Here is a 144,179-nt window from a genome sequence, read left to right on the forward strand (position 1 = left end):
TGATTCTTGGGAAAACTCACTCTTGGATGTCCTGAGTTTGCATGTGAAGTGTGACTTTTTGAGAGCTCAACACTAGGCAGGTATTCCCAGTTGAACAGACTCATTCTAAAGCTTTTCCAACCCAGGCACCAGCCTGCTGAGAGAAGACGCCCCCTTGGAAGCAGGTGCTCCAGCTTCAACTGTCAGAGCTCAGCCCTCTTAGCGCCATGCCAGCCAAGGCCCCAGACATTGTGCGGCAAAGAACCTTCCCCACTGTGGCTTTTCTGAATTCCTGAGCAATAGAATCTCTGAGCATAATAAAATGGGTGTGGCTGTATGGTGCTAAGTTTTGACATAGTTTTTCAGCAATAGATTGTTGGGTCAGTGCTGTATGGTGAAAATACCAGTTTTGTGATCAGTTGGAGACATCAACTCCCTGGTGAGCTCTGGGACCTTGGACAGGGTCTGATAAAGCCTCAAAGTGGCGGTAATAGTACTGTCACGTTAGTTGATGTGAGCATTAAATGAGATAGTGCAGGTACAAGGTCTACCAAGTCGTAGGAGTTTGCAGAACACACCCCTTTATTTCCATTTTCCTTTCTTCTTTTCCAACTAAGGGAGAATGGAACAAACACCCAGCTATGCATGTGTTGTAAATGCAAGCATTTCTGATGTGTGTGGTGATCTCAGGGCAGGCCACACCATTTTAGAGTTGTAGGTTCAGCTGGCCTCTGTCCTGCTCACGGTTCCACACCTGTGAGCACTACCCAGCAAGGCCTGCTTAGAGCTCAGTCCAGGCTAGCTCAGAGAAGTTACTTGATAAATGCTGTCAAAGACACAAGTTCAAGAACTGTCTACAAGCAGAAAGCTGGGGCTCCACATAAGACTTCATGGTAGGATAGGGGAATATGAAGGATTTTATCCATAGGAATTAAACCTGGTGTTCTAAAGTCAACTTTTTTTAAAAAAAAATTATTTATTTATTTGAGAGACAGAGTTACAGACAGAGAGGAGAGAAAAGTCTTCCATCTGCTGGCTCACTCCCCAATTGGCCACAACAGCCAGAGCTGAGCCAATCCAAAGCCAGGAGCCAGGAGCTTCTTCTGGGTCTCCCATGTGGGTGCAGGGGCCCAAGGACTTGGACCATCTTGTACTGCTTTCCCAGGGCATAGCAGAAAGCTGGATCAGAAATAGAGCAGCTGGGATTTGAACCGGCACCCATAGGGAATGCCGGCACTGCAGGCAGCGGCCTTACCCACTACACCACAGTGCCAGTCCCTAAAGTCAACTATTAAAGACATGCAGACTCTGGTACCTGAATTCCTGTAGTCAAATCTGGCTCTATTTCTTACCCATAGGCAAATTGCTAACCTCTCTGTGTCTACCTTTCTCTATCCACAAGAGATGAGAGAAGTTAAGGTCCCTACGTAGGTTTGTTGTGATGAGCAATCACTATGCAGTGTAAATGCTGCAGACAGAGTCCTGCTCCTGGTAACACTATGCAACACTGCGTCTCCAAGTATGTATGGTTCATGAGCCAGGAACATCTGTATCATCCAGAAGCAAGCGCAGGTCCTGGCCCACGTGGGCCAACTCAGAATCTGCATTTTAACAAGGTCTCCAGGATATTCAGACACCTATTAAAACTGGAGAAAGATTGCTCTAGAAAGTCTTAGGTGTTATTTTGATGTGGAAGAGAATTGTCATTCACTTTGGCAAAAAAAAAAAAAATATGTGGTGCAGGGTTTCACACAGTGGCTTTGGGTATTATGCCAAATAGAAGACAACGTCAAAGGCTACTGTACAACCAGTCCATGGGGTCCTCTTCTTCCTCCCTTCCTATTGTACGCCATCCATCAGCCTTCCCTGTCTTGGCGCTTACAGGCCAGCATACATCTTCCCAGGGTTATTCCTGGACCTGCACACTCTGCAGGTTCCAGTATTCATTGCCCAGGGCTTATTCCAGATAAAAGAAAATGACATCATCCTGTGTGGTGCCGTGGAAAACAGCTTTGCACTTGTCAGAGTTGTCCCCTTTGTTACACCTGCAAGTGAACTCCTGATTTTATCCCAAACCAGAAACACATTAAGAAAAAAAAAATTCTTTGTGTAAAGTCTCAGACAACTTTGCTACTTCATGCCTCTGCCACTCTTACGCAAAAACAACCATGAGGGTCTAGTTGTGGATTGAGTTTCTTATTAATACCCACAACTACTGCATGCATCACTCTGGTGACTATTACTTGGATGGTTGTGGAATGAAGATAATCATTACTTGTAAAATTACTGCAAGTGGACTTCTCATTTAAATTCCATTAATCCCTTTCCTGAGTGTGTTAAATCTGATACCTTTGCAGCATATCCCTCTTATATTTCCACTAATCTTGTCCACTATTTTAATAGCCTTGGAACGTTGTAACACCTTCGCACCATTATTGCAAGCAAAAGCAATGCAGAACCACTGAACCGGAATAAACATCCTGACACGAGTAGTATTTTGCACATCCTGGTCCCATTCTCACGCATCACTAACTATTGAAATCAGCACTGAAAGCAGGAGAGACTTAGAGAAAAATGTGTGACAGCATCAGTTAGGAAATCAATAGATTCTGCAAAGGACTCTTTGGGTCCCTGTGTTGTCGTGGGACAGGTAAGAACCACTCAGGGCCGGGAGTGCACAGCCTCTCTTTCCCTTCCTGCACTTGCCTTTGGTGGCAGAGAGGTGGTGGGTGGCGGGATCCTCCCCACGTGCAGCAGACAGCCACACAGCCTCGGAACCTTGTGATGGGCTGGGATGCCTGGACAGCACCAGACTTGGGCTGTACAGCATCTATTCTGCCTGGAGACGAGCACACCCCTCCCACCTCGGTGGCCTCCGCCTGCCCTGCTCTGCCTCACACGGCAGCCGGCGATAGCCTCTTAAGACAGTGCAGATGCCAGCTGTGAAATGGTTTGGAACAAAAGGGAAGAAGAAGCGACAGGCTCCCCAAAGCACTGTGCTCCTGCTGCCTCTTCCGCCCGCTGTGGTTTAATGATTCAGTTGTGGGCAAAGAACGTTCCATGTCTTTATGTCCCCAAAGGGAGTCGTTCCAATTTGCAATTTCTCTCCCGGAGCCCACAGGAGTCCAGAGGTTTTCTGGACCAAATGATCTCCCTCCATGCAGATGTTATTGTTTTAATATAATGAAAAATGCAGAGACATCACTGGCTACAATAGCCCTCATCATTCATCTCTGCCAGCCAGGCAAGTCTATTTAGTAAACGAACAGAGTGATCAGGGAGCACAAGGCAGACGGCTCTATTATTCAGCTTATTATGGAATTGGCCATGTTTACTTTCTTATTATAGTTTTCCAATTAGCGGGAGAGCAATGGCAATAGCCCAGCGTGGGGTCCCCAGGGAGATGCCTGAAATTTTACACGCAACTTAAAGAGCTAGAAGGAGTTGTCAGGGCCGCTGCTAATCTTCCCTTTGCACCGAGGGATTAGGTGAGGAGCTGTGGCTTTGCAGTTTTAATCAGAGCTGAGGCTGGAACTTTCATCACAGCCTTTGAAATCCCTCCCTGACTCCTTCCACTCAGTGACGGAGCGGGCCACCGGATCCTTCTTAGAGGATTTGGAATCCCTGTGGCTTTCTGGAATTGGCAAGCCATCTGGTCAGCCACTTAGAGCCCAGTGAGCACTTTGCTTGGTTCCTGTGCCTGTCTGGCCCTCGGCTCCAGCCAGCCTGGCCACCCCTGTCTTCCTGACAAGCTCTCCCCTCCTCCCTCTTGAGCCACAGTACTTGGCCAGCTCTTCCACTTCCAAGGACCTGCACGCATCTCCTTCCACTCAGGGTTAGAGTGCGTGAGTAGTTTGTAAATGGGCCCTTCCCTTGCTTTTTAAAAGGTACCGTATGTTAAATTCTGATCACAGGCATGATTTGTTTTAGAAACTGTTGACTTAACTATTTTGTTTTTTACGTCTTTTATATTTTTTAAATATTTTATTTTATTTATTTGAAAGGCAGAATTACAGAGAGAGAGAAAGGAAAACACAGAGAGACTGAAAGCCTTCCATCCGCTGGTTCACTCCCCAAATGGCTGTGACAGCCAGAGCTGGGCTGATCCGAAACCAAGAGCCAGGAGCTTCTTCCAGGTGTCCATTGTGGGTGCAGGGGCCCAAGTGCTTTGTCCATCTTCTACTGCTTTCCCAGGTGCATTAGCAGGGAGCTGGATTGGAAGTGGAGCAGCCAGGATTCAAATCGGCACCCATATAGGATGCCAGCACTGTGGGCGGTGACTTCACCAGCTACACCACAGTGCCAACCCCAACGGGATGCATATTTTGAAAGGTTTTGATCACGTCTGCCATTTTAACCACCATAAATATTGCTGCAGCTTCCTTTGGCCCAACAAGCAATTGCATTCTCATGATCCAGGCTTGGTTCGCTCAGGCTAAATCTCCAAGTGCCTGAAGGATGAGAACCACACTTCCTCTTTTTGCCCCTGCACTGCACATCAAGGGCCAAGTCTCTTGTCCACTCCTGGTTAATCAAGGGAGTGAGGGACTCTCAGCATTGTGTGACATGCAGATTGGCTTGTCATTTAAATTTCATTTACTTTTTTTTTTTTTAAAGAATATTTACTTATTTATTTATTTTTTTAAATTTTTTTTCCTTTTTTTTTTTTATTTTTGACAGGCAGAGTGGACAGTGAGAGAGAGACAGAGAGAAAGGTCTTCCTTTTTGCCGTTGGTTCACCCTCCAATGGCCGCTGCAGCAGGCGCATCACGCTGATCCGAAGGCAGGAGCCAGGTGCTTCTCCTGGTCTCCCATGCGGGTGCAGGACCCAAGGACTTGGGCCATCCTCCACTGCCTTCCCGAGCCATAGCAGAGAGCTGGCCTGGAAGAGGGGCAACTGGGATAGAATCCGGCGCCCCAACCGGGACTAGAACCCGGTGTGCCGGCGCCGCTAGGTGGAGGATTAGCCTGTTAAGCCATGGCGCCGGCCTAAATTTCATTTATTTTTTTAAATCACAAATTTTGGGGACATTAATTTGAATTGTTAAATTTGGATTGTTTAAACTTGGATTGTTAAAGCTATTGTGTCTTAGTGCATTCAGGCTACTGTAATAAAATAGCTTAGACTGGGAGGTTTATAAACAACAGTAATTTATTTCTCAGAGTTCTGAGGCTGCAACCTCCAAGAACAAAGCACTGTGTGTTTAGGGTCTGGCGAAGTTGCTTCCTCGTGGACTGCCATCTCATCACAGCACCCTCACAGGCAGCAGAGCACAAAGGAGCTCTCTTGGTCTCTTCCATGAGGCCTCTAGTCCCTCCATGAGGGTTCTGCCCTTGGGGTCTAATCACCTCCAAAGGTCTCACCTTCTGATGCCATCACCTGTGGAGGTTAGGGTTTCAGCCTATGAATGTGGAAGAGACAACATGAGTCCATTGCACTTTGCATTAAAGTCTTACTTATCTTGATGACTGAGTTTTTTTGGTTTCCCATTGAATTTTGCACCTGAAGCAAATGTCTCACCCCCCACCCCATGTATTCCCTCCATGTATACCTCCATATATTCCCAGGGTCCATGTTGCAGAGGTCCTTTCTAGTTCGTGGCCAGTGATCCAGGGTCTTGTCTGCATTTTCCTGCACGAGCTGACCACGCACCAAGCAGTCAGTCATGTCTCTTTGGCCCTCTTTCCGCAGCAGGAAGTGCATCCCAATCCCCACAGCTGCACATGTGATGATGACTTGGAAGTCTCAGCTTCTACCCCACACCTTGCTTCCTGTGGGTGTCTGTTGCTTTGGGCAGTGGAGCAACTACTTCAAGGCAAGGGACTGGGGTTGGTGCTTCCTGATCTGGGGTATTGCAGGGGCAGAGGTCACATTCCAGCCAGGAGGTTGAGTCACATCCCAACAATCTTCCCTTCTTCCTGCTGCTTCTTTCTAAATCTCACAGGCATCATCATGCGTCAGTAACTTGAAATTCTCATTTAATGATAGCAATAATAGACACTGTTCCTGAACACTTCCTGTATGCTCAAGAGAACACAGTTAGGAAGTCGTGGGGTTCCTCATTTCAACTCCAGTCTCCTGGCCATGGCAGAGGGGTTACAACCCATAGTCACCGGTGTTGCCTACTGCATTTGAATTCTGATTTGGCATTTTCAAGCCAAATGACTTTGGGAAAAATACTTATGCTGCCTAAGTCTTAGCATCCTTATCTTCAGAGTGGGCATAGGGAGAATGCCCACCTTATGTGCTTTATAAATCCAGTATCAACACAGTGAACAATATCCAATAGATGATATTCAACGGTGTGGCACAGGTGGTAGCTCTCCTCCAACATCTGTTCTCTTCTTATATAGTAATAGAATCTTCCTGTTTTTTTTTTTTTTTTTTTTTTTCTGGGCATGTGGCTGTACCAAATAAAGACTGCCTTGGCCAGCACACCTGAGTCAGTGGGGTCACTCCAGTTCCAATCCTTCAGAGAGTCAAAGATTTGGTTCTAGAGCAGAGTGCCTGCGGCCAAGCAGTGTGGGTATCACCTGGGGGCTGTCAGAAGTGCAGAATCTGAGATGCTAGCCAAACACGGAATCACAACCTTTCTTGTCAGCGGTCCCCAGATAATTGCAGGTGATCTGAGGCTGGAGGAGCACTGATCCGGCCTAATTCTCCCCTCTTCCTCTCCCAAGTTCACTCCCTCCCATCTCTCCCATTGCATCCGATCTCCTTCGAGTGCTACCAGCTGGCATTTCTTCCCCTTTGTTTTTTCTCCCTGGCACCACCATGGGGCAGAAAAATGAGACAAATTTATTCCACAATTTTTGAAAAGTTGCTCAACCTTTAATTAGGATCTCAGGATGTTCCTGGTGTGCCTCACATTCTGGATAACCCCAGCCCATCAGGTTTGGCTCTGATGTGGATGATAGGAATAGTGCAGTTCGTAGGGAACCATACCTGTCGGCTTCTGAGGTGGCTGCAACACTCCCAGGCTGCATGGGTGGAGATGTGTTCCCAGTGAGCTTCAGAGAATGCTGTTATCAACACTAGCTATGGGTGTGGGTTAGGCGTGGAGAGGAGACCTCGTGAACCAAAGAGCTAAGATGGCAGAATGGACCTGGGACCCATGTCATACCAGCCAAACACCACATCTGATGCGGACCCAGTAGAGGTCTTTTCTGATAAAAGATCAAAAAGTGAATCATGTGGAATTATGTTTTCAGAGTTTGCAAAACTCTATTTTCTCTTTGCACTATTTTTTCTGTACTTGACCTTAAAATTCAGCCTTATTAAAGTAGCAAATGTTTATTGGGTTCCTACTATACGCTAGGCTGTGTGTGGAGTTGAAGAAGTGATGGCCCCTGCCTTCCGATACATAAGTGGAGATGGAGACATTTGTAAATCACTAGAACCCAGAAAGACCCAAGATGGAGGTGATGGGAAGAGAGATGGATCCAGCATGGGGGAAAGGTAGTGGACACCCTCGCTGTCAACCCAAAGGCCATTCATCGGGCTTCTTCATCCTAATTCTGCTCCAGCATCAGGTGACCATGGAATTTGGATCTTGTGTCACTCTGGCAATCTGAGCTGATTAATGAGGAAACAGCAGATTTTAACTTTTTCAAAAGCATCATTATTGGAAGGAAGTGTACTCCTTTCTTCATCTGTTTATGTCTTTTTAAAATCTGCCTCCTCCCATTGGATTGTAAAACCATTGACAGCAGGGATGATGTCTGGTGTACCGTAAACTGTCACATGAAAATTTCAGACCAACCAAGTCCGACAACTCATTTCAATTCAGAAAACGGTTATTGTTTTTCTATTTTGTGCCAGAGCCTGTGCCGTACCCCAGGGATACTATGGTGAACAGACACAGACTCAGGAAGGCAAACACAAAGCAATTTGCTATGGAAGCTTCTGGGCAGGTGAACACACTGAGGTTCCGGGAGAGGGGTGTGTCCAGATGGCACTACCATCCCCAAATCTTGCCCCATGCATCTTCAATTCAGCTACTGCTGAGTCCTGTGGAAGAAAACCTCATCACGCATGTTACCTGTATGTTCATTTTAATCAGTTCTACGTAGGTGATTTTTTTTTTTTTTAGCTACTATTTCTTTTCTGGGACTTTATTGTTCCTAAGTAAATGTCTTCATTTATATTTTATTTGAAAAGTTTTAAAGCTATGCATAACCTCAAGAGTACTAAAATGACCTTAAAGGTTGATGGAGACACCAGTAGATATTTAGAGAATTTGCAATGAGACCACTGTATTTTCACTAGCAGAGCAAATGATCTTTCAAAACTAACTTGTAAATATGTTTTAACTGTTGTGGGTTTTTTTGAGGCCCATTTTTATTTGGACAACAATCAATGATGATTTAAATTTTATAGGGGCATTCAGAATTCACTAAAGCAGCAGATTACATAGCAAAAACGCAAACTAGAAGAGGATATACAATTTCTAGCTTTTCTACTGTAAAGAGAATAAAGGAGAATAACTCAAATCGAGTCATACACAAAACTGGATTGAAAGTGAATCATTTACTATCATGTGGTGCGACATTTTTTCAAAAAGATTTATTTATTTATTTGAAAGAGTTACAGAGAAAGAGGAAAAGAGAGAAAGAGAGAGAGAGAGAGAGAGAGAGAGAGAGAGATCGTCCATCTGCTGGTTCACTCCCCAGATGTCCACAATGGCCAGGGCTGGGCCAGGCCAAAGCCAGCAGCCAGGAGTTCCATCTGAGTCTCCCACACAGGTGCAGGGGCCCAAAGACTTGGACCATCTTCTATTGCTTTTCTCAGGCCATTATCAGGGAACTGGGGCATGAGCCAGCACTCATATTGAATGCCAGTGTCACAGACTGTGGCTTTGCCTGCTACACCACAATTCCTGCCCCACCAGGCAACTGTTTTTATAGAATATGGTGTATTTCATTCATAAGGCAAAAACTGCAGGAATTTGCCATCTGCATCTTATGCATCACAATTGTCTTGAGTCATTTTTTGTGTAATAATTGCAGTCAAGTGTCTTAGTCCTTTTTTTTTTTTGTTGTTGCTATAAAAAATACCTGAGGCTGGGTACTTTATCAAGGAAAGAGGTTTATTCCCCTTGTGATTCTGGTGGCTGGAGGGTCTGGCGTCCTGGTGAGAGCCCCTGACTGCATCAAAACATAATTGAGGAATGGAAAAGGAAATGGATGGCATTCAGAAGGGGCCAAGCTCATGGGCTGGACTTGCTTTATCACAACCTTTCTCAGGGGAACTCACTCACTCCGAGAGACCAACATTAATCTCTTCTGTGGGCAGTGCCCTCATGACCTTGCCACCTCCCCTTGGGCCTCACCCCTGAATGCTTCTGCCACCCCAACACTACCACACCGGGGACCAAGTTCCAGATGTGAGGCTTTGGGTGCACACTCAAACCATGTCCAGGTGTGAGCACCAAGTAAATCTCCAGTGAAGTTAGGCCATGTTCAAACAAACCACCAAAAACCCTGCAGGAAAGGAGACAAGCTACCACGTGCTGAGAACCATGTGGTGACGGGATGCTGGGAGCTTCCAGCAGAGGGATTTGACTTCGCCTGAGCTTTAGATTTGGAAGGGTCAGGAAAGGCCTCCCAAGGCAGGAAGAAGGATGGTAGTTATCCATCTGGGTGGGCAGAAGGAACAGCCTTTCAAGTGGAGGAAACAGCATGGAGCCCCTGAAGAGAGGATGCTGGGAAAGTCCCAGGGCCTGGAAGATGATCAGAGTTGCAGGAGGCCAGGGAGTGGGAGGAAGTTGGGGGGAATGAGGATAAAGAGAAAGCAACATCTAAGAGCGCCAGGTGGAGAGAGCCAACAGAGGCAAGAGGAGAAATGGACCGGGAATACACACTTTGAGACCACGTGGAATCAGACCACTGTGGAAGCCCACAGGAGGTTCAAGGGCAGGGATGAGTTCCGGGCACTGCGGATCTCCATGCATCATTACTGGTCAGACCTGCCTGCAGGGAGTGTCTCCCTGACGAGCATCCTGCCCCAAGCCCATCTCTGAGTGAGTGGTGTGAGCTCCACTCTTAGCTGGAAGAACACTTGCAGTAGAATCATTGTGACTCCGATGGTACCACCGCAAGGAGCTTCTAAGATAAAAATGTGGTGGTGGACAGAGGAGGGGAGCTTTGGAGCAGAGTTCTGCAAGTTGAGTTGGCATTTACAGTCCTGTCTTTTTAGAAAGGGATGCATTTATTTCTCATAATTTTATGGATGTGTGCTTTTAATTTCAATTAAAATAACAGCACCGAAATGTCTGAGACATTTCCTGGGGGAGCTCTAAGTCCTGAATTTAGCTCAGCTAATAGGGCAATGGAGACAGCAGCTCTGAGTTCCCTCCCCTCAATCTCACCAACTGATCTTTCTCCAGAAACTATTTTTAAAAGTATTTATTTATTTACTTATTTGAGAAGCAGGGAGACAGGAAGAAAGACAGAAATATCTTATCAGCTGATTCACTTCCCCAGTTCCCACAACAACCCAGGATAGGTCAAGCCCAACACACCAGAAACACAGAACTCAATCCAGGTCTCCCACATGGGTAGCCAGAAACCAACTACTGGGGCTGGCGCCATGGTGCAGTAGGTTAATTCTCCACCTGCTGTGCCAGCATCCCATATGGGCGCCGGTTCTAGTCTCGGCTGCTCCTCTTCCGACCCAGCTCTCTTCTGTGGCCTGGGAAAGCAGTAGAAGATGGCCCAAATGCTTAGGCCCCTGCACCCATGTGGGAGACCAGGAAGAAGCTCCTGGCTCCTGGCTTCAGATTGGTGCAACTCTGGCTGTTGTGGCCATCTGGGGAGTGAACCAATGGAAGGAAGACCTTTCTCTCTGTCTCTCCCTCTCACTGTCTGTAGCTCTACCTCTCAAATAAATAAATAAAATCTTAAAAAAAAAAAAAAGAAACCAACTACTTAAACTATCATTGATGCCTCTGAGTGTCCACAATGGCAAGAAGATGGAATTAGGAAACAGAGCCAGGGATTGAGCCCAGATACTCTTAGGTGGGAGGAATGTATCCTAACAAGTAAGAAATCAGTAGGCAAAAACACCTACTTCTCCAGAATCCCTTTGAGCTCAACTCAACTGGCATTTCTTGAGCATTCAATCATGTTTCAAGGGAAGAGCGGGCCAATAGAGAAAGTATGTGGGCCCCTGCAGGGATAGCAAAGGGAAGTTTATTAAAGTATATTCCAAGGCTGGCCGGCGCCGTGGCTCAACAGGCTAATCCTCCGCCTTGCGGCGCCGGCACACCGGGTTCTAGTCCCGGTCGGGGCACCGATCCTGTCCCGGTTGCCCCTCTTCCAGGCCAGCTCTCTGCTGTGGCCAGGGAGTGCAGTGGAGGATGGCTCAAGTGTTTGGGCTCTGCACCCCATGGGAGACCAGGATAAGCACCTGGCTCCTGCCATCGGAACAGCGCGGTGCGCCGGCCGCAGCGCGCTACCGCGGCGGCCATTAGAGGGTGAACCAACGGCAAAGGAAGACCTTTCTCTCTGTCTCTCTCTCTCTCTCACTGTCCACTCTGCCTGTCAAAAATAAAAAAAAAAAAAAAAAAAAAAAAGTATATTCCAAGGCAGGAACAAATGATTCTATAAAGCATGTGGCCCCTTCAGAACTGGGCCCCTTGTAGGGAGAGGCTCCAAGGGAGGAGTGGGCTAGTTGAGTGAGCACATGGTCACTCTTCCTTCCTGGTTTGGGGTTTTATCCCTAACGTATGAGGGGCATTGACGGGTGATTCAGCTGTAACACTCGTGATTGGCGTTTGTGATTGACATCAGGGAATTGTATACCTTTGAGTTCGCTGCACATGCAGCTACAGACTAGGCCTTCCTAGTTTGTCTAAGCTCCCATTTTATCAGGATACTTTAACTGTAGGTCAAATTGCAGAGGTGGGTGGTCTTGGGTGGGTCCCAGCTGAGAGCAGCCAACCTCAGATTCACCCCTGGAGGAGGTCTTGTGGTCCCTTCCTAGTCATTGATGTTTAATTATCTGCTTGACAACAAGACAGAGGTAAAGGACCTTGAGTCTCAACAGGCAGCAAATTGTGGGAAGGCAATGACTGGCAGATAAAGGCTAGTTAGTCAAGCTGGTTAAGGTGGATTCCTCCCATATCATGCTCAGGTCCCTGAGGCTCCAGAGTTGTCTTCCATGGTTGACCTTTGTTCTTCCTGGTAGAAACGGGTGGGTGGGTAGGAACAATCATTTTTGTCTTTGTAAATCTGTCTGGTGTCAGCCCAACAGAGGGGGTGCAGAGGACCATGCTGAATCCGCTCCTTCTCCATAGTCTTCAGTCTGACAGTCCTCTGTACTTGGGGGTGGCAGATTCTGTTCTCCTGTGGGTATTGGTGCACGCTGGAGAGATGTCCCGTGAGAGTCAGTGGGACCCTTTTGTGATGACTTTGGTGTCACATCTAGAAGTTAGAATTGCCCCATGAGGCAGTGGGGTGCCATTTAAGAGTTTGTAAGAGAGGAGCAATGTGCTCTGTGTTGTATAACAATAATTTTTCTGGCAGTACAGAGGAAAGGTTTGGAGAGCAAGAAATTCAAAATATAGGGATAAGGATGGAGGTGCTGAAGATAGCTCTAGTGCCCTAGCAAGAATTTGGAAAGCAGCAGTGGACTTGGAAAGAAAAAGTAAGCACAAGCTATAAGAGGGAGCAGGTTTTATCAACCCCAGACGAAATGAGCTTTGTAAGGAAGCTAGCCAACCTATTCTTACAACATTAGAAATTACGATGTACTAAGTATGATACAAAGGCGAAAGACATGCATTACAATATGCATTTTAATATGAAGTAGTCAGATATTTTCACCCATACTAAAATCACTGTGGCGGTGACAGTTGTAAATACAACCTGATATCATGTAGGGTATTTTATATAGCAATCCCAAGTCCTTGAGTGATACTGCAATTTGTGATGTGGTTTTTCTGAAAGGGAGGATGTGTTTTGGAGAAGGAGAGCCATAGAGGAAGAACAGAGGGGTGCCAGGTGCCCTGGAGAAACAAGATGAGGAGAAGGGAGGGTTTAGGATGCCCTCGGGGTTTCCAGCCCATCGTTGAGAGTGGAGTGAGCTGAAGGTTGAGTGGGGGAGCTCTGAAGCAGGTGAGAGGATGCAGGTAAGTGTTGATTTGGGGTGTGTTCATTTTGAGAGGTCTCCTGGGTCACTCTGTGGGGTGCTCTGGGATTTCCTGGAAATCCATGACATCAAAGAGATGGGGCAGGGGGTTTAGGTAAAACAAAGGCTGAGTAGAGGCCATTGAATTTAGCAGTAAGGCAACTGTGACTTTGAAAGAGATTTGATAGAGCCCAATTCTATACTGAGATCTCTTTTCTCCTGGAAGCAATGGTTTCAGAGTAAAATCTATTTTTAGCAGTTTAACTGCTGTTGGGTTCTGGTTTTCTTTAACAGTTGTAGGGATGGCGAGTGGAAAATGAGTGTGGATGCAGTGTGTGTGTTTGTGTGTGTGAAGAGGTCAGTTAGGAAATGGGTAGGGTAGCTTAGGATGAACTATGATCCATTTGCCACAAGTTCTATTTACAAAATCTCTTGAATGGAGAAAAAGCACTATCAAGATTTGGTTTTTCTTAACAACTTAAAAGGCACCTAGCCCAGCCTTCCTGAACACATCCTGGGCCCGTCATTACTGCTGATGGAATGAGGTGCTGGTTGTGATGGACCCCAAGTTTGGGAATCCAATGCGCTCAGGTGGTCGCCCAAAGACCCAAACTCCAGACCGGTAGATGCAAAAGTAAGAGGATTTTTATTAGGCGTTTGCGCAAACGGGCTCCCTGTCACCAGAGGTGAAGAGAAGCCCCGAGCAGCAGTTACAAGCATCTTTTAAAGGCAAAAACCACAGGATTAACATATTTCACGGGGTTTGGCTTGATTGGCTAGTTTAAAGGTTACCATGGGTACTCATTGGGTCCTTTTAGATGGGGAGTGGCTGCCCCGGGCGGGGGTAAGGGAGCTATTTTCTTGGAATACCCGAGGAATGTTCTGCCTGTTAATCTCGGTAGAACATCTGGGAAGGGCGTCTGTGAAACCTGCCTGAGATCAGGCCCTGTTTCTTGTTCTCAGGCCTAGTTCCTTGTTTTTAGTTTGGCAACATTTTTACCCCCAAGCATTAGCAAGCAAAGCTGATGTGTACAGAAGCAAGAGATCTGCAATTAGCTCTTAGCCACACTCGCCATAAAGCACACCAAACACCAGAGTAAGGGTCCCTTGGGTTTTTCAGTTGGCCTCCCAGTAAGATGGGCAGTAACTTTGTTGGAGAATGCTGTTTTCCAATGACCAGGCCAGAAGATCACCCATGGTCCTTTGGAGGCTTCTGTTTTGCTGTGATTCCCTGAGATGCAATGGGCAGATCACAAGACATGTCTCCACTGGGTGTGGACAAAGGAAAAGATGGTTTCTGTGAGTCACCTGCTCAGCACCGGGATGGAAACCTATGTAGGTGCAGTGGTGGGGTGAGGATGCTGTACATACAAGGCTTGTCTGCCAAACCCACTCCAAGGCGGCACAGCGCCTGAGCACCTGCTCCTAGCATGCAGTAGACAAATCCACCTGATTCCATCTTACCTCGCTAACCTGTCGCTTATTGCCTTCACTTCCCCCCAATCACGCAATTGTTGGGTACAACCGAATCAAGTGAGGTTCTTGTAACAAACCCCAGAGTTTTCAAATGTGGTGTCTCTCCCTGACGCTGTTTTCGCTGACAAGCAGAGCGGCTGGAACCTTGGGGGCTCTTTCACACCCCCCGCGTGGGCCGGAGACTCAGAGGTGCTTCTGAGCCCGACCTTGTGCAAGAGGGTATCCTATTGCATGTTCTTTCAGGTGCCTCTCCTGTCACAGCTCAGGAAGCTTAAAGGGGGGTGGGGGACAGAGCATGTGTCAAATGGAAACGTTTTGTTGTTTCAAAGCAACCAAACAAAACAGATGTTACAAAAGGGTTTCATTTTCTGTGGCCACGGAATTTTGCTAGCAACATCTCCTCCTCTTCTGTAGCCTTTCACATCACTTTGTCTGTAGCTGAAAATGGGATTTCTCACCTGCAACGGTGAGAAGAGCTAGCCTCGATGTTAGGTAGAAATTACTTGTCAAGTTTGATCAAGTCAGAGAAAACCCAAATCCCATTTGAAAATGCACAGTTGATACTTGGAGATTAGCAGGGATGTCCTCCAGGATCCATTGTTTGGCTAAATTGTCTGCATATGCAGCGCATTTACTAAATGAATGATACATTTGCATCTAAATGGTCCATACATAATTTGATTCTGCTCCAGACAGTGCAATAAACAAGCCTCCTCCTCCTCCTGGTGGACTTGGGAGATGGGTGAGTGTGGACTCCTCTGTTGTTGCTTTGTGCTATTATTTGACAAGGCGCTGGGGAAGGAGTACATGAATCCATTAATGAAGACCAATCTCCATTAGATGCTGAGATTTGAGTGAGCAGGCAGAGAAATCTTTCATAATGTGCAGCCTTCAGCCTGCAGCTCTCTGGGAAAAATGAAAAAACAAAATGAAAGAGACATAAGAAATAAAAGGGAGAAGAGGCGGCAAGATGGCGGAATAGGCAGGAAGCACACTTAGTCCGGGGGGAGAGAAAGTTTAATATAAGTGGAGATACTGCAGTGTCAAGGAAGAGTAGGGGATGAAACAGCAGAGGAAACTCTTCCGGAACTAGTGATTCACAGTGGACCTGCGTGGAGAGCGTGGGAGCCCAAGTTCGGGACACCAGCGGCAGACTCAACGCACCAGCGCTGGAACGCGAGGTGAGCCGAACCTCAATAGCCCGAGATACCAGCAGGCAAGCGGAAAGAGGAGGCTAGAGGGAACGAGGCTTGAAACTCCGTGGGGAAAAGTTCACCAGGCTAACTAGAAGAGAGAGAAAAAAAATTAAAAAAGTGACTGATACGGACACAAGTTTCTCTCTCTCCGCTCACCTCTCAAAGGCGAGCAAGACAGAGCAGGCGCCATTTTGGACATACGTCATAAGCAGGGCGACCTCAGGTCTGCACCAGCCCTGAGCCTAGCAGAAAAACCTGACTCTGTGGGGAGGGGTGAAATAAAAGGAGATTAGCATCTAACTTGGCAACCCAGTGGGGGACTGCAGGAGAATTGGAGCCCACACTGAGGGCAGCAGAGATTCCCTGTGTGGTCCTTGGGAAAGAGCTTCCGATCTCTGGCTCCTGTGGGTATATCATTTGCCTGCTAACTACCTCCAATTACGTTCAGCTGTGCGGAATTACTTCCCTTTTAAATCAAAAAAAGAAAGAGAGATTTACCACACCTAACCTGGGAGTGTCATCCTTGACACACCCTCAACCCTGAGGAACCAAACACAGCTCTCAGTCCACACTCATCTCAAGCCTCTAAGGCTCCACTGAAAGCAGACAGTCCACTTAATATAGAGCCATAGTGTAACAAGAAAAAACACCACAGTGAAGAAACCAAATATCTCCAACATGCCAAACAAACGCAAAAACCAAGCTAACAAGAACAAGGAAGAAACTATGACGCCCCCAAATGAAAAAGACACCCCAATTCAAGATTATGAAGATGATGAGATCGAAGAAATGCAAGAAGCAGATCTCAAAAAATTGATAAGAACATTAAGAAGTTCTCAAAAACAAATTCTTGAACTACAGAAATCCTTCATGGACAAGATAGAAAATCTCTCTCGTGAAAGTGAAATATTAAGGAGGAATCAAAATGAAATGAAACAACTAGTGGAACAAGAAACTCTGATAGTGACTAGAAATCATAATGAAATGAAGAGTTCAATAGATCAAATGACAAACACATTAGAGAGCCTTAAAAACAGAATGGGCGAAGCAGAAGAGAGAATATCGGACTTAGAAGACAGAGAACAGGAAAGGAAACAGGCAAACCAAAGAAAAGAAGAAGAAATCAGAAATCTAAAAAATATTGTCGGGAATCTACAGGATACTATTAAAAAACCCAACATTCGAGTTCTAGGAGTTCCTGAAGGCATGGAGAGGGAGAAAGGATTAGAAGGCATTTTCAGTGAGATACTAGCAGAAAATTTCCCAGGTTTGGAGAAGGACAGAGGCATCTTAGTACAGGAAGCTTATAGAACCCCTAATAAACATGACCAAAAGAGATCCTCACCACGACATGTTGTAATCAAACTCACCACAGTGAAACATAAAGAAAAGATCCTAAAAGGTGCAAGAGAGAAACGTCGGATCACTCTTAGAGGATCTCCAATTAGACTCACAGCAGACTTCTCATCAGAAACCCTACAAGCTAGAAGGGAATGGCGAGACATAGCCCAGGTACTAAGAGAGAAAAACTGCCAGCCCAGAATACTATATCCTGCAAAGCTCTCATTTGTGAATGAAGGTGAAATTAAGACTTTTCATAGCAAACAGAAACTGAAAGAATTTGTTGCCACTCATCCTGCCCTGCAAAAGATGCTTAAAGATGTGTTACACACAGAAACACAGAAACATGGTCACCAATATGAAAGAAGGTAAAGGAAGGAAACCTCACAGCAAAAGATCACAGGAAGCTCAATTTCTCTTTGACATAGAATTAAACTCTGATGCTCTGTTAAAGCAATGTGTTAAAGTAATCTATTATGTTCTCTTGATGTCTGTTAAATTCTAATTGTTCAAAAACAGCTGAATTTTTATTAAGAGCTATGGGTTATTTAAATATGTGCTTTTTTCAAAAATTTGAATATCTGCTGCTCATAAAACTAAAGCGTTGTTGGTTCTGTGTTTAGCTGTCCTCCTATAGGTTCCTATGGACTTTTTCCAGCCACTTTTATTGTATTCAGTACTTTGGGATGGCTCTGTAAACAGATGAAGCCAATAATGTATTAACAGTACCAACTGAGAGAAAGTATGGTTAACTGAGGTTACTAAAAAGAAAAAGCAATTCAAATCAATTGGCAATCTACAAAAAGAGTTAAAGATTTTAAAAGCTATTATTAAAATTGATGTATTGGTCTATTATGCTATATTATATGTGTGTACATATTGTATGTCCACATGGGGAAATTTTATTAAGAGTTTTATTTTAAATGGCTTATAGATAAGATTGTCCATAAATTTAAGCTGCTAAAATCAATCAAAGATACATTTTAATTTGTGGGACCTGAATCTGTGTATCATATGTTTTAGACTTGTTGGTAGAAAGAAACTAAAAACATTTTAGATGGTTGTGCTTAAGTTTACTGGCTAAACAAACTACACCATGTTAGATATTTAAGAGGTGTTTTCAAATACATGATTCTTAAAATTTATAGAAGGCATTGGACCTTCTGGTAAATGTTTTCTTAAGTTGTTATCTAATGGTTGAAACGGTTTGCTAAGTATTCATGTGATATTGCTATTGTCAGCAAGCGATCTAGGACTTGCTCCCTCATTTCTCTATTCTAAGCCCAACTTGTTCTTTCATTTCTCTATTCTCTTCAAGGTAGGAAACTAATTCTATTATGAAGGAATCTGTAGGATGCACAATTTAATCTTTAGACCTTATAAAAGACATGGCTAACATTTTTCTGCAATAGCATAGCCAAAATAAGAACTTAAATAATGCTAGATTCACTTCGCCATCAGCGAAGTATACAGTAAGTAGAAAAAACCTCCCTTTCAGACCAAAGGGAAAGAAAGTTTTAAAGTGAGAATATAATTTTCCTCATGGGCATTGTCTACCTTAGAAAAACTACTACAGAACATGCCTGTGACTATAGACTTGTAGTTCAGGCCACCGAAGATTAGAGATGGGAAACGGGCACTCCCTTGACTTGCATCCTCTGGTCTGCTTTAACACAAACCAGGAGGAAAAGAAAGCTAGGCATCAGAAGCAATGGGTGGCAGGCCTATTAATGGCTGATCTGTACAGTGATCTGCCCTCAAGGAGACCCAACAGGCCAGTCCACTGCAGTGGCTTTCAATGTGGTAAGCCTGGGCTTCAGCAGAAGTCAGCTTGTGAAGAGCCCTGGCAGCTCTGCCAAGAGTTGGATCACTGGAAATGGACCTGCCCTGGAGTCGAAGGATGCCCAGGTCAGAGCCACAGATCTTATTGGCTCTAAGCTGAAAAGCCCTTCACTCAGCCCAACTTCCAAAGTGACCACTGCAGCTGAGGGGATGGTCAAGTAGGGTCAGCAACATTGCAGGCAGAACTGTAAATTTCTTGTTAGAGATGCCACCTGCCTTTACCTGGCCAGCTCTCCTCCCAGGCCAGCCAAGTAATGAAAGTCAACAGAGTGCCTTCCCCTAGGAGGTTCACACCTCCCTTAGGATATACCCCATGTGAAGAGATAGATAGGTCTGGGCCTCTGAATTTACAAGGCCTAAAGCCCACCAGATTATTATCAAGCCCCTTCTATCAGGTTCTATTTGCCTCTCAATCAGAAAAATTACTTGTAGCTTAGACAGCACCCTTCTTAGCTCCTCTAATAATGACTCTGTCCTTTGTTCTAGGCCCTGTCTAGTGCACTTGGGCCTCATTCCTTTGTAATCATAACTTCTACTCTACCACCAATGGCTCTACTCCCAACATGTGTGTACTGATGGTCCTCTTCCCCACTTAATGCTGTATAATTGTTCAAACCTGGTAAATGCCACTCTTAGGATCATTGGTTACTATCCTCACTCTGTCTTTTATGACCTTGTCTAAATATGATCAGAGTCGGTGAACTTGGAAGGCTTCCATAGCCTTGGCAACTCATGACGACAGCCTAGGATGGTTACTGGCGCCATAAACTAGAGTGTCAATTTGTTGGGTCAACAACAGGAGCCACTGTGCACTTGCTCCTCATGTGGGATCTCTGTCCTTAATGTGCTGTACATTGTGATTTAATGCTATAACTAGTACTCAAACAGTATGTTTCACTTTGTGTTTCTATGTGGGTGCAAACTGTTGAAATCTTTATACTAAATTGATCTTCTGTATATAAAGAGAATTAAAAATGAATCTTGATGCAAATGGAAGGGGAGAGGGAGCGGGAGGGGGGAGGGTTGCGGGTGGGAGGGAAGTTATTGGGGGGGGGGGGGAAGCCATTGTAATCCATAAGCTGTACACTGGAAATTTATATTCATTAAATAAAAGTTAAAAAAAAAAAAAAAAAAAAAAAAAAAAAAGAAATAAAAGGGAGAGACTGGATGGGAAGCCCAACCCCTCTCTCCAAGCTGCTGGTGCTTTGCATATTGCATACTGTGGATACCATCTGCGTGTTGCTTTGTATGACAGTATTGATGACCTCTCCCTCCCATCCAGCGCCAGGGCCAGTATTTACAGCACACAGGTGGACTTGAGGAGGGCCTGAGATCCACGGTCAAGTTGATACTCCAAGGGCGTTAGGTACTAAGCAGCATGCCCAGGTCCTAGGAGCCCACAGCTCTCTCCTTCCATGTCCAAACTGATGAATCCCGGCTCTTCACTGGGGAGGCAGGAAGTTGAACAACGGCTCTGACAGCTACCAGTTTCCATTTGCAGTTCTGTTACGCCTGTTATGTCACAGCGGTGACTTTTTCTGGCCTCCGTTTGTGACATTTGTGAAGTTCCGTTCTTTCGAAAGGCTCCAGTGGGGTGATATACCTTGATTTAAGAAAGTTCAATATATTAAATCCAGTTTCACATGAAAGAAATGGAGAGGGATGGTTATTCACTTTGCGAAAGGATTCACACTGGGATTCTTGAGGCGGTAAATATACGCGGCACTTAGCATGTGATTTACTTCATGGTTTCAGGATTGTGTCTACCAGCTAAGTGCTGTCTTCTTAAAGGGCTTTGGTGCCTCTTACCCAGCCTGTGTCCTCCATCCCACACTGGCATTCGAACATTCTAGAAACCTGGGGATTATTCCACTGGCAGTGACTTCTCATCTTCAGTCATGTCCCTGGAACTCCAAGTCTCTCATTCTTCACTAGGGCAGAGAGAGTCAACTGGCTCACTTAATCCAGATGCCAACCCCTTCTTAGTTTACCTGTGAAAGTCTTAACAAAAAGATTTTAACAGGAGTCTCACTCCATGCTTATGGTTGGAAAAAAACTCAGACTGCCTATGGAATTAATAGCTACCCTATCAAACCCCTGGGTACTTCTGGAATTCGAGAGGGCCCTCGTAGTGACCTGATGAAGTATTTTCTCTATTGCTCCCTGTGACAACGCCTGTGAGGCCTGGTTAAGTCTCTACCCCACCCTAACATTGTTTCTTTCTCTTTTTCAAAAAATTATTTATTTATTTGAAAGGCAGAGTGACAGGGAGAAAGGGAGAGACAGAGAGGGAGAATGAGAGAGAGAGAGAGAGTGAGAGAGATCTTCCATCTGCTGGTTTACTTCTCAAATGCCTACAACGTCAGGGGCTGGGCCAGGTTGTTTCAACCTGGAACAAGGAGTCAGAAATTCCATCTGGGTTTCCCACATGTGTGCCAGGAACCCAATTACTTGGGCCATCATCTGCTGCCTTCCTAGGCATGTTTGCAGGAAGCCAACAGGCGGCCTTGTAGTCAGAAGTTCCCCCTGGCTAACCAGCCAGGACCAGCAGGACCAAACATGGCTGCCTGAGTAACTTTCAAAGAACTCAAACTTCAGTACAACCTAATTTCCATGCAACAAAACAAAACAAAACAAAACAAAACAAAACAGAACAAAACTCACTCCCACCAGTGCCAGGACAGTTGACAATTGCCATGGAAGAGACCGTAAAAAGACAAAAAGAAGGTAGATCCTGTCTGAGAATTGCACCACCCCTTTTCCAGAAAAACCATGAATATTCTTCCCACTTATTAGCATACCCCGCCCCCTCATTCCTCTTGCCTCCTGTCTGTGACTCCTCAGTCCCAACAGGTGGAGAAGTTCATTTGCAAGCTGTGCTCATGCTTCTCCGGTCTTTGGCCCCTGAAGAAAACTTGTGCTATTGATGATCAGCTTTGGTTTCATTATTGACTTCATGACACCAAAGGACTCCCTTTCTGGGGCCCCAGAAAGGACAATAACTATTGTTCTCTTCATCATTCAGTGCTTTTCCATGTAACCCTTTTTTCTTTTAAATTCTTTCTGTTGTTTCCAACAATTGATCATCCTATTGGATCTGTTTGGATGTGAATTTTTGTGTGTTCTAAGATGGCAATTGACAAACTATAGCCCATGGGACAAATCCAGTCTACTGCCTATTTTTGTAAATAAAGTTTTATGAGAACCCATTCATTTACATATTGCTTAAGGCTGCTCTCACACTACAGTGGTATAACTGAAGAGTTGTAATACACATAGAGGCTTTGAAGTCTACAAGCCTAAAATATTTATTATCTAGCCCATTATAGGAAAAAATTTGCTGACTCTTGTTCTTGTAAAGAAAGTGGGCTGTTAATCATGGCCATTATTTACAAGTTCTTATAGGAAAAGCTCATGTTCTTCTTTGAGAAAGCATTCTTCAACAATAATTCTACCATCAAGCTCTTCCTCAACCACACTGGTTAAAATCCCAATCACTCCATTAACTTTTTGTTACACAAGGTTGTATATTGCTGTTGGGGGATGGTTGTCCATGAATCTATCATATCTCTACATGTCTTGGCAAGAACACTCCAGAACCATCTTTTCAGGAATGTTTACATAAGTATGGAGATAGCGATTCCCTCTGGAGTAAAGGTATTTGTGTTCCGGTATAGTAAATATACAGAATCCAGAGATTCTCTTATGTACCAGGATAGTAAAAATTTCTCTCTCCGGAAGTGGGGATGGAGGAGGGTGGGAAATGGGCAGGTTTGCTTGCAGCCCTGTGTAAGATCAGAGTTCCTCTGCTAACTTCAGGGCTTTTCTCCTACAATGCATATCCACTGTGCGTACAGGCAATACCTGGCCCTTGTGGTGTCCTGCTGGAACTGGGGTTCAGGAAACCTGCACCAGGGTATCCCCATTACTGCAGATAATAAGCCGTCTAAATACATCTGGGTTCATTATCTTGTTGTTGGCCAGATCCACCCCAACAGCTGCTATTTAGGGATTGCTACTCCATGCACTAGTTCCTTGATGCAGGTGTAAGAGCATTTGTTTTCTGCACTGCAAAGTTCCTTGAGGGCAGAGACTAGATATTCTCTTCCTGTTGGACTCTCCAGCATGCCAAACACACAGTAGTGCTATCTTGAATGGTGCACAAAGACTTGGGTATGTTCTGTTTGCCATGGCTTTGCTTTGCTCAAGTGTGCATGTTTAGTAAGACTCTGGGAACTAAAGCCATCCTGGTCTTGTTAAGATACAGTGACAAGTTCCATCCCACCAGTGTCCATTCAGAAAATAGGCCTATGTCCTCACAGCCTTGTGGCCAAAGGTAACTGGCTACACACTTGGTTCCCCAAATTATGGGCAGAGTTAGCAAGAGGTGGTGGTGGTGGTGGAATTCTCCTTGAATGCTTGCTTTGGACAGCAACCCTCAATGAATTCGTTTTTGTAGACTTTTCCCTCCTAGGTGTGTCGGATTCAACAAATAAAATACAGGACATCGAGTGAAGTTTGAATTTCAGGCAGACATTAATACTTTTTTACTGTAAATGTGTCCCTAATATTGCATGGTATCAGAGCCAGTGCTGTGGTATAGTGAGTTAAAGCCCCAGCCTGCAGTGCCAGCAACCCATATGGACACCAGTTAGAGTCTCGGCTGCACCACTTCATATCCAACTCCCTGCTAGTGCACCTAGGAAAGCAGTGGAGGATGGCCAAATCCTTGGGCTCCTGCACCCACGTGGGAGACCCATAAGAAGCTCCTGGCTCAGTTGCGGCCATTGTGGCCATTTGGGGAGTAAACCAGTGGGTGGAATACCTCTCTCTTTTTCTCTGTACCTCTCTCTCTGTAACTCTTTCTAATAAATAAAATAAGTCTTTTTAAAAAATTGCATGGTCTCTAGGAATAGTTAAACTAAATTTTGTTGTTGCTTATCTAAAATTCAAATTTAATTGGGTGAATTCTATTTTATGAGGTAGGCTTATTCTCTGCCCTCCCCTCTCTATAGCCTATTCAACTGAACCTCATTCTTGGAGTACGGCCACTTCTCTAAGCTACCTTCAGTAGCTTGCTTGCTTTTAAAGTATTCTTTTCTATCGAGCACTCTTCTGGGATTGGGGGAGAGCAGAGGGGTGTTTAGGGAATGCGCACAGCCATTCCCTGGTGGGCCCAGATTGTGTCAATGTTTTCAGGAAACAGAATGATGAGGCGGTTGATGGCCTTGGCTTTGAGTGACCCGGAAGCAGTTAAATGCTTTGGGGCATTTGATTTCTTATTGTGCTTTGTGAATTTTCACTGAAATAATTAGATATTTATTTTTTTGAAAGGCAGTGGAGGTTAGGGGAATCTCCCAGCTGCTTGTTCACTCTCCCAAATGCCTGCAACATCCAGGACTTGGCCAGGCCAAAGCTAGAAGCCAGAAACTCAAACTGGGTCTCCCCTGTGGGTGGCAGGGACCCAAAGACTTGAGCTTGCTGCTTCCCAGGGTGCACATTTGCAGGAAGCTAGAATGCAGAGCAGAGCCAGCATTGGAGCCCAGGCACTCCAACATGCGATGTGGGTATCCCAAGTGGCATCTTAACTGATAGTCCAGCTGCCCACCCGTGTTTTATTTTTTAAATCTATAGCTCCCAGAATTGCCCAGAATGTAAGAAAATGAAGTGGCTAAGGTTTCCTACGATGGAGTTGGAGATTATGAGAATATTGCCCTCACACCTGCTCAAGTTCAAACCACAGAATGTGCAATAGACTTGTCTAAAGAACTGAAGTCAGTAGCGCTGACCTTCATCATCTCTCAGCTGGGAGTATCCTAATTAACCAACCAGTCAGAACAGGTTTGTGATTTAGGATTTCTGCCCAGCCAATGAACTGCCTCTGACAGCAGCTTGTGTAGAAATTTCCTACAAAAAAAAAAAAAATCTCTCTTGTGTTTGCTTTGCACGACACTGTTCAGGGCTGTCCTGATTCCATTCTTTGTTTTCCAAATAAATGCTGCTTCCTTTTACCTCCATGTCAATCTTATTTTAAGTCAACACTGTAAAGTCAGATCTAAAAATCAAGAAATATCCACCTGCTGTGTATTACTGAAAGTTGAATTGGCATCCAGAAGGAGGGTAGAGAGAATGGAAGATGCAATTACCTCTTAGATAGGCGGCTGTCAAAGCCCCTGGTTTTAATCCATAATAGATGCTTTTCCCATTGACCCCTTGTGTGCAGGGACTATCCTGTCTACCTCTGTGCTGAAAAGGAGCTGATACAGGGATTCCTTGACACTCAACCTGGAGGCAAGGCTTACATGAGGCTTAGCTCTGAGCTGCCAGGGAAAGAAGTCTAATTCCCATTCCCCATGGAAGACCAGGAAATGGTGACCTCTGCTCAGGCAGCTGGGTAGCTTTGCAGGATGAATAAACACCTTTCTAGGGATTTTCCAGGTCTGTTCAGGCTGGGGGCAGAGATTTAAATATGAATTCCCCTCCCACTGAGGCAGGGACTTACAGGATGAGCCCCTCCGTAGGTCGCTTCAGGCTGTGGGGTTGACCTGTCCACCCTGGCCTTGTCTGCTGGCTCCAGTTCAACAGGCGCGGCCGACAAGCTCCTTCACCCAGCTCTACCCACACAACTTTCTGTGGTTCCTCTGTCCCTCCACTTTCCACTCTGATCCTCAAATGCCAGGGGATGGGGCTCCTCTCACACTGGGTTTCAGGGAACTCTGGCATCCTTTATGGGCTCCGACGAAACTTCTCTGGCTTTTCCACTGGAAGGTAAGCATGGCCATTTCTGGTCACCCCTTCCCTGCCTTCCTCTTCTTACACACTGCTTCTCCTCTTCAGATGGCTATCGGCTTCCCAGCTTTCTGTAACCCTTTTTCTCACTAGGCTCTTGCCTCTAGTGTTGAGAACCTCGTGCTGAGCCTCATAACTCCAGCAGAATCGTGTTGGAGGGAAGGCTAAATGTTAGAACCCAGGGCTCCATGCTGGATCCCGAGTCACAAGCTCTGGTTCTGGGGCTCAGAAATTAAGGTTTTCAGCTAATTCCTAATCACAGTAAAGTTTGGGAACTAAAACCTAGATTCCAGGATGGAGTTGGAGCTGTGCTTCCCTCCCCTGGCTGGGTTTTAAGAGACACATTTTGTCCCCTCTTTCAGGGAAGTCCCTATCATCTCTCTCTCTCTCTGTCTCTATCTCTATCATCTCCATGTCCATCTCCATGTTTGTCTCTCTCTCTCTCTGTCTCTATGTCCATCTCCATGTCTATCTCTTTCTCTATCTCTATCACCTCTATCTCTATCTCTAATCTTTCTATCTCTATCTCTCTATCTCTATCTCTCTCTATCTCTATCTCTATCTCTCTCTCTCCAATACTGAGCAACCTTAGTGCAAGTCTGAAAGAATATTTTGAGAGAAAAGGTGAATAACTGAGACACTGTAGGGGCAGAATGGTTCCAAGAAAGAAGCTGGCCTGGAAAATCCCCTGACTCATGAATATTCATGCTGGCCACAGTCAGTTTGGATCACTCAGATCAATTCAAGATACTTTCTATATGCCTTTGTGAGAGCAGCAAACAGGTTCTGGGAATAAGGAGGTAGGGAAGAAGATTGAGGTTAAAATGAATTGACAGGCAATAGGATTAGAACTCTTGCTCAATCCTGATCTTGCGCGTAACTAACAGTGGCCTGAAATTAAAGAATTAAACCATGAAGGCTTCCTTGACAACTGATCTGATAGGCCCAGAAGTAAATTTCAGGGACAGTGTTGTCAGGCAGAGGTGGGAGCAGCTCAGATAAGGGACCTGGGGAGGCTGGGGAAGGGCAGGGCAGCTTGGTTCCCTTGCTATTCAGGGAGAGAGGCATTGGACCCTCTTGGCACCAGATGCTAAAATGGTTCTGGGGCAAATTAGTTGTCAGGGTTTCTGTTCACCTCTGGCAGCATTTTCTTCTCAGATCCAATTATGACTTTAATACGGAGGCAAAAATGAACAGGGGAGAAAGATGATGAAACATAAGTCAAACGTGGCAGCTGGCAAATTTCTGATCATTGCCCTTTCCCTTGTAGTATTTCATTTCTATTTCCTCATGTTGCATAGTAGCCTCTGTGTGTGTGTGTGTGTGTGTAGGGGCAGAATTTACCACCAACACCAAGAAACAACTCCAAATGCTTCAAGGAAACAATATCAAATGCAATTTAATGACATTTTCCATGGGAGACAGGGTAGAAGTAAAGGTAAAGTAGCATTCTAAATTGCTTCTTCTTACTGTCTTTGACATCATAAGAAAGCCTAGAAAATTCTATATACATCAATTCAGGCTAAATACAATGTCTCTCAATTTCCTTTCTCTTCCATATCTCCAAACCCTACAAAGAAAAGATTAAAAAAGCATGGGGGCTTAATTATAGTATAGTACTGAAGGTGAAATATTTTCATACAATATAGGAAAAGACAAACCCATGTAGGTAACTCATGTGATGACCTGGTCTAGGGGAAGAATCAATGCTTATTTACAATAGATCTCTTGGATCTCTTTTCAGTAACATTTTTCTCCACCTGAGTTTTCTCCAGGTGAACACCAGATCTTGAAGGAAATTTTCAGAACAACAAAAAAAAAAATCTAAAATTTGAGACTCTGACTAGGAGACTCCTCTCTGGATGCTTTTTGTAGCTAATCTTTAAACAAAGCTTAACTCTTTAAGGTTCAACCTTCCCACCATACGTTGGATCCAAGTAGAAGTTCCCACAAGTCTCAGGGCTGCCATCCTTACGTTGAAACCACCGGGATTAGAGTAACTGCCCTGCTGTTGACCTTGGAGGTTCTGCCTGCTTCGATGGACTTGGCCTGGAATTTCCTGTGACTTTCATCCTGGTGGGAACCACACCCCTGATTCAGGAGGAATGTTGGCATGGGTGGGCCACAGGTTGTGAACAGGGTGCTTGCTGGGTTGCCGTGAGTGAAGTAGGAAGACTGCATGCCTCATGGGATATTCCTCAGCTCATTGCCTTTTCTGCCTTTCAACTTCATGTTCTATGAGGGTTCCACTTTCATGGTAACAATACTACATGAGGTTTGAGTCCACTGCTTACTGTGTGTTTTTCAAATGTTGGATAATTCCAATTTCTAATTTCAAAGTAAAGCATTTCTTTAGATTAGGTTTTGGCCAAAACCTTTAGATTAGGTTTTGGTGAGAAAGGAATAGCAGGGGGGCCGAGTAATGGGAGAGTCCAATTTGTTTTTGTTTTTGGGATTGACAACAGGGTAGGTTGTGTGGAGCCATGATTTTTCCACGAGAACCATCAAATAGAATTTCCTCATACTTACAGCTTGGGTTTTCCCAATAAGTTGTTGTTTGGCCATCCTGGCTGAAATCTGTGCCCCTGCAAGTGTGGCCATCAGGGTCTTGCTTCTCGCAATGCCCCCTGCCTCCTGTTGTGTGCATCGGCAATGGCTAAACAGTGGCACATGAGAAAATGTGTAACAACTGGCTTTCAAGGAAGAAAAGTTCTGGCTTGAGGCATTTTCTAATTTCGGTGGTATAAATACTCCCAGCATCATGGCTAATTTCAAGCTATCACCATGGCATCACTGAATGTGGTATTGGAAGATTATATATTGGCACCTCATTATATAACATGTTTCTCAGGGACATGATAGAAAATAAAAAGAATAGTGAGATCCCCTTTGGAAGGGATGAGTTTTGAGTATTTATTTTTGCTTCAAGTATGATTGGCTTAATTATAAGTTTATATAATGTATTTTAAATAATTATTGTAGTTAATAATCTGTTTGCAAAAACCCTAACAATCAAGCATCCATATTATAAGCCATTTCTGCTACACTACTGGGTTTTGGGCTAAAGAAAGAGGGAGAAAAGGAGGGAAAAAAGGGCAAAGGTAATACTCAAGTACTGGAAAGTCTTGATGCCATTCAGACTTGATGATGGATCCTTCTGAGCTGTGGGTCCACAGTTTCATGGAAATGACATGTTGGTCAGACACCTGGACTTTGGAACCAGACCTGCTGGGTTCCAGGCCCAGCTGTGCCATTTGTTAGCTGTGTGAACTTAAGTTATCTAACCTCTCTAAGCTTAAGGTTCTCATCTATAACATGGGTACAATACATAGTACCTGCTTCCTAAGCTTGTTAGAGGGATTCCATGAGATTATATTCAAATGGCAGCCATGAGCACTACTAGGGTTACCATTCCGATCCGTGTCTAAGAGGGTCATTGTAGCCACAGCAGTGATGGTATCCAGCCCAGGTACAGACTCACGTAGATACTGATTGTTGAACAACATCTTCTCTGTATACAGCTTGCAGCACCAGCCGTTCACGTAGGCACAGACTCAAGTGGTGGAAACTGCCTGTCTCCATACCTCCTAATAATGTCCTTGCTTCTCACAGATGCTGATGTTCAAATACAGGAAACTCATTTCTCACTACTAAGTGCTTCTGTCTCCTTGGACATCCTTTTTATTTTTATTTATTTATTTCCATTTACTTGAAGGCAGAGAGACAGAAAGTGACAGAGACAGAGGGATCTTCCATCTGCTGGATCACTCCCCAAATTCTTACAAGAGCAAGGTCTGGACTAGTCAGAAACCAGGAGCCTGGAACTCAGTCTTGGTCTCTGATGTAGATGGCAGGGACCCAAGTGCTGAACCATCAGGTGCTGCCTGCTAGAGAGCACATTAGCAGAAAATTGGAATCCGAAGTAGAGCTGGGACTAGAACCCAGGCACTTCATATGGAATCCCAAACAAGTAGTAGCTTAGCTTAACTGCTGTGCCTAACACCTGACCCTAGACATCTTTTTAAAATGTAAATACTCCTTAGTATAAAATGTAAATACTCCTTGGAAGGTGAGTTGTTAAATCCACACCTTGATGTGAATGAGGCAGCCAGATCCCAGCCTGTGAGTGGCAAAGGGACCTGCTTCCAGGTTGACCAGATACCTTTAAAAGCAAATCCAGCAAATCCAGAAAGACTCCAGTCTTTCTCTGTTCCTCCAGTGACCCCAGAACCAAGACCCAGCTGAATCTCACATCCAGATTCCACTGAAGAGGTGGCAATACCATTGGGAACTCATACTGGGTTCTTGATGTATGACCTTGAGAATGTCATTTCATGTCTCTGAAAATTTTTTTAGGTCTATTGAAGATACTAATGACGATCACCCTGAGACTCAAGTAGGAGAACCCTTTGGGAACTAATGAGCACCAACACACACTCTGCGATGATCATTTTCTATTCTCCATTGTTGTTGGTTCCTCTTTTTTCTTCAATTCTTCACATGTGGCTATAAAGAGAAAGGCTTTCTTGGGAGCACCATAGGGATAAGAAAATAACACATTTTCCAACCCTTAATCCTAAGAGTTTCTACCAACCAACACATAGGTTCATACTTGGGATCCTTTATTCCTAATACAGTCTTGGGTACACTACTAATAAGTGGAATTTAGTCCCAGTTTGGCTCAGGTCATTTGGCACCACGAAAGGCAAAGGTGATGCCTGCAGGAATGTTAAGGCCCTGTGGATGCTGATTGTGAGGTCTTGTTTGCTTCTCTGGGGGCTCCTGTGATGTCACACAAATGGTTTCAAAACCACAGAGTGTTGGAATCCAGGAGAGGTTGCAGCTTCCAGGAGGATCAGACTCATGGCCAATGAGGGCTTGGGTTTTGGACAAGGCCCAGGGAGAAAGTGGGACGCCATGAGGGCAGGTGTCTCCCAGTGCTGAACAACCAGCCCGAGTATTCCAGAGCATCCACGTGGTTCAAGGGCAGCAGCTGAAGCCCTGGGGCCATGTCTGAGCACTCTCAGAACAAGCAGGCTACAACCGTTCCTTGGACCTACAGAGCTATGCTTTGCTTCAGCCTGTGCCACAATGCCTATTGCCCTCTCTGAACTCTCACAGAATGAAGTCTCAGGGTCCCAACAATCATTTGTGACGCGAGGGTCTGTGTTATTAAATCCTTTATTGCCTGGCACCTTTCTGGTGCTTGGGGGTATCCTTGGCAACAGAAGCGGCTGGAGGATTACTCAGTTATTGGGGGAAGGGGGCCATGTGTCAGGATCTGATATGTCTGGTGGAGAAAAGATGGCTGATGGCCGGCCAGGCCATTTGCCTGAAACTAAGTACTCCCTAGAAGGCCTGCCGGGATCCAGCCGAGGTGACTGGTGAGGCAGGGGCCACAGAGAGTAACGTCTGGTTGGCAGAAGGCCCACTGGATTCCAGTGAGCATGGCATGGCCCTTGGGTGCCACACTTTCATGGTGTCTGAAGAATGACCGGAATGGAGGAACAGACACACCCAAAAGGAGGGAGGCTAGGTCCTCCTGGGGAGGCTTAAAGGCACCCAACTTAGAAAGGAAAAGACACAGTTGACTCAAAGATGCTAATTCTCTTCAAATGCACGAGACATTCCTGTAAGACGCTGATGAATTGTTTGATGAACAAATGAGAGACTACGTGGGCTGGGCGCAATGTAGACTTCCCTGGCCTTGTTGTGCAGCGTGCAAGCAACAGGGTGCTGCTTACACACCCGGACCATTGGGGAAGGGGAGGTGCTGAATGGGGTGCTCCAAGGCTTTTAGAAAGCGGAGACAGCAAAGTGGAGCTCCTGGTGGGTGGAGGTCAGGGCCAGCCCTGCAGGTCTGAGGCCCTGGGGGCAGCCCTCTGTCTTCCTCATGTGGGAGACAGAAAGTGACAAAATCATGGCTCTGATTTAGGAAGTATCTAGAACAAAGTGGGTCTTTGATACATAAGAACTTCCCCTCGTTAGGGGCTTGGGCGATTCTATTAACTGATGGTAAAATTCTCAGCAGGGAATGCCCTCCGGGAGGTGAGAAGATTTTTAGGTGTTCTTTTTTTCTGCCTTCTCGCTTCCCCTGCATGTTCACCATCCTTGTCTACTCCTTGCTTAGCAGAGGGCAAAGGCATTTCCAGGAAAGCACCAAAAACTTGAGGGCTTTGCTTCCAGAAAGGGAAAGATGGCACAGCCTGAGTCCAAGGCCATGGGAGCCCAAGTAAAGAGGTTCACCGTCTGACCAGTTTCTGCACCCCAGGGATCAGCCCGGAGGACTTACTGTGCCTCGCCCCCTACTGTCCGGAGGAGATGGTCTCCTCAAGTCAATGGGGCTGGGCTTTGCCCAGAGATTCCTGGGAAGGTGTCAGAGTTGGATCCTGTAGGTCTGAAGCACGATCTATCTCTGAGCTGGCCAGGTCCCCCTCCCCACCCCACAGCCCTCACCTATTGCAGATGGAGCTCTGTCTGAAACAGAGCAAACCGGGAAGGAAGAAATGGCTCAGACACCAGGTCTCCCTCCAACCCCAGCATTCTGCTCCATGGTCTGGGTAGCTTTTGCTCATTTTGGAAAGGAATTGGGGGTGGCAGGAAATAGCTACTCTGGCTGAGCCTTTCAGACATCCTATAAAATTATAACAACAGAACAGGACAAACGTCACACCAAGATCTTGAATCACACAATGTTTACAGTAAATAATGCCCCATGGCAGACAAATACTAAATACCACAAAGTACCTGAGACAAAAACAGAAAGAAGCAAAGAAGGAAGGAGAAGACTAAAAGGAGTGTGGCATCCTGGCCTCCGGCGGTCCCAGGAGCACAGGCAAAGTTCACCAGGGGCTGGGTACGGGCGTCCCGGGGCTCCAGCCTCACATCTCGGTTTCAGTCGCGTGGACCTCGGTCGCTGTGATAGCAATCCCGATGGCAAGGCTGCCATTGTCAGAGAAGAGCTGGGCCAGCGACGTGTTGAGGACAAGGCAGTCCCCGTCGGTGATCACCGAGTCCACGCACTCAAGGACAGACCGGGGGGTGGCCTCCCACTTGAGACGCCGGTGGTTTCTGTTGAGCTCCAGGCGGTAGGTGAAGCAGTCGGCCTGGGTGGGGGTCCCAATCAGCATCATGGTGGCGAAGAACTGGGGGTGCCCCTCATGCCTCTCCTGTTTCCTTAGCACCAGCAGGAAGTGGTGGCCGAGGCAGGAGTGCAGGATGATCCAGTCGGCCGGCGCCGGCAGGTGCATGTCCGTAGCCAGGAAGACGATCTCCGCTCCCTGCAGGATGTCGACCCTGTGGATCTGCCGCAGGTGTGGCACCACCACCTCCAGGTGGCCTTCCCACTGGCAGGAGAACAAGGGGCACACGCAGGGGGTCACCTGGGCAGTGTGCAGCCCTGCCTCCTGGTGGTGGAGGAGGTGGGGGTGGGCGTGGTGGCGCAGGTGGCGATGGTGGCGGTGATGGCAGTGATGGTGGGTGAGATGGTGAGAGTGGAAGCTGCCTTGCTCTGTGGTGCTCTGAGCCACGGCGCGTCGGCTGGACACATACTAGAAGGAAAGAGAAGCAGGTTAGTGGACTGAGGTTGTCTTCCCCTCCCTGGGACTCCTCTGGTGTTCCAGGTAGTAAAAGCAGGCTCTCCAGGATGGACAGAGAAAGTTCCAGTTCCTTACAACAACCAGAGCCCTGGTGGGTGCTTCGGGGAAGCTGAGATTCAGAAAACTTAGTTCAAGAAAATGCAATATTTATATGCCTATCTGATTCTTTAATAAAATATCCAAGCAAATAGGCAATTTTGCCCTTCAAATAACACATGGTGATGGTCATCAATCATAAAGGACAAGAAAATCCATTCTTTTGTTTCTGCTTTTTTGATACTGTTGTTTTTTTAATGCAGGAATATGGGTCAATTGATTTTTTCCTCCTACTTTGTCATTATTATTATTTTGTGAACAAGATTTCCATACTCTCTGTGTATCCTTCTAGAGCTCCTGGGGTTGTGCTGTCTTGGGCTCTGGGTCCTAAGGCACCTGGTGGGATGCAGAACCCATCAGGTGCAGTTGGAGCTCAGTGGTGGGGAGGAAGCCCCACCCAAGACTCTGCCTCCACCCCCACCCTGTGCCACCCAAGGCCCACTTCCGCTGCTCTGGGCTCATCTTTTCCAGGGGCTCACCATCCGTCCGCCTCCACCTTGTGACTCTCTTAACTTTTTGTTCTTCAAGGCAGCATGATCACAAATGCCCTCAAAAACACCAGGGGCTGTGATGGCACCTTCTGACCAGCCCCCTGTTGAATCTGTTGAACACCTGCCATGGCCAGACCCTGCAGGCGTTAGGGATACAGCCGCAAGCCCGGTAGATACTGAGTCTGTTGGTGTGGGTGGTAATGGATAATTCATTAAGTTTTTGACTGGGGTCCTCCTAAGATATGAGGCTATCATGTTTTTCAGTTGGAAGCGGCTTGGGTAGTAACAAGCCTGAGGTTCCAAAGCTGGTAAGTGAAAGACTGGGATTCGTGTTTGTACCTCCTGACTCTGAACACAGGAGCGCTTACCTCTCTCCTGCCCAGTCGTGTCTGCCTGCGGCTTCCCCTGCCCCCGCCCAGCTCTGCCTTTCTTTAATTAGCCTGCAGGATCCGGGCCATGCAGCGGGACTAGCAGCTCTGCAGTGTGTGGCAGGCACTTGGCCTCCACCTGATCCCCAGGCTGCCCTCAGGTAGGCAGTGTCCCTTCGGCCCTAGTTCTCCAAACCCTCTCCGGACTTCAGCTGCCCCGGGCCCTTGGCTTCTCACTTGGCTTCTCACTTGGCTGCCGTTCATTCTCGAAGTGGAAAGGATGGGAGGGGGCCTTGCGTGTTCCAGGCTCACTGCCACTGCTGTCAGTTTCTGCCTCCCCCGACTCACGGTGGCTAACAGCAAAGGCCTGGCTGCCTTTCTTTTCTTCAGAGCATGAAGGATAGACACACATATATGCACACACAGCCATGCACGCAAAACACATGTGCATGCATGCATGCCCAAACACAGTGCACACTCCCGACATGCAGGATGTCCACACACACACACACACACACGCACATTGCCACACAGCCTCTACGTGGCACATCGAGATGGTCACTCTGGTAGTGGAGAGACCTGGAGGCAGGTGGGTGCCAGGTCAGCTCGGCTCTGGCACTGTTAGCTCCAACAGCCAGGGTCTGCCTCCTGCCCCAGGAATGTGAGCTACAGGGGGTCCCTGCACTGCCCCTCAATGGCAGCAACTGGGCAGCCTGCTGTCACTCATTCTGCACCCTCACCAGGGCCCTGCCTCAAAGGAGACTGTGCATCTTAGTTCTACAGGAACAGGCTGTGTTCCAGCATGCTGCTAGTGAGCCCTCTGACTCTCTTCAGTGTTAAATACGGGGAACGGAACTGACTTCCAGGCAGTCGTACTGAGTGTTAGGCATTGTGGAGGGGAGCTATCGTTTGAATAATCATTTTTTTTTCACATAAAAGATCAATTTCCATATTCTTTAAAAATAAATTCCATTTGGCTTAATCACCATGCACCTACAGTGGGTGCCATTTAAATTTTTATTTATTTATTTTCATTTTATTTGAGACAGATATTTGTGTGTGTGTGTGTATTTTAGAGAAGGGGAGAGGGAGGGAGGGAGATCTCACATCTGCTAGCATATCCCCAATGCCTGCAACAGCCACGGTTGGCCAGACCAAAGACAGGAGCCTGGAACTCCATCCAGGTCTCCTAGGTGGTGGCAGGAACCCAAGCACTTGAGCCACCATCGCTGCCTCCCAGGGTGTCCATTAGCAGGAAGTGAGATGCAGAAGCAGAGGTGAAACTGAAACCCGGGCACCCCAAAATGGGACGCTGGCCCCCCTGGGGCATCTTAACTGCTGTGCTGAAAGCGCAGCCGGAGGGTACCACTTAACCATTGAGTGGGGGTGATTCCTCCCATCCTCTGGGATGGAGCTGTCTAGGGCTCACAACTCCCATGAGTCAGGCTCCAGAGTCTCCCCTTGCCCCGTCCAGTGCCCTGTGGGCCTGGCAGGTGGTCTCCCTTTGCTGCTGTGCTTGGAGGACTTGGTGCTAGGCTGTCACAAAAAACCCCAACCACTATCCATCCCCAGTCTCTGTCATAGTCTTTACAACAGCATGAAAAGAACAGAGAGATGGGGTCACTCTCCCAAGGTCACTCAGCTCATAAGGCTGTGGCTGGGATCAGAGCTCAGATCAGTTAAAGGTGGCAGAGATCGCAGACTTGGAAAACCAGAGGTTGGGTGTAGAAAGATTCTGATCTGTTTCCCTGTTTGCTAGTCCAGCAGCCTTGATTTAGTCAGTGTTCTCCTTGGCAAAACATTTATCTAAAGGGTTGCTAGAGGCTCAGATGTAAAAAGGCATTAAAAACACTATCCAGAGTTCTATCAGGTTGGCGTTGTCACTGTGATGTGGCTTGGGGTGAAGACTTTTGGTGGGCTTTGCTTAATCCGTGGTTGCCTGTCTCCAATTTTCACATGTGAGCAGCAATTTGGGCTGAGCACAGAGCACACCATAAGTGCCTGGAGAACCTGACCTTGCCTTTGGCCTGGGGCTTCTTATGGCAGTGCTGACCCATGATGAGAGAACACCCCCAAATTTTGCCAATTAAAAGAGTGAGTGATTTCCCACCTTGTCCATTCCCAGATCCAATTTCCATCTTTGTCCTGATCTATGCAGCAAATATCAGGGGTGAGAAGTCCCAGTAGGAGGAAGCAGGGAAGAAATACCTTGACCTCCCCTTCCTCTCTCTTTCTCTCCCTCTTCTCACTCTGCCCCTTCCTTCCAATCTCCTGCCAGTGCCTTTTCTTGGCTAAAACCAACCAGAGACCAGGCAGCCCAGGAGATGATGCTCAGGCAGGGTTGGTGTCCTTAGGAAATGGTGCTGGGGGAGGCAGACGGGTGCAGAGGGAAGATCCTCCTGTGTGCTGATGTCCCGGCTGCCTCTTGCTTGAGGCTGCTGATCTGAACAGGTTGGGCCCTCTACACCAAGCTCTGATGGGGCTTAAGGTTGGAGTTGGGGGCAGGGGGACACATGCTCATAACTCATTAAGCCATTCCACAAGACACGTATACACTGTCCAACAGACCAGAGGCTAAAATACAGAGCAGAACAGAATCCTTGTTCTTGCCTCACTGGCTAAGTAGAAAATGCACAAAACAATGCCAAAATGCAGTGTGCACTAGAGACCCTGCAAGTGCAGAGGTAGCTATTCACGCCAGTATGGGTGAAGTGTGGAGGGTGGGTTCTTTAACAAAACAGGCGAAGTTCTTGTTGACTGGGACAGCAGCCGATTTGAAGGAGCTGAGTATGAAGGGACATGGGATGTCTAAGAATGATAAGAGGTTCCAAGGAGCTGGTTGATGGAGAAGGAGGGCAAGTGTTGGACCACGTTGTCAGGGACTCCTAAGGCAAGGCTCTGGGATAGCACCCAGGGCAGACCCAGACTCAGCTGTAGGCACCGTGAGCTGCGCTGGCACACCGGACTGGCTAACCCCAAGTCTCCCCCTTGGTCAACCCCTGCACCCAGGCAATGGTCATTCCACCCGGACTGACTCTCTTTGCTTCCTATGGATTTTATCTTCAGCTAACCTTGTTTTTTTAATGCTACTGCATTATAAAGCTGCCAGGGATGTAATCCAGAGACTGGAGTGAATGACTATGCAAATAAAGTGGGACATTATAAACTCATCGAGACCTGTGCAATTGCTGTGCCCCAGAAGGCGCTAAGAATAAACGCAGCCTTAATTCTTCATTTCTTTCTGCTCTATCTTCGGATGCAAAATACGTTTCATTTAAATGATCCTTGGGTGAGGGAGGTCACGGGGCTGCTGGCAGGGAGAAGGGATTCTTTTAATTGGCAAAATGCTAATCGTTTTGGAAAATGAATTCTAATCATCCCATCTAATACAGTGGATGTGTGAGTAATTACTTTCCTTCACTAAACTGTTAATGCAACATTAGTGATTACACTAATTAAAACTAATGAACTCTTACAGACTGATAAACCCCCCAGTCAGTCAGCGGATGCCTTCCTTCCATTGGCTGTATTTAACTTCCCGTTTGGAAGAGAGATCTTGAATTAACCTTTAGAATAATGTGCAAAATTGGGTTTAGAAATGTTAGACTTTATAGACTGGGTATAATTCTTTCCCCAAGCATTAGTGAGGCCATTTCTACTGCGGGTGTAATTGAATTTAAAAACTCATTCCTTAATTTGATCAGCCACACTCTCATGGTTAGTAATGGCTATCTGAATCCTGACCTCTGAAACCCTACCCCTGGAAACCTCACACGACATTTCACCTGCGCGGGCTCCCCGTGGTCGGCAAACTCACTTAAAGGACTGCTTTTTCCTCCCACCTGCTTCAAGGAGCAGTGCCATGCTGATGCATTTCAGCTGGAAGAAGATTTGTCCCCAAGTTAGAATGACAGGCTCTTGCTTCGAGCTTCCTCGGGTCTCTATTTGGGACCGCTAATTACCTGAGGTTTTTAGTCCTCGGTGAAGGAGAGGAAGGAAACCAAGTTATTAAGGCATTTCACACAGAGGGAGGAAGAGCCGGCTGACAGCAGGAGGTAATTTTTCAGGGCAGTATGGGGATAAAGTCAACGCCTGATCCAAGCAGGGAGTCAGCTGCTATGGAGGGAGAATATGTGGGACTGCTCTGAGTCTCTTATGGATTAAACAGGAATATATCATCCAAAATGGATGAACTCTGAAGTCTTATGTTAATAGATGGTGGAATTGGGGTGGGGTGTTGGAGACTTCATCTAATTATGGCACCTGAGAGGTGGGCCTGGTGGGTGGTCTTTGGGTCAGTATCCTTAAAAGATAGTTCTTGAGAGAGGTTCGGTTATTTAAGACAAGTTGAGCCTAGCTTCTTTCTCTGCTTCCTGGCTTAACACGTGATGGACCTCTGCACCTGCTCCGCCTTTGCCAGCCACCACCAGACTCATGGGGCCACCCAGTCTTGAGCTGTAACTCCAAGCTGGAAGCCAAGGTAAATCTTCCCCTTCCCACCCAGTTCTCCCCAGGTGTGTTAGTTAACGTAATGGAAAGGTGACTACTGCGAGGTCCTGCATTCCCAAAAGCCTCCTGTTTCTGGGAAGGATGGTCCGGGCTGAAGGTTGGCTGTTGCACATCCTTTTTTTCCTGGGATGTCCTGGCTTCCTGTGTTTCCTCCTGGAAACCTAGAGTAATACCAAACCCAGCAGAACTCTGGACCCAACAGTGAAGACATAAGCTCAGCTGGGACAGGAAACAATGATGAGGCTTTTATCACCTGGGAGAGACATCGGAATTAGAAATATACAGCCAGCTCCTTTCTCCACATGAGATTCAGTTCTCAGTTATAACTGGTGCTAGACGGAGGAGTGTTTCATGTAGATAGCACGATCATGTCTGCAATTGTCTCTAAAGTACTTTGGCCTGGAGAGTGGGATATGAATGTCTGTTTTTAAAGCTACACCCTAGGGGGCTGCCAATTCCTGGAGCAGGAACTCTTACTTTTAGGTGATCATCTGCCGTTTTATTGAAAAAGGCCACACCCCGAAGCTAACAGCCACAATTGCCTCAATTAATAGCCATATTTTGATTCACACCTGAGGCTACTAATTAGCACTTCCACCTAGGTTTTCATTGGTGAAATTAGTAGTGTGTTAATCAACATAAGGTGCTAGGAATTAGCTAAGATTGGTTAAACTAGGTCAGAGAGATTCCTTGATTTATGTCCTGAGAGCTTGTTCCCTAACATTCCTGGCTCTGCCACTGGGACCACCCAATCTTGAATTATAATGCCAAACTGTAGGCCATTGGCATCTTACCTCTGGGATAGCACTGCATACACAGTTTCTTAATTGGTGTTCAGAAATTATGTGGATTGTGGAAAAAATGGTTGATGCACACAGGAACCTTAAGTCTTGAGCTATCAGTGCCACTGATTACTTAGAAAACAGGGAAATGACAACTCTGGTGGAAAAAATTGTTTAGTATCAAGACCTGTGGGTGTGGGGCCCACATCATGGTATAGAGGATAGAGCCACCTGGTACAGTGGCACCCGATATGGGCACTGGTTTGTGTCCTGGCCACTCCATTTCTGATCCAGCTCCCTGATCATGGCCTGGGAAAAGCAGCGGACAATGGCCCAAATACTTGGGTCCCTGCTACCCAAGTGGAAGGCTTGGAAGAAGCTCCTGGCTCCTGGATTCAGACCAGCCAAGCTCTGGCCACTGGGGCCATTTGGGAAGTGAACCAGTGGATGGATCTTCTCTCTGTCTCTCCCTCTCTCTCTCTGTAACTCTGACTTTCAAATAAATAAATGTCTTTTTTTTTTTAAGACCTATGGGTGAAGGTTAATGAAAGGGGCCCAATGCAGATGTTCTCACAGACACCAGTGATGATGTCTCAGACACGACCTGAGCCGAGCCTCTTGTAAATGCGGTCCCTGATTGTGGGTAGGGCTGGAACGAATGGATCTTTGAGTCCATGGGTTGGAGATCCACCGCCTTTCTTTCGTTTCTAGATCCTACGCCTTGGCCAAGCAGTATTAGGTAACTTGTACACTGATGTTTTCCTACCTGAGTACCTTCAGGTCAGGGACTCATAACTCATGTGTCCTCACTGCTCGTACAGTACAGATGTGCAGAGACTAGACACATATTTGCAGCATGAACTGGTGTGTCAGCAACAGCTGCCTGTATGACACTGGTTCTCTCCTTGACACAGCTCAGGTATACCAGGCATCGCCCCAGCTGCGCTCAGACCAACAGCTACCGGGAGAGGGGAATGCTGCCTCCCTCTCTGACCCGGGCATCCACCTGCGGCAGTTCAGATCTGCTCAGACAACTCACTACTTATCTCAACTTGTGTTGAAGATCACCAATTAGTGGCCTTCTTTCCTCACTTGTGCTGGAAGTCATTGAGGGAAGGGGTTGTATTTGCCAGGTGTCCAGTCCAGTGGTGGGCAAGCCCAGCAGCTTACATGGAAAGGAACAGAAAGGCTGTTTGTCTGCAGTTGGAGGTGCTGACCTCTTCCTTCTCAGCGGCAGGAGAAATACATGTGGTGGAATTATATAGTGTGTGTGTATGTATACATATACATATACATATACATATACATATACATATACAAAAGCCCCACACCCATCTCCCAATTATATATATTTATACATACATATATATATCTCCATATATATATCATATCCCCACCATTGTGAGCTCATCATGAAGGTGTCCTGCAGAGATAGGACACAGAAGCTGCCTTTGACACTGACCAAGAGGCGGGCACAGACACCCCCCCAGCTGCCAGCGTGGGAAGTAAAATAAAAGCTTTGTAAAAGAAACTTCTCATACCAGAGAGGTACTTTCTTTCCTTTTGTTTTTTTACAGGGTTTACTCGTAGCCCCAGTTATTTCCCTCTTTTGATAACACTGTGCTTCCAAGAATTTGTTTGGGAAGAACAGCCTGCTAGGTGAGGCCAGGAGCTCTCTCTGCCTCCTGGGTTGGTGTTTTTTGTTTTTTGGTTTTTTTTAATGAGACAGAAGAATATCCTCCGTTTAATATATTAAAAGAAAATAAGTCCTTGAGAACAACTTTATCATTAATTAAGGAAGCACCTAAGGAAACAAGCAATGGAGTTGGACATTTAGGCATAACTAAAACTTACGAGATATATCTTCCACTTAATGCACTAAAATGAAATAAACTTTTAAGAACAACTTTTACTGTTGGCTCTCATAATACAACTCTTTGAGGACAGAGGTCCTGCATGGGAAGTTGGTGCACAGTGACTCCTGTCATTAATTTAACAATTAACACTGTTACGTATGACGTCAGTGATCACCAGAGGCTCTTAATGAGAGCTACCTAGGCTATGGAAGCCCTTTGAATCCACAAACTCCATCAGTACTAGTGGCTGCAAATAGTAACGGACAGAATAAAAAAGGGAGAGAACGATCCAACGTGGGAAGCGAGATACACAGCAGACTCATAGAATGGTAGATGTCCTAAACAGCACTCTGGCCTCAGAATCAGCCCTTAAGGCATGCGGATCTGGCTGAAAAGCCCATGAGAGTATTTCAGACACGGAAAGCCAAGACACTCTGGCAAAATAATAATAATAATAATAATAATAATAACCTAAATGAAAGTATTTAGACAGGGCTTTAAGCAAAGTGGAAGTTCTCTCCTCCCTTCAGAGAAAAGTGCATCCTTCTTGGATGGTCCCTTCTTTCCGCTGAGGTCTCACTCACAGAGATCCTTCACTGTGACACTGGTGTTCCCTCCCCTGCAGTTCTGAGTCTGCTTCCTGTAGCCTGTGCTATTTTGGAGATTTCTCTTCCAGAAGGTAGACCATGGGATGCAGAGTGTGGCCAGTGGGTGACTATTTAGGGGTCTGAGCAGAGTTTGCATGTGTGGTCGGGCTGGGGGGCGAGGGTGTCGGCCTTTGTAAGAGACCTGTCATCTGCAGGATGCAGTTGGGTTAGGAAGACTGCCAGACCGGTTGCTGGCTGAGAGCTGTGGCAGCACAGCTCATTCTAATAGTGTAATGATTAAGATAGGAGGATAGAACATATTTTGAGAGTCCAGTACCTTGATTTTTACTTTAAAGTATTTAGAAGCACAGTGTGTGGGCCTCTACATGTACTTTTGCCTTGAGCCCTGCAAATGTTAGGGGGCGGCCTGGCAGTCAAACCACATAGTCAAATGTTCCATTTATTCTTTGGCTCAGCTTTTCATCTGCTAGGTTTTGAGCATGGTAATGAGCCTTGTAGATCAAAGACTTTCTTAAAAGCAACTTTTTATGAGACTTTTCTAATTGCAAATGGCAAGTGAATCCCAGGGCCTGTGTGATTTAAAGGCTAACATTTAATCGCTGGAAGCCCTATTAAGCAGGAGCATCTGTCTCTGTAGGATAACTTTGGGAAGGTGGGGGTTGAGGGGGTGGAGGGAGGCATATGAATTTGCAGGAAGCACAACCTCAGTGGATCCTGACAGCCCCAGGTTGTAGACAACAGTGTTGCTAGAGTCAGCAGCAGATCCCTAGATAGGAAGTGGCTTTCTAGAAACTGTTTGATATACAAAGTGAGCTTCAGAAGCAGATATGTGGGCAGGTTGAGGTGGGCAGAGAGGCGTCCTGGATGGTCTGAGCCAGTCTGATGACCGCACGGTCCCACGGCCACATGCCATTCCTCGTTTCTTTCAGTTCTCCAATGATCTCATGACCAGGAACTGCACAAACTCAGCTTTCTTCCAGAACGCTCCATCCTCCTCACCTGTTACTCCTAGAGTAACGTTGGTGGGGTTCTACCCATCCTCCAGGGGTTCCTTTCTCTGACTGGGCCAGGTCTGTGTGCTTCACATCCCCTTATAACACACAACACACTTGCTGACTGTCCACTCACCCTGCTGGACTGGACATGAGCTCCCGGTGGGTGGACACCTCTTCCAGCCCAGTATGTGGAATATGGAAGGTACCCAATAAATATCTGTGGAGAGGACAAATGAGCCCTTCTTCTCCCAACCCCAGTACAAGGGGTCTTCAAAATGTTTGTGGAAAATACATGGTATGAAAATGATGCGTGGATTTCAAAAATGTTTTGCACCAAAATAAACTTGTCTTTTAATTTCACTTTTTCATGAACTCACACCATCCAAGCACGTTTTACTGCCTGACTGCTTCCTCATTGCCTCTCTGGGCTACTGCAGTAGGCACCTATCTACTTGTACTGGGTTGAGATAGGCCTACCTACTAACCCCTGGGTCATGTGAATGTAATCTTATTTGAAGAAAATGGTCTTTGTAAAAGTAATCCGAGGTGAGATCTTCCTGGATTTACCCAAGGGGACCCTGAATCCAATGACAGGTGTTCTTAGAAGGGACAGAAATAGAGAAGATACAGGCCAAGAAAAGAAGGCCCTAGAAAGACAGTCAGAGACTGGAGTGATGTGGCCACAAGCGAAGGAATGCCTGGAGCCACTGGAACTGGAAGAAGCAAGGAAGCATTGCCCTTAGGGCTTGCAGGGTGGTGTGGCCCTGTGTTTCAGACTTCCAGCCTTCAGAACTGTGAGAACATATCTCTGCTGCTTTAAGCCTCCAAGCTTATGGTAGTTTGACAATCCTAGAAGACTTGAGTCTTCCTGTGTCCATGCTTGCCCTCATTGAGACTGTAGCTTTTCTCACTAACATTCTAATGATTTCCTATCAGAACTGGAAGGAAACCCAAACTCCCCATCACGACCATCAAGAAGCATTATATGTTGCCCCTCACCTAACTTTGTTGCCAGCCCTTCCTTTTTCCCACCCTTGCCTTGCTTGCTGTGCTGTAAAGCACACTGACTGCTTGCTGGTTTTTGAACATACTGACTACTCACCTGCCACAGGGCCTTTGCACTGTATTCTCTCTGCCTGGAACACTAGCAGACACCCACAAGACTCACTTCCTGACTTCATTCTCATCTTTGCTCTATAATTAATTCCACTCTGAGGCTGTTCTTTACTTACCCATTAAAAAAGCTACCTGATCCCCATACCTTACTGTGTTTCATTTCATAGCCATTATCCATATTATATGATTATAATGTTGATTATGGTATATACAGAGAATGTAGGTCATCTATTGAGCTGTATGCTTTCTGTCTTTCCTTCTGCAGTGTAAGTTTCTTAGGACTTTGAATATGGTTGTGTTCACTGCTGTATGTCTAGAACATTATCAGGTATCAAAAATAACTCAAATTTATTTTTTTTTAATTTTTTTAAAATTTTTGACAGGCAGAGTGGACAGTGAGAGAGAGAGAGAGACAGAGAGAAAGGTCTTCCTTTGCCGTTGGTTCACCCTCTAATGGCCGCCGCGGTAGCGTGCTGCGACCGGCGCACTGCGCTGATCTGATGGCAGGAGCCAGGTGCTTATCCTGGTCTCCCATGGGGTGCAGAGCCCAAACACTTGGGCCATCCTCCACTGCACTCCCTGGCCACAGCAGAGAGCTGGCCTGGAAGAGGGGCAACCGGGACAGGATCGGTGCCCCGACCGGGACTAGAACCCGGTGTGCCGGCGCCGCAAGGCTGAGGATTAGCCTGTTGAGCCACGGCGCCGGCCCAAAAATTATTTTTAATGAGTGAATAAACCCCTTTAGATCTTAAACTTCCCCATCCGAGAAGACCCAGCAAAGTACATGTAGCTAGAATGTTGGTGTATCGCCACCCTCCTCCTCCCATTCTCCTCTCCTTCCCCCCTCTCCAGTCTCCCCGTTAGGGACAACAAACCTCAGCTCTGACCTACCTCACCTGGTGGATTTTGCACAGCTGGTGGCTGTGGAGGACATGGACTTCGGGTGTCTCCATGGAACAGGGAAGGCACTGGAAACCAGCATTTATGGCCATGTTTCCATGCTCCCTGGTGTACCTTTGAAATGCTGGTTTGCAGAGTCAGAGTAAGATGAAACTAACGCAATCCTAACTGGCTCTGGCCAGGCTGTAAAACTGGACGAGAGCTTGGGGGAGGTCACATCCCTGGCTGTCATATTAGACTTGTCTTCCAGGATTTTTCAGGGAGGCCCCTTCCTGGCTTCCAATCTGTCCCCAGATCTCCCATCACGGATGAATTCATGCCCACATAGTCATACTCCTCCAAGTCTTCTAGGTCCCAGACAGCAAGGCTGTAGCAGATCTGCTCTCCTGCGTGCCTGGGACCTCTCAGAATCCTCATTTCCCTCCTGAGAACTTGCCTCTTTCCTGGGTGACTGAGACTGGGAGTGGTCTCACTGTTGGGAGATGCTGGGTGCAGCACAGTCATGGGTGGAGCCCTCAGGTCCTTCTCGGGATGGTTGTCAGCTCTACACTCATGTGCACAAATCTAAGCACAACCGACTGTCCTCCAAGGGCAGGCTTAATTCCCAAGTAGTCAGTATTAGCAAGTTAGTTCTTCTTGTAAGTCTGTCATTAAAATAGGATGTGTACTGTTTGCCCAAAGGTAGTTGGAAAAACAGCTGTGGAGTGGAAAGAACAAAGACGTTTGAAGTCAAATCTACTTGGGTATCAATACTAGTTTTGCTACTAAAAGCTATGAGGCCATGGAATCACTAATTATAACCTCTATTCATCAGTTTTTTTTTAATCTAGGAAATAGGAATTATGGCAGTGTTTGAAGTCAGGACTGAATGAGATACAAAGTCCATTGCATGATACTTAGAGGGCAATAAGTGAAAAAATATTATTATCATTACTGCTGCTATTGTTGAACAGCTAGCTGATTGGCATGTAAGCTAAGGAAATTCACCCTACATAATTTCTAGAAGCATATCTCATAAAAACACTAACACCTTTCAAAATCCCCCTTAGAGCTCCCTGATAACTCTCACTTACGATCAGTGTTTTCATTAGCAAAAAGCATTCCATTGAATATTTCCACCTAATCACTGGCCAATGGCTGCTGGCTGTAACATATAAAGGGCTTGGCTTAGCACCAGGAACATAGGTGCTATTACCATTATTGTCATTGTCATTGTCGTCAGCATCATCAGCATCATCAACACCTGCCAGCATTTGGTCAGTGCGGCGTGGCTGGTGAAGTTTGGGCAATCCTAGGAGCAGGTCTGGGCACCAACCTCCCTACTCTCCCCACCAATGACCCCTCCTCTTTCACTGAGTATCTCTTCTTCAAGGCTCTCAAGAGCAGTAACAGGTAATGAATGGCATTGCACTGGAAGCTGCATTCCTTTATGTCCAGCAATCCCTGTTTGGGGCCCACTTCCTGCTTTGTATAAATGTTTTTCTATGTGTCTATAATGTTTATAGATGTTTCCCAGAATCTCATTCATACCTGGCCCACATCTCATTTGATATATGGCTGTTAATATGAGTATACTTCAAAATGTTCATGGAAAAATGGAATGAGACATTTATTTTGGCATAAACATTTTTTAATTCTTTTTGCAAAAATTTTTGAAATCCATGAAATCATGGAAAATGTATATTAGGAAAAAAGTATAAAAGGATTTCTAATTTTTACACCAAAATAAACATCTTTGAATTCTATTTTCCCATGAATTTTTTTAAAGTACCCCCTCATATATAGTTAAAAAATGAAAACTTGGTAATGGCAGTGATACTCATGTTGCTTTGAACCCAAGCTATACATAATATCTAAGCAGCCCTATTATGTGCAAAACTCCTTGGGGTAGTAGAGAGAGAAGATATACCAGAATGGCTAAAACAAAATAGACAGTATAAGTGTTAGCAAGAATGTGGAGCAACTGAAACTTTTTTTTTTTTGACAGACAATGAGAGAGAGAGAGAGAGAAAGGTCTTCCTTCTGTTGGTTCATCCCCCAAATGGCCACTACAGCCGGCGTGCTGCGCCGATCTGAAGCCAGGAGCCAGGTGTTGCTCCTGGTCTCCCATGCGGGTGCAGGAGCCCAAGCACTTGGGCCATTCTCCACTGCCTTCCCGGGCCACAGCAGAGAGCTGGACTGGAAGAGGAGCAACCGGGACTAGAACGTGGCGTCCGCATGGGATGCTGACATCACATGCGGAGGATTAACCAAGTGAGCCACAGTGCCGGCGCCGCAACTGAAACTTTTATACATTGCTAATGCTGGTAAAAATAGATATAATCACTCTGGAAAAGTGTTTGGTCGGATTTACTAAAGACAGACCCTTTGACCCTGCAGCTCCATTCCTGGTGTCCTTCTCCAGCTGTTGGGAGACTTTTCTACAACACCTATTTGCATTTTTATATATCTTTATCCCAAACTATCATTTCAAAGATATTTATATAGTGAGCAACCTTGAACTATGAAGGTAGTGTATCTTTCTGGAACAAAGGGTAGGTTTACTTATGGTCTTGGGCCATAGAGATGGTATCTGTCCTAGGAGGTAAGCATGCTTGTGGGCCGGCGCCGCGGCTCACTTGGCTAATCTTCTGCCTGCGGCTCCGGCACCCTGGGTTCTAGTCCTGGTTGGGGCGCCGGATTCTGTCCTGGTTGCTCCTCTTCCAGTCCATCTCTCTGCTGTGGCCCAGGAGGGCAGTGGAGGATGGCCCAAGTCATTGGGCCCTGCACCTGCACGGGAGACCAGGAGGAAGCACCTGGCTCCTGGCTTCGGATCAGCATAGCTCCAGCCGTAGCAGCCATTTGGGGGGTGAACCAACAGAAAAGGAAGACCTTTCTCTCTGTCTTTCTCTCTCTCACTGTCTAACTCTGCCTGTCAAAAAAAAAAAAAAAAGAAAGAAAGAAAGAAAGAAAAAAGAAAGTATGCTTGCTACACATTATTAAAGGTTTAGGTCTTCTAAACTATTGTAAAACAGCTTACTTTAAGTGTAGCACCATTTGGCTCTATTTGTATTACCTGTGGGAACTGGATCTTGAGATAAATAGTGCAACAATATGAATATACTGGTTACTGCTATTGCTGTAAGTCAAAACCCAACCTCCTTCCCCAGCTCAAGAGTCCCGTATCTTCTACTAGCATCCATGAAACTTGTGAGATTGAAAGTAGGGTTGGAGGGCCCAAGTACTGCTGATTGAGGCCCCCTAAGAGAAAGTAGGGTAAAACCTGAGATCTTTCACAGTTCTAATCAACACCTGGTAAATATGGATGTTACGTGAACAAAAATCATTCACATGAAGGTGTATAGCAGCATTTATTCATAATAGCCAAAATCTGAAAACCACCTAAATGGGCTTCAAAGGGGTAAATTATGATATGTTCACATATTGAAATACTACAACTATAACAAAGAAATGTACTGCTAACACAGAAACATGGATAAATCTCAAAACCACATTGCATTTCAAAAGGTAGATACTGAAGAGAACGTTTTTAAAATTTCTGTTTGTATGAAGTTCAGTAGCGCACAAAACTGATTTACAGTGATAGAGTCTTGAAGAGTGGTTATTTGTGTGTGGGGGGCATCTGAACTATTTTAACTAGATCTGGATGGTGACTCTGTAGAGACATATGTGTAAAACCTATTAGATATACACTTAAGATTTGGGTACTTAATTGCTTGTTATACATCAAACAATGAGAAAGAGAGGAGAGAGGGGATGATGGTGTGTGGCCCTTGTCTCCAGGTCACTGTTGAATGAGCATATTTCATGGGCTTGGGAAAAAACCCTAGGACTTCTTTTCTTTCCTTTTTCTGTTTGTTCATGTGGCCCTTCTGCTGGTCTGGTTGCATCTGATTGCCTGTGATGCTAATAGCTAGGGGCACTGGAAGATAAGGATGATAGTCAGTGCAGGGACAGGCCCAGGAAGAATAATTCTCCCATGGACTTACTTAGCAAGGCAGAGCCATGGCTGATCCTCCCAGGCCAAAAAGCCCTGAAGAGGCTCAAAGCCACACCTGCAGTAGCACAGGCCCTGCCCTTTAGTCCTGGTAGCAAGAAGGGCTATGCTCTGAGCCTCTACTAGGGAGCCGAGGACTGGAACTAGTGCCACAGCATAACTGTAGGGTCACCCTAATTTTGGATGAATGCCTTTGAAACTGAGCCGCTATACCTAATGCTTTTGATGTAGACCTTATCAGACCCCTGTATCTCTCTCTTAGGTTGCAGTTCCCTTGGCTCCAATTTTATGACTGAAAATTAGCCACTTACTAAAGATTCACTCACTTAGATTAAAGGAGTGATGCATGGGTTAGGTTGACCATGATTCAGACCACAGGATTCAGAATTCAATGGTCACCTACAGAGTTGACATACTATTGCTAAGCTGCCTTTTGAGATACTTCACAGGAACCCCAGGCCCTGCTCAAACAAAGTAATAACCATTCACCCTTGGACCACAGACAGACGGGAGTCCACTTCACCATCACAGCATTCTCAAAAGAACATGCCATCCTCCTGTCTGACCGAAGAAAGACCATGAGCAGCTGCAGAATAACCAAAGATCCCCACACGAGCTGCTCATTCACTGCTTGACCCCAACTTTAATATGTCAGGGTCATCCCTTTAATCCCTGGAGGAGTCTGGGAGCTACAGCCACACCTACTCCTCACTCTGCTCTTTGAATAACAAACACCTACTTCCTTCCACCATCCCAAGGGCAGTGAAGGCTTGCTGTGCATCAGGTGAGCAAACTAGGTTTTATTTGGAGTTCCACAGCACACTGGCGACCGCAAAGGGACCCTAGCCCAAAGCAGATGTTTCCTCCATGGCACATTGGCCCCTGGTTGACACCCTCTTAGGAGCTGTCCTGCAGCTACCTGAGCACTTGCTAACCTCAGTGATGCACCCCAGTGGCTGCCTGCTGACCAACCATTGTTGGCTTAAGTGCTCTTCAGGTGAAAGAAACTAGGCTTGACTTGAGGGAGGCATCCCTGGTGAGTAGTGAGCTCACACAGGACGATGCCAAGGTAATCTCTTTGTGCTAATTTGATTCAGTCAATGCTAGACATTAGGTTTAGAAGGACTTTCCTTTCTCAGAGTTGAAAGAAATTCTGCCTTGAGAAGTCACTTTGGAACCTGATAAACCTGTTTTATAACTTGGTTCCTTTCCAGTAGGTCCAGTGGGCTCAGACAAATGGGTAATCAGAGCTCTAGTCCACATTGCAGACTTTTCAGCTGTATTCTACAGAATTGGGAAATGTTTATTTATGAACCTACAAGAAAGACATGGTGCTTTTCTGTAACACAATCTGGCCTGATTATTCTCTGAGATCTGGGGGACAGTGGTCAGTGGCCAGTTAGTGGATCCTCACATTATATTATTACTTTTCAGCTCAAAGTTTTCTATGAGAAAGAGGGAAAATGGGAGGAAATTCCATATTTGTAGGCTTTTCTACTATAGATGAACTGATGCAAAGAAAGTGCAATACACCTGGAATAATGGTAAAGAAATTCCTCCAAAGAAAAAGGAGAAGATATTATCTGATTCTCAGGCACTGGAAGACAAACTTACTGGACAGATAATGCTCCTGCTGCTCCCAACCACCATATGGGGCCAGGGAGAAGAACAGGCTGAGGCACCTGGCCCAGCCAACCCAGAAATTATAGCAGGCCTGCCTCCAGACATCCCAGCAGAAGCAAAGAGCACCCCCAACCCCAGAGAGGGAATGAGGTATTGAAGGGGGAATGGTCCTTCTCCCCACCCTCAGATACCTGGCAGGGCACTCAATTAGGTCAGGGAGCCACTCTGGTCAGATAGGGCAATTTTCATCACACGAGTTTCCAATTAGAGGAAAAAATGACCCAGGTCAGATGATAGGCTTTGTCTGAGTATGTCCTGTTTCCAGCCTCTCATTTGTGCAATTGGGAGAATAACACACTCTCATATCGGAATGACCCAAAATGGATGAAAGGGTTATTCTTCTACATTTTCACCACTCATAATCCTGACAGGGCAGCTGCCCCGAAGCTGTTAATGCCTCTGTGCTCTGCCACGGAGAGGCGGTGCCACTGAAAAGCCTGAGCAGAAGCTGATTGTTGACATGAGCAAAACCCATGCAGGAAAGTTAGGATGGGAGGCACCACTGTGGTGCCTATGACCCAGCCCAACTGCTGTGAGTGGGATACGAATGACCCAACCTGGAAACCCTGCACTCAGAATTATAGAAATTGTATTTTGGTAGACCTGAGAAATGGGGTACTGAAACAGTGAAGTTTTAACCAAGTACAGGAAGTCTAGCAAAAGTCACAAGGGAACCCTTAGTTTCTGGAAAGAATTTACAAAGCATATTGACAATAGGCAGATGTGGATCCAGGTAACCCTGGAGACTTAACCAGACCTTTGTTGCTCAGAGACCTGCTGATACCCAAAGACAGTGACAGAAAACAGAAGGGGTCTTTGACCTCCCCATATCACAGCCGATAGAAATTGCTTTTAAGGTTTTCAGTGCCAGGAAAGACTTTGGAACAAAAGAAGATCTCCAGGTACCACCCTACTGATACTAATCAGACAAACTGGAAGGCAGGTGGTAAGGGCCCAGGGACCCCAGAGAACAAAGGGAAGACTCCCAGAGAGGAACCTTCTCCAAAGGAGAAGCAAAAATAGGCTCCTGGCAATACACCTGTTGCAAGCTGGAGGGCCACTGGACAAGGGAACATCTGTGTTTGAAGTAGAGGCTGGACAAGAAAGTGGTGGAAGGAAAGGTGCTGATCAGGCTAGAAGTGGCTGCAAGTGATGGAGAATGAAGGGGCTGGAGATCCTGTGAGGAGAAAGGGCTCCATCCCTATCTGACTCCAGGAGCCCCAGGAGATCTATCAGCAGGAAACAAGCCCATTGATTTTTCTGACACTGGAACCACTTTCTCAGTTTTGAGTACTACGATGACTAAATTGAACAAAGAAAGCGTGAAAGTCACGAGAGTTCCAGGAGAGTCGTTACAGAAGCCCCCCCCCCCCTTTCCAGCATTGTCTGGATGTCTACTGGGAGCTACCAACTTGAAGCCTAGCTCTCTGCATATGCCAGAATATGCTATCCCCTTGTTGGAGTGTGACGTGTTAGCCAAATTAAATGCCAAGGTCATCTTTGCTCTAGGACAATGGGATTGTGAGGTGTCACACGAGCAAATCTGTGTCCTCCAAGCTGCTCCTTTAAACCAGCACACAGAATAACTCATTGTGGATGGGAGCCTGGGCTGACGGGAGACCAGGAAAAGCAAGGACTGCTGTCCCAGCAAAGGTGAGGCTGATGCATGTGGCCTGAGAATTCCAAGCCTCAAGCAACATCCCTTGAGAGAACAAGTGAGGAAGGGAATACAAGCTCTTATTGTAGTTTTTCTGGAGCACAGGCTCATCTGCCCCTGCAGGTCACCTTACAACACTCCTCTCCTGTCTGTTGAAAAGTTAGGCGCAGTCGAGTAGCATTTTGTTCAAGATCTGAGGGGACCATAAATCAAACAGTCAAGGACATTCGCTCATGCTCGCAAACCCATACACTCTGTTACTGACCTTGTCTGGGGACTTTGGTTGGTTTACTGTGTTTAAAGGACTCATTCTTTTGTGTGCCTCTAAACCAAGAGTCACTAGAGATATTTGTCTTTGAATAGGAGACTAAAAGCAAATAGCAGTATTGTTTGGATGAACTTGACACAGGGATTCAAGAAACCTTGCACCCTATTCAGGCTAAGTACTTGCTAAGGACTTCAGAGAACTCCAGCTCCAGGAGAGGGCATTGTTTCCATATGTTGATGACATCTTGAGGGCTAGCACCCCCAAAGACTCCTGGGACAAAAACATCATGACCGTTTTGAATTTCTTAACAGAATGAAGATATAAAGTGTCTCCCCCCGCCACACACACACACACAAAGCTCAAATTTCCCAGCCCTCAGTAAAGTACTTGAGCTTTGAATTAACCCAAGGGCAGAGAAATCTGCTTCCCGACAGTCAGAACTGTCCCCACCACCAAGAGACAGCCATGGGGTTTCTGGGATGACTGGCTTTTGTCGCATCTGGATATCCAGTTCGGGGTTGATGGCAACACCTGCGTATGAAAGCTTACCAGGGGCTGAGAGTGAACCTGCGGTGTGGGATACGGAATGTCCAGTGGCCTTTCAGAGTAGCAAAGGTTGTCAACAGCACCCACGGCACCCACACTGCGACTTCCAGACCCGGGGCAGCCCTTTGACCTCTTTGTTGTGTGAGAGGCAGGAATTAGGAGGTGGGAGTATTGACTCAAAATTTGGGAAAAACAGAACACCCAGTGGTGGCTCCAGTGAATGATCCCAGGTTTTATTTAGGGTTCTGCAACACCTTGCAGGATGAATGCTCTCTGTCCGCAGCATGCAGTGAGAGCCAGCACAGCCACGAAGAGCCACTGACAGCGCCAAGTAAATCCCCAGAAGCGAGGTGGGGGCAGGTGTTTTATTGACTGTAAATCTTTGCCAGTAGCTGGGTACACACTTAATAAAAATCTTAGGCTTGGGGCATGGAAAGGCAGAAGAGAGAATTGCTGCCCCTTGGGCTTGGGAGGTTAGCAGTTGGGTTGGTCCCTGATAATTCATTCATCCAATATTCATCTCTGAGTTATTACAGTCAGCGTGTGTCTCTAAGGAACATGCTTATTAGTGTTGCTAAGATAATTAACCTAACCTACTTCAAGACAATTCTAACTGTCCCGCTATATGTCTTTCTTTCCAGAATTTACCATGGCTACATTTCAACAATGGGACATTAGTCCTATTTTCTTCACACTTCCCCCGCCCTTGAAGGATGCTCACATTCTACAAGAGTTCTAAACTCTCTAATTGGCCCAAGAGGAAGGAGAGCAAGTCTTTAAAAATCAGTCTTTATCTTGGTTTTCTTCCAGGCTAGGGTTGCTCCAACCTGTACAATGCCTACAGCTTAGGTCACCTTTAGAATCACCCCAAAGGCTTGGCCTGCTTCCTCCCTGCCAGTCCCTGTACCTAGGGAGTGTTATAGAAGGGCAAACACGTACAAAGCTTCAAACGATCCAAAGCACCTGCTTTTATGCCCTGCACTTGTATAAACCTCTAACTTCCCTTGCAGTTTCAAGGCAAAAACTCCTTTCACTGCTCTGCTGAGAGTGGGTTCAACTAAGGATCCTCAAACACATTGCAGGGGCACCCATTTCTCCTGGCATCTCACTAAAATATAGACCTTGAACCAGCAGGTCTGGGCCAGGGTAGGCATCCTGCAATTCTATCTCTTAGGTTTGTGAAGCTGCTGGGTCACAGCCCATGCTCTGCAGAGTGGTGAGGCCCACGCTTCCTTTAGCTCTGACATCATGCCTCACCAACATGCTTACATTCCTTTAGGGATCAAACAGAAGGTGTTTAGTGTCAGACATTCTTCTATGAGTTTTTAACAACCTGCAGGTTCCATTGTTACCTTCATAATGGAGGTAAATAGGCAGCCCTGTTCCAGGAGACAACTACTTGATTTGTGCATCACACAGAGTCCCTAAGCAGAGAGCTTGATCACACAGGATGTCATGGGGGTGGAGAAGCGAGGGATTCTTAAGCTAAGAATGGGAAGGTGGGTTATCATCTTTCTTTTTACAGTATTAAAATCCATTTTTTAGGAGGGAGCTTGGCTTTACTTAATGAATTCTCCATTTGTTACGGCTGCTAGTAATTTCTCAGTATTTAGTTTAATTAGGGTTCCCTGTCCCGGCTTTAAATGCAGCTCCCTCCTCTTGGTTTCAAATAGGCTTTTTGGCAGGGCCTGTTGACATCCATCCATTCCACTCTTAGGTAGTGAATTCATTCACTCACCAAGTACGCATTGAACATCTCCTCTGTGTTGTGGGAGGTGTTGGGTGTGTAACAGTGAGCAAAGCAAATGTGGTCTTTATCCTCAGGGACTTATTTTTCTATTTGGGGGAGCAAATGCTTTTGGGGTTCAAGATGGATTTGTTGGAGAACGGTGAGCGTGCTGTCCTGTCCAGTTTCTTGTAGAAGTGTGTTAAAATACCTCAATGGGAAGCCATTTAGACTGGGGCATTCTGAGGCCCTGGATTCCAACATAAGCAAAATGAAACTTAAGCTCAACCAGTCATAAGCGGCCAACTGGACATTACCTCACCTTGCGGTTTCTACCAAGATAGTCCAAATAAGGCAACTGCTCAAAGCTGAACCAAATAGTGATTCTGCTCTGCTTCCGCATTTACCCTACAAAAGCTTTCCCTTCGCTACATTCTAACAAAGTCCTGAACCACTTCCCATTTGGAGCTGTTCAGTTCATGAATCACTGCTCAAATAGACTTCAAAGTTTTAACATGACAACCTTGATCTGAATGCAAATTGTTCCATCTTTTCTGCTTTCTATGCTCTAAAGATTGAAGCCATTGAGAGGGGAGAAGACGTTAAGAGTGACAAGAAGGTCATCCTGGCTCAATTCTATTGAGTGTCAGGAGAAGAAGGAAACAGAATTCACTAGAAGTAGTTTTAAAAGCAACTGATCAATGCATAAATCACTTGTAAAGGAATGGGAGTTTGGGAAGACTTTATCCTCCTCCTGTCCCACCATTGCAAAAAAATCCTTCCATGATTCTAACATTGGCGAATATTTCAGTTGGAGGACAAGTTGATAATGGCACTAAAGCCATCCTCCACGAGACACAGAAATGATGACAAGTCTTCCATCCCAGCTCTGCTGTCGAACCAGCCTCATGACAAGGAGTCTGTGTTTCCGCAGCACTTGATCTTGATCAAGCCCTTAACAGTAATTCCTTGGCTGAGCATCACGGGTTTATGGGTAGATCTCATGATGCAACATAATGAAATCTGTTGACTCAGAAAAGCAACTGAGGCACAGAGCAGAACTCTGTGATGGGGTGGGGAGTAGGGGTCCTGTGGAGAAGGTGTGGGCTCCTTACATGACCAAGGGCAGCTTCTTTCATGAATTCTTTCTTCTTTTCATGACTATAAAATGAGAATTATTATACCCACTTCTTCCTGGATAGTATGAAGAATGTGCTAAAATGTGTTGTAAATGGAGAAGCCCATTTGGAGAAAAGTATTATAAGGCCTGAAACACACCATTGTCCTGACTGGCACCTGCTGAGTGTCTAGTCTGAGCCCATCACATCATCATCTCACTGAGTCCTCATGTCACCCGTTGGAGGTGGGAACCGTTATATACAATGGGCACACACAGGTATGAAGCCCAGAACGGAGCAGGGTCCTTCCCAAGGCCTGGGGTTGGTAGGCATGTCTGGCTGCAGAGCCCCAGGACTTTCTGCCCGCTCTGTGCAACAGCCAACTCTCAGGTGTCCCCATATGCATTCTCTGCAGCTCGTATTTCATTTCCTTCCAGACTGGCTTCTCCCTGTCATCCAGCTTAGCTCATTAGTTGGCAGGGAGCTCAGGGACTTAGAACTAATCCTAATAGTAAGTAAAGAGCAAAGCATAATTAGGAAGATAAATCTTCTGGGGGAAAAATGTGCGTAACATATTCCAAAGTCAAGCACGGGCGATTTCCCCCATCTTCTGGATGATCTATATCCGTGTTCTCTTTTTCTAGCACAGGTAACCGAGGGCTGATCGTGCATTGCTTTGAAACTTAAGTTTTGTTCTGATTAGGAGATGATTATTCTTGTCACAAGAATTTTAGAAATTTCTGCATAGTATCGAAAAGAGAATAGAAAACTTGCAGAATGCCATCATCCTGACAGTACCTCCATTAACATTTTGGCGTGTGCTTTTCTTTCAGTGTAAGTGCTTAGCTCTTACAGGTGTAACCTGGTAAGCTGTTTCTTCCCTGCTTGATGGCTGGTGGAACAACGTATATCAGGAAATGTAGATGAGTACTATCCTTTGAATGGCCCTTGCGGCTTCAGAGAACTTATGGAGAACTCATTCAGATGTGACATAATTGGTTTTACTCAGATGGCTAAGAGAGACACAATTGCTATGTGCATCCAATCCTGTAGTGGTTCATTCATTCCCCCAGACCTGCCACATGTCAGGGATAAGAAGGAAGAGCAAGCTTTAGTGTAGATGGCCAAAGAAGCCACTTTCCAGCCTCGGAGGCTCTGTGTCGAATTCTTTTCAGCCCAATATGCCTGACCTCTGTGCCTTCATATCCCTTGTCCACACGGCCCACGGCGTAGCTGGTGGCTTTGCTGCTGGAAGGAGCCAGTGACCCTCCCCCACTTCCAATCCCTTCCGTTTTTTGCCTCTGGGTTTAACAGTGGCATAAAACTAATTTATAGCTCTTGCCAGGAAGAGGACAAATTTTCATCTGAGCCCGTCATGCGAGAAGCACTAGTACAAATGAGTAATTGTTGACCCATGCTACCTATTAGAGATTGTGCTGGGGTCATCTCGTTTGTTGTTTTAACACAAGAAATTAAGGGCCTTGGCAAGGGCTTCCATGGGAACTGAATTGGTAATGAGATAGAAATCGTCTTTGTGGGTGACCTCTCCTGGTGCTACGTCCGTGGGAGAGGAAGATAGGCCTTGCTTCCGTAACTCTCTCATGAGAAGGGTAGACTCGGCCTGCGCCAATTTTTGGTTTTGGGCTTAGAACTAGTTTTCCCCAGGGTCCTTACCAATCAGCATATGTCTGTGGAGTAATTATAGTATGCTATGTAAAGTGTTGGGGTGGGGGGACGTGGAGGCGTTGCTGTTTTAGCCGCCAGGAGCTCAGGAGCACCTGACATATGTGACGTCATATGATTCTGCAAGGCCAGAGGGCGACACAGACTGCACTCCCTTCAGTATCAGATGGTTTGACTTAGAGCAGAAAGCTTGTGTTGAGGGTAACCCTTGACTCGGATCAGAAGCAGCGCAAGAGAAGTGGGGGTGAGAACAGAGCTCTGCTGAGGAATGGGAGCACCTTCGCACAGACAGGACTGGTCCATTCAAGGCTGGGGGGGTGCTCAGCAGAATAAGAAGTCAGGCAGACACAGGTGCTCTCTGACTTATGATGTGGTAGCTTATTATAAATTGAAACTATCACAAGTGGAAAAGGCATTTAATACACCAAACCTACCGAACATCGTAGCTTAGCAACACAGGATATAGTAAATTATCCGTTATTGCTCTCATGACATCTTGACTGGCTGGAAGTTGTGGTGGCTGCTGTCCAGGTCATGAGAGAGGCCACACTGCATGTCACTAGCCCAGGAAAAGACCCAATTCCAAAGTCAAAGTACAACTTCTACTGAATATGCTTTTGCACCATTATGTAGTTGGAAAGATATTGCAAGTTGAGATAATTTACACAGAGAGCTTTGAAAGCAAGACGAGGGTGGAAAGGTAGAAGTGGGCTCTACAACGCTTTTGATTGGCCCCATATCCTTGATATATGATCATGACATAAGGCTGTAGTGAATATAATATGCCTCATAATATTAGTGGTTAAAGCATACACTGGGAATGTGTGTGCCTAGAGCCTTTCACATTTATTTAACAACCTCAGCATTTATTTAACAACCTTATTGGGCTCAGCATTTATTTAACAACCTTATTCATTTTTATGCCATCTCTGAATTCAAGAAGTCTTTCGGGACATTGTAGCATAGTGGGTTTAGCCACCCTCTGTAGTGCTGGCATCTCATATGGGTACCGATTCAAGTCCCAGCTGCTCCACTTCTGATCCAGCTTCCTGCTAATGTGCTTGGGAAAGCAGTAGAAGATAGCCTAAATAATTGGGCCCTTGCTCCCATGTGAGAGACCTGGAAGAAACTCCTGTCTCCTTGTTTGGATCAGTCCAGCTCTGGCCATTGTGGCCATTTAGAGAGTGAACCAGCAGATGGAAGACACTCTCTCTCTCTCTCTCTCTCTCTCTCTCTCTCTCTCTCTATTTCTGTAACTCTGCATTCCAAATAAATAAATAAACCTAAAAAGAAAAACCTCTTTCCTTGAGCCACCATCTTAGCCATGTTAAAAGTGTTTTCATCTCCAGTGTCTTATGTAATCTTGGGTATGGGCAAGGTCAAGTGCATTGGTTACCCAAGTAAGAATCTGCTACCACCTGATATTCCTTGTGTTCTAGGCACTGGTGTAGGCCAGCGGATGAAGACCCTAAGGGGTAGCAAGGTGGATGGAGATTCTGCTCGTCCCTGCTGACTCACTGGAAGAGGCAGCTAACAGGAGGAGAAAATGCCCTTCACAGGACCCTCACAAGAAAATCAACCAGAAAATCATAGGAGAGGAAGAAATTCCAACAAAGTGGCAGGGTGGCATGAGTTCAGTTTGCTCCAACAATGAGCCCTAACCTAATGATGCAGGTGGTGAGTTATAGGGCCAGGTGGAATATGGCACAGAATGAACTGTTGAGTTTGTTCTTCTTTTGGATTTGAGGGTGTGGTCCCTGGACAGAAAGGAGAGTGATTAGCAGTAGTGTTCATCCACTAAACTGGGGAGCTACATTTGCTGTCTGTAGTAGTCAGGTGTTTTAAATCCTAAATACCCTGGACTGGGCAACTTTCAAAGAAAAGAGTTTTTGACTTAGCTGGCAGTTTTGGAGACTGAAAGTCCAGAGATAACAATGCCAGGTCTGGCAAGGGACCCTTGGCTTACCTCTTCTTCATGGGGGCTGGCATGTTTTTATTTTAGAAAAAGATTTATTTATTTGAAAGGCAGAGTGATGGGGGTGGGTGGTGGGGAGAGAGAGAGATCTTCCATCCTCTGGTTCACTCCTCAAATGCTTGCAACATCCAGGTCCAGGCCAGGTGGAAGCCAGGAGCCAGGAACCCCATATGGGTCTCCCATGTGGGTGGCAGGGACCCAAATACTTGAGTCATCATCTTCTGCCTACCAGGTGCATTAGCAGGGAGCTGGATCAGAAGCATGGAATAGCCTGGACTCAACCCAGGCACTCCAATATGTGCTCTAGGCATTGCAAGCATAGGCTTAACCCATTGTACCACAAGACCCACCCCAGGGGATGGCATCTTAATGGCAGGAGGATCCATAAGAGGGAGAGACTACCTAGGGAGACAGGAAGCTATAAGGAGAGGCGGTGCCAAGAATGAGCTCCCATTCAGCTCCACCTCCCAAAGGCCCCACCACCTCTTAACCTCACCACACTGGGGAGCGTATTTCCAACACATGAATACTTGAGGGTCACACTGAAACCACATCCAAACCATAGCATCATCACTAAGAGCCATAGCTCGTGTCTTGAGATAGGCAGAGTGGCTATGCTGGCATGATGCAATTTTCTAAAGTAGGGATCAGAGTCCTTGGTGAGACTTCTGCAAGGCAGATCACTCAGCATGTTGCCATGCCAAATTAATATGCATTAGGCAAGCTAAAGAAGGCAGAACAAGAAGTCTGAACTGAAGCAGACATGGACCATAAAGCCTGCTTGGTAGGGAATGTGCAGAAGTGGCTTAATCTTCTAAGTAATTTGAAAATGAAGGCTGCATTTTGTATAACTTTTTCTTGTTCAGACCACTAGTGGGTACCCAGCAAGTGATCAGGTAATATCTCTTGATGTGCCTAAAGGGTTTAGCGTTACTTATTTGTTCATTTATACAGCATTACCAATACGACCCAATGCCTATCCCCAAAGAATGTATTGTCTACTGGGGGCATAGACTAACAAGTAAACAAATATAAGACATGTGTGTGCGTGATCAGTGCTATGATGGAAATAAGCCCAGAGTGCTGTAGGGGCGCAGAGGAGAGACCACGAGAGAAATCAGGCCAGGGAAAGTCTTACAGAGGAGGTAACGGCTTAGCTGGGCCTTGGGGGATGAGTGGGGATTATCGTGATAAAGGGCAGGTTAAAGGGAGAAAGAATACATTCAAGTAGACAAAAAGCAAGGACTTGTGCAATTCCCCAGTGATGAAAGCTACAAAAATGAGTAGTGCAGCAGTCCTGGGAGGCCAGTGTGGTCAAGGTCAAAGTGAGTGGGAATGTTTGAGAAGAGGTCATGCAGCCATGTGTACTCTGTAAAGAGTTTGGGTTTTGTCTCCAAGGCTCTGATGGGCCACTCAAGGATTTTTAACAAGGGTGGGAAGGAGATTGACAAAACACATTTCTTATACAAAACTGCCAGGACAAAAAGGGGTATATTAGATTAGCAGCAGCTACAAGATGCTTAATTGTTAGTCTAATTATCAACAGCTCCTTTGTATGTAGTTTGCATGTAGTTTTATACTACACTGAAAAGAGACTGATTCCTTAAAAGAATGGTTGGAACTTCTACAAATAGAATGATTTTACATATTACATCTTAAAAACAGAATCATTTTATATTTTGTATAGGTAAGTTTATTATTAATACTATTCATATGTTATTATTACAGGCTCCAGCATGAGCAAGCCATGCTAAGGGAAGGAAGCCGGTCCCAAAGAGTACATGGTGTATGGTTCCTTTTCCATGAAATGTCCAGAATAGGTAAATCCACACAGACAGAAGGTAGATTGGGTGCCAGGGACCAGGGGGAGAGGTAACGGAGTGAAACGTTCTAAAATTAGATAATGGTGCTGGCTGTGCAACTTTGAGAAAATGCTGCAACCAGCTGAATTATATGTTTTAAGAGGTGTGTGAATTACAGCTCAGTAAAACTTTTGAAAAATAGGACTAAAGGGCTGGTGTTGCGGTGTAGTGGATTAAGCTTTTGCTTATTATGCCAGCATCCCGTATCAGAATTCTTGTTTGAGTCCCATCTGCTCCACTTCTGATCCTGTTTCAAGCTAATGCACCTGGGAAAGCAGCAGAAGATGGCCTAAGTAAGTGGGTCCCTACATCCATGTGGGTGACCAGGATGGAGTTCTTGGCTTCTGGCTTTGGCCTGGCACAGACCTGGCTACTGTAGCCATCTGGGGCATGAACTGGTGGGCAGAAGATCTCTTTCACTCTGTGTGGCCCCCTGTTGTTCTGCCTTTCAAATCAATCAACCAATCTATCAATCAATCATTAAAAAAATAAGAGTAGACAGAAATTTTCTTATCAAAACTACACTGGCATTATTTTTAATGGGCAAACTCTGGAAGCATTACTAAAATCTTACACAAAATCAAGAATGTTTTCTAAACTACTACTGTTGAGCAGTCCACAGAGAGTAGACAATGCAGTTTGATAGGAAAAAGAAAAAATTATTATCAACATTTAGAAAGGAATCAGTTGGAAAGATTATAATAAAAGTTGAAGAATTCAGTAAAGAACACACAATAAATATGTCAATAACTTTCATGTACTCAAATAAGACCTTGCGGCATCAAGAAAAACAATATGTAGGAAATATTCACAAGCTATAAGAAAAAAACTATATGAGAAATGAAAAACTTAAATAAAAGTACAAACTTATTCAGAAGGGTGGCCCTCTATTATAAATGTGTTGACATGTTCTAGATTTAGCAAGATCATAAAAAATAAGCTATATTCTAAAACACAGTTGAAACAGTTGATTTTAAAAGCTTATGGGAAAAAATATAAGTACAGTCCAGATATTATTGAAAAATAAATAATGATAGTAGTAAAGAAGACCAGCCAATCAAAATGGAAAGTGTGTAATCAAGCTACAGAATCTAAAATAGTTTGAGTCTGGAGCCTGAAAAAACAGGCAATCAGTGGGCCAGCACAGAGAGTACAAAAATAGATCCAAATTCACATGAATCTGTTTAATAGACTTAGTAGAACAGAAAGTAGAGCACTACAAATTATTAGAAAAAGAATCTCCCAGACCTCCTGCTAATTTCAGATCTGCATCCCCATTCATGAGAGGGGCAGAGAAGGGAGTGAGCCAGAACGTAAGGACCTAGAGAGGACTCCCTGTGCCTAAAGAAGGCAGGACAGGGCAGCCACCTGTAGGGACTACAGACCAGAGCCCGGTCAGCGGCCAGGACTCTCAGTGGGTGTCAGTATGGCTTCCTGGCAAGAGCTAGAAAGGATGCCCGGCAGCTCCAACTACTGGCAATACCTCTGCCCAGGAGGGTACCAGCTCACAAGAGCGAATTGTTCTAGTTTCAGGAGCTGATTGTTATGAGTGGACTGTTACACACAAGCATCATTAAAATGAAATGATATACATTCACAAGTAAATCATTCCAAAAACACTGATAATAAAGCCTCAACACTTGTCTGCTTAGAATTATTTTACATTTTGGTATTAGATACGCTTTGAAGTTATTTAGATACCTATACATTTATGTATAAAAATCTATGGTGGAAATACGAAATAATATTAAACAACTCTTTAACTTTATCTACAATGATGTCACATTGATAGCTTGAAATTAGCCCTGGGGGAGTATTTACAAAATGGAAACTGGCAAGTGCTACAAATCAGGACTTGCTTTCCTATTTATTATCTAAAGTAGACTGAAGAAAGCGATGAGAAAATGTTAATAAGGCAAATTGGACTTAAAAGTGTGCTGGGATATAGCTATTACTTTGTGTTAAATAACACACAAAAAATTGAAGACACATTACTTCATTATCCTGTCATTAAGCTATCCTGTTAAACTGTCATCCAATTTGGCAAAGTTGTTCAAGTCATTGGGTGAGTGATAATCTGACATTTGTCTTTGTTGTTTCATTTTGTCTAGTTAACATAAAAAAATCAACCAATATTCATATTGGAATCATTGATGATGTGGTTAATTTTGCTGACTGGGATAGTTATCAATCTGATTTTGGCAAAGAATGATTGAATTGCAAATGTAGGTTGGCTCCAGCTATAAGAGTTCGGCAAAACCAGTGAAGATATTCTGGGTGGCTGTACAGAATTAAAAATAAAGAACATTGTAAATTGTGCTTATATTGTGCTTATAATCCTTATATCAATAAAATTTATCATAAACTCACGTGTACATACACATGCATTCTTTTCTGTAATAGTTAAACATCTAGGAGGCCATTCAAAACTGAAACTCAATTCTGGGGATCTCCAACTTGGCTAAGATTGATCTTCTACCCTGGATGGTATGGGAGCTCAAAAATGTATATTCAATTCAGCTGGTGAGAAAATAAGGTCGCATTTATCACACGTCTCAAAGTGTGACTCTGTTTAGGATTTGTACCCATTCTGCACTTGAAAGTGCTGAGAGGCAGGTGGCCGTGAGTCCTCTGGTTTGTGCCTTCACAGGATGTCTCACATGGGGAATGGACGGGCTTCCAACCCTGTTGTGACAATATTGATGGTCCCTGCCTGGTTCTGACTCATAAAAGAAATGCACATGGGTCAATGACTCCTGAAACAGACATAAATCCTGAGGCTGCCCTGGGTCACCTCTGACCTCTCAGCAGCTCCTGCCTTAAGGTAATTGGTCGGGCTGCTGGGTGTTAGGGTGGGGGAAGTGGGGGTATTGGGGGCTCCATAGAGTGGAGACCTTTAAATGGACACCATAATTTTTCTTCCACGCTTAAGGCTACATTGGAAATTTATAGACTATGTTGGAAATCATTCCGAATATGAGACATGTTTTCTGTATCCACAGATCCGTAGAATCAAAATCTCTGGCTATTGGAACAGATGCCCAGATAAATCATATGGTATCATACCTGCCCACTAGAGATGGAGCGGCTCTGCCTCATGGAGAGGTGCCCAGGCGTGGCCCTTGACGATGGGCAGAATCACCTGCTCCACTACAAGGAGGAAAAGTTCAGTTGAGAGGCCATCGTGCTCCAGCCTGGGCAAGTCAGAGGATGCTGAGGTTGAGGGCCCCTCAAGCTGCTTACACAGAAGACCCTGCCTTCACGCTGAAGCTGGGAGATGCTCACAATAAATACTGCTTTTAAAAGAGCTCAAGGTATAACTGCATGTGCAGAATGCATTTAATAATTTTATAAAAATATAACTACATCATAGTTACCAAAGGCATAAGCACTACACAAAGGTGGATATCTTTGTGATAATTATAGGTATGATTTTAAAAATGTTTGTATTAATATAAAGAATATAGGGTTTTTTTTAAAAAACCTTAGTGGTTTTCTATATTTTACAAATGTCTGTTCAGAGTGTAAAATACTCTTGATATTATTTTACAAGTCATGTAGGCGAGGGGAGGACATAAAGAAAAAAGCAAAAACTTAATCAAACCAAGCCAATCTACTTCTACTAGAACTTCTTTTTTTTTATTTGACAGATAGAGTTAGACAGTGAGAGAGAGAGAGAGAGGCAGAGAGAAAGGTCTTCCTTACGTTGGTTCACTCCCCAAATGGCCGCTACGGCCGGCGCTGCGCCAATCCAAAGCCAGGAGCCAGGTGCTTCCTCCTGGTCTCCTACATGGGTGCAGGGGCCCAAGCACTTGGGCCATCCTCCACTGCCCTCCTGGGCCATAGCAGAGAACTGGACTGGAAGAGGAGCAACGAGGACTAGAACCCGGTGCCTATATGGGATGCTGGTGCAGCAGGTGGAGGATTAACCAAGTGAGCCACGGTGCCAGCCCATACTTCTACTACAACTTCTATCAGCAGCCCAGGCTGAGGACTGTTGCTTTGTTACAGGCTCCTGGTTTGAGCCAATCCTGATTTTCAGGTCCCTGAATTCCTAAGCCAGCCCAAAGTCCTGGGACAGCAAACTCAAGGTGCAGCTCAGCCGGGGTAGTCAAGCTTAGACAATAGCCCACAGCTAACATTGTGGACCATGAACTCTCCATCCTCACCCAAGAAACAGGTAGATCCTCAGAATGTCCAGCCCTACTTGATCTGCCAAAGAAGGGGTGAGACAAGTACCCTAGCCCCATCCCTCACGTACTGGAAGTGTTCCATAATAGCCATGCAGTTGAACGGATGGATGAACTTCTGTTGAGCCCTGGTGCCTGGGTGAGGGATGGTTAGCACCAGGAGCCCACATCCATCTTGCCTCTTGCGTGCGTTGTCGGGCTGATATAGTGCTGCTGCAAACCACTCTGGATACTTAAAATCCAGGAGGCATTTTTCAAACTCTGCCACTGGCAGCTGCTGTTTGCTGGCTCAGATACGCAGGTATTGATGTGTCCTGGAAATGGAGCAAATCACCCTCTGGAAATAGAAAAATGCTATGACAGGGACTAAAGTTGTGACTGGAGTTTTGACCCAGTGCACTTGCCTGGGACTGGTTGGTTTCTCCACTCCTAGGCTGGGAGTCAGGGACAAAGTGAAGTAACACCTTGACAGTAGAGACTCCATTTCGGAGTACCTGAGACTCCATTCTGGGAAGGCATCCCACCCACCATGAGACTCTGGTCTGAAACTATGATCTAAAACAGTCGGACAATAGCAGTCCACTACATCACACTTGGCAGAGCATAGAAACCCCCTGGCATGATTGCTCAAGCTTGGAAGTGGATAGGCTGTACCTGGGTTAATGATAAAAATGTAACTTGTCTATGTCCTACATATGATTTAAGCCAATATCTGGATTAATGTCAAGATTATACTTGAAATTGTTAAGATTGTAACTAGCATTGTCAAAAATATAATTGATATTAGTTTTGCATAGATTTTAGATTAGCTTGACCCCGATAACCATGTATTCCCCTCCCAATTTTGTGATTTTTGCCTTTACAAACCCTGTAGCTTTGGACTTCGGGATGGAGAGTTCTTTAGGGCAGGAGCCCACTCTCCACCACCGGCAATAAAGGATCGTCAAATTTTATCCGTGTGTGGTGCTCCTCTGTTTGCACTTGCTCAGGTACAACAAAAGTCTCAAAGGATTTTGACTGATGGGAATCTAGAATTGATTTCTATAAGAACGATTCACTTGAATAGATTCTGCTGACATCTGGTCTGCAATGTCACTGCTGATCATCGGTTACAGACAGCTCTGGAGATAGGAAGAGGTGGACTTCCCCTGGCCCCCTGGGTCATTATCTACACGGCCCTTTCAGTTAGAGTAAGGCTCTGCACACACAGTGCCAGAAGAGCCTGGGTGGACTTTCTGGAAATCAGGCTCAGGATGAGAAAGAAAGAAAAGATACAGTGTGGGGGCTGGTGCTGTGGCATAGCAGGTAAAGCCACTGCCTGCAGTGCCAGCATCCCATATAGGCACTGGTTCGAGTCCCAGCTGCTCTACTTCCAATCCAGCTCTCTGCTGTGGCCTGGGAAAGCAGAAGAAGATGGCCCAAGTCCTTGGGCCCCTGCACCCACGTGGGAGACCCGGAAGAAGCTTCTGGCTCCTGGCTTCAGATCGGCACAGCTCCGGCCATTGTGTCCAACTGGGGAGTGAACCAGTGGATGGAAGACCTCTCTCTCTCTCTCTCTCTCTCTCTCTCTCTCTCTCTGCCTCTCCTTCTCTCTTTGTTAAACTCTGTCTTTCAAATAAAATTACATATTTTTTCTTTTAAAGAAAAGATACAGTGTGGATATCCATGTCTTTTGGTTGGCTTCCGTGGAAATATCTCGAAAGTACCGTCCTGGTACACCTGAGAGAGGCAAAATTTGGACGAAGTTAAGAACCTAAACTCTGGAAGCCTGAATTTGAGTCCTGGTTCAGCCTCTCATTTGCTATGCAATCCAGAGGAAGTTATTTAACCTCTGTGAGCTTCATTTGTAAAATCAGAATAACAGTAGAACTTCCATTATAGAGAGTTAAAGCATTACAAGCTGCCTCCCAAACCTTAGCTCACTGCTTGAGTCAGAGCAGTTGGTAAACCTTGGGGGGAGGGGTGCTGGTGACAGAGAGGCTTCGGCTCTGAACTGGGTGAGGCAGGATGAGGCGAAGGACACAAAGAGTGGGAGGAGCTGGTGCTCTGGCCAGAGTGGGGGCAATGAGCATTTCCCAAGAAAAATGAACGTTTTCAGCCAATCTAAACTTTGAAAACGTTGCTTTGGGCTTTGTTGCTAGGCCATAGAATATTCTGGAAAAGTACCTTCAATGACTACAATAGAAACTCCTGGGGTGACATTTTCTTGGCATCTTGGGAAACCATTTCAGGATTCTAAAGCCATTGCTCAGGACGAGAGACACCGGCTTTCACCGTCATGCCCTCCAGGGCTTCTTGCCAAGGGGTCCCCAGCCAGTCTTCTAGAGTTTATTGTCCTTAGGTGTTACTTCTGCTCCTCAGGTGCATCCCCTTCTTTATTTTTGGTTTTTGATAATGTTTTTATTTTCAATTTAAAAACAGAAACGACTGCTTGTGAATTATACCTCTCGTGAATTCAAGTGTATGATTTCCTCATTTCTCTCTTCCAACCCTACCCCTGATTGCCTGTGAAAATACCATGTGCTATTTGTCAGGCCCAAGTCATACTCTAAGAGGTCATCTTCAACCTTTTCAAATGGCTTTCATTTCTCATGTCTCGGTTCCCTAAAGCCTTTCTTACTTCGAGTAGCATTTATGCGTATTCATGCGCATTCCCCTATACTGATAGCAGGGTGGGAGGCCACTTTGGAGAAAGGGTCTTCCAAGGGCAGGCAATTCTGGATTCTGAGAAGCCAGAGAACCTTGAGCCTGGCCCAGTAACAAGGAGGATTCAGGCCCATGCGTGGCTCTGCGCTGGAATCCTGGGCTGCATCTGGACTTTGGAGATCCCAGCTACTCTCCCCAGCGTGCTCATTCAGTCCGACACCATCCATTGAAAGGGCCTCCCCCTGCACTGGTGAAGGTGCAGAAGAAACAAGCAAGCCCTGTTTGCAGTGGAGTTCTGAGAGCTTCCAGCGGGTCTCCGAGCTGTTTGATGCCAAAACTTGGCCCAAGGGTTGACAAGGCGAGACCACGCTTGGTAACAGATTCCAAGCTTTCTGGTTTTCCAGATGTTCACATAGACTATCTGACTTTGTCCTTACCCAGACCTCAGGAGAGGGGACAAACATGAGCCCATCTTATAGTTGAGGAAAAAGGAGGGCACGTGACTGGCCCAAGGTCCTAGGGGTAAGGTAGGACTTGGAAGGCAGTGGCCAGATGTGGTCTGAATCCTAGTAAATTGCTTTGTTTCCCACCTGAAAGAGGTTAAAAATAGTGTCTGCTGAAGAGCTTTCTCCCAAGGACTCAAGGCATTTTATTAACAATGTCCCATTAAGCCTCATGGTCACGCAGAAGCAGCAGGTGGCTAACATTATAATGATTACAAAGATCATTATTATGACAGAGAATCTCTAAGGGCCTGGGGTACAGATTCCCCCTAATGCCATGCTTTCCTGCAACACATATGGGTTTATACACACACACACACACACACCAACTAGCAACCAAGCGAGGGAGCTTTTTCTGAGTGTTGAGATCTAGCAGTGGCACACAAAAACCTTTGCAGATGGCACATGGGGTAGCGGGAGGGGGAGTTAACACATTTTGAGAAACTCTGAGTGTTCTTATCAGGTTCAAGTGTTGGCAGGTGCAGAACCCTTCCTTGGGTGGCAACGTGACACTATGTCTCTTCCCGGGACTGGGAAGGAAGCCAGCACATTAAAGCCCACCCAGGCCTTCCAGGCTCTCCTTGGATGGCAGGGAAATGGGGGTGGGGGGCTGTACTCTCCACACCTGGTGCCCGCCTCCGGACTGGTCCCGCCATCCACCTGCACTCAGCTTTATTATCTGTAATGATCCCCCACACCTGAGAGGGGGAGCTGGCGGGTGTGGGAAAGAGGCAGGTCACTGCCTCAGCTTGAAGAGGACTTGCTGTCCGGTGCCTTCTTGCTGCATCCTCACATGGTGGAAAGCAAGGCAGCGTCTTGCAAGCCCTCCTGGAAGGGCGCGGCTCCCATCCATGAGGACTCCCGGCACTCAACCCGAGCTCGCAACGCTAGGACGCTGGTGGCTGACTTTCAGGACAGGAATATGGAGGGCACCGATGTTCAGATCCTGCTCCCTCTGTGTGTGAGGGCTGCACGTAAGGATGTATGCATGTGTGCATACAGTTGGCTCTTGACAGCTACAAGTTCTGCCTCTGCAGGTTCAACTAACCACAGGCTGAAAATGTCCTTGGGCTTCCAATGCTGTGTCTATGCTGAACACCTCAGGCTTTTCCCTTCACTATTCCCTAAACAACCTCGGACGATCGCACCTAGCGTTTACCTGGTGTGAGGGATGAGGAGTCCTCTAGAGCTGATGTAAAGTCTCCCGGAGGATGCGCACAGGTTCCACACACATATGACACCATTTTATATAAGGGGCTTGAGCATCCATGGATCTGGGCATCTGAGGGGGTCCAGGAACCAATGCCCCGGGTACTAAGGGACGATTGCCCATGAGCTGTTCTCCGGAGAACCCTCAGCAATCACAGCAAATCCAGGCACTTCCGGGTGCCAACTCCCCTCAGAAAGTCACGCCTAATCCAGTAGGAAAGCCCACACTACCTGGCTTTTCCTGGCGATTCTAGGTCTCCCAGCCAGGAACTGAGAGGCATAGCAGGAAAAGCAATCAAACAAATAGACCCTAATTCCATTCTTTTTTTTGCATTTTTTTTGACAGGCAGAGTGGACAGTGAGAGCGAGAGAGACAGAGAGAAAGGTCTTCCTTTTCCATTGGTTCACCCTCCAATGGCTGCTGCGGCCGGCTCACTGCGCTGATCCGAAGCCAGGAGCCAGGTGTTGCTCCTGGTCTCCCATGCGGGTGCAGGGCCCAAGCACTTGGGCCATCCTCCACTGCACTCCCGGGCCATAGCAGAGAGCTGGCCTGGAAGAGGAGCAAACGGGACAGAATCCGGCGCCCCGACCGGGACTAGAACTTGGTGTGCGGCGCCCCAGGCGGAGAATTAGCCTATTGAGCTGCGGCAACGGCCCCTAATTCCATTCTTGCCCCAGCTTGCAATGTGACTCCAGCGTCTAGATGAGGTGCAGAACTTCTGGGCACCTGGCTTCTTCACCTGGCGCACAGCTGATGGGGAGCCGTATCATCAATAATGACGATAGCTACTACTTGTGCCGTGTTTTCCAGATACCAAATCCTCATTAAGCACACCGTACGCACCATCTCATTTCATTCTCACCACAAAGCCGAAAGCTAGGGACCACCATCAGCGCTGCCCTAGACGCGAGAAAACAGAGGCCCAGAGAAACTTAGCGACCTTGCCCAGGTTTGCACAAGGTCGTTGGAGGCAGCATGGAAGGCCGGGAAGCTGGCCTGCGCCCTTTGGTTTCCCTGCTTTGCTAGGCCTTGATTGACACAAGAAGGAGCTAAACTCAAGTATGGTTCAGCTGCTGTTTCTATTCGGGGCAAGGCCCTGCACAAGGGCCCCAGCCTCCACTCACAGACCACAGGCAGGCGAGCTGGTGTCCCTGGCCTAGCCTTCCCCCTTAGGATCCTCAGGGCTGGGCTGCCATCAAAACCAGGCAGTGAGATGCCACCCAGCGAAACACGGCCACCTCCCAGCCAGAAACACAGGGTACTGACAGCCATGTCCTTCCACTAGCGCGTGGACTAGAAAATAGCATGCACCTAGTTTTAAAATTCTTGTTATAAATGTGAACAGCTGAGTTCTAAAATGCTTGAGGTAGGGCATTCATCCAGATACAAACGTCAACAGAACCCACGCAAGAGCAGCCCTTCAGACCTCACCCTGTCATTATGCTTCCTCGGGGTATGAGTGCTTGCAGTGCTGGGCCCACCTCGCCTATGTCACCTTTGCAAGCAGGAGGACGCTCCCTGGGGTGGTGGGCAAGGCCTCTTTTGGCTGTGGGCAGTGTCTCACTTGCTTCTCCCCTGTTCTGGAATGGCCAGCTCCACGCGATGGTTCAGAGGACCTGCTCCGTGGGGAGGGAAACTACACGTGCCCGCAGGTAGCAATGCTGAACAGCAATGACACCAGTACCAACCAGGCATTGGAAGCTTATTACCAACCAGGTAATTCTCTCAGTGAATCGGGTAATAATGCGCCACTGAAGAGAGCAGTACTGCTTAATGGTTAGGAATTTCCATTAAGCAACCAAATCTCATTTCTGCTACCCATCAGCCATTGCCTTATTTTCCTCCTGGGTGAAATAGGAACAATACTTCCACCAGCCTTTTAGTATTATTCTGAGGATTAAATGAATTAATGTATTAAACTCACTTAGCGTGTGGGTCATTTTGAGCACGTGTGCACACATACAGATATAGGGGTACCTCCAAAAGTTTGTAGCAAATGGAATGGAAATATAAGATTTTTTTTAAGACTTATTTATTTGAAAGGCAGGGTGAGATGGTGAGAGAGAGAGAGAGAGAGAGAATCTTCCATCCACTTGCTCACTCCCCAAATGGCTACAGTGGCTCAGCCTTGGCCACGATGGATCCAGGAACCAAGAACTCCATCTGGGTCTCCCATGCGGGTGGCACAGACCCAAGTATTTGGGTCATCTTCTGTGCCACTTTCCCAGGCACATCAAGTAGGGAGCTGGATCATTAGTGCAGCAGCGGGGACTTGAACCAGTGCTCCAACACGGGATACTGGCATTGCATACAGCAGCTTAACTCCCTGAGCCACAACACCAGGCCTAATAAGTTTATTTTGCTGCAGAAAAAATTTGAAATCCAGGCATAAGCTTAGTGACATAAAATGACAGCAATCTGTACTCTCTCAGCTGTGGCGCTCCGGAGTCTGAAATAATTATCACTGGGCCAAAATCAAGGGGACAGCAGAACTCAGTGCCCTCTGCAGGTTCCAGCGAAGAATCTGTTCCCTGTCTCTCATCTTCTGGTGGCTGCCCACATTCCTTGGCCTGTGGCTGCATCACTCTGATCTTGAAGGCCAGTATCTTCAAATCTCTCTCTGCTCTGTCCTCACATTGCTTTCTCTCCTGTGTGTTTGTGTCAACTATTCCTCACTCCCCTCTTACAAGGACATCTGTGATGGCATCTAGTGTCTCTGTCCCCTCCTCCATAGAACCTGAGATGCTGTCCCCATCTCAAGATCCTTAACTTAATCACATAGGCAACGACATTGCCATGCAAGGCAGCACTCACCAGATCCAGGGATTGGAACACAGACAGTTTGTTGTTATCAACCCACCACGATGCGATGGCAACTCGTGCAAAACATTTTTACCTTTAAACCCTGTCATGTGACAAGGCATTAGGGATACAGAGAGGCATAAAGCACAGTCCTTGTTCCCCAGCTGCATCTATTCTACTGGAGAAATGGATAAGCAAACATAGCTTTACCAGGTGCTGGCTAAATGTGGAATAACAGCCATGACAGGTTCCTGAGAATAGATCATGTCACCGCTGTGCACCCTCTTAAGCCAAGAGGTAGTCGGGCAGCTGTGTTGCATGGTGATGGACGCTGCTTCTGTGTGTAGGTTGGGGTGCCTGCACCCGTGCAGATATGGGGTGGAGTTGGGAGCAGGATAAGGAGAGGCTGGGTGGGCTGTGGGTCAGGGCTGGTTCTCCCCACACAGCTGAGGAGCCCCCTTGGGAACCTAAGAAGTAGGATTCGCCATTGGAACTCCAGGCTATTATGAGGCTGTGTTTGCAAAGGTGGGAGGAGAGAACATATTTTGTTGAAGAGTGTGTTAGCTTGATTGATAACTTGGAAGCATGAAGACATCTGGTGTGGGCTGGGTGGTGGTGCCAGAAATTCCAGTGTACAACAGAGCAGCGGCATCCTCTCCCCTCCCCCCTTCTCCACCAGCATCCTAAATGCCCTCCTGGAGCAAACAGACTCTGGGCTACCTCTGCAGGAACCCATGGGTTACCCGCACCTTCTCTTGCCCTTCCTCCCTCTGTTGTGGGGCCCTCTGAGCTCATCAGCCTTACCAGGGAACTCAGCCTTTTCAGGCTCTCTGGTCTGAATGCAGCATGTTCGCTCCAAAAATTTAATTCCCATCATGAGATATGAAGATATGGGATCAGATGGTATCACATTAAAATGTGATTAGAGCTCTGCCCTAGTGAATGGATTAATCCACTCATGCAATGAATGAATTGATGGGTTAACAGGTTATCTCAAGAGCAGGTCTACTGGAAAAGCCAGTTTGGCTACGTCTCTGCCCTCCCTGTCTCTTGGCACGTGACACCCTGCCCTGCTTCAGGTTTCTACCAATAAGAAAGCCATCAGCAGATGTGGCCTCATGACTCTTGATGCTTTGTATATATGTGTTGGCCCTTTATGAGTTGAGTTGTGCATTCCCAAAAGACGTTGAAGTCTTCAACTTCTGTAGACATGAATGTGACTTTATTTGGAAATAAGGTCCTCACTGATGATCGAGTTAAGACGTCATTAGCCTGGTCCCTGGTCCAATATGACCACTGTCCTTCTACAAAGGGGAGATCTGAACTCAGAGAGAGACACAGAGAGGAGGTGACGTGAGGACACAGGGAGAGTACACCATCCACAAGCCCAGGAAGCCCTGCTGCTGGCAGAAGCTGGTGGAGAAGCATGGAGCGGATTTTCCCTCCTGGCCCTTTGAAGGAGCCAAGTCTGCTAATAGCTCCATACTGCCAGCCTCCAGAACCGGGAGACAATACATCTCTTTTGTTTAAGAGAACTGGTTTGTGGCAGCTGGAGAGGGCAGCCGTAGGTGTATTAGCATAGGGACAGTCATGCTCATCCTAATGGCATTTTGGTCAACAACTGACTGTGTATACAATGGTTCCCAGATATTTCCTGGTACCTAGCGAGGTGGCAGCTACTGCAATGTCACAGCACAATACACTCCTCAAGTGTCCTCCTACTTATATAAAAAACAGTTTACTGTAGAATGGTGTGCTGAGGTACACCGGCAGCAGAATTGTACATCCAGTGTTTACCATGTCTTTCGATTGCATTGTTGAAAGGCTGGCCTACACCATCACCCTCTGTGATGTTTGCCTATTAAGATAGCCTAAAGAATCCCTTAGACTGTATCTTCATTCTTGACTACACATGTCTATATTAACAGCCCAACTTGAGTGTGTTATATTGATTTGACTTCTCATCTCTTTAACTGAACCATCAGCTTTGAAGGTCTGTGCCATTTTGCCTGAGAGCCTAGGACAGTGCCTGACACCCAGTAGACGGCCAAGAAATGTTGGTACTTTAAGAAAACCAGACTTAAGGTGGAAAATCCCTGTAGAAAAAGATTCTAACCACCGTCCTAATTAACTATCACAAAGATGCTAATTCCGGGCAAGTGTTATGCAAATGGACCCCTCAATTATATTATCACCTAGACAGGACCCTCCAGGCGGTTGCTGTTCTGTTACTGGGTTGGTGGTCAGGAGGGTGGGGCAGAAAGACAGTCAAGAGAGGGTTGGTTGCACAGCAGGTTGGGGAGAGAGAGAGAGAACAAGAACAAACTGTTCCCTGTGGAATAGCTGGAGGTTCTTTTGCACGTGCCAAATTGATGTCTGGTTCTTATCTTTCAGCACCATCCTCCACAGAGTAGGGATGAGGCCCTGGGCACTGGCCAGGAGTGATTTATGAAGGCCATTGGCAGCTGGTCCAGGAAATGCTTCCCACCTGCAAGCTCCCAGCTGGGAGAACACACCATTGCTCTTGTGCCACATATCCCCTGCTGCAAGTGGCACACAGACCCTGGGGGGCTCCTGGAGCTACTGATCCCAGCTCCCCGACGCCAGCCCTGACACCTGCTTAGCTGCTGTGACATGACATATTTCTCAAAACATTGGGGTCTGGATTCAGACCTATATAATTTCCTGCTGTCATAAATCAGAAACAATGAGCAGAAAAATTGCTTTCTTTCTGGGATGTAATTTGGGGACTTGTTCTTCAACTCTGATATAATTTTCTTAGAGGTGAACATATTTTCCCAGTAGTCATTTATTTTTTCCAATTGTAGCAGGCAGCATATTGGACCATTTGAAAACAGACTGAAGTAAGAGGGCTTATTTTTGTAGCTGAACAGACTGCATTTGAATTTGAGTCTTTTCCGAACTAAGCTTCAGCTATGAATTATTACTTGAAGGGACTAATGCTGTGAAAAAGTAAAGAAAGTTTTCATTATTAAATACACACATATCAAAATATATGAGGGTGGTTCAAAAAGTCCGTGGAAAACGCATGCTATGAAAAAACGGATGCAGATATTTTTAAAATGTTGTTGTGTGGAGCTAGGGGTTCAACCAACTGGGGAGACACAAACTCATCCAAATCCCAGAACGGGAGTTGGTTGTTTTTTTTGTTTTTTTGTTTTGTTTTGTTTTTTTTTGACAGGCAGAGTGGACAGTGAGAGAGAGAGACAGAGAGAAAGGTCTTCCTTTTTGCCTTTGGTTCACCCTCCAATGGCCGCCAAGGTAGGCGCGCTGCGGCTGGCGCACCACGCTGTTCCGATGGCAGGAGCCAGGTGCTTATCCTGGTCTCCCATGGGGTGCAGGGCCCAAGCACTTGGGCCATCCTCCACTGCACTCCCTGGCCACAGCAGAGAGCTGGCCTGGAAGAGGGGCAACCGGGATAGGATCGGTGCCCCGACTGGGACTAGAACCCGGTGTGCCGGCGCCGCAAGGCAGAGGATTAGCCTATTGAGTGCGGCGCCAGCTGGGAGTTGGTTTTGAAGCTGCTACCCAGCAGCCTCTCCTGCCTCCTGCCCCCTGCTCTCTATAGCCTCAACCGTAAGCCCGACCTCCATGAGATTCTACTTAATTTCCTTGATTAAAGAGCAAATGAAGACGGGAAGCCACGGAGTTGGGTCGCCCTAGAGAGAAGCAAACATTCCAGAACTCTTTCTAATCCCAGACAGAAAGCGCCTCCTTTGATTTATCCCATCCCTTCTGGGATCAAAGCTGTTAACTCTCACTAGAGCCTTAGCTGAGGAGGGCAGGTGCCCTGTTCCACAGTAGTCAGCATGAACTACTTGAATAATAAAATGATTACAACTTGAGGTGGGCATTTAGTCTAGTGTTTAACACCCTGGTTAGGATGCCCATGTCCCACATAGGAATAACTGGGTTCTAGTCTCAGCTCTGGCTTTAGAGATTAATTCTGAATTAATTCTGAATCCCTGGGAGGCTGTAGTGATGGCTCAAGTGACTGGGTTCCTACCACCCACGTGGGAGACCTGGATTGAGTTCCTGGATCCTGGCTGCAGCCTTGGCCCAGCTCCAGCTGCTGTGGGCATGTAGGGAGTAAACCAAGAGATGAGAGCTCTCGGGGCCAGCACTGTGGCATAGCACGTAAAGCCGCCGGTTCGAGTCCCGGCTGCTCCATTTCTGATCCAGCCCTCTGCTATGGCCTGGGGAAGCAGTAGAAGATGGCCCAACTCCTTGGGCCCCTGTACCCGCATGGGAATCCCGGGAGAAACTCCTGGCTCCTGGCTTCGGGTGAGCTCAGCTCTGGCCGTTGTGGCCATCTGGGGACTGAACCAACGGATGGAAGACCTCTCTCTCTCTCTCTTTCTGTCTTTCCTTCTCTCTCTCTGTAATTTTCAAATAAATAAATTAATCTCTAAAAAACAAAAAACAGATGAGAGTTCTCTATCTGTCTCTGCCACTGAAATACATTTTTTAAAAATTACAAGGAAGTAATTACAACTCAGGTTTGCGTGATGTTTGAGAGTCGTGGTCTCTCAGCTCTACCCACGGCATCCAGCTGACTGGGGAGCTCTGAGCTAAGATGGCAGCCCACCTCCACCTCCACCCCTGGTGCTGACTCAGTCTGTCGGGCTTCGGCCCCTGCAGCTGAATTCTGCAAATCTCCCAGGCGATTCACGCAGCTCAGCCCATGCTGAGAACTGCCGCTTCTTGAGTTTTTAGAGCACTTGTCCACTCTTTCAGCTGAGTCCTCAGAACAGCTCCAGGCAAGGTGCGTCTGCCCTATTTTCCCAGGCAGGTCTTTTTATAGCTACTACTTTAGAAACCTTAAGTCTCTTTCTACTCTTGGAGTTTTTCCAATTTTATTTTCTTACGTGAAATGTGCAATTGATATGCCTTCCAGCTCTAAAATCTCCCAGTTATCTGAATGGAAACTCTTGGCTCTAGAGAGCTTAGTCTGTGCTGATTCCCTAAGTACCTGAGACATTTTAGTCTCCAAACTTTTGCTATCCAGACACACCTGGAAGCCCCTCCTGTATCTCCCCCATCCAGCATCATCCTGCCTACTCTTAGAGGCTAGAACAAAAGCCATGACTGCTTCTAGGGCCAGGCAGGCACTGGGGAAGCACAACATGGTGCTTACATCCTATAGGTCCTACAGTACCGGGCGTGGTGTTGATGGGGTCTGTCCAAAGCCGGGTTTGTTCTTTACCAGCTCTGAGCCTCAGCTCCCTGTCCTGCCGTTATCAGTGGGACCATGCAACACAGCAGGCCCTAAAAGACCAACTATGCATTGTCTTCTGCTGCAGTCTTCAGAACACTATAACTTAGGGGCAATTTGTGCAAAGCATTTTATGCACTGGGCAAATCTGACTTTAAGAGGTTTCAATGAATGTAAGTACAAAAGTCACACAAATAGATACTGGCTGAACTTAAAGTCATTTCCTTTTAGTTCCCAACTCAGTGTGTGTTCCATTGTGCCGCACCCTGTCCTCTGTGTGTATCAAGGGTGCTCCTTGCCTTGCGGGGTTATTAGCAGGACTGAATGAGATGAGGTCCTGCCCATTGCTGCTGTCAATAAAACGTTGCTACTGATAAAACCAGGAGGGAAGAAGAACTGGAGTTGTGGGGGAGAGCCTGCATGCTGTCACTTGTCATTTACCCCAGTCTTCACTCTCCCCTACTCCCTAAGCTCAGAGTCTGAGCCTGGCTTCATCCAACTCAGGTGGGATCTCAGGGGGTGGGGCCCGGTTCCAGCCAGGTGTCCCCGTTTAGAAGTTTCTTTGGTGATGTGACACACAGGGCCTCGGGTTGGTGCACTAACAAAACTCTAGATCAGAATGGGAACACCCAGGTTAAAATCCGGCTCTGCCACTTCTGAGAGAAAGGGAATTTTTCTCTCTGACCCTTCGATTCCTCATTTCTCCCCAAACAAGCCAATCAAAACACAGTCCATGCCCTCCTGTCACCAGGCTTGTGCTCACTGCTGAGCACCGCGCGAAGGGAAGGAGGCATGACCGTGTTATAGGTGCTTAATAAATATCTATTGATCTTCCCGCGGTCTTCCCCACCCATCTTTTCTGCACCCTTAAGTATGAAGCCAGGAGAAATAAATACAAAATGTAATTGCGCCTCACACTTCAGAACTCTCCAGGCGTCTCGCATTAATAGGTCTCTTCAGCTTTCCTCTAAGTGCTAATAATTCCTGGGCGTTTTGATGGTAGCGCTTTCTCCCAAAGATGAATTGACCCCAGCTAAGAGCCAGGCTCCTTCCCAAATCTCATTACGATCAGCCTTGCTGGCAGCCAGGCTCCAGAATGTAACAAAATTAGAGCTTTCAAATCATTATCTCCACTCCGGGAGCATCACGTTAATAAATGGAAATGTAGATGACAGAGACAAGGCAGGGAAGGGCTTGCGGGGGATACCAGAGCTCTGCAAAACACAGGAAGGGAATTGATTTCGCCCCCAGCTCCCAGCCCTTCCTGAACTGACCTTTTCACACCTTTGTTGAGTGGTCCTCCAAGAGGACCCGTGTCTCCCAGCTCACCTTCCTGCTACAGGTCAAGGTGCCAGAAATAAAGCCAGCGTCCTCTAGGAAACATCGTGCTGAGCAAGAAGTGACTTAAGAGGTGGCGCCCCGTGTGGCTGCCACTCTTTCCCCCTCTCGCTGTTTCCTGAGCTGCTGGCAGGTGCCTCATCTGTTCACTCCACAGCAGCAGCGCACCTGTAACAGAGAAGGCACCAGGATGCCTGGCAGAGCGCCAGCGAGCAAAGTCCCGCAGCTTCTACCTCCTGCTATCTCTATGATCAGCTCAGCCACCTTCATGGGTGTGGGTGTGGGTGCGGGTCCTTGTCATTTCATTCCTGGATGGTGGGAGGGCCTCTAACAGGTCTCTGGCCGCCTCTTGCCTTCCTGTTCTGACTGCTGACACACTGATGGCCCCTCGGCCTGCTCACTCTCCTGCTAGGAGCTCCCAGGGATCTAGGGCAGGTTCTCTTCTCACAGATCCTTGCCCCTCCCCAACCCCACACCTGCCCTGTCCACCTGTTCCTGACTTCCCCCTGCTCCCTGGCTCAAAGTTTTCTTCCTCACTGATGGACACCAACACCCAGGTCCTGCAGCATCCAGAGGGCTCTGCCTTAGCCACCGTGGCCCCCAGGGCCCCAGGCTGCACCTTCATGTGTCGCGGGAAGCTGTTTCCCCCAAACCTTATGTGGCTGGTTCTGGGATGTTCTTTTCATTCGGCTTTGTGCTCACATGGCACTTTAGAAAAGCCTTTCCTAGATGACCTAATTCACAGTCACTTGTTATGTTGTTTTATTTTATTTGCATTGCAGAGAGAGCTCCCATATGCTGGTGCACTCCTCCAAATCCTGGCAACAGCCAGGACTGGGCCTGGGCCAAAGCTGAGGGCCAGGAACACAATCCAGGTCTCCTGTGTGGGGTCAGGAACCCAATCACTTGAGCCCTCACCAGAGCCTCCCAGGGTCTGGAGCCAGCAGCTGGAGCTGGGGCTCAAACTCCACACTCAGATGCAGGAAGTAGGTATCTTAACCACCAAGCCAATGGCCTCTTCCTTATGATTGCTTCTTTTAATCTCTGTGAAGCATTTAACATTGCCTGATATACTCTTTACTTATCAGAAGCTTTTTCTTCCTCGCTGGGTTAGATGACAAGGGACCCGCTCTCAGCCACTACCACAGCCCCGAAGCCTAGGATGGCTCAGGGCACACGGTAGGTGTGGATGCACACTCGTGGTCTGGTGGGCCAGGGAGCAGCCTCCTCTGCAAGGCCTCCTTGACTCCCCAAGCCATGTTCCTGTGCACGTGTCGCTCGCCTCATCCCCTGTAACGGGCTGTAGCACAACCCCAGCACCTAGCATGGGGTGGGGGGCGTCGTTAAACAAATTTCTTCAAATTAAACACGGATTTGCCCTCTAGGAGTTCATAGCCCTGCAGGAAAGGTGGGGCACTTTTAGGAAGACCCAAGTGCTCTGTGTGGGTGGCAGAGGGAAGAGAAGTGACAGGGGCCAGCAGGCAGAGGGCTGCAGAGGCTGCAGTGCGCCGCCCCCTCCGCCCCGCCCCCACCCAGGCCACCAGACCCCTCGAGATTGATGCTCACACCAACTTCAACCTCAGGACCCTCCAAGACTGTCCCTGGGAGATGGACACGTGGACTGGGCTGAACGCAGGGGACTAGATTCCTCCCTCTCTTCTCTTGACTGTCCTTGACTGCCTTCCACTCTGCTTGGGTTGGGCGCACATCTACCTCCCTGGCTAAAGTTCCAGTCTTGGGGCTGGCATTGTGGCACAACAGGTAAAGCCACCATTTGTGATGCCAGCATCCCATATGGGTGCAGGTTCATGTCCTGGCTGCTCCACTTCTGATCCAGCTCCCTGGGAAAAGCAACGGGGGATAGCCCAAGTGCTGGGGCTCCTGTCACCGTGTGGGAGACTCTAGTGAAGCTCCTGGCTCCTGGCTTTGGCCTGGCCCAGGGCTGGCTCTTGCAACCATCCAGGGAGTGAACCAGTAGATGGAAGATCTCTCTCTCTCTCTCCCCCCACCATCCCTCACTCTCTCTGCCTCTCTCTCTCTCTCTCTCCCTCTTTGAGGATCTGGCTTTCAAGTAAATAAATAAATCTTAAAAATAAATAAATAAATACAGGGCCCAGAGCTGTGGCATGGCAGATAAAACCACTGCCTGCAGTGCCAGCATCCCATATGGGCACCGGTTCGAGCCCCGGTTGCTCCACTTCCTGTCCAGCTCTCTGCTATGCCCTGGGAAAGCAGTAGAAGATGGCCAAGTCCGTGGGCCCCTGCACCCCAGGTGGGAGACCTGGAAGAAGCTCCTGGCTCCTGGTTTCGGATCGGCACATCCCTGGCCATTGTGACCATTTGGGGAGTGAACCAGCAGATGGAAGATCTCTTCTCTCTCTCTCTCTCTCTCTCTCTCTCTCTGCCTCTCCTCTCTCTGTGTAACTCTGACTTTCAAATAAATAAATAAATCTTTAAAATTTCAACTGTTTTATAAAATAAATGTAATAAATACAGTTCCCAGTCCCCACGTCTCATCTAGTGGAGAGTCATTCAAGGTCTTTATTTCCTCCCACATGCCTGGGATGGTCCCTTGTCCTTAGCAGACACCAGGTAAGGGCTTGATGAAAGAATGGATGCTGCTCTGAAAGCTTCTTGGAGTCTATGCTGAAGCCCACTTCTCCCTTTGAAATTGATGGTGGAAACAACATAATTTAACAGCGCTGTAATATGAAAGGCATATTTGATATTTTCTGGGACTTAAAACTGCTCTCCCAGCTGTTGTGGTTTGGATACCAATTTGGATATCCCCAAAGGGCCTGTATGTTGGTGGCTTGGTCCCCAAAGTATTGCATTGACAGAATTGAATAAGGATGGGGATTTGATCCAGTTAGAGTTTAGGAGCTGGGCCAAGTGGGAAGTCCTTAGGTCTCTGGGAGTTTGACCTGAAGAAAGTAGTTCTGTGAGAGGGGTGGTTTATCTGCTCAGTTAGACTAACTTTTCCCTGTGATCCCTGGCCCGCCACGTGATCCTGCCTGAGCCTGTGTCCTGCCATTAACCACATGCAGCAGACACTATACTAACAGGGCCATTGGATCTTGGACTGTGAACCTCCAAAAGCAAACCTGAACAAACTAAGGGCAACCTTCTTCCTTCCTCAGTAGCTCCCTTCCGATATTTCTGACATTGATGAAAAGCTGGCTAACACCCAGCTAACCTAACAGAACAGTCAAAATCTCCCTGAATCCAGGCTGAGCTTCCACGTGGAGTATTTTTATAGCCAGTGTATTACCATAAAGAATCAAATGCAGCCGGGACCAAGCCTCTTTCAGGGGCCCAAGGTAGAGCCCACGACAAGAGCACTAAAGGTCATTTCAATGAACCATTTCCAACAACATGCTCTAGTTTCCTTTAGGATTAAATTCAGCCACAGAATGTCTGATGGTGAAGGGGAAACCTGCTTACCATGCAGAAAAGCCAGCATCTAGACTCAAGTGCAGTTTAAACAGAACGAGTCAGTGAAAATCAGTGATATTGACAGCATAGTTAGAAGGGAGGAGAGTTTTGGCTAGAATGAACTCATTTTGTGTGTGTGTGTGTGCATTTAAAATAAACCCTCACATCTCCAAGTTTCAAGGCATTTAAATGTGATATTTAAATAGATATTACATGCTTAATAGTCCTAAATGTAGAACTACTACCGATTGAGCGCTAACTTCTTTCACTGCTTCCCCAGTGCTGGGAGGTGCACGTGCTGATCTCACCCACATTGCAATGGGGTAAAGTGAGGCTTCTGAGCGAGGCCTGGCAGCTTGCTCCAGGGCAGACGGCTGGCAGGCCCGAGAGCACTGGCTCCAACAACCGCCTGTGCGTAAAGTACATGGGTCTCAAGTGTGCAGCCTGCTGGATTTGAACATGCACACAACCCAGTAAGCTGCTCTCAGATCACAATGTAGAGCACTTGCTGTGTCCTAGGTGGTCCTCCCAGCTGCTGCCCACTCCAAGTCAGACCCACTCCAAGAGCTAACCCTTCTTCTGACATCTCTCCCATCAACTAGTTTGGGGTGAAACAGTCTTGCTTGTTTCTCTTTCTGCACTCTTTCCCCTTAGAGAAAAACCAAGGGGTGCTTTTCTCTCAGGCCTGTTGAAAAATTCCATTACATCACACACACACACACATACACACACATACATATGGAGGATCTTCAAAATGCTCATGGAGAATGTACATTATAAAAAAAAAACTATACATGAGTTTCAACATTCTTTGCACCAAAATAATCTTGTTTTAATTCCATTTTCTACAAATTTTTGAAGTGCTTTTGTACAGTCTATGTAGTGTGTGTGTGTGTGTGTGTATGTGTAATCTCTACTTAGTGTAGCAGTATCTTGTAGTATGAGAAGCTTTGGGGTTCAAGGACATGAACTCTATAAGGCTTCTGTCCCAGGACACAACTTTGCTGTGTAGCTGAAGTGTAGGCCAGCCCCTAACACTTGCAAGACCCAGGGCAAGGCCCACAGCATGCTCCACAGGCCATTTGTCTGAATGGTTCAGAGTCTCAAACTAGGCCACAGACTGTGAGAACATCTTTATACTATGCTGGAAGGCTAAGTGTGAGAGACTCCACCACACACCTGATGTACGTGGCCTGTACGTCTCTACCTCTGAGCTCTGCCCACAGCCGTAGCACAAACAAACACTTGCTCACCTGTCATTTCTGCTGGTGGCATGATGCAGCCCTAGGGAGACAGACCTGCAGAATACAAGCTCCAAGTACCCAGAAGTAGCTCTCTAGAAAGGGGGAGTGAGAGCTCCACAAAGGAGCACTTGCTTGGGGTTGCAGATTCCCCAAGGGTGAGGCACAGCCCAAGGTGGATCAGGCAGGACCGTGGAGCTCTGGGCTTATAGTGACTTCTTGTGTGGTCCACGGGTGCTTCTACAGTGTGGGGAACATCATTTATGTCGATCAAGAGACAATTCTCTTTATTCCCAAATTTACTCTGCAGAGTTTGGCTTGGTTAAACCCCTCTTCACTGAACATTTGCTCTGTGCTAGGCGATGCACCATTAACATAAGACCTTAGGGGTACCAGGACCCTAACACAGGGGCCTATGCAGGACACCCAAACTGACATCTAAACCCTAGCAACAGGTTTGTACCATGGGAACAATGGGCTATTCCATATGGCATAGAGGTGTAGTAGATCATACCATGAAGCCTTCTGTAAGTACACACCATGATGTTCACACAATGACAAAACAGCCGAGGGATGCACTTCTCACAACACATCCCCATCATTAAGCAACACACGACGGCATCCCACCACTAACATGCGTTCTTTGAGAAAAGGAGTGACTGTCTTCGAGAGCAGGTGGCCAAGGAGGCTGATCTGGACTGTCCTCAATGGGGCCACTTCGGGAGCATGGAAGAGCCATCCAAGCCCAGTGGTGGGGGGGTGGGGGAAGACAGGGGGAACAAGAGGACTAACCAGCCCCAAGCAGCTCAGAGAGAGGGGAAAGAAGCATGGATGAAAGTGCCCAGCAAGCAAGGGCCCTACCATGCCCAGCTTTGTTTGGGGACTTGGTCTTATTGTTGTTGCTGCTTTGAGCGCAATCTATATTATTTATTGTGGTAAAATAGATCAAAGATAAAGTTCACTATTTCAACTATTTTTAAGTGTACAATTCAGTAGCATTAATTACAATCACGATTTTATACAATCATCACTACTCTCTACTTCCCCAAACTTTTGCACTGCTGCAAGGAGAAATTATGACTGTTAAGACAGAACTCCACATTTTTTTCCCTTCCTTTATGGGTGGCGACATCTAATCTATGTTCTGCCTCTGTGGATTTGCTATTTGAGATAGTTCATATAAACGGAACTATATGATGTTTGTCCTTTTGTGTCTAGCTTATTCCAATTAGCATAATATTTTCAAGGTTTATTCAGGATATAGAATGCTGCAGAATTTCATTTCTTTTTATGGCTTAATAATATTCCATTAGATGTTTATATCATATTTTGTTTAGAGATTCATTTGTTGAAGGAAATTTGGGTTGTTTCTCCCTGTGGGCTGTTATGAATAATGCTACAATGGCCATGAGTATGTAAATATCTGCTTGAGTCTGTTTTTAGTATTTTGGGTATATACCCACAAGTGTAATTTAAGTCATAAGGTAATTCTATGTTACTCTTAAAAAGATTTATTTTAGTTATTTGAAAGGCAGAGTTATGGAGAGAGAGAAGGAGAGATATCTTCCATCTGCTGGCTCACTCCCCAAATGGCCTCAATGGCTGGTGCTGGACCAGGCTGCTGCCAGCAGCGAGCCTGGAACTCCATCTGGGTCTCCCATGTGGTGACAAGGGCCTGAGAACTTTGGTCATCCTCCTCTGCTTTCCCAGGGGCTTTAGCAGGGAACTAGATTGGAAGTGGAGCAGCAGGGACTCGAACCAGTGCACTGGTATTGGATGCCAGTGTCACAGCAGCAGCTTAATCTGCTGTGCCACAACTCGAGTCCCTATTTTAATTTTTTCAAGCAACTCCATACCATTTTTTTTTATCAGATGCACTATATTATATTCCTACCAGCAATGCACAAGGGTTCTAAGTTCTGCACATTCTTGGCAATGCCTGTTATTTTTCATTGACTTTGCCTTTGTCCTCGGAGCATCAGGTCTAAATCCTCTGAGCACCTACTCTGAACATGCAAGCACAACTGAGGAGCCCTTACTTCTCGGTGGGACTCGGATGAGTCTGCTTGCCAGTTAGTTGAGACAGACCAGGGGGGTTCTGGTCGGCATCCACTGTACCAACGACAGCTCAGAAAGCAGAGGAGGTGGGAGGAAACTGGAAATGAATTGGGAAACCGGTAAAGGATCTGGGACTTCTCCCATGAGGGGCCCACTAAGCAGGCATTTTCTGAGCACCCTGTCTATCTCTCCATTCTGGCACCACTGCCCTTAGCAGGTGCCCAGCAAATAAACACTTGAACAAAGGAATCACTTCTTCATCTCTTGCTCATCTTTCCTCCATCATTTAGCTCTCTGAAGACCTGGCAAGGGCAGAGATCAAGGTCATTCCTCCCAAGGACCCTTAGAGTGGCTCAGCTCCCTCCTGGGGCCCTCAGGCCACTGTCCAGCTGGACTCAACAAACCATCTTGGGTCTTTTCCGGTACTGCACCTGCTCTTGCCCTGACAGTTTTTCCACATGGCGCTCACAGCTTTGCAAGAACTTACAGAAAATAAGCAGGTTGCTTGAGTTCTTTTTAGGACAAAGTAGGCTTACAAAAGCCAATAAAAGGACCAGGAAGGGGGTAATTTCTCCAAATAATCCTTTCCACCCACCTGGCGATTCAACGGTTGTTGAGTATTTGGCCTGATATTTTCTCATTTGCTCTTTGCTATAGGCCCTTGAGGTTGGCAGAATCAGTGCCGTTATCCATCCTGGTTTAGTGAGACAGGGACAGACTCAGACAGGGAAGGTGACCTGCTCAAGGTCAGAGCTGGTAAGTGGCAGGGCCGCTCTGATTCCACGCCTGGAGCCGGCTCCCTCTCCCCAGCATGCAGGTGACTCACCCTGGCCTAGCTGTCCCCCAACCTGCCCAGGACCTCCGGGAAGAGCTCAGCCAAGGCTTTTAACAATCAATCAAGAGTTTTTCCCCGAGGCGTCTTGCACAGACTTTTGGCTAGCTTCTTAGAAGCCGTTCTTGCAAAATGCTTTCTTATTTTTCACCCAACCAAAGCTTGCGTTTAAAAAAAAAAAAAAAAAAAAGGCAAGTCTGTCCATTCTATACCAGTCAGCCTATTTCCTTCCTGAAATTCAAATTGGAAACTGCCGTCTGCTCTCATTAGTTTGGGTCACGGCAGTCATTACATTCTAAACAATTAATCCCCAATTGCCCATTTCTCTCTAGAATTATCCTGGCCTCCACAACTGGTTTTCTTAGCAGCCAGGCTGAAGCAATTATTCCTAGCTTTTGTAACTAAACATGCTGTGCTTGACACTTTACAATGTTTTCATCATCATTGAGTTATCAACATTTATCTCTATCAGGGGACAGAAAAGGCTGTCCAATTGTGAAGGCCCCGCCATCCCACAGACCTGTTCCCTGACTTTCCTGGGTTCCCTGGGGCTGCTTCTGCTTACTTGGAGAAGAGGCAGAGAATCTGCTGGGCCTCCAACCCCATGGAGAATGAGAAGTTAGGGGCCGGCGCTGTGGAGCAGCGGGTGAAGCTGCCGCCTGCAACACTAGCATGCCATATTGGAGTCCTGGCTGCTCCACTTCCCAGCTAGCTCCTTGTGAATGGGCCTGGAGAAGCAATGGAAGATAGTCCAGGTACCTCCCACCCATGTGGGAGGCCTACACTGTGTTCCAGGCTCCTGGCTCCTGACCTGGCCCAGCCCTGGCTGTTGTGGCCATTTGGGGTTCTCAAAAATTGAACTGAAAGCATTTCTCAACAGCAGGTAGAGAACTAGATGAGCAGCTTGTGACCAAGTAGAGCAGCTGCAGTCCAGTAGATGGAAGCCAGCAGATTCTTCTCACCCCTTTCACTGCCACTGCTATCAGGACCTCTGGACAGGTCACCCTCCTCACCTCTGGTAATGATGAATCCCATGACAGCTACTGTAATAGCTAACACTGGTATAGCACTGACTTCCTATCTTAACTCATTTAGTCCCCAGAGCAACCCCAGGAGATAGGGGCTATTATTATTCCCATGTCACAGATGGGAAAAGCAAGGCACCAAAAAAGCTAAATTGCCAAGTCCAATGTCACAGGGCTAAATCCAAGTGGTATGGCTCCAGCGTTCAGCACTTGGCATCACATCACGTTCTCTTGTGTCATTTGCCCTACCCGTGAGCCAGACGCAGCCTAGGTTCAGAAAAGCCCAGTATTCTCCTCGCATAGGGGGCACCTGGGGAGGGGGGTGGGGCCAAGTGTCACTGACCGGCTGCCCCCAGTGCCACGTGTCCATGCTAGAGTGCGTTTTGGGAAGTACGCGCCTGCGTCCTGTGTTCTGGAGCGTCTGGCTTGATAACCTACTTAGTTCCCCGACTCTCCTGCCGGGTCCTTGCAGTCCTGAGCCTTCAGTTTATGAATTACACTGACGCTTACCAAGCACTGAGGGTGTGCTGGTCCTGTATGCTATGCCCGGAGATACAGAGCCGGGGAGACTCACCCGCTGAGAAGGCTGCAGACCCAGGAGAGAACGTGGGGGGAGGGGGCCAGTCTGAGCCCTGGGCTTCACATGGATCCAGGGTCACTGCAATGGTGGGGGGCGGGGTTTGATACTCCCTGGAGACAGGGCCTGGCAGGAAATGGTCCACAATCATGTGGCTGTGGTCCTGCTTCCCACTGCTGGATATTCTGGGCTGCCCCCAGTTGCCCGGACAGCTTGGTGGCTGCCACATTACGGCCACCCTACCCTGCCTGCTTGGACATAGCCACACCCCCCCAGGGAGTAAAGGAGACCTGCAGCTGTCTGTGACTTACTTTTGTACCTGGCTGGCGGTACTGTAGCTGCCGTCCCAGTACCTGGCCCCGTGTTCCCTTTTCTGTTCCCAGCTCTCCCAAAGAGGAGAACCAGGCTTATTAATTCCATGTCTAGATAACAGACGAGACTCAGCATCATCTGGTGCCTTTGGAGTAGTTAATTGAGTCGTTCCCCCTCTTGAGCGTTTGTCGCTTCCCCGTGCGACAAGGCTCCGTTCCTTTCATAATTTCAAATGCTTTCTCGTTCCCAGGGATCTTCTCCAAGCCACTCATCAAATAATGTGAGAATTTCCTGGAGATTCCCTTAATGATGAAAAGAAGAAAGTCAGGGAGGAAAGGAGGGAGGGTGGGAAGGAGGGAGAGAGGGAGGAAGAGAGAGAGAGAGAGACAAGAAGAAAGGAAGAAAGGAAGGAGGGAGGGAGGGAGGGAAGATGAGAGGGAGGTGGGGAGGGAGGGAAGGAGGGAAGAAGACAAAAAGAAGCCAGTGTTTACGAAGGCACGAAGGCACGAGGGTGCTGCTCTGCATAGGCCTCTCACATTAATCCTTGATTAACTTCACACCACACGTCTTATTCCAGTCCAGGCAAATGGAGCCTGGGGCAGTTAAGTCACCTGCCAAGGGCCACACAGCTGTGAATATCGCAACTAAATTTGAATCCACCTCTGAGGCTGAAGTCCTTGATGGAGAGTTACTGAAAATATATCTGGAACTTTCACTTTTCTACTAAATTTCTGTTTTCTCCCCCAACCTCCCCGCAAATGAGTTAAGCTGGGAAATTAGCCCACTGAATTCCCCAGTTTACTTCCATTTTATTCACCGTTTGCTCCACCACTTGGTGAAAATGGCTTCAAACCCATTTGAGCCCAAGATAGCGTGTCAATAAGTTCAACTGTGAAGACCCATTCCTGTCCATCAAAGGTGACCTGGGAGGAAGGCCAAGGGCAAGGTCACCCTGGCCTTGAACACACGGGGAAGCCAAGGTTGAATGACATGCTCATGGCCCCACAGGGAAGAAGCCAGAATGGCCAGTGCCAGCTCTGCCCCGGGTTCTGCTCAGACTTCATTGGCCAAGTATTTTCCAGGAGAGGGTGGCGAGTGCCTGGGAGCTTGCCTTCCTGCTTCTAATTCCTCTCTGATTCTTGGAGGGTGTTGTGTTTCTGCCACTTGCTTCCATCAGCACGCTGAGAAGAGTCCAGCTGACATTTATTTAATTACCGCAAACAGATGCATCACTTTGGCTTCAAGGCAGCGACTTCTTGATGTGCTCATCTACCCTCCTGCTCGCGAGGCGGCCTGGGCAGGGCTCAGCGTGGCACAGGCTGGTCTGGATCCTCTGGTCCCCATGCCACCACGCTGAGCCATGCTGGGGGCGAGCAGACCCCATGGGCAGACTCCCCTGCAGTCTCTCCTGCGAGCAGTCGCAGCCCTTGGGGACCTGTCCCAGGTGTTGGTCAGGGCGAGCTGATGAGAGGGCTTGGGCTTGCTGTGGTGGTGTTCTGTCCTCTCTCCCATGCTGCCTCTCAGCCCTCCCTCCCCCCCCCCCCCCCAGCTCCCAGCCACCTGCCACTCGGCTCTGAGCCTGCGTATCTCACCTGCGTGCCTCCTTTCCCTGGTGTGGAAGAAAATGCTTGGAGGGGGTGAAGGAAAGGGATTTCCAGAAACCGAGGTAGACGCTGAGTTAAATTGGGTAGAAAATGGTCATTAAAATTTCATTCCTGTTTGATTTTAGAAAAAAAAAATCAGCAAGAGAGCATAGTTGCTAACGAGAAGGCAGATATCAAAGCCTCTGGATCTCAGAGAACAGGTGGTGCAGGACAAGCGCCGCCTCCTCTTAAAGCACCCTTTTCCTTCTGCAGGAAGAGATTTTTCGTCTTCTGGTCAGGGGGAGAGCTGCCTGCTGAACGCTCCTTGGGTGCCTGAGAGCACGTGCGTTTCCAGTGTTGGCAGCGCCCGGGGGCATTGGAGAGAGAGGCAGAGACGGACAAGACCAGCTCACTTCCCAGGCCTGGCGGCCAGTGCGAGTTGTCAACTTCCCATCCACCTGTCAAACCAGGTGACCCATTTAAAAAAATGACTCTGGTCAACTAACTTCCTTTTTCTGTTTTTAGTTTTTTTGTTTGTTTGTTTGTTTTTTTAATTTAACAGGTAGAGTTATAGAAGTGAAAGAGAGAGACAGAGAGAAAGGTCTTCCTTCCGTTGGTTCACCCCCCCCCCCCCCAATGGCCTCCATGACCGGCGCTGCGCCGATCTGAAGCCAGGAGCCAGGTGCCTCCTCCTGGTTTTCCATGTGGGTGCAGGGGCCTAAGCACTTGGGCCATCCTCCACTGCCCTCCCGGGCCACAGCAGAGAGCTGGACTGGAAGAGGAGCAACCAGGACTAGAACCCAGCACCCATATGGGATGCTGGCACCACAAGGCAGAGGATTAACCAAGTGAGCCATGGAGCCAGTCCACAAACTTCCTTTTTTCTATAGGACACCTTTAAGTTGGGGGCATTTAGGTAAAGTCACGGCAGAGTTCCCTGAAGTATTTTATGAGGCTGCACTGGGGTGTAGTGGGTAAAGCTGCCACCTGTGGTGCCACCATTTCTCATGGGCAGCAGTTCAAGTCCTGGCTGCTCCACTTCTGATCCAGCTCCCTGCTTATGCACCTGGGAAGGCAGAGGAAGATGGCCCAAGTGCTTGGGCCCCTGCACCCATGAGGAGACCTGGAAGAAACTCCTGGCTCCTGGCTTTGGATCAGCCCAGCTCTGGCTGTTGCGGCCATTTGGGGAGTGAAGACCTCCCTCTGTCTCTCCCTCTCTCTGTCTGTAACTCTGCCTTTCAAATAAGTAAGTAAATCTTGAAAGAAAGAAAGAAAAAGGAGGCAGGTGGTGAGACTTGCTGGTCATTCCCTTGTGAAACCTGCATTCTTGATCTGGCTTTGTTTCCATCTTGGTGGGGCTTTTGTAGTGCTGAGCTAACCTAACCAAGTCATCTTCCCGCTTCAAAGACAACAGCCTTCCCTTCCACTTTATCCTGGGTTGGGGGGCAGGCCCAGCCCCTCCCTGCCTCAAGCTACTCTCTCCTTGCTGGGGTTTTGATGCCATGGTTTGGAGATAGCCCTGTAGACCGTGGCTCCCTCATCATGGATTTGTGATTAAAAATACATTAAAGGATCAAGAAATTATTAAGAGATACAGCATCTTGCGAGTACAGCCGACATTTCTAGTTAGACCCCAATTGTGAATTACCCGCCCTGTTCTGCTACAGATCGTGGGCTGGCATCTGAAGGCATTTTATCCTGGTCCCATGGTCAAGATACAAATGGAACCTCAGGTGGCAGAACTTGATCCAGCCTGCTATTTGAAGGCCTGGGTTCTGGCTGTGTGGCCTTGGTGACTTCTTGTGGCTGCTCACCCCTGTCCCTCACTATACATTTGTGCTAGCACTCGAGACACTAGAGAGACATTTGCCTTAATGCTCACTGTTGCCCAACTGGTGAGGCCCAGAGGACACAGGCCCCTGAGAAGCTGTCCAACACTGCTGTGGGGACATATTGGAGAGGCAGTGTCCTCCATGGCTCTGCCCATCTCCCAGCAGTGTGGTGGCACAGACAGGGAGCGGTCTGAACGCAGAATGTTAGGGTTAGACCCAACCTCGATCTCATCAGCTATAACCTGGCACAACTCCCTTCATCTCTTTGAGGCGCCTTGGCTACACAGAACCTTGAACTAGAACATCGTCTGTCTCTCTTTGCTTGAACATGCTTTGCTTCAATCTTGATCGCTCAACAGACATGTTTTTTCACTCTCCCTTCCTACTCGCCTCCAACATCCAATATGAATAGAAATTCGGTCACTCTCCCAAGAGCCTGGGTCACATCTGAGCTGTGTATGTTGTCACATTATTTAATCTTCACAACGACCACAAGGAAATGCAGGGTTGCTGAAGTCAAAGATATTACTCATGGATAGGGAGGCAGTTAGCCCAGCAGTAGAGACACTGGTTAAGAATTCCGTGTCCCATATTGGAGTACTATGGTTCAATATCTGATTCTGTCTCCTGACTCCAGCTTCCTGCTAATGCAAACCCGAGGAGGCAGCGGTGATGACAAGCAGTTGGGCCCTTACCACCCACATAAAATACCTAGATTTGGTTTCTGACTCCCAGCTTTGGCCCCAGCTGTTGTAGGCATTTGAGGAATGATCCAGTGAATGGGAACTCTGTGTGTATGTGTGTGTGTGTGTGTGAGAGAGAGAGAGAGAGAGGAAGGGAAGGAGGGAGACTCTCAAAAAGAGATATATTGCTTAAGGAAGGCAACACTGAATTCAAAACTAGATCTGACTCCAAAACCCACAGACTCTGCTCGGATTTCCCCACTTGTGTTCTCACCTTACCTCTTCCCTGAGAACGGAATGGTCAGTCACAGGCAGGTGCACAGGAAGAATCTTGTTCATCTCCACTTTTTCTTGCACTGTGCTAGGACCAGGTTTCCCTGGCCACTGGGCTTGGCAACCTGTGATCTCATACTGCTATTCAGGGCCCACCCGGATGGGCATCTCAAAACCACCATCGCATGTGTGCATGTGTGTGTGTGTGTGTGTGTAGGTAGGTAGGTAGGTAGGTAGGTAGAAACTCAGGTTGCAGTGTAGAGAACCAAGGCCCAAAGCCAAGGTTGATGATTTTTAATTCTCTGATGTCAGTGGGACCCAGGAATCGTTTCTAGCCTGGGAAGAGCCAGAACCTCTCTCTCTTTCACTCTCTCTCACTCTCTTTCTCTCTCTTCTTCCCACGGCTGTGGCCTCAAATCCCTGTCCTCATCCCTGCAGCCCTCAGAGAGAAGCTCTGCCTGACGCACAGGACTGAGGGGCAGAGAGAAAATGCACGCATGTGCAGGGAGCATGCTGCTTTCGCCGCCGGATCTCTGCCCACCCTCCCGGATCTCTGAGTGGCATCAGTGAGCACGCAGACGGAGACCCTCCAAGTCGCAGAGCCACCTACCCATGTGCAGACTCGAGCTGCTGCTAATGACATCATGCATAAGTCATGAGGGGCAGGTTTTCAGGATGGCTGGAGCAGGTGATTTGTCTGCATGGCTCCTGGCTCTGTGATTGACAGCGCCCCTCACTGTGTCAGAAGCTGTCCCACTGTGGGCATGCGTGTCCTCCTTAGACCCAGCCCCTCTCCCATTGGACTTGGGGGCTCAGCAGCCAACAGGGTGCAGGACTTTCTCAGAAGCCAAACATTAAGGAGGTATCTGACTTTTATGTAAGGCAAGGCATTGTGCTATTCAAAATTCCCTTCAAGGAGAAATGAGTTCGCAAATACAGACAACCAGTGAGTGCGGAGGCTAGCAGCAAGGGCGGGAGGGCTGGGGCCGATGGCTGGTAGGGAGTGTGGGTGGAAGCCAGCTGCAAAGAGCCGCCTCTGTCACAGTGACCATTGCTGTTCACCCCGCTCTCCATGGCAAACATCTCCTTAGTTCCAGGGGTAGAGAACCTTTTTCTCTGCCAAAAGCCATTTATTTGGGCATCTTTAACATCATTCTTAGGCCATACAAAATCATTCACTTGAAAATTAGCCTGCTATGGATATATTGAAATTTTTTTTAAAGATTTATTTATTTGGCTGGTGCCGTGGCTCACTAGGCTAATCCACCTGCGGCACCGGCACTCTGGGTTCTAGTCCCAGTCAGGGCGCCAGATTCTGTCCCGGTTGCTCCTCTTCCAGTCCAGCTCTCTGCTGTGGCCCGGAAAGGCAGTGGAGGATGGCCCAAGTGCTTGGGCCCTGCACCCGCATGGGAGACCAGGAGGAAGCACCTGGCTCCTGGCTTCGGATTGGCACAGTGCCAGCCGCAGCGTGCCTGCCGTAGAGGCCATTTGAAGGGTGAACCAACGGGAAAAAAAAGGAAGACCTTTCTCTCTGTCTCTCTCTCACTGTCTAACTCTGCCTGTCAAAAAAAAATTTTTATTTATTTATTTGAAAGTCAGAGTTACACAGAAAGAGGAGAGGCAGAGAGAAAGAGGTCTTCCATCTACTGGTTCACTCCCCAAATGGCTACATCAGCTGGAGCTGTGCTGATTCAAAGCCAGGAGCCAGGAGCTTCTTCCAGGTCTCCCACTTGGGTGCAGGGGCCCAAGGACTTGAGCCTTCTTCTACTGCTTTTCCAGGTCATAGCAGAGAGCTGGATGGGAAGTGGAGCAGCTGGGTCTTGAACCGGCACCCACATGGGATGGCGGCACTGCAGGCAGTGGCTTTTATCTGCTACACCACAGCGTCATGCCCATGGATGTATTGAATTTTGAGTCTCACCTGCAGTTGGCTTGACAGGGCCAGACCAAATGATTTTGGGGGCCCGCGGGCCAGATGTTTCCCACCCCTTAAACTCACAGCCACCAAAGAAGGGGGCGCTGCTTTCTGCTTTGTATAAAGGAGGGTATAAAAGAAGGAACCCCTAAGAGCGTGAGTCATTTGTCCAAAGCTGTACATCAGCTAGTGGTGTAGGCAGGATTTGAACTCAGTCCTGTGTCCCACATGCTGGACGATTGTCCCCAACACCCACTGCTCCTCTCCACCTTGATGTCTTGCACTTATAAAGTATGCACCCCAGGCAAACTATAAAGCTCTAGCTTTTGGACTGTGTTCCTCATCACCATTTAGTCTTTAAGATGCAACATGCACACATCTGTGATCCCTATATTATTTGCAAAAGGAAAGAAGCCTATGGAGGGTGTGGGAGAACAAGGCAGGAGGAGGAGGAGGAGGAGGAGGATGTAGAGGCTCTGATTTGCTGAGAAACTGTGTGTCCGGTGACGAGGCGGCTCAGCCCTGGGGTCACACTGATGGCCCAGGGTAGGATGCTGGGGTAGCCTAGGCTCGTGCAGGGTTGTGGGTCTGGCATCAGGAAACCTAACTTTCAGTCCCAGTTCTGTCATTATAAACAGGTAGATTTTGCAAAGTCATAGAATGAGTTGAATGATGACAACTCCCCCCTCCACACACAGAGAAATGTTCGCTCCCAATGCCCGGCACTATAGCATATTACCTTACATGGCCAAACAGTGACTATTCCACGACCAAGGATGTGATAAAATGAAGGTCTTCGACAGGGTCAGCTTATCCTGGGTATCCAGGTAGGCCCCCGACTCAAAGGTGTATGGCCAAGACAGACAGCGAAGAGGAGACACACGGGGAAGTGGAGCAGGCGTCATGGCCAAGGCAGCAGAAACTGGATGGACACGGCCACAAGCCAAGGGACACACGGAACTGTCAGAAGTTGGGAGAGGTGAGATTCTTTCCTGGAGCCTTTGGATGGGGTGTGGCCAGGCTGAGACCTTGATTTTGAACCTCTGCTTCCCAGAACTGGGCAAGCACACGTTTCTGTGGTCTGATGCCTCGTAGTTGGTGGTGATTCATCACATCAGCCACTGGAAGCTAATGCACAAGGTAGTTCCCCTCTTGGCCTTAGAGTAAGGAGGGTTAGTCTCGTGGCTTTGACATTCTCCCGTCATTCCCTGAGCTGCAGACCCCGTGGGAGTGCAGCCCTGCATCGTCCAGGTCGACCCCTTCCATGGGACACCTGTGTCTCAACAGATCACCGTCCCTTCAATATGGGGCACAGAACGGATTGGGCCAAGAGGACTTCTCAGGGCACAATAACTTCACAGACAGTAGCTTTTTACCCTTATTGCTAATTGCCAAGAAAAAAAAATGCTGTCTTACCTCCAGGGCAGCCATCCACATAACTCTGACCTCTCTGTGGATTTCAGAGAAAGCGTTCAGGATGGGTTTTCTAATTTCCCCCAAAACGGTCCCTGCAGGCTGGGGGATCATGGTGAAGGGAACTCCACAGGGTTGGCTTTGGCGCTGCTGGATTAATGCGGTAAGGAGGTAATCAGCTCACCTCCTCCCCGCCGCCGGCTTCAGCCTGCTCTGCAGCTCCACCACCCGCACACAGCTAACCAAATCACTGCTCGGGGCTCTGGGGCTCTCTGTTATGTGACTCGGGAGCCTCATTTACAATCACCATTAACCAGAGAAGCCGCGCGACCGCTCGGTGCCCGTACGGTGGAGTGTCATAGAATATTCACAGAAACCCAAGGGCGAGAGGGGGCTGCGGAGCTTTTTTAGAATAAAGCTGGCAGAATGAAAGCCCCAGCTGCAGGTCTCCCCCTCACCCTCTCCCCAGCCCTTCCGAGCCAGCGGCTATGAGCCAGGAAGTGGCTCCAGACGGGGCAGAGAAAGGGAATGGACCCTCGGAGGGGGCAGAGTGGAGAAGAACTGAGTCACCCACGTCCTGGCTATTAAGAAACCTTCAACTACTTTAAAGTAGGTATTCATGCTGAGCACTCCGAAGGCCACCGGCTGAATCTCTGGAAACAATGGTCAGGTCTTTAGCTCTCATTCAGCCACCTGCTGTGCTGTGTCAAGCAGGGTTAGCAAGCCCCGCCCCCCTCCCCCGGGGTGGGGGTGGGGATTTCCAAAGATGAGCCCCAGGAACCAGGAACCACAGAGGCTTACAGCTCTCTCCCTGTTTCTCCTCTATCTCCTCCTCCCCAAGGCTCCCCACCCCACATAACATCTGCAACTCAGCACACATTCATTGAAACTGGTCCGAGGAGGACCGGGGCAGGATGCTTCCAGGACTAGCCCAGAAATGCCCCAGTTTTCGATCTGTATCTAGCAGCCACTTGAGTTAAAGCCATCATTGCCCCATCTGCCCCTCCCATCCAGTGTGTCCACACACGTGTGTGCATGCATGTGCGTGTGTGTGTGTGCGCGTGCGGGCATGCTCCTGTCTGCAAACCCAAGGTTAATGGCTCACAACACGGAGGAGCTGCAGGGACCAGCTGAGTGGAGGCAGGAGCAGCCTCCCTTCCCTGGAGAGGTAAGGACACTTCAGTTCCTAGGCCCAGGAGGGTGTGGGGGTCTCAGCGCTGGCACAGGGTAGAAGGATCAAGGAGGGCCTGTGGGAAGTTTGCCAGAGAATCTTTTGCTAGTCTCCCAGAAACGTGTTTAGCAAAGGCTGTGGTTAACAGGAGGAAGTCACTCAGCCAGCCTCCGTTCAGCTGCTTGGGGAAACTGAGGCCCAACCCCAGAGGGGCCCCGGCCTGCACTGCCGGAGCAGCTTTGGTGCAGGGCCTGGCCGTCCCACCCTTCAGTAGCAGGGCATTGCAGAAGCAATGAGTGCGGATGGGACAGGAGCCAGGAGACAAAGGCTTTCTTGGTTTGGAACCAAGCAAAGGGCGATGGGGAGACAGGGATGCTGAATCAGGACCAGGAGCAGGAGCCCTCACCAGCGCCCCCTGCAGCCTGTGGGCCATGCTGCCACCACCTCTGGGAATGAAGGGGTGCCAGCCGCTGCCAAGCAAATGGGTTCCTTGCTGGTCACTTGTCATGGGGTAAGGAGAGCTCGGGGTATGTGTGTGTGTGTGTGTGTGTGTGTTCCTTTTGAGCCCTAAACTGGGCAAGGAGCCATCCCCACAGACAAGACACACACATACCGGGAGTCTTGTCTTCATCCCACAGCTTGGCACTCGCTTGATGCTGGTCTTGTGTTCAAGGCCAGTTATTCCGAATGCCCCTTCTAATTAGAAAGCGCTTTAAGGGGCGTGCTGGCCTTAAGCAGATTATCTGCAGTCCCTGGGAAGTTTCTGCTGTCCATTTAGAAGGAAAGGCAGCAGCTTGCTTGAAGGGATCCCAGGTTACTGAGTAATCACCGTAATAAGATTGAGATTGAAGGTGACCTACAGAAGCGCGGTAAACACACACGAGTTTGTCTGCTTGGTTATAACTCAGCCCTTGCCTCAGCCCCTGAGGTGCTGGCGGAATTCCTGGGACAAGCCTGGGGAGGATAACATGCAAAACAGGAGCACACAGACCCTCCCGGGCCTCTGGGACCTGGAAGATGGAAAGCCAGGTTGGAGTCTCTCTAGCCTCAGTCCTTTCTCAGTGTGCTCAGCTGTCACACAGTGTGGGGGAGTAGCACAGATCAATAGCTATTCTGGGTGGACATTGCCACAGGTTTTTTTTTTTTTTTTTAAGAATATTTTTCTCCCTAGATAAATCAGATGCTTATTATATCCAAGGCATATTTTTGGTCTATTTATGGAAATGAATGTTTAGAAAGACAACTTGCTTTTGAACTTTGATGCTCTTCTTCATATAAGCTTGCTCAATGGGCCACCTGGACCTGGGCCCTTATGAAGACCCCTACAGAGGCACCCTGGGGCCCAGGGGGTCTCTTCTTGGTTGGAGCAGTCCTCTGAATAGCGTGCCTAGTTCCATGCCCTAGCTGCCCTTCCCTTGCTGTGTTTACCTGTAATGAGCAAAGCCTCCAAGTGGTTATGTTACTTATTTATTTTTTGGTACCGGGAAATGAAAAACCGAGTGAGATGGTATGTGAAAGGGTGAGCCACAGAAAATAGCCTCTCAAAGCACATGCCACCAAGTTTGATGTTACTGCCTATATTATTTTGAAGTTGCCTGCAGGCTTGCAGTGACAACTTTTGAAGTTGGAACCCCATAAATCATCTGGAAAAGCACACATTATTTTTAGAGGAGAGTAAGCTACAGCACACCCACTTCTAGTATCCCTTGTCAGCCTCACAAAGTATGGAGGAGACGGGACCCGCCTTTTTAAGTCCACGGTGCAGGTGGAGAAGAGAGGGGGAGACTCGGCGACAGTATGTCGCTAGATAGAGGTCACACAGCCAGCCGGAGCTGATCTGGGGCCTCCACCAGTGCCTCCCAGCATCAGGACCACTTGTCTGTATCCAGGCAGACAACACAGATGGCTCTCTCCACCGCACACAAGACCGCAGCATCTCTTCCCACCATCAGCCGCGGTCAATGAACCAGAGAAATCCAAACTTTGGAGAGGCTAAAGTCTCATGAACAATCTTCGAAGGTATTAAAATGCAAAACAGGAGTAAACAAAAATTTCTTGCCGCAGGGAACTTACTAATGTAAAGTGACAAAATAATGGGAGTTTGAATGCAGTCCCAAAAGTGGCTCCAAAATGGAATTCAGAATTCTATTTTAATATGCATACTATGCACTTGCTGTGCCAAGAATGGCTGAGAGTGAATTATCATTTATAAAACTAAGCCACGAAGGGAAAAAAAAAAAAGAAAGAAATAGTGGAACAAGAGGGGAGAGTGAGCAAGCCAGGGCAAGCACAAATGCATGTGTTAGATGGTATTGACCCCAGCCTGGGAGCCACAGTTCCTAGGTCAGGTGCACCAGAGCTGCCCCCAGAACAGTCCACCGGCGGCTCCACTCAGGACTCGCCCTGATTTATGGCTCCCAGGGCTGCAGGTGGCTGTAGTTCCAGGGGGATTTCCAGGAATGGCCAGGGGGCACCAGTCTGACCGCTGAGAGTTTATAAAGTGATGAGCAACAAGCCCCACTTTTCCTACACAACGGCAATTCTCCGAATAACAGATCTGACCTCTCAAGAAACTCCCAAGTCCACCTTTGATCCCAGGACCCAGCAAGATTTCACCGCTGGGGAGTTCAGCTGCTGCGCCCCACCTCCCACCACCCCTCCCCCAGTGACTTTTCATTCATTTCCCCACAGTCTTGGCTGCTATAGGAGGAGGAGCGATCCTTCGAACACCTCCTTTTTGGGCTGCCCTCCTAAAGGGCAGTGCACAAATGCACAAACGCAGAGGCGACGACTCCAGCGGGGCAGCCAGGCAGCCGCACGGGCAGCTCAGCACCCAGCTGCTCGCAGGGTTCCTGGGAGCCGCTTCTCCTTAGTCTACGACAGAAGCCGAGCCTTCCTCCCGCAGGCGTCCTCAGTGCAAGGCGCACAGCTAGCTAGCAGGAAGGAAGCCAGCCAAGCTCCTCCCGACAACACACACAGCCAGGCTGGGGACAAGGACACACACACTTTGCAGAAGGCGCCAGCCCCCAGATCCCTATCTCCGTGTGTAACCCTGCAGATGCCTCCAGGGGTAGCCAGAAGGGGCTTGCAAAATCCTTCTGCTTCCCTGCCTTTCCCGTTACACGGGACGGGCACCAATGTGGGTTAACTTTTAAAATCCCGTCTCCCGAGCGCTTGCACACAAATACTTGGGCGAGACATAGGGACACCTCCCCCACATACCACCACCACCCTCGCTTCTGCCTCCCCACCCTACTCAGGCTGATCAGCGTGGAGGAAGAAACATGAACCACGACTCCAGTTTCGCTTGCCAGTCAGGACAACACCACGCTGTCGCTACCAGCACAGAGCCACCTAGGGAGCGAGAACCAGCAGAGGCAAACCGGGTCCTAGCACCAGGAAAGAGGGGGCTTTTTTTTTTTTGCAAAGAGCTCCCGGCACGTGCTGGAGGGAGGGACACGGACACCCCCCACCTCCGCGCCCACCCACAAGAAAGGACGCGACCCTGAGCCGAGCTGGGGGGCGACGTGCACCGGCAGAGAGCGCGCGACTCACCTTTAGGTTGTGCGTGGGGTTGACAACGCAGACAAGTTGCCCGGCGGCGGAGAAAACCCGCTTAGCCTTATAGTGCTGAAACCGGAGGTGAATGAGATCTAACACAGCCCCAAAACACTGGGTGAAGAAAAGCATCACAACTTTTGGAGGGGGGTTGTTGGCCCGGGAGAGCAGAGCAGGCAGGTGCAAGTCCTCGGGCTGTGGAAAGAGCGCAGCCTCTCAGACACTCCGCTCCAGCCCGGCTAAGCGTGCCTTCATATTCATCATCAAAATAAGACGGTTGGAATCTTGCAGCAGTGAGGCAGCCAATCAAAAGGACAGGAATGTTATCCTTGAGGTGCAGAGACAGCCAATAACGAATGCCTCTCCTACCGAAACTCCCTGATGAATTGAGCCTGGCGGAGAATGTATTATTGAACATTACCATAGATCAGCACATTGCATTTATCTTGTGATTACAGCCAACCATACATAATGCCGGGGAGATAGGCTGACAAAATTGATTGCTTAATGTGTCTCCATTTATTAATTGACTTAATTTAACATGAGAGCTTTCCTTAATACCTTGGCCAAAAAAAAAAAAAAAGTAAAGCCAAATAGTAAAACACTCTGCTCCAAAGTAGGCAGATGGATAACACAGACAGTGGCTCGAGTCACCAGAGCTGCTTGGGAGAAAATCAAATATTACAAGACTCCGATTCCAGATAAGGGTTTGGCAGCAGCAGAAATGTGTATCTTTCAATCTTGCGCTGACTCTCTGCAGTTTGGATTACAGCCCTTTGATAAATCTTACTCCCCGCTCTTTTAGCAAAGAAAAGAACCCCAGACAAATGCATCTGGAGCTGAGGGGAAAATGCATATCTATGTATATAGATATAATTTTCAAAATACTGTAATTACTGAAGTCTGGAAGTATTAGAGCATAAAGATGCAGCGTATGCGTCTAAAAATAATGCAATCCCTGATGCATGAATGCACACACAGAGAAAAACCTACACACAGAAGACAGTGGCTTGTAAATCAGCAAAATAATTACCGATGCGGAGAACCTGTGCTTGTCATTTGTTTGCATATTGGTGAGCAGCAAATTGCTAATTAACCACGAGATTGTTGGAGACATTAAAATAGAGATTAAAAACACACAGAGCACATCATCTCCTTGTTTCTCCAAGTTCTGGGAGCACATTTCTGCGCTGGAGCAGGCAGAGGGCATTTCAGTGCTCCCAGAAGCCCCATCCCAGAACTGGGCTGTGGGGACACGAAGGCCACCCACTGATCTTGAAGACTCTTAAGCAGGAGGTGGCAGGCTGTGGGGGTTCAGAGGGTGAGCTCACCCGGGTTGAAGCTGGAGTCTTCAGGGCATTGATTTTTCTCTTGGTCAATACCACCTGGGGCAGAATCTGCCTTCCGAGAGCAAGGCGCTCACTGAGCCCATCACTCCTTCCTAAATGGCTCTCGCGCTGCTCCGGCTGCCCTGTGTGGGTTGTGACAGAGGCACAGTACACACACACCTGTGTCTGTGACCCGGTCAGGCATGAAACTAACAACACATTAAAATACGGGAGGAAAAGAACCCACAGGTTTACTGAAACCGGGACATAGTCTGGAGTGTTCACGTTAACGAATTAGAAGCGAACCCCGTGTTTTAGGTGAACACCGATTAACATGGAAAATTTGCACTTTCCGGGACAATTGCATTGGCACCAAACTAGATGACACTGTTGGAACTGATTAAAGTCCCACCAGTGTGCTATTTTTATAGAAATTACCTGATTCGTAAGTAAGGGTGGCTACATCACAATGCTAGAATCCACTTTGCAAAGCTTGCATTGTCTGGAGTAAACTTTCAGCAGTTTAGCAGAGAAACATTTGGTGCCTTTTTATTGTTTTAGTTGTTATACATAGAAAATTGAACATATACTTACATGGATTCCTTAAAAACACACTTCACAATTCAGAGAAGTCCAGACTTCCACCTGTACATCTTTGGTCGGAAGGGAACAATTGTGTTGAATTTCTATTTCGTTACTTTTTTTCTTCATCTGTTTTTCTCACTCTAGGGGAAGTCTTACAAGGATAAGGAGTTTTGCTATTGTGTTTTATTTATTTTTTTTAACTATTTATGTATTTGTATTTGAAAGGCAGAGTTACAGAGAGGCAGAGAGAGGGGGGGGGGGGGTCCTTCCATCTGCTAGTCGACTCCCCAAATGCCAACAACAGCAGAGCTGCACTGATCTGAAGCCAGCAGCCAGGAGCTTCTTCTGGGTCTCCCACGTGGGTGCAAGGGCCCAAGGACTTGGGCCGTCTTCTACTGCTTCCCCAGGCCACAGCAGAGAACTAGGTCAGAAGTGGAACAGCTGGGATTCGAGCCGTTGCCCATATGGGATGCCAGCACTGCAGGCAGCTGCTTTACCCGCTACACCACAGCACCAGCCCCCACAAAGTGAGGATGCCATCATCTAGGACCAAGGTCTATGCCTCTGTCTTGGTAATCTCAGAGAGATCAGTACTCCTTTATTTTTACGTTTTATTGAAGACTGTTTCTTAGAGTGTTTCAGCTTTGTAACAAATTTGAGAAGATACAGGAAGTTCTCCTGTACTCCCTGCCCCCACACGCACACAGCCTCCCTGTTGTCCACATCTCCCTCTCTGTCCAGAGTAGCACATTTGTTGAAAGTGATGAGCCTGAGTGGAGGATGGCCCAAGTGCCTAGGCTCCTGCACCTGCATGGGAGACCAGATGGAAGTACCTGGCTCCTGGCTTTGGATCGGCGGCAAGCCAGCCGTAGCGGCCATTTGGGGAGTGAACCAACGGAAGGAAGATCTTTCTGTCTCTCGCTCTCTCACTGTCAAACTCTATCTGTCAAATAAAAATAAATAAATTAAAAAAAGAAAGTGATAAGCCTGTATTGACACATCATTATAATCAGAGTCCATAGTTGTATTTGGGTTCACTTTTTATTTTTTTTAATTTATTACTTATTAGAGAGAGAGGAGAGGAGAGCCCTTTCATCCACTGGTTGACTTCTCAAATACCAACAGCAGATGAGGCTGGACCAGGTTGAAGGCAGAAGCCCAGAACTCAATCTGGGTCTCTCACATGAGCGGCAGGGGCCCACGAATGGGAGCCATCCTCTGCTCCGCAGGGTGTGCCTTAGCAGGGGACTGAATTCAGAAGCAGAGCTGAGACTTGAACCCAGGCACTCCAGTGTGGAAGATGGGCGTTCCAAGCAGCATCTTAGAAACGACAAAAGCCCGCCCCGGTTTCACTCTTGCTATTGTGCATTCCTATGGATTTGGACAATCGTAAAGTAACGTGTAGAATCTTACAGAAGAGTTTCACGACCCTAAAAATTCTCTGCACTCAGATTATTCATCACTTGCTCCCCACCAACCTTTGGCAAACCCTGACCTTGTTTCTGTATCCATGATTTTGCCTCTTCCAGAATGTCCTCTAATTGGAACTATATAGCATGTAGCCTTTTTAGCGTGGCTTTTTTTTTTTCACTTAGTAATATGCATTAAGCTTCCCCCATATCTTTTCACGGCTTGATACCGTGTGTGTGTGTGTGTATGTGTGGTGTGTGTGTGTGTGGTGTGTGTGTGTGTGTGAGAGAGAGAGAGACAGAGAAAGAGATAGAGAGAGACTGTATGTCTCTCTGTGTGCTGAACAATAATCCATTGTCTGGCTATAGCACAATTAGCCACTCACCAACTGAAGGATGTCTTGATTGTCTTCAAGGTTTGACAGTTATGAATAAAGCTGCTGTGAGTGTCTGTGTGCAGACTTTTGTGTGGGCATGTTTTCATGCCAAGGAGTGGATGGTCAAGGTAGGCTCAGTTTTGTAAAACATGGCCCATCGTCTTCCGAAGTGGCTGTGCCATTCTGCGTGTGAATGACGATCCCTGTTGCTCCACACACTTGCCAGCCTTTCATGTCTTCGTGACTCTCAGTTTGGGCAGAGCAGTCTGCAGTGGTGTCTCCTTGCAGCCTTCCTTTGCATTTCTCTGATGATAGATGTTGTGGGACATCTTTTTATATCCTTTATTGCCAGCTGTGTACTTCTTTGATGAGGTATCTGTTCAGGTCTTTAGCCCTTTTTAAAATCTTTTCTTGTTGTTGAGTTTAAGAGTTCTTTGTATGTTTTGGCTAACAGTGCTATATCAAATGTGTCTTTTGAAAACATTTTCTCCTATAGTTTGGCTTCTCATTCTCTTGACATTTTGTTAAATGTTTTTTCTGTACCTATTGATAGGATCATATGATTTTCCTTCCTTAGTTTGTTTCTGGGATAGGTTACATTAATTGATTTTCAAATTTTGCGTTCCTACCATAAACACCACTGTGGTTTTTACTTTTCTCCTCTTGTGTAACCTCAACCAGGTTTCTTAACCTTGCTGGGAGAGAAAAGAGGTGTATGTTCTCTCTCAAGTCACTGTGGTGACCAACATGCCATACCAGGAAGTCCCCAGCACAGCGGTTAAGTAAAGCAGCCCCTCAACACTTGGTTCTACTGAGTAGAGGGTTGTCATTTGGCGGCGTGTTTGTCCTTCCTACCCCACGGAGTATTTTCCTCATTAATGACCACTCTACCAGCCAAGACCATGCAAACAGGGGCCATGATAAGAGTGGACTTGATTCTCAGGTATGCTCTTAGGTAGGCAGCTCTGGTATGACCTAGAGAGCAGGTCCGGGGGACGTGAGGGCAGAAGAGCCACAAGTGCAGATCCAGCAACTGGGAGAACGAGAGCACGGACTGCAACGGTGGCTGCTCCAGACCTGACCCCTTGCTCCAACGCTCTCCCCCCAATCTGGCTTATGGCATTCCATTTTAGAATGTGAAGCATATCCACCTGTTCTCAGAGTCAGCCCTCAACTTAATTATTCATTGACTAATGTTTGGAGCTGACCAGAAAAAAACGTGGTCATGTTTAATGTCCTAAAAAGAGTGGTACAAAGTAGCGTTAAGTCAGAGATGTAGACCTGTCCCTGCCTCTGACCCCTACCTGAGCCCCTTTGCAGTAGTCACACCAACCCCCTCACACTACACCTGATGCCCAAGGTACTCCCCATCTCCTCCATTGCAGCTAGGTCTACATTTGCTGTACTGAAAGAGTCAGGCCTAGCAATCAGAAAAATAAAAATTCAAATTCTACCAAGTTCCTATTACTTAGGCTAATTACTAAATCTTCCTGATAGTTTTGTTTTCTGTGACATGCAGCCTATAATGTTATTAAAACAGTTTAAAGATTAAACAAATAATAGTGGTACAATGACAAGATCAATGCTTGGATTTTATGCTACCATCATCTCATCAAAACTGTGTTTGTATAAGTAAACACAAGGGAGCACTGGGGACACAAAACACCCCAAACTCTTATACACTGCTGAAAGTCACTTTGCGAAATTGTTTGCTATCACTTACTAAAGCCAACCAAATTGTACTCCATATACCTAAGAGTCCTGTGAGTCTGAGCCCACCCAAAGACGTGTACAGGATTTTCAGAGCAATGCATTTATAATAGCAAAAAAACTAGAAATAATGTAAGAAGCCATCAACAATAAACAGGATAGTTACGTCATTCTTCCTGCCTTGCTAAATGCTATTTACAAATGAAAACGAATGAATTAAGTCTTCATTAAACAATGCAATAGCACAGAAGGATCTCATAGTTTTGAGGTAGAAAAGTCAAACACAAAAGAATACATAGTGTTACAATTCCATCTATATGAAGTTCAAGAACATAGAAAAGGTAATTTATGAAGTGAGAAATCAGAAGAGTGGCATTCTGGCTAAGGGTTATGACTGAAAGGGGTGCGAGATGCTTCTAGCTGTCTGGTAATACGCTGTTTCTTGATCTGTGTTCTAGATGCAGGAATGTTACAAGTAGAATTGTTTTCCCTTCCAAAATAGGAGGCCTCAGCAATTCCATGAAAAAATGGAGTTAAACATGGGCCTAAGCGTGGGTATTGTTGCGGAGGGGTTAAGCCATTGTCTGCATTCCAGTATCAGTGCCTGATTTGAGTCCTGGCCACTCTGCACTTCCATCCTGCTTCCTGCTAATGCATCTGGGAGACAGCACATGATGGCTCAAGCACTCAGATTCCAGCCACCCATGTGGCATACCTGGATGGAATTGCTGGCTCCTGGTTTTGGCCTGAGCTAACCCTGGCTATAGCAGGCATTTAGGGGGTGAGCCAGCAGGTGGAAGATTGATCTCTCTCCCCCTCCCACTCTCTGTCATTCTGCTTATCAAATAAATAAACATACCTTTTTAAAAAGATGAGTTTCTTTGTGTGCAAAAAGTTTGAAATTCGTAATACTCATTTTCTGACCTGTTTGAAGATCGTTCATTTACGCTAAGCTCTAACTCTCAGTACCTAGACTGTGTTCTTCTTCGGAGATAGGGTCTTTACAGAGACAATCAAGTGAAAATGAGGTGATTAAGGTGGAACCTAATCCAATGTGATGGATGTCCATAGAAAAAGGGTACATTTGGGGATGACCTGCACACAATGGGAGAATTCCACATGCCCCAAAAGGCACAGTTTGGGGCGCTATGCTGCCAAGCCAAGGGATGCCAGAGATGAGCAGTACAGCACCAGCAGCTAGGAGAACAGCTCGGAGCAGATCCTCCCTCACAGCCCTAGCAGGAACAAGTCCTGCAACACCTTGATCTTGGACTTGCAGCCTCCAGAGCCGTGACAGCAAATTTCTGTTGTCTAAGTTGTCCAGGCCGTGGGATTGCGTGACAGCAGCTCTAGCAAACTGATATAGTCAGTGTGCCCGTTTCACGGGGATTCATTAGGCTATGAACTTACAGCCAATGCACTTTTCTCCACGTGAAACATATTCCCCCAATCATCCTAAAATAACAGGAATGGACACATAATTGAGTTCTGAAGTAGTGAAGCGCTGCATAAAGATTTAAAAAAAAAAATCTATTGAGGTAATCACAAAGGAAAATGCTTGATTACATAAAATATTAATCTTTGTATGCCAAAATAATCTCTAATAAATGAAATGGAAAAGAAAATGAAATATTGAGGATATATTTGCATCAATGGTGACCAAAGACTTACATTTCTAATAAAGACCCCTTCTATGTACATTTTAAAGAACTACAGTTATACAGAAAAAAAAGACTGTACATAGAATATACAAAAAAGAAATGAGAAGATGAATAAGTAGAGAGTGATGTCGGCAAGACAGCAGAATCGGAGGCTCCAGTCACTCCCTGCCCCCCCCCCCAAAAACATCAATTTAAAAAGCATCCACACATGAAAATGCCATCGCGAGGCCAGGCCCTGGAATCCAGTTAACATGTTAAATATGTACAGCTTTTTGTATCTCCGCCACACCTCAATAAAGTGGTTTTAAAATAAAGATTAATAAATAAATGAAACTGTTCTGTAGAACTAGAAACCAAAGAAACGTTATCTTTATCTGCTAAACTGGCAGTTTATTTTTAAGCAATCTACAACATGGAATAAATTATAGCTGTAAAAATACGTTTTTGGAAAAGTGTAGAAAGACATTGCAATGGTTTAAACAAGCTTTTAAGCCCAAGGGGTTGGTAGTGCCAGGAGGGTGGAGACTTGATCCAGTGAAACAGGAGTAGGGAATCTGTTTTCTGCCAAGGAACCTTTCGTTACTTATAATGCCATTCGCAGGAGATGCAAAATTATCAATTTAAAAATTAGTCTGCTATAGATTTATTGAATTTTGAGTCCCACCTGTGGTTACACTTGCAGGGCCAGACCTAATGATTTTGCAGCCCTTATACAGCCTGCAGGCCAGATGATCTGGCCTCTGTAGGAGGTGGGCTTAGAGCTGGACCCTGTTACCCTCTGCTTCCTGTGCCACCGCCACCCTCAAGCTGCACCCTACGGCCATATCAGTGAGGTCTGCCTGACCTTGGACTGGGAACCCACAAAACCGTGAGGCAAAAGAAATCTTTTTCCTCCATAAGCAGTTTCTCTAGGGTTTTTGTCACACTGATGAAGAACTGACTGATATAGACATGCATGATACTGTTCATTGCATCACAGTTTGTAATAGTAAAAGACTTTAAATAAATACATAGTATAACATAAATAAAAGACTACAAAGTTGCAGGTCACCCCTACATAAGGGACTGGTTGAATAAACTATATCCACTACACAATGATGACTATTCACAATAGAACTGACAATTAGCTTCATATGCTGCCACAGAACGAGTTCAGGTTATACTGGTAGATGAAGAAAGAAGTGTGAAGAATCGTGTGCATCACTCGCACATTGTACCATACATGTGTTTGTCTAAGAAGTTATTTATGATTTAAGAAGGGGGAATAAATACAGAGCTAAAATGAAGTTAATACAGAGGAGAGAGTCAAAGCAGGTAGAGGGTTCAGAAACAAAGCTAGACATCTCTGACTATAACACTTGTTCTGTATTTGACTTCAAAATCTTGAAATTATTTTATAAAGTGATAAGAAAAGAGAACAGAGAAGAAAGCTCCAAAATTCAAAGGCAAACTAAAACAAACCAACTGTATTTTACGTTGCATTTGCACACAGAGAGAACAATTTAAGTGAATTTGGAATACAGTAATTTAACTATAAATCCTTAGTAAGATATCCTTAAAAGACAAAAAAAATTAGCCACTTTCAGTAATTACATTGTTGGTGGTAGTCTTTCTGGGGGTCTTAAAATGTATCTACTGTTAAACATAGAGCTAATTCCCCTCAACGTGAGCCAGACTCCATGTCTTACTTCTAACAGTGTAGAACTTAGGATGTGCAACTTCTGAGTTTAGATCATCCAAGGGATGCAGTTTCCCTGTTGTCCTCTGGAAGGCTTGCTCTGAGACCAGCTTTCACACCAGAGAGGCCTCCATAGGAAAGCACCAGGGTCTCCCTGCCAACAGCTGGCATCAACTCGCCCCGCCCCCCATATCATTGAGCTACCCTGGAAGCAGACCCCTCAGTCTTGGTCATGCTGTGGTCAGGCCTTCAGCTAATAGCAGCACTGGCCAAATTCTGCAGGGCCACTTCAAGACACACTCCCCCCACCCCCCGGAACTGCCTTCCGATTTCCAGCCTATGGAAACAATCACAGAATAATGCTTAGTGTTGCTTTAAGCCACTAAGCTTCTGGGTAATTTAAGACACAGCAACAGATAAAACGAGAGTTAGAAGTATCTTTGGAATTAGGCGATACATAGAAAGTATGAATGAAATCCTAAAGGGCCATGGGAAAACTGTGAGTAGAGAGGTTTGTGGGTGTGTTTTTTTCTGAATGGGCTAGAATAAGAATCATAGGAGATCCATAAAGATTTTTTTTTTAAGATTTATTTATTTATTTGAATGAGTTACAGAGCGGGGCGGGGGGAGAGAGCTTCCATTTGCTGGTTCACTTCCAAATGGCCACAGATCCGAAGCCAGGAGCTTCTTCTGGGTCTCCCACGTAGGTGCAGGGGCCCCAGGACTTGGGCCATCTTCTACTGCTTTCCCAGGCCATAGCAAGGAGCTGGATGGGAAGTGGAGCAGCCAGGACAGGAACCAGCCCCATATGGGATGCCAGCAGCGGTTTTACCAGCTACGCCACATCGCCAGCCCAGATCTATGAAGTTTTTAGGAGAGTAGATGGGCAGAAATATCACAGGCTTGGACTGAAAAGGGACAGAGCCCACAGTAAATGAAGAGATCTTTGGACCCTCAGGCATCTACAAACAAGAAAGCTAGAAAACTATTCCGGAGGAAACAAGGCTAACCTCGAGGGGACCGACAAGCCCAGGTACTAGAGCTGGGGCAGTGGAGACTCATTCTAAAGTCTTGAATCCTGAAGAGATTCAACATTCGCCCTGATGGATTTCAGATGGGTCAGAGACTCCTGTGCGTTTCCCGTTTTCCATGTTTTGAATGGCGGCGGTGGGGTCTGTATTGATCAGCTCCTGCTTGTCCCACCATCAGATGTTAAGTCTGTGGGGAGAACGGTGGGAAACCACGTCTCCCTTTAGATCACTGATGTTCAGATTGTGAGGCACTGTACTCCATGAACCACACCTGCAGCGTCTTCTACCTCCGGGCCTGAGTGAGGTAACAGGATCCTGGGCTTTGAGCTCCCCTCTAAGGGAGTGAGATTCTGGGGAGTCTTTGGAAGAGGAGAATGTAATTCACGTGTAGGAACGTAAGCTGCATCTAGAGGGTAAAAAGAGATACATCAACAAATCCTTTGGCTCTGTCTTTCTTTCCTTTTCTTTTTTATACAAGTAGTACTGTATTTCTACATGCTAGCAATGGATCCAAAAATGAAATTAAGAAGAACAATCTCATTTACTGTAGCATCAAAGGTAAATATTTAGGTATAAGTTTAACAAAAGAATATAAGATCTATACATCAAAAAGTATAAATCTTCATGAAGAGAAAATTTAAAAGATTTAAATAAATGTAAAGGACCTGTTGTTCATGGATTGGAATAGTCGATGTTGTTATGATATTGATACTCTCCAAATTGATCTACAGATTCAAGGCATTTTTTTTTCCTTAAAACATTAGATTTTTGGCTTTCTTTGTTCAACAGGTAGAAACTAATTTTCCTCCCTTTGAATGCGAACCAGACATAGTGACTCACTTACAACAACAGACTTTGCTAGACACAAAAATGTGGGGTTTCTGAGCTGGATCGTAAAAGCCATTGCTGCTTATCCCTGGCTTTCTGGAATCGTTCCGTTTGGGGAAGGCAGAAACCATGCCTAAGTTCCTTCCAGCCCATGTGAAGAGCAGCCAGGGGCTTCCAACAAGAGGCAGCATCAGCTGGTCAGCCACGGCAATAGGATCTCCCAGTCCCAGCCAAGCCTTCAGACGGCTGGAACACCAGCTGACACTTTCTCGGCAATCTCATGTGATACCCTGGTCTGGAGCCTTAAGCTAAGCTGGTTATGCTGTGCCGACTATAGAAACCGTGCTGTAGGGAGTGTTTATTCTTGCTTGGGAAGCACTAAGTTTGGGGGTAACTTAACATGGGTAACTTATTGTGGATGAAGCAAGTGAGTCATTACACTGGTGTCATTGGCGTGAGCCAGGGGAGCTACAGGCATAAGAAGGACAATCCCGTAGCTTTGATTTGACTTGTAGTGACTGCAGTGGCGTATTTCCTGTGACGGAGGCAGAGTGAAGCAGGTGGCAGAGAAGGAGAAAGCAGAGGGGAAGGATAAGGGGCAATGGGAAGAGTAGGGGAAGAGGCCAAGTGATGGTGCTTAGTTCTGGCCACTGGACAGACTTTTAAAAATGAGTACTTTTTTTGGATGCTCCAGTCCTACAGCAGAAAATGTTTAAGATGAGCTGGGGCCGGCGCCGTGGCTTAACAGGCTAATCCTCCGCCTTGCGGCACCGGCACACCGGGTTCTAGTCCCGGTTGGGGTGCCGGATTCTATCCCAGTTGCCCCTCGTCCAGGCCAGCTCTCTGCTATGGCCTAGGAAAGCAGTGGAGGATGGCCCAAGTGCTTGGGCCCTGCATCCGATGGGAGACCAGGAGAAGCACCTGGCTCCTGGCTTCGGATCAGCACGATGCGCCGGCCGCAGCGGCCATTGGAGGGTGAACCAACGGCAAAAAGGAAGACCTTTCTCTCTGTGTCTCTCTCTCACTATCCACTCTGCCTGTCAAAAAATTAAAAAAAAAAAAAAAAAAAAAAAAGATGAGCTGGAACATCTCCTCATAGCCCAAAGTAAAAAGGTCATTAAAAAAAAAAAAAAAAAAAGAGGTCCTGTTAAAGATTCAAAAGCTAGTACCAACAGGCTCTCCCCCGCTGAAGATGGACGCGTCGAATACGTTTAAATCCATGCATTCACAATGACACTAAAAGCCAGTTAGTTGCCCTTGAATCATGTTTGGCACTTACTTCATTATTTTGATAACTGGCGAGTTATAAGAAATAAATTAGGCATTTATCCTGCCTTTCTTGTATGTGCTGTACTCACTATCATCACATAGTGAAAGAGAAGAGGCTTCTCTTTGGAGAAGTATTGCAGTTAATGAATGGAGACGTGATTGCAAGATCAGGATAAGACATTCTGAAATTCTTGATGAAATAATGGATCTGCAATGAGCGTCAGTGCTGCTGACCTCACAGAATGAGAGACAAGGAGATGTTGTGCAGCTCCTGGAAAGCAGACAACAACACTGCCAACTATTCCCGCCAAAGGAACACACGGGACCCTGTTCCCACCTCTAGATTTGGTTATCAGTCTGTAGGAAGTATCGGGGACAGAAGAACATGGTCAATGACAACATGGGAATCCAACCATCAAAATTCAGATGGTCGAAAACCCTAGAGGAAAAGTGTTCTGCTTCTTTAACACAGAACAAATACATCATAAAGAGAATGAGTGGGAGAGGGGAGAAAGAGAGAGAAAAAACCATGTTTCAAATAATGCTTCTAACTGGCAAGAAGGGCCAACAGGGGAGGGTGTTTGTGGTCCAGCAGGTTAAGCGGCGGCTCAGGATGCCCACATCCCCCCACATTGGAGTGCCTAAGATCAAGTCCCAACTCTGCCTCCAGTTTATGTTCCTGCTAATGTCCACCCTGGGAGGCAACAGGTGAACACTCAAGGGCTTGAGTCCCTGCCACCCATATAGGAGAACCAGATAAGTTCTTGGATTCTGGATTTGTTTTGGCCCATCCCTGGTTGTTGTGGGCATTTAGGAAGTGAACCAGAAAATTGAAGATTTCTCTTTCTCTCTCTCTCTTTCTCTCTCTCTCTCTCTCTCTCTCTCTCTCTCTCTCTCTCTTTCCCCCTTCCTTCCTTTCAAATAAATAAATAAATAAGCTAAAAAAAAATCTAGCCCTGGGGCAGGCATTGTAGTACAACGAGTTATGGGTTAAGCCACTCTGAGATGCCTGCATCCCATGTCTGAGTGCCAGGGCTGTAATCCCTGCTACTCTGCTTCTGACCCAGCTTCCTGTTAATGTACCTGGAAGGCAGTGAATGATGGTCCAAGTGCTTTGGTTCCTGTCACAATGGGTGAGACTCCACTGGAGTTCTGAGCTCCGGGCTTTGGCCTGGCCCAGCACCAGCTATGCTGTTGTGGGCACTTAGGAAATGAATAAACAGATAGATATATCCCTCTCTCTTTGTCATTCTGCCTTTGAAATATGTAAAAAAAAATCTCTTTTTTTCAAAAACTCCACCTATATTACATTAGGAAAGCTAGATATAAAGTTATGCTTATAGGGGCCGGCTCCGTTGCTCACTTGGTTAATCCTCTGCCTGCGGTGCCAGCATCCCTTTGGGCGCCGGGTTCTAGTCCCAGCTGCTTCTCTTCCAGTCCAGCTCTCTGCTGAGGCCTGGGAAGGCAGTGGAGGATGGCCCAAGTGCTTGGGCGCCTGCACCCGCATGGGACACCAGGAGGAGGCACCTGGCTCCTGGCTTCGGATTGGCATAGTTCTGGCCGTGGCGGCCATTTGGGGAGTGAACCAACAGAAAAGGAAGACCTTTCTCTCTGTCTCTCTCTCTCTCTCTCACTGTCTGTAACTCTACCTGTCAAATAAATAAATCTTTAAAAAAAAGTTATGCTTATAAAACATCCATATTATTTTAAAAAGGAATAGACAATACAAAAATAATAACTAACAAAACAGGGTAATAGCAATTGTCTATGCAGCAGAATTGTGAATAATTCTTAAAAACCTTTTTGTGTTTTCCAAATCTGTTTTAAGAGGCAAATACAGTGCTATTTTTATAATCACTGAATTGTATCCCTTTTGGGATAAAGAGAAATAACTCAGCTTGAAAAAAATCAGTAAAAATCCTACAATTTTCTAACACAGCTGTCTTTTCATTCATGTGACGGCCCTGTGATTCTGTCCATTGAGATTCTGTTTTCTGCAAGAAAAACGGGATTATCATGTGCTGTTGGGTCCTGTCTCCCCAGCAACAGACGCGCGTTTCGCCAGGGGTCTTACGGGAAAGACTTGAATCCAAATGAATGAGTCACAGCTCACTCCGGGCTTTGAGAGACAGGAATGGGCTCTGTCAGCCCTCGTAGACCCGCTCCGTAAGGTCAAAAGCTGAACCACAACGCTGACTTCCGCAGACCGCACACAGGAAAAGGAGGCAAACAGCCTCCACATAGCCCAGGTTGGGTGCAGATGGTGCAAGAGCAACAAGTGGATGCTGTCGCGTTGCCAAGGCAACAGCAGCTGCTTCTGGCATCGCAGAGGATGGGGGGAGGGGACACGGTGGAAATAAAGAGGCCGGATGATTCTGTAAATCTTTTCCCAGGAAATCGGCACGCGAATTATGAAATGGTGACGTTTTCTTGGGCAGCCTGCCTCCACAGCGCGTGAAGTGTCCGCGATGAGCCACGAATGGTGTTTTTTCACATTATTAATCTGCCTGGAACCAAAGGGAGCCCGTGCCTCTTGTCGTGTTGTCATTTTCCCTTGTGTGTCTCCCAACAGCTGAGGGCAGGCTTTCTCATGGCTTCGTCCCCTTGAGTGTTACAACATATTGATGCTTTCCGGTGACAGTTGTGGAAGCATCTATTCACATGGCCAGAGGATGCTTATTATGTGTTTACTCTGCCTGGACTTGAGAAGAAAGAACAGAGGAGAGGAAGCACCTTGGTCCTGCTCCTCTTCTCTTCCCCTTGCCTCTCACTCCCAAATCTTTTTACCTGCAGAGGAAGAAGATGAAAGGAGAAAAGTGTGGCAGAGGGAGGAGAGAACAGCAGGTTGGAGCAGTTTGCTGGAGCCATTTCACCCAAGGGAGTGAGCAGCCGGCAGAGGCAGCCCTGAGAGACTTCTGGAAACCCAGGAAGAACTGAGTGTGGGCTCTCTGAGCAGAGCAGCTCTGTGTGTAACAGGCCTTAGAGAGAGATCGGGAGAAAAGGAGACAGCCCGCGTGGGAAGGTGGAGCCGCTAAGTCGTTCTGGAACGGGAGGACTGAGAGAGTGGATGCTTGGTGCTGTGGTTTGAATGTGTTCAAACCAGAGTTCATGGTTTGGGATCTTAACCCCCAGGGCAAGTGTTGAGAGGTGGCCCCTTTAAGAGGCGATTAGATCACAGGGCTCTGCCTGTGAATGAATGCCATTATCATGGAAGTGGGTTCCTTAAAAAAGGATGAGCACAGAGGGTGCGCTATGGTAGCAGGTAAAGTCACAGCCCGCAGAGCTGGGATCCCATATGCTCCACTTCTGATTCAGCTCTCTGCTAGTATGCCTGGGAAAGCAGTAGAAGATGGATGGTGCCACCCACGTGGGAGACTCGGATGAAGCTCCTGGCTCCTGGCTTTGGATCAGCCCAGCTCTGGCAGTTGGAACTGTATGGGGAATGAACCAGTGGATGGAAGAATGAACTCTCTCTCTCTCTCTCCTTCTCTCTCTCTCCCTCTCTTTCTCTCTCTCTCTCCTCCCACTCAGTCTGATACATGCCCACAAATGCTCTCTCTTGCCTTTCTACCTTTCACCATTGGATGATGTAGCAAGAAGGCCCTCATCAGTTTCAGGTCCCCTGATATTGGACTTCCCAGCTTTTAGCACTGTGAGAAATGGATCTGTATTCCTTATAAACTTGCCCAGTCTCACGTACACTAAGAACACTGGCTCAGGGCAGGCGTTTGGCCTAACAGTTAAGACACCACTTGGAATGCCTGCATCCCGTATCACAGTGTGCATGTTTGAGTCCTGACCTTGCTCTTGACTCCAGCTTCCTGCTAGTGCAGACCTTGGAAGGCAACGGTGATGGCTGAAGTAGTTGGACTCCTGCCATCCCCTGGGAGACTTGGACTGAGTTCCAGGCTCCTAGGTATTTGGGGAGTGAGTCAGTGAATGGAAACTCCGTCCATCTCCGTCTGTGCCGCTCCACATCCCAAAAAAATAAGCAAAACTTTTTAAAATTAAAAAACTAAATTTCATAGTTAGAAAAAATATAGGCTCTTTCTTCCATAGTTAGTATGTTCAGAACCTGAACGATGGCCGGTACCGTGGCTCAATAGGCTAATCCTCCGCCTGCGGCACCGGCACCCCGGTTCTAGTCCCAGTTGGGGCGCCGGATTCTGTCCCGGTTGCCCCTCTTCCAGTCCAGCTCTCTGCTGTGGCCCGGGAGTGCAGTGGAGGATGGCCCAAGTGCTTGGGCCCTGCACCCGCATGGGAGACCAGGAGAAGCACCTGGCTCCTGGCTTCGGATCAGCACGGTGCACCGGCCACAGCGGCCATTGGAGGGTGAACCAACGTTAAAGGAAGTCCTTGGGCCCCTGCACCCGCGTGGGAGACCCAGAAGAAGCTCCTGGCTCCTGGCTTTGGATCAGTGTAGCTCCAGCCATTATGGCTATTTGAGGAGTGAACCAGCAATGGAAGACCTCTCTCTCTCTTCTTCTCTCTCTGTAACTCTGCCTCTCAAATACATAAATAAATCTTAAGAAAAAAGAAATTAGAGCTCTGCTCTTGCCCAATTGTTTTCAAGTGACAACATTTGTACAAGGCAGAGGAACACGGAGGTCAAAAACCTGAAGCTGGGGATCAGGCAAGCTGGCAGGACCTGCATGTGAGCTGTGGGCTTGCTGCTCAGAGCTGCTCATCTTGTTCAGTTGGAGACACACTTATGAGCCCAGACACAGGGAGCCCAGGCTCCTAGCTCGTAGCTTGCTCTCCGGTGGCCAGGGACACTGAGACCAGCCTCCTGGGGTTAGGGCATGAATTCAGCTCACTCTCCCTTGAGCATCATGCCTATGAAAGCCAGGAATGAAGGGAGCTCACATGAACTGGCTCCTTGGAGTTCAAAGTGAGACCAGATAAAGTAGAAGCCCTGTCTACAAAGTGGTGATGAGATTTTCTATTTTATAAAATTTTATTTGAAAATGTTACAGAGAGAGAGAGAGAGAGAGAGGCAAAGACAGAGACACAGAGAGATCTTCCATCTGCTAGTTCACTCTCCAAATGGCCACAACAGCCAGGGCTGGGCCAGACTGAAGCCAGGAGCCAGGTACCTCATCTGGGTGTTCCAAGTGAGTGGCCAGAGGCCAAGCACTTGGACCATCTTCCACTGCTTTCCTAGGCACACTAGCAGGGAGCTAGATTGGAAGCAGAGCTGCTAGGACTCGAACTGGTGCCCACATAGGATGCCAGCATTGCAGGCAGCAGCTTAACCCATTTCATCAATATGCTGGCCCCAGCAATGAGATTTTCTTAGGGTTCTCCAAAGCAAAAAAGCCTGCATGATACATATATATTCAAAGATATATATATTTGCTCTGTGTGTGTATGTGTGTGTGTGTGTTTCAGGCTCTGAACACAATAAATGAGATTAGCAGGGGGGAAGAAAAATCTTTCACTGAGCCCATGTTCTTTTTTTAAGTTATGAAATTTACTTATAAACTTAAAATTTTATTACACACACAAACACACAGGGGTCCTTGAAAAGTTCAAAGAAAATGCACATTATGAAAAAAGTATGTGTGGATTTCAAAAATGTTTGCACTAAAATAAAAGTACTTTTTAATTCAATTTTTCCATAAACATTTTTCAGTCCCCCATGCATGAAAAAATGGGATTAGAAGATAAAAATATAAATATAAATCTTATTTATCAATGTAAGCTTCCTCAGGTTCAAGGCCCTTTTGTGAACAATAATAACAGACATTTCAATAGGAGATGTGGGCATCCCAAGTGTCAAATATCTGCCAACCCCCCTTTTATATTCTTAACAGGAGAAAAATGGGGATCCCTAAAGATTTTTTTAAGATTAGGAAGTCAAGGGGCTGGCATTGTGGCACAGCGGGTAAAGCCGTCACGTACAACACTGGCATCCCAAGTGGGTGCCAGTTTGAGTCCTTCCCATCCAGCTGCCTGCTCATGGCCTGCGGAAAGCAGTCAAAGAGGGCCTAAGAGCTTGGGCTCCTGCCACCCACTTGGGTCACCCAGATGGAGCTCCTGACTCCTGGCCTTGGCTTGGCCCAAGGCAGATGGTTGCAGCCATCTGGGGAGTGAACCAATGGATAGGACAGCTCTCTCTCTCTCTTTTCTCTCTCTCTCTCTCTCTCTCTAACTCTAACTTTCAAAATAAATAAATAAAACTTTTTTAAAAAAAGTTTTGGAAATCAGAATAAGTCAGCAGGAACCCAATCCGCACTGTGCGGTGAATACCAAGTGATCTCCCGAAAGCGTCCTTATAGACGAGAGGGACGAACAGCAGCGCTATTGGGGACTGTCTGGTGGTGCTTGCCTGTTAGGCTTTGGCTCACTCTCTCAAAACACTCTCATAGCAGGCAGATATTATCATCCTTTGGCCCTCCTGAAAGTCAGCAAGAAAAATGCCTTGAGCAACCCCAAAACCTTGCCCTGACCTGTGCTCTTGACTGGCATGCTTTTGCACCACTTCTACCACTTAGTAGCTGTTGCTTTCATTGTGCTTTGTCTTCAGGATTTTACTGGTAAAGCTGTTTCTTCTCCTGTGACAATTATTCAACAATCAAGATCCTGATCCCACTTTAAAAAATTCTCTTTGAAAAGTCTGCTCTCGTCTGCAGCTGATCTGTGCACCACAATTTCAATGCCCATTAAGCAGAAAGTTTGTTCAACTTTCAGTTTTCCATCAGAATTGCATAAGTGGAACCAGTTTAACACTTGTAGCATGATTCATGGGACTCTGACAGGAACTCTTTTCAAATTGATCTTCGCCTTCTTAGTGCCCCAAACTAGATCCTGATCAAACACACTGGAGTGTTGCTGTGGATTCATTCTAAGAGGAGAAGTGTGGTGGGGGCAAGAGGCGTGGAGTCACCACACAGACACCAGGAGTCAGGTGAAAGCAGGCTAGAGGCAAGCACTCGCAGACTCGTTTATTTCAGTTGGTACAGCAGCATATATAGGCAAGGTAGCCAATCTGGTCAAGGGGCAGTTTATGCCCTAACCAATCACTGTCTGTTGCCAGGCAGGCTCCTTTGCCAGGTGGGTTCTGAAGCCATTCCTGAGTAACTGACGCTCACTTGCCAGTGGCCATCTTGGCATGGCCTTCTCATTTCACCACACTAGAGCAAGTTAGTACGAGTTTATTTTGGTGCCCCCAAATTTTTGAGCCCATGCAGTGTTTTCATAAGATGCATTTTCCGTGACTCCTTTGAACACCTCTCTCATGCGTGCATGCGTGTGTGTGTGTGTGTGTGTAAAGGGGGAGAAGAGATTTAAATTAATTGACTCCTGGAAGCTGGAAAGTCCAGGGTGGACTGGCAGGCTGGTGACCTAGGAAAGAATCGATACCACACTTCAAGCTGAATGCTACCTGCAGGCAGAAGTCCCTCTTCTCGGAAGGAGAGCACTCTTTTTCCATCAAGGCCTTCAGCTGATTGGATGGGGCCCAACCACATTATGAACTGTAATCTGCTGTCCTCCATGATTGAGATGCTAATCTCATGGAAAAAGCTTTCATAGAAACATCTAGACCAGTGTTTGACCGAATATCCAGATACTCTGAGTTAACCAAATCGACACATAACATCACAGAGCCCTTAGTGCTCTGTGCAGAATCTGAGGATTCCTATCCTATGAACCTCGTGGCAAGTCTGTAGCCATGACCTCAAAATGTTGCTGGCACAATGAAGAGGGTCCTGCTAACACAGGGCATGGCATGGGTTCTGTAGAGTAGCTGGGGCCAGATCTTAGTTTTCCTTTATTTGTGTCTCTTTAGGAGAAAATAAGGCAAAGGACAACAGAGCGTGACACCAAGAATCACATGAAAAGGCAATTCCACCATAGATTCTGGGTTGATACTTACTCAAATCTTTTACATGTTAAGTGAAAGAGAAGCATATTTTAAGGGAGCACAGGAGTGGGGCCAGGGGCTCAACATTCTACCTTGCCCTACAGGCTGCCACCATGAAACCAATCTTCAAACCCATGCTGACTGTACCGATAGGGAAGGTGTGCTACAATACCCTAGGTCAAAGTGCACCAGGGTCAACTGCACTTGAACCTGGAACAGCACTGAGAAGTGAAATCTTGCTGGGGTCACTTAACTTTCTTGGAAGAGTGGTGCTGTATACATGCAAGGTGTGGCTGCTTTAAGACAGAAAAGGGCTGGCGCCATGGCTTAACAGGCTAATCCTCCTCCTTGCGGCACCGGCACACCGGGTTCTAGTCCCGGTCGGGGTGTCGGATTCTATCCCGGTTGCCCCTCTTCCAGGCCAGCTCTCTGCTATGGCCTGGGAAGGCAGTGGAGGATGGCCCAAGTCCTTGGGCCCTGCACCCGCATGGGAGACCAGGAGAAGCACCTGGCTCCTGGCTTCGGATCTGCACGGTGTGCCGGCCGCAGCAGCCATTGGAGGGTGAACCAACGGCAAAGGAAGACCTTTCTCTCTGTGTCTCTCTCTCACTATCCACTCTGCCTGTCCAAAAAAAAAAAAAAAAAAAAAAAAAAGACAGAAAAGAAGGAGCGAGATCAGAGCCGCACATCTCTGAGGATGACACTTCACTCTTTCTGCTGTTTCTTTCTCTTGAGCAAAATCTCACCAGGTCCTGACAGCATATCTTAGTTATTCCTCTAGTGTGTGGCTGCCTGCCCATCTTCCTTTGTTTGGTGCACAGGAGTGGCGCGGGGCTCTTTCTGTAACTTGCTGTCAGAGAAGGAGGGAGCCCTGGCTAGGAGTTCAAGGGCAGAGATGATAGGTAGCCAGGATTTTAGACGGTGCCCCTCATGGATCCAAGGAAGGAGGAGCTCTTAGATTCTTCTGGTAAAAGTGTAACTCAGTGCAATATTCCTAGAATACAGTTCAGAAATATATAGCAAATGCTTTAAAAATATGCATGGGCCAAGTAATTCCATTTTTAACAACTTAGCCCAAGAAAGTTGCTAATAAGTCTGCAAATGTGTGTATAAGGGTGCTCATTAGGTTATTCTTTTTTTATAATAACTTTCTAAAGATTTATTTATTTTGAAGGCAGATTTACAGAGAAGCAGAGGCAGAGAGAGAGAGAGAGAGAGAGAGAGCTCTTCCATCTGATAGTTCACTCCCCAAATGGCCACAACGGTTGGAGCTGTGCCGATCCAAAGCCAGGAGCCAGGAGCTTCTTCCAGGTCTCCCACATGGGTGCAGGGCTCCAAGTACTTGGGCCATCTTCCACTGCTTTCCCAGGCCATAGAAGAGAGCTGGATCAATAGGTGGAATTATAGTCCATCTGCAGAACAGAGTATTATCTAACTATTAAAAATAATCAGGCCGGCGCCATGGCTCAATAGGCTAATCCTCCGCCTAGCGGCGCCGGCACCCCAGGTTCTAGTCCCAGTCGGGGCGCCGGATTCTGTCCCGGTTGCCCCTTTTCCAGGCCAGCTCTCTGCTGTGGCCCGGGAGTGCAGTGGAGGATAGCCCAAGTGCTTGGGCCCTGCACCCCATGGGAGACCAGGAGAAGCACCTGGCTCCTGCCTTCGGATAAGCACAGCACGCCAGCCGCAGTGCACCGGCCGCGGCGGCCATTGGAGGGTGAACCAATGGCAAAGGAAGACCTTTCTCTCTGTCTCTCTCTCTCACTGTCCACTCTGCCTGTCAAAAAAAAATAATAATCAAAGGATGATGTGCAAATATGTGTGTGTATATAATGAATATATGCATGCATGGATATTCATGATATATTACAGGGGAAATTGGGTCACAAAATACTGTATTGAGGTTTAATTCCATTTAAAAATACACACACGTAAAAAAATACACACACGTGCACAGACACAGTTTTGATGGATGAGTACAGTCATCTTCCTAAGGTAGTAACAGCTTGGTTGGTTGTTTATGTCTTTTTATTCATCTGCTGCATTGAGTATATGATTATTTGCATGTTAAACAAAACAAAGGGGAAGTGCATTTCGTAGACATTAATGATATGCTGCCCTCTGATCTTGAACCCCTGGTTAGAAGCGGATGCTGGGCATGCTAGGGGCCCACGTGGCGTCTGGGGAGAAAAATTGTTCTCAGCCTCATGTCTGCTATTCTTCACCCTCCACTGGCATTTTAACATCGACGTTGATGGTAACCTCTCAGATTGATTTTCTCTTTCTCCTGTAAGCAAAGAAAACAGACCCAACAATAGCTCTTTGTAAAGGCTGAGTGGTGTCTTCTAGTGAGGCAAAGCAGCCAGTTAATTCCTAAGAGGTCCTGCCGCCCATACCACCACGGAGACGATGTCTCTTTGAGGTGTATAACCCAGATTCATCCAGAAGTTTCTGGAGTTCACGGTGAAATGGAAAGTCAGAAATGTAAACACAGGTAGCAGAGAGAAACCTTAGGGGTGTGTGTGTGTGTGTGTGCAGGGTTGATGATTTTCCTCGACAGAAGCTGAGATCTGATATGTTCAGCGTGTGTAATGGCAGGGCAGGCAACGATGCTGTTTCCTGATAATGCTGGGAGAGTTCACCCTGAGTGCTCACGGTGTAGATGACCCTGAAAACAGGCAGCACTTTTTCAGGTGGGGAGTGCGGAATCCTCAACATATAGTCCCCTTCCCTAGTCCTGCTCTTGGGCTGTGGATTTGGAATCAGGGATTCAGCTTCCAGACTGTGCAACTGTTCAGGGTGATGTGGTCTCAGTGTTTAAGATCCTGAAACACAACACAGAAAGCCAAAGGTCACTCTGTTTCTTTCTTTTTTTTTTTTAAGATTTATTTTAGTTATTTGAAAGACATACAGAGAAAGAGGGAGAGATGAAAAAGAGAGAAAGAGAGAGAGAGATATCTTCCATCTACTGGTTCACTCCCACAAATGGCCACAGTGGCCAGGGTTGGACCAGGCTGACATCAGGAGCCTGGGACTCTATCTGGGTCTCCCACATAGGCAGCAGGGGCCCAGGCACTTGGGTTATCCTCTGATGTGTTCCCAGACATGTCAGTAGGGAGCTGGATTGGAAGTGGAACAGACAGGACTCGAATTGGCATCCATATAAGATTCCAGCATTGCATGAGTAGGCTTAACATACTGTGCCACAATGCCAGCCCTCACTCTGTTTCTTAAAGAGTGGGAAGTAAAAAGTCCAGGAGGTGACTGGGGGCGGGAAGGCCCACCCCCTGCCCATGCACCTGCAGTGCGATGGTTTCGAGAGCCAGGAGGTCAACCTTCTCATGGGCTCCTTCCCTTTCCCCATTCTGAAGCAACAATGGAGGCGGCACGTGCTTCTCTGGCAGCATCTCCACCACTTTGCAGCTAGCCTTTGTGGGCGTTCTTTTGGGGTGTTTATCGTACCCCACCATGTGTTGTAGTAATAGGTGAGTGTGTATCAGACTTACTAGATTGCCAGCTCCCTGGAGCACTGGAACTTTGCGTATTGGCTTGGCATAGACCAGACACAGTACCTAGCAGAAGTTCAGTTAAAGAAAATCTTTGGATAAATGAACGGATGGTAGGGACCTAGAGTTTGTTCACTCCCACGGACAGAGAGAACAAGAAGCTGGAGCTCTTGAAGAAAAAACCAGGGTTAATTTTTCAAGTTCCTAGCGGTCCAGTGGCTGTGTATGATTCCCCCTATTCAAGAAAGGCGTTGCTGCAACATCACAGCTTCGATGCTTTCTTACTGTTCCCATCCCAGCAGAAAAGGTGGCCTTAGCGATGAAATCGAAAAGGTTCATTATTCAAGCACCTGTTCTTCCCTCTGCGACTCTGCCTAATCCATTTCTCTTTACACGCTACTGCGAACAAGCTGTCTCGTGGTGGAACACACTTAGTCTTTCCACTTCCAATCTATTAAATGGACTCATAAAGTCAGTCAATAGGTATTTATTACCCAACTCTTACATGCTCAACACTGAGAGAGAAAACGCTCATCTTTATGGAATTTTTGGACAGAATGGGAAAATAAAGTAGTTGTTCATAGATTAGAAGGAATAGTATAGATCATTTAATCCATCTTTTTCTTCAGAAAAGATTGTGCTAAATTATTCCAGGACGTCACCATCATTAGCACCTCTTTCTCTTCCTCCTCTTCGTTGTCTCCCCTCTCCCCTTCTCAGATATCAGCCACAACCTTTATCAACAGCCCTGTGTATCGGGTTCTATACTAAGTGTATAAAATGAATACAGAGAAGTTAGATTAATTTGTGTGTGGCCTTAGCACTGTTTGACACTTGAGGACTGAAATAGAGACGGTATCTGTCATTTCTAAATGACACCCGGTTCGTTGCTGCTACTCTGCATTAATAGGATGCACCACGATTTACTGGTGCCACTCCCCCTTCCCTCCCTCAGGGCCCCAAGGAGCATGGCCAGAGGCAAGCTCTGGGTGTTTCTGTTAATGGTGGCCCTGGCGTTCCAGACAGAAGCTCTTGGGAGGGAGAGGCCGCCCTTCTAATTAGGTAGTACCCCTCCTTAAGCGCTCCAAGAAGGCTGAGCTATGTATTCACAAAATTTATTTCTTTGAGAGGCTGAAGAAAGAGAGCGAGCCAGAGCTCATATATACTGGTTCACTTCCCAAATACCACGATGGCCAGGGCTGAGCTGATGCCAGAGCCAGGAGCTGAGAACAGGAGTGGCAGGGACCTGAGTGCTGCAGCCGTGGTCACTGCCTCCCAGGGTCCGCATTAGTAGGAAGCTGGAGCCCGGAGGTGGCGGTGAGCCTGAGAGGTTAAGCGCTCCGGCCTGGGCTGCACGATCTTAACCAGGGTCTTAACTGCGAGGCCAAACACCCACCCTGAGCTGTGGATTTTAACACAGACAGCAGCAGTCCCTTCCTGCCTCACAGCTGCCCATGGTCCTTTCTTTTGTGAATGGGCTCCACCGTCTCCCACGCCAGGCTTGGATGGAGCCTCACGCATTGTCCACATCACTGGGCCCAACCGGCTGGGAACCGTTAAAGACATAGAAAAAGCTTCGCAGGGTGAGTTATACAGGGCACTGAATTTATATGCTCTTGGAGCTCCTAAATCCCTTCCATGATGTTAATTTTCCAAGTCAGGAACCTCATTGCCCTTCCCCCACCACACACAGTTTTCCCTTTGCTGGTGAAGAACCTGATTGATGCTGAAGTCAGAATCCATCCAATTTCGTGATGGTCTAAGTACTCAAGGCAGTTGGCCTGTAGCTGCCGGTGGCTGTCTGAGCCCACGCTGAGACAACCCCACCTTTTCATTTCAGGCTGCTGGTGGTGTGTGTGAGGTGTGCATCCTGGAGTTTGTTCGCTTGTGGCCGTGTCTCCTGGACAAAAGCCAAGGTTAGGAAATCCATGGGGCTTTATCCTTGTATTTCCTCTTTGATCTGCCTCCACCTGGGGAGGGGCTGGCCCAGCCTGTTGGCATCACTCTCTCACACAGTCTCTCCTGACATGATGCTTATTTATTATTCAATTATGAGAGTTATTGGATGTGCTCATGTCTTATTACCCTCTGGGTGCATTTACAAGTAGGACAGGAAAAAAAGCCAGGCAGCTTAATTTCCATTTTTACCAAGAAGTGGGCACCTCCTGTGAAGCGTTGTCTTTGTTTAATAAAGCTTTTCTGGTGGACTTATCAAACCCCGATCTTCCTCGGAGGGGCTCCCTCAAATGTACTTCCACCCTTATAAAGGGTGGAAGCTGGCCTTTCTGATCAAGAGACTCAACTAATACACAGCTGAGTTCTGGGGGGGGAAGAGGACCCTGTGCGATGAACACCCAGTCTGATGGCGCCAGTATTTGTCTCACAGACTACGTCTCCTTTCCAGTCTGATCTTTTTGTCTGGGGCTTGCTCCTGCTGTCAGTTTATGTATGAACACACATGGAGGCACGCAACACACACAGCTGTAAAACTGCAGGCTCCTATCCACGGCCTGTTTTGGTGGGGTGGGCAAAGGGAATGCATTTTGTTTCCTTCCGGCATTGTACCTCCTGTATTGTCACTTTTAGGGGACAAAAGCCCCTGATCTTCTGCACGGTGAAACCCTGAGTGCACAGGGCCCAGATGCACAGGGCGACAGCTTTCCCTCCCACACATGAGGCAACAGAGGATTTGTGAAGCCCCAGTGATGGAGCAGCACATTTCTCCTCCCTGCTCAGGGAGAGGAAGGCTGCAAAGAAAGGAATGTGCGAAACTTTTAGTTTTGCAGCTAGAAATTCTCAGTGATTGTGCAGAACCCAGGGGGGATGTGAGAGCTCTGCCGCTGCTTTTCCCCCATCCTGCTGCAGCCCACCCCATGACCGGGCTGGACTCCGGCAGCCTTGCCATCACTCAGAGCCCCCGGAGAGCCCAGACTGTGTCTTTGCTCCCTGGCAGCTCCTGCCAGAGGCTCTGGTTCTATCTCCCCACCAGGTATTTATCAGAGCAATGCTTGTGTTCCACCTGCAAGAACTGGGCAGCAGTTAAGTTTGGCCCCAGCCACAGGGTAACACCTGGCTGTACCATGCAGAATAGAGTTTTTCCCAAAGAACATAGGAACAACCAGAGCCTGCCTTCCTCACGTCTTCTCCCTGGGGAAGGGTCTGAGGCCAGCCCAGGGCAGAATCATCTCCAATGACCCACTGGGGTTTTGCTGGATGGCTCTGGGGCCCTGGAAGTATCCCCCCCATCTCCCATTCTGACCCACCTGGGTTCTGGAGCCTGTGTGGGACCCAGCTTTTCTGGGCTTGGGAGTCTGCGGGAAAGGCAGAGGTCCTGAAAGGCATGGGTCCATCCAAGCAGGTGCATGGTGTCCTTTGTGCAAAGCGTGATGGCTTTGAGCCATGGGAGTGGCTTGTTCTGCCCAGGGTCTCACTCCACCTTAAAAGCAATGCTAACATGGAGGCACCGGCGAGGACTGTTCTGAGTAATTTAGCACTAACAGAGTGTCCAGAGGTTTATCTATTGATCATTTCTGCTGCTGCTCTGGCTGGTGAGGAGCTCTCTCATCCATAAGCTTCTCCCTTCACAGGTTGTGCCAACCACAACAGGGCAGCCCTGCTCGAAGCGCCCTTCCGTGGGATGCTCCATTATGACTCTATTTTCATCTCAGCATCCCTTGTTCTTCAGGTATGCCTGCTGCAATTCTCACCCCCGGCTGCATTTGTAAATCGTTTCCATTGCTTATTTCCTGGTGCTACACTTTGGTTTGCCTTTTGGAAATGCTGTCACTCCACCCTAGAAACAGCTCCCAAACTGTTGCATCTGCTTTTTTTTTTTTTTTTCCATTTTCAGCTGTTTGAATCAGATGATAAGGATGCCTGATTGTGTACAATAACCAGCAGTCTGTTACTAGAAGCGTTTTCCAGGGAAAAGGTTCTACTGTTGAGTTGCATATGGATGAAGAAGAGGTAAATTCCTCATGCCACTTCCACCTTGACCAAATATTTCCAATAGCCTTTCTGACCTAGGCAAGGTGTAATGTTGGTATTTGTCATTCACCTTGAGCAGTGTCCTTCTGTATAGGTCAAAGCCCATTGGTGGCTTCTAAAATCAGTTTAGTAGTTCAAGCTGGCACAAAAACTAGGGTTGAACCATATCAGATAGAACACCAAGTAGAAGTGTACTTCATTTCATAAAGGTCTATTTCTTTGTGATGTTTTTGTTTTAGTGTGTAAATAAACCCATGGAAACCTAAATGTTTCTGTATGTTTTAGAAGGTTTATTTGTTTATTAGAAAGGCAGAGAGAGAGAGAGAGAAAGAGAGATCTTACATATGCTGGTTCACTCCCCAAATGGCTGCAACAGTAGGGCTGCGCCAGGCTGAAACCAGGAGCTGGGAGCTGTATCCAGATGTCCCATGTGGGTGACAGGGATCCAAGTACAGGAACCATCATCTTCAGTCTTCTCAGGTGCACTAGCAAGAAGTTAGATCAAAAATGGGGAAGCCAAGGCTGACACTGTGGTGTAGCACGTAAAGCCTGCAGTGCCAGCATCCCATATGGGCGCCAGTTTGAGTCCTGGCTGCTCCACTTCCGATCCAGCTCTCTGCTGTGGCCTGGGAAAGCAGTAGAAGATGGCCCAAGTCCTTGGACCCCTACACCCATGTGGGAGACCTGGAGGAAGCTCCAGGCTCCTGGCTTCAGATTGGAGCAGCACCGGCTATTGTGGCCAACTGGAGAGTGAACCAGTGGATGGAAGATCTCTCTCTCTCTTTCTCTCTCTCTCTTTGCCTCTCCTCTCTCTGTGTAACTTTAACTTTCAAATAAATAAATAAATCTTAAAAAAATAATGGAGAAGCCAGGACTTGAACCAATACTCTTGGGATATCAATGGGATACTCACCCTGTTGTGCTATCCTGCCTGTCCCCTAGTTAGACATAAAGTGTATTTTTGTTTATTTTTAGCCTTTGTTTTTTATTGTGAGGCTTTTTAAACGCACAGGAACATAAACACAATTTGTATGTTTTGAAGATGAATGAAGCCAAACCCTGGCTTCGCACTGCTGAGAACTTGCACAGGGCTGGTGTCTCAGAAGCCAACAGTGTTGCCCCTCCTCTCTTTGTTTCCCTGCCTGCCCCATAGCAACCACCATTCCGACTCCTACCCTCCTAACACCACTGACTTTCTTTATAACTGTACCATCCTGTAAGAGGGCACTTCCAAAAGCTCATGGAAAATGAAATTAAAAGTTAATTTTGATACCAAAAAAAAAAAGTGAAATCCGAGTGCCATTTTTCATAGCATGCATTTTGCATGAACTTTTTGAAGACCCACGTACACATTGGGAAAATAGAGTTGAGTTTGGCCTGTCGGTGAGCTCTGTGTAACCCATCGCCCTCACATTTGCATCTTAGACTCCTCGGAATGTGTGTGAGATGCAGCCCTGTGCTACGAGCCGCTGCAGGCCATGGTCACCGCCATGTAGCATCCCTGCCTTTCACTGGACTGTGATTTACAGAGCACCGCCAAGGCTGATGGACGCGGACTTTGTCCCAGACGGGTGTTTACCAACAGTGCTGTGTGCACCTTCCCCCTTACTGCATCAGCACCCGTTTGCAGGAGTTTCTCCGAGTACACAGGAGAGAGAGGTTGGGTCTGTGGTGCTTGTATGTTCAGCACGATGAGGAGGCGTCTGGTGTTTGCACCCATGTCCCCCAGGTGGTTTTGTTAAACTGTGCTGCTGACTGTGGGCTGTAGTCAAGAAAGTTGAGAGAACATGGGTCCGATGGCTCCTAAGGAAGGGTGGGTGGTACATCGAAACATTTTCTCAGTGCCTGTGTGTGCTTCTGAGGGGTTGGGTTCGAAGGGAGTTGGAATAGGAGAAAGGAAAAATGGATGCCCACATTCTTTGAGGGTGGCCATGAAGTGCATTGGATGTGTGGGCAGCGAGGGACTTCCTTACAGGATGGTGGCCACTCCATGCAGCTTCGGTGTGTGGATGGCTATGCCGTAAAGGTTTGCCCAAGCACTCTCTGGTGCTCATACAACAAAATCACCCATCCCTGTTGTCAAACCTTGTTGGCACCTGCCACTCTCCAAGCTCAGTGCTCAGCATATACCATCCCCTAAATCTTCACACTGACCTTACAAGATGTGGTTAATCCCGCTTGGCAAAAGAGGAGACGGAGGCTCAGAGGAAATAAAGAATACACCCAAAGGCACCAAGCCAGGAACTCGCTGGAGCTGGCATTTGAACCAGCCCTACGTGTCTCCAAAGCCTGACTGCTCTGCCCTACTTCAGGTGCTCTCCCTGGTGCCCTCACACCTCCTGCTGTGCACCTCTGCCTTCTGGGCCCATGACCTTGGCCACAGCTGCCCTTGACATCATGGAGAGGGAGGCACTCCAGCCTGGCATCCCTTTGCCAGCCACCCGGCCACTAGCCCACATATGTGCTCCAGGTGCTCAGCCCTGCACAGCCTGCCCGGTCACAGAGCAGCGCTTCCACCGGGTCTGTGCTCGGACGTCTCTTCCCATTCATCGGGTGCTGTCTCATGCAAAGGGTTTAAGCAGCCTTTCTCCCTCTTTGAGAGTAACATGTTGACCACACACAGGGAGTTTCCTATTAAAAGGGATCATTCCTTAGCCGCCCCCACCCCACCCCCAACTGTTGTCTAGGGGTGAAGTCTCAGCCACTTGAACTGGCTGACCGGACACATACCCCTGCACACAGGAGGCCTGATCTGACCAGGACCACACAGTGGTCTGAGATAGTCAGGCGGCCAACCTGCAGTTTCTTATTTACACCCCAGCAGTGGTTCTTCCTGACTCTGTCCTAAAGAGCTCATCAGACTTCTCCAACAAGATCAGGGTGGCTGCTTGTAGCCGAGGAGCTATCTCCCTTCATTTAAAACAGCATCCATGATGGAGAAACCCAGCGAAAGGACACTTGTTCACTAAACATGCTCAGGAACTCTGAAGATGGCTAGGTCTCAGGTTACAGAGGGCATAATACACAGCCAGTGCCTGGGAAACTTGTCAAGACACAGACTCAATAGTTCCTCCTCGGTCCAGCCTTGTAGCATAGTGGGTAAAGCCAACGTCTTCGATTCCAGCATCCCACATGGACTCCTGTTTGATCCCAGCTGCTCCACTTCTAATCTAGCTCCTGGTTGAGGCCTGGAAAAAGCAGCAGAAGATGGCCAACATGAGATACATGGATGCAGCTCCTGGCTCCTGGCTTTGGCCTCGCCCAGCCATTGAGAGAGCGAGCCAGTGGATGGAAAACCTCTTTCTCTGTCTCCACCTCTCTCTCTGTAATTCTCACTTTCAAATAAATAAATAAATCTTTAAAAAAGGATAGTTCCCCTTCATTCACAGGAGATACAGGCAAGGCTCTTAGTGGATGCCAGAGACCACAGTTAGTCCTGAACCCTATATACAGTGTGTTTTCTCCTCTACCTCCTGCAGCCTTGACGTTTTCTGCCTGGGTGCTTCCTTCCATCACTGCTCTCATGAGCTGGGGCTGTACTGAATAAAATATTGACAACTTGAGTACAAGCATTGCAATATCATAGCAATTGATCTGAGAACTGTAGCAGTGACTAGGCAACTGACAGACAGCGGATACGCGTGTACACGGCGGATCCACGGGACAAGGGATGGTGCAGGTCCCAGGTGGGACAGAGCAGGATGGCCCGAGGTTTCATCATGCTACTCGGATCATGTGTAATTTAAAACTTATGAATTTTTTATTTCTGAAATTTTCTTTTTTAATATTGTCAGACCATAGTTAACCACAAGTAATTGAAACTATGGAAATTGAAAGCACAGATAGGGCAGGCACTGTGGCTCAGTGGGTTAACACCCTGGCCTGAAGCACTGGCATCCCATATGGGCGCCGGTTCGAGACCCGGCTGCTCCACTTCTAATCCCGCTCTGCTATGGCCTGGGAAAGAATTAGAAGATGGCCCAAGTCCTTGGGCCCCTGCACCCACGTGGGAAACCCAGAAGAAGCTCCTGGCTCCTGGCTTCAGATTAGTGCAGCTCCGGCCATTGTGGCCAATTGGGGAGTGAACCAACGGATGGAAGACCTCTTTTTCTCTCTCTACCTCTCCTCCTCTCTGTGTAACTCTGACTTTCAAATAAATAAATAAATAAATAAAAAAGCACAGATAAGGGGAGACTCCTAGGAGTAGATTACTATGCATAATAGAGTGTTGTGGTAGTTATGCATGCTACACACTGAACATTTTCCAGCTCGCTGCTTTCTGGGTGTGTGCATTATTTCCTGGCCCCTGTGATTGGGCGGGGCCATGGGACCAATTTTAGCCAAGGAGCTGTGAGAGCAAGAGCTGAACTGCGCTGCTGGGCTGAGCTTTGCACCACCAAGGGAGTGGCCTCAGCGTGCTCTTCCTCCTCTGGCACAGCACTAAGAAATATATGCCCAGACACAGCTGGGGGCCCGGGTCCTGATGGGAGAAGACCCCAGAACCGAGCCCGTGGCATGGGAGGACAAACAAGAGAGGAGCGTTAGTTGTTAAGTGGCCACGTGCGGGCAGCTGCTTCTTCCTGCGGTCTAGCCTCGCCAGTCCTCACTGATACAACCCTGTGAGCACTTGCATTCATTCTCATTCCGTGAGGACTTGTTTTGACAGCTCTGACACAGAAGGAAGTTTTCTTTAGTGTGAGCCATGAAGAGGCCAATCACAGGAAAAATATTTCATTATCAAGGTCATCTTAGAATGTTTTCAAAGCCCTGACTGTTCACACAATAATGAATATGTTCAGAGAGATTAGTCACTTATCAGCAAAACCCTTGATTTCTGTGGCCCTGCTGGAGGCAGGGGACCCGGAGTGCTCGCAGACTTAATTGGTAGCTCAGCATCACAATTGAGGACATTCATAAGGCCAACGGAGGAGATGAAGTGGCTGGAAACCTGGACCGCCAAAGACGGAGAAAATATGTTCTCTACAGAAATAAAAGAGTTTTAATTTAATCAAATGGGGCTCGCTGCCGAAGGCCAGTCTCTCTTGAACAGGACTCGGATGGAGTGAGCTGCCCTGGAGAAGCAAGGTTCCTCGTATTCTTTATTTATTTATTTTCTTGATAGGCAGAGTTAGAGAGAGAGAAAGAGACAGAGAGAAAGGTCTTCCTTCCGTTGGTTCACCCCTCAAATGGCCGCTACGGCCGGTGCGCTGCGCCTATCCGAAGCCAGGAGCCAGGTGCTTCCTCCTGGTCTCCCATGCGGGTGCAGGGCCCAAGGACCTGGGCCATCCTCCACTGCCTTCCCCAGGCCACAGCAGAGAGCTGTACTGGAAGAGAAGCAACCGGGACAGAATCCATCGCCCCGATCGGGACTAGAACCCGGGGTGCTGGCGCCGCAGGCGGAGGATTAGCCTATTGAGCTGCGGCTCCGGCCACTTGTATTCTTTATTCAACCTGATGCCACTCTAGGAGAGTGCTCTGACATGTCAGACCCTGGGGCTCCAGCTCCAGAGCAGCGTGGCCCTGCAGAGCCCGGATCACAATGGCAGAAGACAGATGTGCACCCCCCCACCCCAGCTTTAGAATCCTGAGAGTCACAGAGTCACTGCCTCGTGCTGAATCCACTTCACAACTGAAACAGGGAGGGGACAGCAAATTCCCCCTCTTCCCTTACAGAGTTCTTTAGAAGGAAACTGAGATAGTTGCTAACACAGTCTGGGTTCTCCAGAAAAAAAAAAAAAATCCAGCTATATAGTCAATGTGATAGGCAGTATATAAAAACTCTATTACATGTCACTTCTCCATATCTAAAGACATGTGATGTAAGGAATGGGTTCATGTGAGAGTGGAGAATGGCAAGTGTAACATTTGCAGGGCAGGCTGGGAATTCAGGCAGGGTTGCCGTGAAAAGCAGGAAAACCTGCTTTTGCTCGTAAGCCCTTCAAGAGATTGGACACCGAAGCTAAGGACTGAATTGTGTCGTTCAAACTGGTGTCTTGAAGCCCTCACCCTCAGTGTGACAGACGTGGACACAGGCTCTGGAAAGAGGTCGTTAAGGCCCAGTGAGGCCTGCAGGTTGGGCACTAATCCCACAGGACTGGTTTCCTTAGGAGTGACAGGGAAACCCAAGAAATAGCCACACGAGAACGCAGGGAGAAGGCAGCCAGGCACAAGGCAACCGAGAAGAAGCCAGCCCTGCTGCCATCTTGATCCAACCTCCAGAAGGGGGAGGAATGCATTTCTGTTGTTGAAGGCCCCAGCTGGGGGTGTTTTGTCTTGCTTAAAAGATCTTACTTATTTATTTGAGAAGCAGAGTTACAGAGAGAGGGAGAGACAGAGAGAGAGGTCTTCTGTCCGCTGGTTCACTCTGCAAATGGCTGAGGCTGAGCCCATCTGGGAGCCAGGAGTCCTCCGGGTCTCCTATCCTCCACAGCTTGCCCAGGCCATAGCTGAGAGCTGGATCAGAAGAGGAGCGGCCAGGACACGAACCGGCACCCATATGGAGGCCGGCACCACAGGCAGAGGCTTAGCCTCCTATGCCACAATGCTGGCCCCCAGAGGTGCTTTTTTTTTTTTATGGCGAAACCCACATGGAGACCCCCTAGTGAAGGGAATGCTGCTTTACCTCAAGCCGACTGCTTGCAGACGGCAATCCCACCTTGAACATATCTTCACAAATTAGCTAGTGTTTGACCAAGGAACTGGGCAGCGGGGTCTAACCGCCCACCCACAAACACGGGAACAAAGCAGCACAGACCGCGCGAGTATGCACACAAAGTGCGCCCAAGTCTGTCGTGGGCCTGCCTTGATTCCAGCTCCGGGTTTGCCACCGAATGAGTTACCAAAGCTTGGATTTTGGAGCCTGGGAAGAGGGACTTGAGACGGAAGGAGAATAAAGGTTACTTGCACTTAGCCCGTGGTTTGGGTTCCAGCCAGATCTGCTCGCCAATTATATTGAAGGAGCACGGTGCTCTTATTCCTTCCCGACCGTGATTAACACTGGCAGTCATGTCCTCATCTGCAACAGCCGTCCAAGTGTAAAAATAACATTTCCCCCAGGTGTCTTTCACAACCACCCTCTGAAATGCATATTCTTGTCCCCGTGTTGGAGAAGAGGAAACTAAACACAGAGAGGGAAGTAGTTCGCCCTAAATCGCACAGCCTCGAAGAGGCAGAGCTTGAGAGAGTTTGCGCTGCCTCCGCCCACAACAGGGCAGCGAATAGAAATCGAGAGAGCAACGTGCTCAGGAAACAGGGGACCCTCAGACCCCGAAGCCTCCGCCCTCACGCCACTGACACCGTCTGTTTCAGCTTGTCGCTGCAAGGAAGCTCCTGAGGATCTGACGTTGTTGCTGCCATCCTGATAGGACCCTCAGTGGCTCCCCATCGATTCGTCAACCCAGGCAGTGAGCCCCTCCCAGCGCTCACAGCCCTCTTGGTGGGCTGTGCCCGGGCAGCACTGTAGCCGTACTTCACGGCTGTCTTCCCGCTTCTCTTTGTCCCAGGGGGACTGGACACCCGCCCTTCCGTGTGCACCGGGGGTCCCTCCCCCAGGCGGCCGCATGCAGTGTTCCTGCTGGGATGGAGGCTGGGAGAGCTGCGAAGGCCTCCTCGCCAGCCGGGTGAACTTCTGTGAATCGATCGCTGGTTCTGAGGCATTTTCCACTTGGCAGGAGGCGGGCAGAGCTGTTCTGATGGCGGGGTTGCTGCGAGGACTCTCAGGGGTAAGCCCCGTACCGCACCTGTCATGGGAAAACACGATTCCTTCCCCTTTAAAGGCACCGTGTGCCCAATGGCAGGGACAGACTGGTTTGTGCCCTGTGGGGTCCCTGTCCAGTGCCCCACGAGTGTCCTCACATCTGTGATACCTGGTGCCCTGGCCCCATTCACCCCAGAACAGCCGGAACCACTTGGTGACTGCTGCACCTGTCCTGGTGCCTTGGGCCCCGGGCTGCCCTGGAAAGTCTTTCTCCTTCCGGCTTCTCTCAGTTTGCATAAGTGACTTGTGGTTTTTCTGGGGACAGAGCCGGGAACAAAACTGCACAGGCTTGCAAGTGATCCACTGCAAAGGTTTTTGTTACAAAAGCCCTAGGCTAGCAGCCGAAGAGTCTTTAGTTAACTTCTGGCACTTGTTATTTTAAGTGGTAACTTAACCTAGTAACCTTTCAAGCCACCAACATTTTCCTAGCGTCCTACTGGAGCCTGTCCCACAGATGAGAAGCAGCCTTCTTCTGGGTGGAGGCTGTGTTCTCTGGAAGTGGGTGTCCAACTAGGAGAAGTCAGAGGCCCTGAAATATTTTCCAGCCCAGACCAAAAGCAACCAAGTCAGAGATGCGCAATCTAAGGACTTTTCAATTCCATGGAGATGAATTTACCTTTGGGATAAAAGAGACATTTAAGAGAGAAGAATCAGGTGTTTTAAAGGTAGCCTGAAGCCTTACTAGTATTGTGTGTACGTAACATCCTAGTTCAAAAGGATTGGAAAAGAGCTTTGTGATATGTGGGACTTAATGACTTTTCCTTCTCTCACTGGCTTTCAAAATTTGCAGAGCCTGTTTACTTTGCAGAGCTTGGGTTAAGCATACCACTGTTGCCATTAATGAAAAGCTCAAATGGATTTAACTGTCAGCTGGATGCATTAATTGTATTCTACATTGTTGTTTTATAGGGGCTCAACTCCCCGGAGAGCTGCTTGACACCCCTTTTAAACGTTGTGCTAAGGAGCTGGTGTAGCGGTGCAGTGGGTCAAGCCAACTCTTGTGTCATGGACATCGCATGTGGGTGCCCATTCAAGTCCTAGCTGCTCCATTTCTGATCCACCTCCGTGGTAATTCACATGGGAAGGCTTTGGAAGATGGCCCAAGCGCTTGGCTCCTGCCACCTCCATGGGAGCCCCAATGGAATTCCAAGGCCAAGGCCAGACTGTTGCAACTGTGGAGTGAACCAGCAGATGGAAGATTGATCTCTCTCTCTTTCTCTATCTCTCTGTAACTTTGCCTTTCCAATAAATAAATAAAATCTTTTTTAAAAAGTTGTGCTAAAATATATATATAATATGAAATTGAACATCTAGTCCATTTTCAAGCATACAGTCCGGTGGCATGAAGTACATTCGCGTCACTGTGCTGTCTGGGACACTTTTGTACTTCCTTCTCCCCAGCCATCCCAGGAGTCTGGACTCACACGGGTGGTCATGTCAAGATTTTGCTGCTTAATTGGCATTTTTGCTCATCCCATTCCAACTCTGTTGGGATATTGTGCCTCTTCCCCATGAGAGTCTCTCCTTGTAACTATGATCAAACTCTCATTTTAGTCAAACACCCACAGGACTATAGGAATGATGTATGTATCTCTAGTATTCATGTGGAGTCACTCTTCCTAACACTAAGACTACATAAGAAACGTTGCAGGCGGGGAAGGGGCCAGTGTCTCCCGGATGGCACTGTGCTCCATCCGCACTAAGTGATTTACAGATGTCATTCATGGACTGTGCATAAGCATCCTCCACCAGAAACGGTGTTACCTCCATTCAACACCCACTGCGGCCCAGAGAGGCTAAGGGACAAGGTCACCCAGCTGGGACTGAGCTTCCCGTTCAAATGAATCCAATGTGGAACTGCTTCAAAGGAAAAGAACTTGGAGAGACAGGAAGATTCTGGGAGGGGAAGGGGAGGGGGAGTGAGTGAATAAGACAGTGAGGGAGCACTGATCTCTCTTTCTGGGGGAATCGGCAGCGTGGACGCTGCTCTGAACAGCACTCACAGGGCTTTTGCTGGCTGGGCTGCTTTCTCAAGGGGTGACCTCCCCCAAGGGCCTCGGGCCCTGCTCTTCCCCGTTGGCAGCCTGATTACAGACATTACGGATTACTTTGATCACTCGCCTTCTGCTGCTCCAAGGGTCACTCAGAGCCACAGGCAGAGTTTCCAACTCGGCTTCAAATTAAAACGCCAACTACTTGTCAAGACGGATCTTCGTAGCCAACCCTCTCCAAGTGCTGGAATGTCTCTGTCTCGTTGAAAATGCCCCCCAACTTCGGGAGTTACCATGGCAACCCCTGTCTGTAGAACAGTACAGGATCAAATTCGTAAAAGAGACTTCCAAATCGGTGGGGCCACTTTCAGCCATTGGCCCACGCTGGGTTCTGCTCTGGGTGCCTTGCTGATGACTCTGGCCTAAGGCAGGAAAATCCAGGGGAAAAACTCAAAGCTACTACCAAGGACCTATGAGCTTCTCCCCCTTTCCCTGCTGCCCGCCACCCCCCAGCCTCAGGACTGGGTTTGCAGTGTCTTTATCAAGCTGTGCTGACCTTCCTCAGCCTTCCAGGCTCAAGGTCAGACACATAAAAGCAGATTTACTCTTAGAGAAAAGTCCTGGCACGCAAGCTTGTGAAGAGGTAGCCGAGTCCATAACAGATGATAGAAACATTTGAAGGTTTGGAAACTAAGATTTAGTTTTGATAATGGATTAAGGTAATTTTCAAGAGAGCTCAAATGATTGTGTTTCCTTGCCTCCCCTCATCATCCCCACTCCCAAGAATGGAACAGGAATGTAAACAGCCAAGAAGTTTAGAATGTACAGTTTGACAGAAGAAAGTTCTAGAGTTATACACTCCCATAAGTCAATGCTCCTCCAGTGTCTAAAGATGGCAAACACCATACCTCAGCATTTAAAAGGCATACAAGCTCAGCTCCACGTACTGCGGGTTGTTATGGATGTGGATGGAGAAGATCCGTAAATGCTACAGCCACATCAGCCTCTTCCAGTCCTGCCGGGTCACATGGCGTCTTTCATTGGCTGGAACCACCCAGGAGCATTCCAGAAGGGTCCATTGGTGTCCTCCGCCCATCCCTTCTGCCTGATCTCTCCAGCCATTGCCGTTGGACAAGATCATGAACCACTAGGAAGCACATGGGCAAGGAGCCCCAGGTTCGGGGAACTTCAAAAGAGTGAAGCATTCCCTTCTGCCTTAGGTTGTGTCCTAATAGAGGACCATAAATCAGGTGGCTGAGAAGACCAGGAATTCATTCTCTCGGTCGGAAGTCCAAAGTCCAGGCATCAGGGAGACTGGTTGCTTGGCGAGGTCCCCAGAGAGGACACTTTCCACACACTCTCCCGGGACACAGTGGCAGTCCTTGGCCTCTTCGCTTTCAGATACACCGCTCTGCTCTCTGCCGCATCTTCACACAACATTCTCCCCGTGTGCCTCTCTGTGTCTTGTCTCTTCTTGTAAGGAGAGCATTGCACTGGGGTAGGGGCTACCCTCATCCAAGACAACCTCACCTTAAACTAGATTACACCTGCAAAGTTCCTATTTCCAAACAACTGCACACGCACAGGTTGGGAGGTGGGAGGTCAGGGCTCTAAATGCATTTTGTATGTGTGTGTGTGTGTGTGTGTGAGACCCAATAGTTAGATTCCTCCTGAAACAGACTCTGAGAGAAAGACTTGAATGCAAATAAACTGTGAGGAGGTCCCCGAAAGCACTGGGAAGTGAGAAAGGCGGAGAAAAGAAACCAACACAAGAGGGCCCATACCAGCACAGGGCCCAAATGAGCAGGTGGGGCTCAGTCCTGCTGGGGGCTTCAGGCCAGTGCAGTTGCCTCTGTGCTTGGCTGAGGGCTGCTGGCACATCACCTCCTGGCATTTCCAGTCTGCACACCAGGGGGTTGAGCCCACCCAAGGAAGCCCTTGCTCACTAAGAAATCATTGCAGGGCTGATGTGGTGCAGCGGGTTAAGGCCGCTGCCTGCAGTGCTGGCATCCCATGTGGGCACCAGTTTGAGTCCTGGCTGTTCCACTTCTGAGCCAGCTCTCTGCTGTGGCCTGGGAAAGCAATAGAAGATGGCCCAAGTTCTTGGGCCCCTGCACCTGCATGGAAAACCTGGAAGAAGTTCCTGGCTCCTGGCTTCAGATTGGCTCAGCTCTGGCTGTTGCAGCCATTTGGGGAGTGAACCAGGGGATGGAAGACCTCTCTCTCTGTTTCTGCCTCTGCCTCTCTATAACTCTGCCTCTCAAATAAATGAAATGTTAATAAAAAAGAAATCATTGCATGTGAAATAGTGAGGGCCATGGTGGGCTGCCGGGAGCAGCTGCCATAACTTCAGAAAAATGGGGCTTGCTTTTTTATTAAGAGTAAGGGATTTGTAAATTGTAAATCACATCAATTTCCTTTTGGAAATTGGCAGGTAACCATCGCTTCATATTTTACTCTAAAATCATTTTCTTCAACTATCTCCAAGCTATAGATCATCCCAAATATTTTAAATGTATAACTGTATTACGAGAAGCTTAAAATAACCTTGTCGGGGCTGGCGCCATGGCTCACTTGGCTAATTCTCTGCCTGCGGTGCTGGCACCCCAGGTTCTAATCCCAGTTGGGGCGCCGAATTCTGTCCCAGTTGCTCCTCTTCCAGTCCAGCTCTCTGTTGTGGCCCTGGGAAGGCAGTGGAGGATGGCCCAAGTGCTTGGGCCCTGCACCTGCATGGGGTACCAGGAGGAAGCACCTGGCTCCTGGCTTCGGATCAGCACAGCACACCAGCTGTAGCGGCCATTTGGGGGGTGAACCAATGGAAAAGGAAGACCTTTCTCTCTGTCTCTCTCTCTCTCACTAACTCTGCCTGTCAAAAAAAAATAATAATAACCTTGTCGGGGCCAGCGCCATGGCGTAGCAGGTAAAGCTGCTGCCTGCAGAGCTGGCATCCCATATGGGCACCAGTTCAAATCCCGGCTGCTCCACTTCCCATCCAGCAATCTGCTGTGGCCTGGGAAAGCAGTAGAAGATGGCCCACGTCCTTGGGCCCCTGCACCTGTGTGGGAGACATGGAGGAAGCTCCTGGCTCCTGGCTTCAGATCAGCAGAGCTCCAGCTGTTGCAGCCATCTGGGGAGTGAACCAACAGATGGAACACCTCTCTCTCTCTGCCTCTTCCTCTCTGTAACTCTGACATCTAAATAAATAAATAAGTCTTTTTTTAAAAAAAAACCTTATTTCTATCTTAGCTTCCCATCTTTCTCATTTGATTTTCCTCTTTACAACTCATGCCCATCCTGGTAAATACCTATTCAATCAATACCTAATCAATACCTAATACCTAATCAATCAACTATGAGTCCCTCTGTCAGCCTACCCCTGAGCACACATAGTCATTGCCCCATAAACTGATGGATGAATGGATGGATGGATGGATGGATGGATTGATGTGGGATCAATGATTATTCCAAGCTCTCCAAATCACACAGCCTGAAAGTGACACTCTAAAGACAGAACCGTGCAATTCATTACACTTCAAAACACGCCACACACTAGGACAAGCTTTGTATTCACACAAACACCTTGGACATAGTTACCATTTGTTCAGGTGTCACTGAAAAAGGCCAGTGTCTGACTGCTCTTCCTTCTCCCACTGGGATGGCTCTTCCATCAGTCAGTGTTTGGCCCTCACCTGGCTCTCTGCACAAGGCCTGTCAGTGTTGTTTTCACAGCTTCTTCTCTTCCACTCCTGTCCCTTGGTGGCTTCTGTGTCTGCGCGTGTGACAGCTCTGCCCTGCGGGCCACGGTCCCAGTGCTTCCTGGTGCAGGACGGGGCCAAACGTGACTTTTTTTCCAAGTTTAGGATGTGTGTTTTCGTCTTCTGCAAGTCCTTGTTTTTTCTTTTTTAAAGATGTATTTATTGGAAAGGAAGAATGACAGAGAGAGGGAGAGGCACAGTAAAAGAGACCTTCCCATTCGCTGGTTCACTCCCCAAATGGTCATGATGGCTGGGGTGGGCCAGGCTGCAGCCAGGAGCCCAGAATTCCATTCATGTCTCCCACATGGGTGGCAGGGAGCCAAGTTCTTGGGCCATAATCGGCTGCTCTCCCTGGTGCGTCAGCAGGAAACTGGCTTGGAAGTGGAGCATGCAGGACTTGAACCGGCAGTAAGATTTCGGATGCTGTATTTCCAGAGCAGCTTAACCCCCTGTGCTGCAATGCCTGTTCTTCTGCATTTCTGTGGGAGCTAAGGAACATTAAAACACAGGTTTGAGTGTCTTTCAAGTATCCAGTCCTTCCATTATAAATTCATCTATGATTCTATAAAGTCCAGAGCTACCACCAGAACCAGGCTGAGAATAAATATCATTCTCAGTTTCACACTCATTGCTCATATTGCCATCATTGTCAGCACCCATAACATTGGTCAAGCACTGAGCAGTGTCAACTGTGTGCGTTGGAGCTGGAGATAAGGTAATAGAAACATTTAAGCTTTGAGCTTAGAATGTATTGCATTGGTATGTTTTTCCACAAATATTTTTTCACACATTCATCCAACTTTTTTAAAGATTTATTTATTTGAAAGAGTTACAGAGAGAGAGGGAGATGCACATGCACGCACACACACACACACGGGAGAGAGAGATTGTCTATCTGCTAGTTCACTCTCCAAATGGACACAGCGACAGAGTCTGAAGCCAGTCTGAAGCCAGGAGCCTGGAATTCCATCTGAGTCTCTCACATGGGTAGCAGGGGCCCAAGTACTTGGGCCACCTTTTGTTCTTTTCCCCAGTATCTGGATAGAAAGTGGAGCAGCCAAGACTTGTACTCATATGGAATGCTGGTGTCACACACGTTAGTTTTTTTTTTAACTTTTATTTAATAAATATAATTTCCAAAGTAAGGCTTATGGATTACAATGGCTTCCCCCCCCATAACTTCCCTCCCACCCGCAACCCTCCCATCTCCTGCTTCCTCTCCCATTCCATTCACATCAAGATTCATTTTCAATTATCTTTATATACGGAAGATCAATTTAGTATATATTAAGATTTCAACAGTTTGCATCCGCACAGAAACACAAAGTGTAAAGTACTGTTTGAGTACTAGTTATAGCATTAATTCACATTGTACAACACAATAAGGACAGAGATCCTACATGGGGAGTAAGTGCACAGTGACTCCTGTTGTTGACTTAACAATTGACACTCTTGTTTACAGCGTCAGTAATTACCCTAGGCTCTTGTCATGAGTTGCCAAGGCTATGGAAGCCTTTTGAGTTTGCCAACTCTGATCTTATTTAGACAAGGTCGTAGTCAAAGTGGAAGTTCTCTCCTCCCTTCAGAGAAAGGTACCTCTTTCTTTGATGGCCTGTTCTTTCCACTGGGAAAACACTTGCAAAGATCTTTCAATTAGGTTTTGTTTTTTTTATTTTTTTATTTTTTTTTTTGTCAGAGTGCTTTCGCTTTCCATGCCTAAAATACTCTCATGGGCTCTTCAGCCAGTTCCAAATGTCTTAAGGGCTGATTCTGAGGCCAGAGTGCTATTTAGGACATCTGCCATTCTATGAGTCTGCTGTGTATCCTGCTTCCCATGTTGGATTGTTCTCTCCCTTTTTTATTCTATCAGTTAGTATTTGCAGACATTAGTCTTGTTTATGTGATCTCTTTGACTCTTAGACCTATCATTATGATCAATTGTGAACTGAAACTGATCACTTGGACTAGTGAGATGGCATTGGTACATGCAACCTTGATGGGATTGAATTGGAATCTCCTGAC

The 144,179-nt window shown here is 47.3% G+C and overlaps 1 protein-coding gene across 1 annotated transcript; it reads right to left on the reverse strand.

Annotated features, from left to right (window-relative positions):
- Window positions 1-32,636: 32,636 nt before the first annotated feature.
- On the reverse strand, window positions 32,637-101,629 carry SIAH3 (siah E3 ubiquitin protein ligase family member 3). Its single transcript, XM_062195334.1, has 2 exons — window positions 101,420-101,629; window positions 32,637-33,305 (listed from the first exon to the last, which is right to left on the reverse strand). Exons 1-2 carry the CDS (start codon window positions 101,552-101,554, stop codon window positions 32,637-32,639), a joined length of 804 nt encoding a protein of 267 aa, XP_062051318.1. The 5' UTR covers window positions 101,555-101,629.
- Between the last annotated feature and the right edge of the window lie 42,550 nt (window positions 101,630-144,179).

The sequence above is a fragment of the Lepus europaeus genome, chromosome 6 (genome assembly GCF_033115175.1).
Source record: "Lepus europaeus isolate LE1 chromosome 6, mLepTim1.pri, whole genome shotgun sequence".
Taxonomy (NCBI): domain Eukaryota; kingdom Metazoa; phylum Chordata; class Mammalia; order Lagomorpha; family Leporidae; genus Lepus; species Lepus europaeus.

What these genes read in the sequence shown, in the direction of transcription:
- SIAH3 (XM_062195334.1), bottom strand. Translation starts at nt 101,554, where the DNA reads ATGCTTTTCTTCACCCAGTGTTTTGGGGCTGTGTTAGATCTCATTCAC. An exon ending in ACCCCACGCACAACCTAAAG is followed by an intron (nt 33,306 to 101,419) that starts GTGAGTCGCGCG and finishes CTTTCCTTCTAG; the next exon opens with TATGTGTCCAGCCGACGCGC.